Genomic DNA, 144,179 nt, shown 5'->3' with positions numbered 1-144,179 from the left:
CTTTTCGTTTGTCTGTGCCCTGCCCCCAGAGGTGGAGCCCACAGAGGCAGGCAGGCCTCCTTGAGCTGTGGTGGGCTCCACCCAGTTCGAGCTTCCCGGCTGCTTTGTTTACCTAATCAAGCCTGGGCAATGGCGGGCGCCCCTCCCCCAGCCTCGCTGCCGCCTTGCAGTTTGATCTCAGACTGCTGTGCTAGCAATCAGCGAGATTCCGTGGGCGTAGGACCCTCCGAGCCAGGTGTGGGATATAGTCTCGTGGTGCGCCGTTTTTTAAGCCGGTCTGAAAAGCGCAATATTCGGGTGGGAGTGACCCGATTTTCCAGGTGCGTCCGTCACCCCTTTCTTTGACTCGGAAAGGGAACTCCCTGACCCCTTGCCCTTCCCAGGTGAGGCAATGCCTCGCCCTGCTTCGGCTCGCGCCCAGTGCGTGCACCCACTGGCCTGCGCCCACTGTCTGGCACTCCCTAGTGAGATGAACCCGGTACCTCAGATGGAAATGCAGAAATCACCCGTCTTCTGCGTCGCTCACGCTGGGAGCTGTAGACCAGAGCTGTTCCTATTCGGCCATCTTGGCTCCTCCTCCTGGAATCAAACCTTGTTCCTACTTTTTACTGTGTTTGTGATATTGGGCATGACATTTCTCTGAGCCTTTGTTTCATGGGCTATAACATGAAGATAATAACAGCAACTACCTGTAGGGATTTGTATGGATGCAATGGGATAAGTTATTAATATGTATGGCAATTAGTACAATGGCTGGCATATAGTAAGCATTCAGTAAGTGCTATCTACAAGGACTGTAAGTAATTTATTTATTTCTCTATTGAATGCAGGAGGTTATATCAGAGGAGGGAATTCTTGCAAATCAGTCTGACAGTCAAAGTTTAGTAAAATTGGTATCTAGTGATAGTGGTGAAAGAAAAATAAAATGGGAATAGTTTTGTTTATAAATTATTTTGAAAAAATACCCCCCAAAATCCCAATATAACTTTCATGTGCTCTTTAAGAAAATAATACCAAATAGTCAGACTATATCTCATGTAATACAGTTCCTTTTAAAGAATTTGATTCTGAAGGGTAAACACCAGGAGGCTATAACTGGTAAGTGGAAATATTTGAGCAGAAGCTCAAGAGATTTACCAGTCTTGGCAAAGAGTGCAGTAAAATAGTTGAGAATTTGGCCTTTGGAATCAGATGCCAGTATTCTCTAATAGTTGTGTGACCTTTGCCTATTTCCTCATCTTTAAAATAGAGGTTAAATTGTTGCATAACTCACAGAGTTGTTGGATGATTAAATAAGGTCATTAGTGGAAGCTCTCAGAACAGTGTCTGGTCCATAAGAAAGATTCAGCCAATGTTAATTACGTTTAGAAACTGCCATACTTTGGCTTTTGTCTTCCAAACTCTTTTAAGAGGATGAAAGTTGAGAAACTCTTTCACTAGTTCTAGAATTTCTGTATATTTATAGATAATCTCACCTGAGTTCCTGTAATGCAGATCATTATTTTCAACTAATAAAATTCACCTTATATAAATACACAGTTGGTGCTCTTCTCTAGAAACTCTGCTAACTTTTCCAGAAATGCCTTAGAGAGAAGAAATTTCCTGATTTTGTGAGCTTCTTACTTGAATATATTCTCTTTCTTTCTCAGCCTATAAACAAGGCAAGTTTCCTATTGTTACCTGAGATTCTAAGGTAGCAGGAAGAAGTGTATTTGTGTAAAGAGGTGGTTAATGCCCTGCCACTAATAAAATGCTCTAGATGTAATTACAGAGGAGGATGCACTATTTTAAAGAAAAATTAAAACATACTTTTTTTTTTCTTTTTGAGACAGCATCTCACTCTGTTGACCAAGCTGGAGTGCAGTGGTGGTCATAGCTCCCTGCAGACTTGAACTCCCAGTCTCAAGTGATTCTCCCACCTCAGCTTCCTGAGTAGCTGGGATTACGAGTGCATGCCACCAAGCCTGGCTAATATTTTTAAGATTTGTAGATACAGGGTCTCACTATGTTGCCCAGGCTGGTCTCAAACTCATGGCCTCAAGTGAGCTTCCGGCCTCTGTTTCCCAAAGTGCTAGGATATTGGTGTGAGCCACCATACCCAACCAATTCTTATAGTTTTAAAATTTCTTGAATAGATGTTGGTTTTCTTTGAATACAAATTGATATACCTTTGCTGTCTATATCAGTGAAGACCCTGTGAAGTAGATGTGAAGGTGTTCTACATAATATATACTATGGGTCGGGTACTTATAAGGTGGTACAGACATTTATAAACATCTCTAAGCTAGAGACATTTATTTCTTCTGATAACCCCATAAGATTGATTTTTGAAACTTTATTTTATAGTTAAGGACATTGCAGCTCAGAAAGGTGAAGTAATTGGCCCAAGATCAGTTTCCGGTGAGAGGTAGAGTATGGATACAAACATGTCTTTCTTATTAGATACTCTGCGCTTTTTTTGCAATACCATATGGCTTTCCAGTCAAGTAGCCTACATACATGGATTAAGCTATAATGCATGGTCTTGCCTTTGATATTATTTTTTTCAGATTCCACTTAACCACTCATATATACTAGTTCTTTTCCCTCCATTGATGGAAAATATTATCTCCAGAGTAGCACACTGATACTTGCTGATGACCACAAAAAGAAAACTTGTTCTTTAGTTTCGTACCACAAAAAATGATGAGCACCATCCCCAGCCCCATTATCGAATTTACCTTGGTTATTTTACCGTGAAACATTCTGTATTAATACTTATTTAGTGAAGCAATACCTTCAATTTTAACTGAAGTACCACTTTTATTTATTCATGTTGACAAAACATCTTCTGTAACTGGGTAAAAGAGTTTAGGGCTCTGACCTTTAAATTTCTTCTACCCTTTGTGCTGTGGCTAAATGGAGCTGAATATTTCCTAGATGCCATAGCTGGTAAAACGGGATGTTTACAGTTACATTAAGACATACAGAAGTAAACTTCGTACAGTTTTCTACAACTTAAGTCTACTTTCATGATGTCCTTATGGAAATTTGATGGCATCATTTATAAGGCTATAAAACTAAGTTTACCAAAATACCAAGGGCCATGAAATTCAAGGTAGACATTTTCTATAGGAAGCCTTGTACAATCATATTTGTACTTCAAGGACTTAGTCTGAGATCCCATGCTATTCTTCCACAAAATACAAAGAATCCTGGGCATTATCCCTGTGATACAAACACAGATTGCAGACTTTTTCTCTTATTTGTTACTGTTCACCTCCACAAATACAAAGCCTTGACAAACATAATGTGATTATTTCAAATTCTCTTCACAAAGAGTTTAGACCTTTGCATTGCCTGGCAGCCTGGTAAACTGCTCCTAGATTAGCCAACAAAGAAGATAAAAAGAAAGAAAGAAAGTGAAAAAAAAAAGAGAGGAAAGGCCTGAAGTGTAGTGGCTCAGAGCTTTAATTCTCTGCCGTTTTGCTTTCAGTGTTCATAAAGATTGGCTCACTCGACTCATCTTTCACTAAGAGAATTAACTTATTGAACCAAAAGATTAGGTTCGGATTTTTCTTCCACTGAGGAGCTCATTAGAGCTTCTAAGTATGCCTCTCTTGAGAAGACTCAGTTTAAATTTTTCTATTAACAGAGACACTTCATCAGTCTTGGCCACCTTTTGAACTCATTCAGTTCAAAACTTCCGCAGTTCAAAAGTACACAGAAGCTGATAATTAGAAATGCACACTTTTTGCACTTTTCAGGCATATTTCAGGCCTTTATCTTCTATTTTTTTCATCATCTTTGCCTTCACATTTTCTTTTTTACTTTTATTTTGTTTTCTCTGCATTTTTTACATCTCTGCTGACCAAATTTTATTAAGATTAGATAATATGTTGGTGGGGCTTAGTGAAAGAAACACTGTGCAAAATCTATGGTCTTGTGTAAAATGTAAAGACAGAACTAGTCTGTTATAAGAAGGAGATGGAAAATTTTACATACCCTAGGATCCCTGGTCTTCCTACAATGATAACAAAAGCTAGAGACAATATTTACTTTTGTTCCTACAGGGGTCACAATGCAGTGCTTCATAATTCTCTCATATCTGGTCAATGCTTCCTCATTCTCCAACCTTCTGCTGTGTAGATACTCCTTATTTTTAATGTTACCTTTGAACTCCTACCATGAAATGCAGTGAGCACCATAAGATAGACTGAGAAATAAAGTATGGAAATTGTTGCCTTGATTCCTTTTTTTATTTTGTAAATCACATCAATCAGAGGAGCACATTGGTTTTACCCCTATAGTATATACTAAATCTGACCACCATTTTTGCTACTCATCTGCCTGCAATGGTAATCTAAGTCATCAGCTGTTTTTGCCTATACTACTGAATATTTCAAATACCTAAATGATTTGCCTTCTTTCATTCCTATTTCCACCCCCATCTAACCAGAGTAAGCTTTTAAAATATAAATTAAATCATATCACTTCTTTGCTTAAAACTCCCCAATTGCTTCTCTTTGAACTTGGGTTAAATCCATTCACTTCCACAATTATTCTTGAGGGATCTGTCTCTTGCCTACCACAGACCATATTTCTTGTATTCTTGAGGGACCTGTCTCTTGCCTACCACACTGGCCATATTTCCAACCACACTCTGACTTCTGTGCTTCAGCCACACTGGTCTCTTTTCTCTAAACGTGACATGCTTACCATTGTGGTTCCCTGTTCTATAATTGTTCTTCCTGCCAGGGTTCGATTGGCAGGCTTCCTCTCATTCAGTTCTTCACTTCTTAGAGAGCTTGTCTTAGTTACCTAATCTAAATAAGCTCTTCCTTGTCCCCATTTTCCTTATTCAGTTATCATTAATTTTCTTTACAACTCTCATCTCCATCTGAAATTATGTATTAATTTATGTCCTTGTTTACTGTTTGCCATCTTAAAACAGAATTGTAGGTTTATTCAAGCATTGTACTCATTTATCTTGTTGACTGCAGTATCCTGTGTCCTGAAAACAGTGCCTGGTACTTTGTGGATACACAATAAATATTTGTTGAATGAATGAATATCCAAAGAGAGTCATGCATTGAGAAAAAAAAGAAGATATGTGGCATCTCCTACTTAGATCATGAGATCTTTATGAGTTAGCCACAGCAGGAAGATTTGTTTCAACCCAGTCTATGTTATGAACATAAAGATATTTAAATAACTCATCCTCATGTCATTTCAGTAACCAAGAATTTACTGCAGCTTTTCAGCTGCTCAGTGAAATGATTCCCAGAGGCTAAATGTGTAACACATTAAAATAAACATTTTTTTAAAACACCTTGGATGTGTGTATGACAAAAACCACACAGGGCATCTATTTTTAGAGTAATATGTCACGTGATGCTTAATTATTATCTCTGCTTATGCCAGAGAACAAGAAGTGTGTCATGACAGTCTCCTGGGTGTTTCCCCTAGGATTTCTTGTCTAAGCTGTAACTCAATTTGGCTTGCACCGCTTAATATGAAATATAAAATAATTGGTGGTTCTATACTTATGAGTCATTCAGGAAAATCAAATGGTAGAAAAAGTTGGGGAGAGAAAGAGGAGAACTGAGGAAGAAGAGCTAAATGGTAATAAGTCAGTCACCTAGGGGGATGCTGAAATTTTTTTGCCTACTTGAAAATTTTTAATGTTTCATTTTCTTCTGTGCACCAAACAGGTACTCTATAGTTGTTTGAAAAAGTCTATTTTGCTAACTGAGGAAGACAAAATCAATGATTTAAACTGCTTCTGGATTATTGGTTAAGAGTATTATAAAGATTTTTCAAGTTAAAAAGAATTAGCATACTGGTAAAATTTAATTTCCACACCTTGAAAGTCAAGTGATAATTTCTCAGTTTTTCAAATGGGGAAACCGAGTCTCAGACAAAGAGATTTGCTTAAATTCAGCATGTAAGAGCTACGGTGGAATATGTAAAACACTTAGTTATGTCTGTATATGTTTATATCTTATTGTCATTTCTCTTTGATCTCACTTATTAATAAAGGGTCTGGATTAGGGGTGTCTGTTGGAAGAAGTAATAGTATTTCAATTAGGCTGTATTAGTTTGTTCTCACAATGCTATAAAGAACTGCCCAAAACTAGGTAATTTATAGAGGAAAGAAGTTTAATTGACTCACAGTTCTGCATGACTGAGAGTGGGGGGTTCAGGAAACTTACAATCATGGTAGAAGGGGAAGCAAATATGTCCTTCTTCACATGATGGTTGGAAGGAGAAGAATGAGAACCAAGCGAAGGGGGAAGCCCCCTTATAAAAACATCAGATATCATGAGAACTTGCTCACTATTATGAGAATAGCATAGAGGAACCGCCCCCATGATTCAATTACTTCCCCCTGGGCCCCTCCCATAACACATGGGGATTATGGGAACTACAATTCAAGATAAGATTTGGGTGGGGGTGCAGCCAAACCATATCATTCTACCATTGGCCCCTCCCAAATCTCATGTCCTCACATTTCAAAGCACAATCATGCCCTTCTAAATGTGCCCCAAAGTCTTAGTTCATTCCAGTATTAACCCAAAAGTCCATGTTCAAAGTCTCATCTGAGACAAGGCAAGTCCCTTTTGCCTATGAGCCTGTAAAATCAAAATCAAGTTAGTTACTTCCAAGACACAATGGGGGTACAGGCATTGGGTAAATGTTTCCATTCCAAATGGGAGAAATTAGCCAAAACAAAGGGGTTACAGGTTCCATGCAAGTTCAAAATCCAATAAGGCAGTCATTAAATCTTAAACTTCCACAATGATCTCTTTTGACTCCATGTCTTTGACTCCAGGTCATGCTGATGCAAGAAGTGGACTCCCATGACCTTGGGCAGCTCCACCCCTGTGGCTTTGCAGGGTACAGCCCCCTCCTGGCTGCTTTCATGGGTGGCGTTGAGAGTCTGTGGCTTTTCCAGGCACAGAGGGCAAGCTGTTGGTGGATCTACCATTCTAATGTCTGGAGGATGGTGGTCTTCTTCTAACAGCTCTACCAGGCAGTGACCAAGTGGGGACTCTGTGTGTGGTGGTGTCCAATCCCACATTTCCCTTCTGCACTGCCCTAGAAGAGGTTTTCCATGAGGGCTCTGCCCCTGCAGCAGACTTCTGTCTGGACATCCAGACATTTCCATACATCCTCTGAAATCTAGGTGGAGGTTCCCAAACCTCAATTCTTGACTTCTGTTCATGCACAGGCTCAACACCAGGTGGAAGCTGCCAGGGCTTGGGGCTTGAACCTTCCAAAGCCACAGCCTGATCTATACCTTTGCCCCTTTTACCCACAGCTGGGGTGGCTGGGATGCAGGGCACCAAGTCCTGAGACTGCACTAAGCAGCAAGGCCCTGGGCCTGGCCCAGGAATCCATTTTTTCCTCCTAGGCCTCTGGGCCTGTAATGGGATGGGCTGCTATGAAGGTCTCTGATATGCCCTGGAGACTTTTTCCCCATTGTCTTGCTGATTAACATTCAGCTCCTTCTCTATCACATCACCAGGCTGCACACTTTCCAAACTTTTACACTCTGTCACCTCTTGAATGCTTTGCTGCTTAGAAATTTCTTCTGCCAGATACCCTAAATTATCTCTCTCAAATTCAAAGTTCCCCAGATCTCCAGGGCAGGGGGAATATGCCACCAGTCTCTTTGCATAGCAAGAGTTACCTTTATTCCAGTTCCCAACAAGTTCCTCATCTCCATCTGAGGTTACCTCAGCCTGGACTTCATTGTTCATATCACTATCAGCATTTTGGTCAAAGCCATTTAACAAGTCTCTAGGAAGTTCCAAACTTTTCCGCATCTTCCTCTCTTCTGAACCCTCCACATCTCTAGGAAGTTTCAAACTTTCCCACATTTTTCTGTCTTCTTCTGAGCCCTCCAAACTGTCCCAGCCTCTGCCTGTTACCCAGTTCCAAAGTTGCTTCCGCACTTTCAGGTATCTTTGTATCAGTGCCCCACTCTCTGTGGTACCAATTTACTGTGTTAGTCTGTTCTCACACTGCTATAAAGAACCCCTGAGATTGTATAATTTCTAAAGGAAAGATGTTTAATTGACTCACAGTTCCACGTGACTGGGGAAGCCTCAGGAAACTTACAAGCATAGCAGAAGGAAAAGCAAACATGTCCTTCTTCACATGATGGTTGGAAGGAGAAAAATGATGGCTGAGCAAAGGAGGAGGCCTCTTATAAAACCATCAGATCTCGTGAGAACTTGCTCACTATCATGAGAATAGTATGGGGGAATCCACCCCCAGTGATCAATTACCTCCCACCAGGCCCCTCTCATGACATGTGGGGATAATGGGAACTACAATTCAAGATGAGATTTGGGTGAGGACACAGCCAAACCATATCATAGGCTTTGTATTAAATATGATGCCAGTAAACCTATGCTTTCCATAAGCCCTAATATTTTTTATCAATATTAAGAAACAATAATGGCTTAGATCTATACATTCATGTAGTAGAACATTAGTGTTGGAAGGGACTTTTGAGATTTTATTTAACCTCTAATACAAAACAGAAGCATCTTCTAGAGTATTTCTATGAGATGGTGGTCCTGGATAGTCCATTTATAGTGTCCACCATTTATTACCTCTTAAGGACTTCCTTCATATAGGTTGCAGTGTTTGCTGTCTTGTGACCGTAATGTTCTGGTCACAACTGAGAGGATTATGGCTGGGTAGCTGCTACAAAGGCAACTATTTGGAGAAAGAAATCTGTAAGACGGCCTGGTGAGAGGAACTTAATAGTGATGCACTGTATTCGATGTTGAGAGGACAATTCAATAAGATTATCTAGTCTGGGTGTGGTGGCTCATGCCTGTAGTCCCAGCACTTTGGGAGTCTAAGGTGGGTGGATTGCTTGAGCTCAGGAGTTTGAGACCAGCCTGGGTAACATGGGAAAGCCCTGTCTCTACAAAAGTACAATAATTAGCAGGGTGTGGTGACATGCACCTGTGGTCCCAGCTACTCAAGAGGCTGAGGTAGGAGGATCACTTGAACCCGGGATGTCAAGGCTGCAGTGAGCCTGCACTCCAGCCTGCGTGGCAGAGTGAGACCCTGTCTCAAGAAACAAAAAAGATTATCTAGCAGGACATTTTAAAGTAAGTCACGGAGAAAAATCATCAGATAGCAGAGATGTCAGAAGAAAAAACACCATAGGAAAAAAAAAACTAGTGTGGAAAAGTCATGGGGCAGGAGAAGCCTAGAATAGGAGTAGCCATGAGAAGCAAAGACATCTGTTGCTTGTGGGGCAGTTAAATCATTTACAGCAGAAAAGAGAAGTGAGATCTCAAGTGTAGTTGATGCCATTGAGTCAAGAGAGCAGTTCTTTGATGACCAAAGATGCTATTGAATTACGGACATCCATACATACATTTCCATTTCTTCTTTAAATATGAGATTTCTGAAATTTCCTTTTTTACTAATAAATTTCCAGGGTAAGTAAGGTAAGTTAGGTGACTGGACAATGCCTCTTTTCTGTGGCAAGTTCTAAGAGACTATTTAATTTGATTGGATTTTCTCTAATTTTTGGTCAGTCTATTTTCTTCTGAGACAGCTTGTTGAAACATTTTATTTATGTTAAACCTAAACTGAATTCCTTATCATTTGTTAGTCCTAGTCCTGGACTCTAGAGAAACACGAGTTAAGTCTACATCCTTATTTTAATGATGATCTGTTAACTATAGGAACATAAGTATCACATCTTAGTTACCCTTAACAACCCTAAACCAGTCATATATTTATGTCAATTAAAATATTATTTCTAGTTTCTCCGGTAATATTATATAACATCACTTCTATAACTTTCAACTTAATTGTCAAAGTCTGCCACTCCTTTTATTTGTCAACACTCTATTTAAAGGCTTAATTCAGAGCCAGACATATATCTTAATCTCCCTTGATACAGACAGTACACTTCTATTAAATTAGCCTAAGATTTCATTAACCATCAGCTTCATCATCATCGTCTGACTCATGGTAGTCCACCTCCAGGGCATTTAAAAGGCATTCTTGGCCTGAATTTTGTTCTTGAATAATGGGACTTTAAAAATATCAATGCTAGATTTAAATTTGTCTCTATTGAATTTAGCCTTAGTGATTTGGCTCTATTATAGCTTTTTGCTGTCTTTTCCAAATTGTGTTCTGTGGAAGATTCATGTCCACAAAAGTAGTAATTACACACACACATTTATACAACACACGTACACATACATATATTTTCCACCATGTTATAAATTTGATAAGTTTTAGGGTAAAGAAGGGTTAAAAAAGTTATCTCTGTACAACCTTAGAGCCTAATCTCTAGCAGAGAGAAATAGTGTTGGCTGTTTCTCAAAAATTTTATTATGGAACTATTTTGTTGAATGCCTACTAATATTTACAGGAACACAAATACCTTTTTGACCTTAAACATGTTATGAATCTTCCTGAATCATAGCCTCCTAATCCATAACATGGGGATAATATTTGTCTCATAAGGTTATTGTGAATGTTAAAGGAGATGATGTATTTGAAGTACCTCTTTTAGTGTTTGAGCCATATAAAGGGCTCAAACAATGTTTATTCTTATTACTATCTTTTAAGATTTTTATTTCACTATGTGATTTTTCTTGCTATATTTTTATATTTTGTCATCAAAATTCAAAAAAAATGCTCATGTACGTCTTCATTTTTAAATAAAATTACCAGACCTCTTCTAAATTATTTCTTTATTCTTCATATTATGTACTTTTATGTAGAATTATCTTAGTCTCTTATTCAAATATCAAACTAAAATTCCACTTTACCAGCTAGTTTTGATTAAGTTAAATTCAACAGCTGTTTCTTGAGAATTCTTGTCATTCACACTGACCTTGGCTTTCTTTGCTATGTCTCATAAATCTTTCCTCTTTTCCATCCTTTTTCTCACTTCTCTGAGTGTCATCACATTGGGTCTAAGGGTTTTTAGACTTTTGTTGACTGTCTCAACCCAACCTCTAAATCAGACACACAGCTTTTGCCTACTGAGCCTGTTGAGATGACAGCTGTTTATAATAAATACTCCAAATGAGAATTCAATTTCAAAATAATTTTTTCTGATATTTTCAAATGTTTTTCAGGTTAAAAAATTTTTGATCTCTTCCTATTTTGCCTGTGGCAGAAATTGAAAGAAGAATTAAATAAATATGTGAAAGTGACACCAGGATTAGGACCATATTTATAACTTCTCTGTTTTGGTGTGCCCTTTCTTCATACAAAATAGTAATGCCTCCCCTGTGTGTTTCACCACTCAGATGTTTGGGGGTAGTCCCAGAGAATACCCCAGCTGCCTGTTTTACCTGTGATGTGAAGTGATCCAGAAATGGAAAAGGCAGGGAAGAAAGAGAGCTGGTGGGGGAAAAGATGTGGCTTAGACAGAACATTTGTTTTAGGCATCTGTGTCAGGAATTGGAGCACATGGGGGACAGAGCTAATACTAAAGATGCTGAACAAATAGAGAGGATGGGGAGAAAACTATGGCTTTTGCCTTTCTTGCTCTCAGTGTTCCAGCAAACCCCTATCTGTATAATTCAACTGACATAGAAGCCTAGGAAATGCAGCCCCAAGTAATCCAGAACAGGAAAGGATGAATACATTTGAAGTCAAGTAGGTTCAGGACTTAGCACAGAAGTCATTGGCAGGGTACATAGGCCATGAGTCCTCAGGTTCCTCATCTATGAATTAGGAATAATAAAAGTACTTGCTCATGATTAAGTAATATTATATATAAAAAGGTTCTGAATAGATCATGTAGTCAGTAACGGTGATACAAACAATGTAATGGAGTACCTAGAGCAGACTAAATTTTAATTTTTGTTGTAGCAGGCTATTTGTTATTTGGAGGCTTAACTTTATTAAAATTGGTCACTTGGGAGGTGAAAACGGAATCTTTGAGGCAGAAATTGCATTTATTCTGGGAAGGATTGCCATAGTGATCCAGGCAGACGCAAGTCATGCATGCATCTACCCATTGCTTTGGCAAGACTGAACCAGTGAAGTCATCTGAGTGCTGATGTATCACAGAAATGCTGAATCCTATTTAGTAACATAGATTGCATACATTTTAGCTATATACCTAAAGATTTGGAGACACTCCTTTCCTAAGTCTTGATCTCTTCTGCCTTTTGACTAAAATATTTGTTTGTTCTATGGTGATATGTGGGTCTCTTCATTCAAGTGCTCAAGATTTGGAGGTGAGTCTGAGCACCATCTCAAAGATGTGTTGCTTACCATCTCTCTATAAAACAATCAAGTAAGCTAGATATAGCTTGACGTAATACAGCGTGACGTAATACGACTAAATGTTTGATACATCTCACATGATTGTTTAAGAGTAAGACTGGGAAATGTGCTGTCATATATGATGATTTTCTTTTTGTCTGGCTATGGAGTAAAAAACACACTGTAAATACAGATAGTGTGATGTGATTTCCTCTAAAGGAAATGGACATTCCCATTGTCAATCATCTTAGAGCAAGAAAGAAAGCAAGTCTGAAATTAGGATGTAGACTAACCTGCTTCTCTGTCTGAGGCTTATAGAATTATGATCAGGACCCTAATATGGAGGGATGTCTGGATATTCTCACTTGTGGGGACAGAGTGGACTCCCTGTGACTTGGAACATGCCAGATCCTAAGCCTGGAGAGGGAAGTTTGGTGAAGATTTGTAGTTCTCTAAGAGTACTTATTTTTTTTCTTAGGATATTAAACTTCAAGCATTTTCAAGCTTTTAATAAATATAGCCCGGGGAATTAAGAACTGAGCCTCATTCCGTGTTTTGAAGGCAGGACAGGGCAAACAGCATTTGTTTGAAGACTTCATTTACAAAATAGCAAAGTGAGACCAGTGGGAAAGCTTGAGTTGGGTCTGAACGTGCTAATCAATCATACCACTCTCTGTGTCAATCTGTCCCAACTAAGAAACAGACACAGCAGTAAGACAGGCATGAAAAGATCTATTTCATTGTTATTATATAATGGAGAATGTGGCTTGAATCAAAGGCCAAATAAGCTTCTCACTACCTTCTTTTGAATTTAACTTATATACCTAGTCAGAAGCAGAACAGTTGGACAGCAGTAAATTTCCTCTAATGACAGGAACAGAGAGAGCAGAGAGAGAGGTGTAAAGGAAGAAGGAGCTGGAAAGGAGAACATATTCAGTCTGCAGGAAGGGAAGGTCCCAAAGTAAGAGAGGAGAAAGGCAAGAAGAGATTGGGCTACACATGCTTAGTTTCATCTCCTCAATATCAACAATAAAGGCATTCCTGCAGAGTGAGTCATGGGGGAGAAGAGAAGGCCATCCTCCCAAACTGCTTTCTCTTAGGAGAGGTGTGGAAGTTTGTTCTCGATGGGAACTGAAGAGTGGTGGTAATAAGCTGTCCCACTAAATGATAATGATAGTGGGCTTTCTTTCTCCTTACTATTTTGTTGGTATTTCTGAAAACTGTGTCCTAAGGACTTTTAGAACTTCATGAAAGCATTCTTGGGGTAGAAGAGCCTGTTGTGTTTTCTCCTAACACTTTGTTTGTTGGAAGAACTCAGGAAAGTATGGCACAAATGTAGAAAGAGGGTATGTTTCAGAGAGTAAACAGAAAAAGAATTTTGACTTACAGATACTATGAAGGAAGAAAACTTTGTTCAGAGACATGAAGACAAAAATAATCTGGATATAAAATTAACATACTCTAGACTGCCTCTATCTGCAATAAAGAGATTCCAACATGCATTGCTGGTCAGAAAATTTCAGAATCACTGACCTCCGTATGGAAGCTTTTTGCAGGCAGCCAATTATTCCAAACTTTGTTTTCCTCTAGATGGAATCTTGTCGTCTTTGAGCAAGCCAAAAGGATCATAGGATATTTCTCCATGGCCTGATTATACATACATGGGGGAAGTGATATTTGCAGAGTGCTCAGGCTTATTACATTTCCAATCGCTGTTGGTCAGTGGGAAGTGTTGTTAAAGAGCTCCAGGAGGTATGATTTTCTTGAACTGGATAAAAAAGCAACAGTCAAAAGTTAGTGGTAAAAAAGAAACCATAGAAGGTGAATCGAAAAGCAGAATTTAAACAGCAGCTTAGGAGTCTGAATGACAGACCATTATAATTGGAAGCCCATTTATTTTTTGTGGTTTGTGGAGAAGGAAAAAGGCATAGTATCCACATTTCATTCTAATCATATATATATATATATATATATATATACAAGCATACCTTGGAGATATTGTGGCTTTTGTTCCAGACCACCACAATAAAGCAAATATCACAATAAAGTGAGTAGCACATTTTTTTGGTTTCCCAGAGCATATACAAGTTATATTTACACTATACTGTAGTCTATTAAGTGTACAAGAACATTATGTCTAAAAAATATACTACCTTAATTCAAAAATACTTTATTGCTAAAATGCTAATGTTCACATGCAACTTCAGCCTGAGTTATAATGTTCTTGCTTGTGGAGGGTCTTGCCTCAATGTTGATCGCCACTGACTAATCAGGGTGGTGTTGCTGAAGGTTGGTGTGGCAGTGGCAGTTTCTTAAAATAAGGCAACAATGAAGTTTGCCACATCAATTGACTCTTCCACTCATAAAAAATTTATCTTTAGCATGTGATGCTGTCTGACAGCATTTCACCCACAGTAGAGTTTCTTTCAAGATTGGAGTCAAGCCTCTCAAATCCTGCCACTGCTTTATCAACTAAATTTGTGGAATATTCTAAATCTTCTGCTGTCATTTCAACAATGTTCACAGCCTCCTCACCAGGAGTAAATTCCATCTCAAGAAACCACTTTCTTCACTTATCTAAAAGAAGCAAGTCCTCATCTGTCAAAGTGTTACCATAAGATTGTAGAAATTCACTCTCAACTTCAGCCTCCACTTCTAATTCTATTTCTTTTTCTATTTCCACCACATCTGCTGTGACTTCCTTCATTGAAATCTTGAATCCATCTGATATGGTTTGGCTGTGTCTCCACCCAAATCTCATCTTCAATTGTAGCTCCCATAATTTCCACATGTTGTGGGAGGGACTCGGCGGGAGATCACTGAATCATGGGGGCAGTTTCCACCGTACTCTTCTCATGGTAGTGAATAAGTCTCACGAGATTTGATGGTTTTATAAGGGGTTTCCCTTTTCACTTGGTTCTCATTCTTTCTTCCCTGCCACCATGTAAGAAGGGCTTTTTGCTTTCTGTCATTCTGATTATGAGGCCTCCCCAGTCACATGGAACTGTGAGCCAGTTGAACCTCTTTTTCTTTATAAATTACGCAGTCTTGGGTATGTCTTTATCAGCAGTGTGAAAATGGACTAATACACCAACTAAGTCATCCATAAGAGTTGGAATCAATTTATTCGTAACTCCTGTTCATGTAGATATTTTGACCTTCTCTCATGAATCACGAATATTCTTAATGACACCTGGAATAGTGACTCCTTTACAGAAGGTTTTCAATTTTCTTTGCCTAGATACATCAGAGGAATCACTATCTATGGTAGCTATAGCCTTATAAAATATATTTCTTAAATAATAAGACTTGACACTTTGGGAGGCCAAGGCAAGAGGATTGCTTCAGCCCAGGAGTTAAAGACCAGCCTGGGAAACATATGATGCCCTGTCTCTAGAAAAAAAATTAAAAAAATTAACTGGGTGTGGTGGCACATGCCTATAGTTCCAGTGACTCAGAAGGCTGAGGAGAGAGGACAGCTTGAGCTTGGGAGGTCAAGGCTGCAGGGGGCTGATAATAATAATACTTCCGAGTCAAAATTACTTCTTGATCCATAGGCTGCAGAATGAATGTTATATTAGCAGACGTGGAAAGAACATAAATTTCCTTGTACATTTCCGTTAGAGCTCTTGGGTGAGCAGGTACATTTTCAAGCAGCAGTAATATTTTGAAAGGAATCTTTTCTTCTGAGCAGCAGATCTTAACAATGAGCTTAAAATATTCAGTAAATCGCTGGGCATGGTGGCTCACATCTGTAATGCCAGCAGTTTGGGAGGCGGAGGCAGGCAGATCACCTGAGGTTGAGAGTTTGAGACCAGCCTGACCAACATAGTGAAACCCTGTCTCTACTAAAAATACAAAATTAGCTGGACATGGTGGCGCATGCCCGTAATCCCAGTTACTTGGGAGGCTGAGGCATGAGAATTGTTTGAACCCAGGAGGCGGAGGTTGTGGTGAGCCAAGCTTCTGCCACTGTGCTCCAGCCTGGGCAACAAGAGTGAAACTCCATCTCAAAAAAAAAAATTCAGTGAATTATGCTATAAACAAATGTGCTGTCATCCAGGCATTGTTGTTTTATTTATAAAGTACAAACGGAGTAGATTTAGCAAAATTCTTAAGGGCCCTAGAATTTTTAGAAGGTAAGTGAGCACTGACTTCAACTTAAAGTTACCAGCTGGATTAGCTCCAAAGAAGAAAGTTGGCCAGTCCTTTGAAGCTTTGAAGCCAGGCATTAACTTCTCCTCTTTAGCTATAAAGTCCTAGATGTCATCTTCTTCCAGTGAAAGGCTGTTTTGCTTCCTTATCATTCATGTTTTGACTGAAGTAGTACTTTTAATTTTCTTCAAGATATTTTCTTTTATATTTTCTACTTGGCTAAGTATTTGGCACAAGATGCCCAGCATTTGTCTATCTTGGCCTTCAACATGTCTTCTTTGCTAAGTTCAATCATTTCCTCCTTTTGATTTAAAGTGAGAGACTATTCCTTTCACTCGGACACTTAGAAGCCAGTGTAGGGTTAATTGGCTGAATTTTGGTACCATTGTGTCTTGGGGAATTGTGGATGCCCAAGGATATGTTGTGGGGAGGGGAGAAATGGCCAGCCAGTGGAGTAGTTAGAATACATACAACATTTATCAATTAACTTCACCGTCTTATACAACATTATCAATTAAGTTCACCGCCTGCTCCTCCGTCAGTGGAGCAGTTAGAATACACACAACATTTATCAATTAAGTTCACTGTCGTATACAGGTACAGTTTGTTTGTGGCACCCCAAAACAATTACAATAGTAACATCAAAGATCAGTGATTGTCCAAGTGTGGTGGTGCATACCCTGTGGTCCTAGTTACTCTGGAAGCTGAGGCAGGAGGATCATTTGAGCCCAGGCGGTTGAGGCTGCAGTGAGCTGTGATTGTGCAACTGCACTTCAGCCTGGGTGAGAGAGTGAGACCCTGTCTCAAGTTTTCAAAAAAAAAAAAAGCAAACAAACAGTCAAAAAAGATCACTGATCACCATAACGGATATAATAATAATGAAAAACTTTGAAATATTGCAAGAAGTACCAAAGTATGACACAGAGGCAAGATATGAAGTGAGAACAGTTGTTAAAGAGGTGCTGATAGACTCGCTCCATGCAGAATTTTCCCAAACCTTCAATTTCTAAGAAATATCTGCAAAGAGCAATACAATGAGGAACAATAAAACAAGGTACACCTGCATGAAGCAACAGCAGTAGCATTTGAACGTTGGAGTTGTTTTATCATCAAAAGCTGCCAGAGATGATATTTTACAGCTGTTAAGAGTCAAGTATCTGATTGGACAGATGAGGAAGAATAGTGGCTTCCTAGAGCAAGTGATAAGCTAATATTAAAGGCAAGTTAATATTTCTTTACTACTCTAAAGCTTTCTTAAGATTAGCTTTTTGAATAACACCATTGTGGAGCTGGTTGGTATAATAGAAACAAATGGATTTTCTCATCCTACAGAGTTGACTTTTAACCACACTCTGCCCTTCACTAGTTCCATGACCTTGAGCAACTTATTTAACTTTCTAATCTCAGGTTTCCTACTCCATATGATACAGTTAATAAGACCTATCTTATTGGGCTGCTTGGAGGATGATGAGAGAATTCATATATAAAGGGAAAATCAGGTTTTGGCTTTTCCCAGATTCCTTCTTGAGGGCAGATTAGATAGAAGACTGGTTGAATGTTTGAACCATCAGTTGGCAGTCAGCCAGCCTGATATTCAAAAGGTTCAAAATCTAGGCTCCAGTGGACAACCTAGCAAGCCAGACAAATGTTAGAATTTTGGATTCTAGCCAATTGTGTATGTATATGTATGTGCTTGTCAGTCATCTGTGTTACTTTTTAATTAAGGACTTTAACACCAAGAGTCAGAGATAAAGGAAAAGTATAGAACAGGTTGAGAGGATTACATAGATTTAGAGAAGATGCTAATCAAATGGAATTGGTGTGGGTTCTACAAACACAGCTTAAAGGGCAGAAAATTTTAAATCTAGTGTTAACTTGCCTACTTCTGCAGACTTTGGGTTCCTCTTTAGATACTGTAATGGTAAATAATGTTTCTCATGAATATTGGAATGCCTCACTCAAGAATTCTGGAAACATTTTGCGTACTGTATTAAGCTTAGGACTTTGAACAACTTTCTTTGTGATCAGAAGGTAAAGATATTATTTTCCCCTTCCTATTGGTTATATAGAATGTAAGCTCTTCAGACATTAAAATGTCAAGAACCAACAGGCAGAGAAAATGGATGTGGATAAGATCCCTGAAGAGAAATGTCAAAAGTCCTCATCTCATGACTATTTGTAAAGACTCTCTTTATAGGATGTGTGTTGTCATGGCATTGGAGAGCAGGGACTGAACTGGGAAAAAATTAAAGACAATTATAGTGTGGTAAAGGGACTTAGCATATATAAGCTATGGAGAAAAGTGCAATTCCTTTATCTGGTCTTGGACATCACACAGCCAGCTTACAAGATGCTGGCAGACATTATGGAAATGACAAATAGCTAAAGATTCTGTGATTCAGACTGGTCGCCACATTATCTGAGCTATAACTTCAGAGTTGAGAGGGAAATTGGGTGGAAATTGCTCTGGTAGTATTAACAGCTGGAGGTACTTTGAGAAGAGCAGGGGAGGCACACATATATCACCCACAAACATTTTTGACACACCTAAATGTCAATTCAGCACATTTGAATATTTACTTAAAAACACTTGTGCACTCAGCCTTCTAATAGATGCTGTAGAGCATATAAAGAAGGTAGATATTACCCCTAACCTAGAGGAAATAAAAGTCAGATATCAAATGCAAACTTTCTTTTTATTATTTACTAGGGAATCTTTTAAAACTTCTGTGTGAGAGGCTTCAAGAATCAGGCTTAGGAACCTGTAAAGCACAAATTTTTCAGAGACTTATTTTTTAATAATAATTAATAAAAATATAACTTCATTGATAATAGGCAAATAGATTAAAATGTGTATATTACATTATCGAATGTTTCCTCAGTCTTTCATATAATAACTTCATAATTTTTGCCAAACCTCAAACCACCTGTAATACATTTAGTTATTATCTAAAACAAATTATTTCTTTTTATTTCAATTAATTCATTTGAAAAAGAAATGGGAGGCAGGAGAATCGCTTGAACTCAGGAGGCGGAGGTCGCAGTGAGCTGAGATCATGCCACTGCGCTCCAGCCCAGCCAACAGTGCCAGACTCTGTCTCAAAAAAAAAAGAAAAGAAAAAGAAAAAGAAATTGAAACTTGAAAAGGAATATTGCTTGCCATAATAAAATATAATTGCAAAATGAGTGCAATTAAAACAAAATAATGTAATTCATTTCAAGAGAAACACTTTTGCCTGCTGAAGGAAAGCCTGTCACCTACTCTTCCTTTGCTTAAAAGGGAGAATAACAAGTGCTAGAAGATGTGAAAACACACTGGCACCAAATAGGGATTTTCCTTTTTATGTAATTACAAGGGTTAAAACAAAATTGAAGTAATTTTCATACCATGTGATTTAATATTATTGAATACATGTCCAATAGTCATCTAAAATCATCACGTTCCACACTTTGGTATTCACTGCCTTAAGGCTTCCAAGGTCAAGTGTATGTACTTAATTTTGTTTAGCCTTACAAGAATAACAACACATTCATTTATTAACCCAGTTCTACAGATGAGGAGACAAAGGCACAAAGAGGTTAAAAGGCACCCCCCTGTGTTTAATCAGTGGTAGATATGGACACAAACACAGATTTTTGAGGGAAAAAAGTTGTTTCCCTTTATACAAACATTATATTATTATGTTATATACTATTATGTATTATATATTGCACAGCTATTATTTCATGCAATTTTATTATTAATGAACTCAAATAAGTGAGTAATAATAACAATTACTGAATTTTTTTATCAAGCTATAGGAAGCTGATTTTTCCATATTTTAATACCCTGATAAGCATTTTATATTAGAGAAACACTCAGCCTCTGCCAATGGTGTGCTTTAAGAGGGATGTAGTTTGGTAAGTAAATTTTATTCATCTGTTTTTGTATATAGTAATAGATACATGGGGAGGAAAGAGATGTGACCCTGGGTGGCAGTATAGAGAATGCACTCTGGTGACCTCAGATTTAAAGCAATGGAAATGGGGTCTCCTAATGTTGAATAATACAAGGCAATGATTAAGGGAGAAGCAAAGAACTGAAGATAAGATTTACAAAGACTAAAGTATAAAATGGGTTACAACTTTTGATAAAGCCAATGATAACCAGAAGACCCTAGTTACATTACGGTAAGAATAAGATCATCAAATGAATAAACTCGGCGCTGTGGTTTAGAGCATAAAGTTGATGGTTGACATAGGAGAGAACTCTTTAATCTCTATTTTGCTTTGTCTTTTCTCTTAAAGAGACTGATTTCAACACTAAGCTGTGTAGAATAAACATTGATTGGGAAGAACAGAAGATGAAAATGAGATAAAATATTATAAGAGATAATCCTACTGCTAAAAATGAGTTCAAGTTTCCTCCTGTGAGCAAATTTAACCCCAGAATATAATATCCTAAGGTGCAAATGAGGACAGTGATATGTGAAGGAGAAAGGGAAAATGGAAAAGAGGAAAATGTAAACGTAGATTCACATTTTAGAGGAAAAAAGGATACATGCTGCTATTCAGGACTAGAGAGCTTTAAGTTAACCCTGGGCAAGGTCCTAGAATGAATTATTAAAGATGTGATTCATAAAAATCTAGAAGGAGATCCAGCAAGAGATCACCAAGATCACTTCACAATGGAGTAACATCATTTTGTTCTTTAGCAGGAAATAGTGACTGTTGGATGAGTGTATCAGATATTCCACAGGCATTTTGGGAACACTTTCATGATATTTCTGGGGAAATCATGAAGAATGGGTTTAATGCAATAATAAATACCCAATTGGAAGATGGTTCTTATGTATCTAAACAAGGGCTGCTTAACAAAATGATAGCATTCACAGAGGAGGTTCTTAATGTTGCTTCCCAGAATTTTTCCATGTTTAAAATTTGTTGCAGGCTAGATCTGCTGGTTTTGAAGCTTAGTTTTTGTTTGTCTGAGAAAATCTTTATTTCCCCTTCTTTTTTTTTTTGTTTTTTTGAGATGGAGTTTCACTCTTGTTGCCCAGGCTGGAGCCTGCCTTGGCCTCTTGAGTAGCTAGGATTACAGCTACTGCCACCATGCCTGGCTAGTTTTTGTATTTTTAGTAGAGATGGGGTTTCACCATGTTGGTCAGGCTCGTCTCGAACTCCCAACCTTAGGAGATCCACCTGCCTCGGCCTCCCAAAGTGCTGGGATGACAGGCATGAGCCACCACACCCGGCCTTTTTTTTTTTTTTTTTTTTTTTTTAAGATGGAGTCTTGCTCTTTCACCCAGGCTGGAGTTCAATGGCATGATCTTGGCTCACTGCAAGCTTCACCACCTGTGTTCAAGCAATTCTCCTGCCTCAGCCTCCCGAGTAGCTGGGACTACAGGCGTGTGCCACCATGCCTGGCTAATTTTTGTATTTTTAGTAGAAATGAGGTTTTGTCATGTTAGCCAGGCTGATCTGAACTCCTGACCTCAGGTTATCCGCCTGCCTTGGCCTCCTAAAGTGCCAAGATTACAGGTGTGAGCCACCATACCCGGCTCTCCTTCACTTTGGAAGGACAATTTGACTGGATATAGAATTCAAGCTTGTTGGGTTTTTTTGCTTTCAAGACTTTAAATATTTTATGCTACTGTCCTTTTGTTTATATAGTTTCTGATGAGAAGTCTATTATAATTGTTATTTTCATTCATCTAAGGCAAAGTTTTCTCCCCCTCTAGCTTCTTTCATAATATTTTCTTCGTGTCTGGTTTTCTGCAGTTAGTTTTGTTTTTGGTATTTATTTGGCTTGATATTCTCTGATATTCCTGAATTTGTGATGTGGTGACTGTCATTAATTTTGGAAAGTTTTTAACCATTACTACTTCAGCTATTTCTTTTTCTCTGTTCTCTTTAATTTTTTCCTTCTGATATTCCAATTACATGTATGTTATAGCTTTTAAAATTGTTTACAGTTCTTAGCGGATATGTGATTTTTAAAAAATTCTTTTTTTCTCTTTGCATTTCAGTTTGCTATTGATGATCTTCAATCTCACTGATAGTTTTTTTCTCAGCTGTCTTTGTTTTTTATTTTGATCATCTGTTTTGATTCTTAGAGTTTCCATCTCGCTGCTTACTTTACTCATCTCTTCTTTCATGTTGTCTACTTTTTCTATTAAAGCCCTTAACGTATTAATTATAGTTATGATATTGTAAATTCCATGTCTGATCATATCATCATCTGTGTCATAGCTGAGCCTGATTCTCGTGATTGCTTTGTTTCCTTAGACTGTGTGTGTTTGTTTTTTCTTGGCCTGCTTTGTAATTTTTTGTTCAAACCAGAGAGGAAAATAGACAAATAGGCAAGTAGGCCTTTATTGTGAGGATTTATGTTAATCTGGCTAAGTGCTGGGCTATGTTTACTGTTTGCTATTGGTGTGGATGTCAGAAGCTTCAGATTCTTCCTTAATTTTGTCTCTCACCTTGACTTTAGGCTTCCCTAAGTACTTCTCAGAATCTCTGTTTTGCAGATTTTTCAACTGTAATCCACTGTCATACGGGAGCCCTATTGCTGAGGTGAGAAGGTTCTGGGAGGTAGAAGCATTCCATAATCTTGTTAAAACTCCATCTTTTGTGGGGGTTGGGGGCATGTTTCTGAACTGTCAGCTTCACAAGTGTTTCTCCAGTGGCATAGCTTTTAAATTTTTCCCTTAGTGGGGACTAGAAAGCTAGAGAAGACAGGGGAGAGAGAGGAATGCCTTTCCTCCCTTCCTTCTGGAATAAGGCTCTGGGAAAGTCTTTCACCCTGCAAAGTAGGCCTTTGTTATGGAGAACTCTCCAAGGGGATTTCATCCTCTTTTCCTGCCAAATCCAGGGAAGGATCTTTCTCACATCCTTACTATGAGAATTTGGCCATGTTCTTGGAGGTAAAGCTCACAAATGTGTGAGGGTACCCTTAGAACGGTGGCCCCCCTGAGCTTTTTTTCTCACATGAGTCCACACACAGCCTCCAGCAATTTGCCAACATTACCATGTAAATGCTCCTAACAATTTATGGCTCCAGCACCTTCTTTTCCAGGTAAGTAGATCCCAGCAGCTTCTTTTCCACGTAAGCAGATCCCACCTGTGTCTCTAGATACACCTGTCTCTCCAAATTTGGGGTAGTGTTTTGCCCTGAAACTTCAGTTATTTGATGGGTCCAAGAAAAGTCATTGTTTTTGTTTATCTAGCTTGTTGTTGTTATTGTAGGAATGGAAGTGGTGACTTCTCATCTGATTACTGTTATGTGCGTCCATGTGAAGAGACCACCACACAGGCTTTGTGTGAGCAATAAAGCTTTTTAATCACCTGGGTGCAGGCAGTCTGAATCCAAAAAAGGAGTCAGCAAAGGGAGATAGGAGTGGGGCAGTTTTATGGGATGTGGGTAGGTAGTGGAAAATTAGACTTAAAGGGGGTTGTTCTCTTGTGGGCAGGGGCAGGGGTCACAAGGTGCTCAGTGGGGAGCTCCTGAGATTCACTGTCCAGGAGAAGGAATGTGACAAGGTCAATTGATCAGTTAGGGTGGGGCAGGAACAAATCACAATGGTGGAATGTCATCAGTTAAGGCAGGAACTGGCTATTTTCACTTCTTTTGTGGTTCTTCAGTTGCTTCAGGCCATCTGGATATATATGTGCAGGTCACAGGGGATATGATGGCTTAGCTAGGGCTCAGAGGCCTGAAATTCCTGTCTTCTTATGTTAATAAGAAAAACAAAACAAAGTAGTGGTGAAGTGTTGGGGTGGTGAAAATTTTGGGGGATGGTATGGAGAGATAATGGGTGATGTTTCTCAGGGCTGCTTCAGGTGGGATTAGGGGCAGCATGGGAACCTAGAGTGGGAGAGATTAAACTGGAGAAAGATTTTGGGGTAAAGGTTGGTGTTGTGGGGTTGTTAGAAGGAGCATTTGTCATATAGAATGATTGGTGATGGCCTGAATGCAGTTTTGTATGAACTGAGAAACTAAACGGAAGACACAAGGTCCAAATAAGAGAAGGAGAAAAAGAGGTATTAAAGGACTAAGAATTGGGAGGACCCAAGACATCCAATTAGAGAGTGCCCAAGGGAGTTTAGCATAATTATTTTGTTGGTTAGCGAGTTTTGGGGCTCTATCCTTGAGTTTTTTTATGTTGTCATATACCAGGCCAGATTGTTTTAGGTAAAAACAACACTCCTCATTTAAAAACATACAGAGACCTCCTTTTTCAGCAGTGAGTAAATTGAGGCCTCAGAAGTTCTGGAGGACAACTGCAGCTAAAGAGTCAACCTGGGCTTGGAGGACAGATAAAGTTTGTGATATATCTGTAATGCTAGCAGAGAAGTCATTATAGAGGCTGCAGAATGTTGTGACAGAAGTTGATATGCCTGCTATTCCAGTTCCAAGTGCAATAGTGGAGGCAGAAAAGTTCTAGACCCACAAGTAAAGGGATAACTGGGATGACTCTTTTTGTTGTGTTGGTGTCATGAGGGGGACAGGCAGTTGTTCATTCCTATCTGCAAACTGGATTTTGGGGGTAAGGAAGACTAGAGTACATGTGCCCATCCAGTTGGCAGGTAGGTGCATGTAGGTGGAAGAACCACATAAAAGAAGAGACCTTGTGTCAGGCAGAACTGGAAATGTAAAGTGAAAAGGTGAGAGGGTGTACTGAAAGAGGAGTCCTGCACCCAAAATCCTAGAGCTCCAGCAAGGGCAGCAGCCATTAGAGGTTGTAATGGGGATGGATAGTGCAACTCATAGAGGGAGAGGTTTGGTTTCCATGGTGTATAAGAAAGCACATAGTGTCTATGAGTAACCTTTCACTGCTATTCATGGGGCTGCATATAAGCAAGCAAGAGGAGGGGATAGGAGGAGATTCAGATGAGCAGGGGGAGGATAGCCAAGGATGGAGGGAGATGGAGGATAAGTGTCTTTCCAAACAATAGTGACTGCCAATGTTTTTTGGTTTGTCAGTAATGATAGAGGGCTCATCAGTAATGCAAAGTTGGAATACTCCCATCTGTTTGGTAATGTGTGTGGCTGGGTTCTGGAGATAGAGTAAAGGAACATTTGGATGGTGGAAGGTTGCCTAAAGGGATTCCAGTAGGCTATTGTTGGGAGATGCATAAAGGAGCAGCAACAGGGATAGTTGTTTGTGTGGTGAGGGGTCCAAATATTTGGGGGGCAGGGGGTAGAATTGACATAAGGAGAAAGTTGCCTTTCCTTCCTTCTGGAATAAGCCTCTGTGACCTGCACATATACATCCAGGTGGCCTGAAGCAACTGAAGAACTATAAAAGAAGTGAAAATAGTCAGTTCCTGCCTTAACTGATGACATTCCACCATTGTGATTTGTTACTGCCCCACCTGAACTGATCAATTGGCCTTGTCACATTCCTTCTCCTGGACAGTGAATCTCAGGAGCTCCCCACTGAGCACCTTGTGACCCCCGCCCCTGTCCACAAGAGAACAACCCCTTTTAAGTCTAATTTTCCACTACCTACCCAAATCCTATAAAACTGTCCCACCCCTATCTCCCTTTGCTGACTCCTTTTTTTTGGATTCAGCTTGCCTGCACCCAGGTGATTAAAAAGTTTATTGCTCACACAAAGCCTGTTTGGTGGTCTCTTCACATGGACATGCATAACATTTGGTGCCAAAGACCTGGGACAGGGGACTCCTTCAGGAGACTCATCCCGGGTCCTCACCCTCACTCCGTGAGGAGATCACCTATGACCTTGGGTCCTCAGACCAGCCAAAGGAACATCTCACCAATTTTAAATCAGGTAAGTGGCCTCTTTTTGTTCTCTTCTCCAGCCTGTCTTGTTAGCCCTCCACCCTTCAATCTCTCCCTTCCTTAATTTTGGTTCCTTTCCTTTTCTGGTAGAGACAGAGGAGACACGTTTTATCCATGAACTCAAAACTCCGGCAACAGTCATGGACTTGGGAAGACAGTCTTCCCTTGGTGTTTAATCACTGTGGGGATGCCTGCCTTGATCCTTCACCTTGGTGGCAAGTACCACCTTCCCTGGGTGGCAAGACCACCTCCCCCCACACTGTGTCTCTATCCTCTCTTTTCTCTAAACTCACCTTTTAACTATGGGCAAACTTCCACCCTCCATTCCTCCTTCTTCTCCCTTACCCTGTGTTCTCAAGAACTTACACCTCTTCAACTCACACCTGACCTAAAACCTAAATGCCTTATTTTCTTCTGCAATACTGCTTGGCCCCAATACAAACTTGACAATGGTTCTAAATGACCAGAAAATGGCACTTTTGATTTCTCCATCCTACAAGATCTAGATAATTTTTGTCGAAAAATGGGCAAATGGTCTGAGGTGCTTGACATCCGGGCATTCTTTTACACATTGGTCCCTCCCTAGTCTCTGCTCCCAATGCAACTTGTCCCAAATCTTTCTTCCTTCTCTCCTGTCTGTTCCTTCAGTTTCCACCCCAAGCTCTGAGTCCTTTGAATCCTCCTTTTCTACAAACCCATCTGACCTCTCCCAGCCTCCCCAGGCTGCTCTTCACCAGGCCGAGCAAGGTCCCAATTCTTCCTCAGCCTCTGCTCCCTCACCCTATAATCCTTCTATCACTTCCCCTCCTCACACCTGTTCCAGCTTACAGTTTCGTTCTGTGACTAGCTCTCCCCAACCTGCCCAACAATTTCCTCTTAGAGAGGTGGCTGGAGCTAAAGGCATAGTCAAGGTTAATGCTCCTTTTTCTTTATCCAGCCTCTCCCAAATCAGTTAGCATTTAGTCTCTTTTTCATCAAATATAAAAACCTAGTCCAGTTAATGGCCTGTTTGGCAAGAACCCTTAGATGCTTTACCGCTCTAGACCCAGAGGGGCCAGAAGGCCGTCTTATTCTCAATATGCATTTTATTACCCAATCTGCTCCCAACGTTAGAAAAAACTCCAAAAATTATATTCCGGGCCTCAAGCCCCACAATAGGACTTAATTAACCTCTCCTTCAAGGTGTACAATAATAGAGAAGAGGCAGCCAAGCAGCAATGTATTTCTGAGTTACAATTACTTGCCTCTGCTGTGTGAGAGAGAAACCCCAGCCACATCTCCAGCACAAAAGAACTTCAAAACATCTAAACCACAGTGGCCAGGCATTCCTCCAGGACCTCCTCCCCCAGGATCTTGCTTCAAATGCTGGAAATCTGGCCACTGGGCTAAAGAATGCCCAGCCTGGGATTCCTCCTAAGCCATGTCCCATCTGTGTGGGAACCCACTGGAACCAGCTCACCCGGCAGCCACTCCCAGAGCCCCTGGAACTCTGGCCCAAGGCTCTCTGACTGACTCCTTCCCAGATCTTCTCGGCTTAGCGGCTGAAGACTGACGCTGCCTGATCACCTCAGAAGCCTCCTGGACCATCACAGATGCTTTGGGTAACTCTTACAGTGGAGGGTAAGTCCACCTCCTTCTTAATCAATATGGAGGCTACCCACTCCACATTACCTTCTTTTCAAGGGCCTGTTTCCCTTGCCTCCATAACTGTTGTAGGTATTGATGACCAGGCTTCTAAGCCTCTTAAAACTCCCCAACTCTGGTGCCAACTTGGACAACATTCTTTTATGCACTCCTTTTCAGTTATCCCCACCTGCCCAGCTCCCTTATTAGGTCGAGACATTTTAACTAAATTTTCTGCTTCCCTGACTATTCCCGGGTTTTGGCACCAAATGTCATGTCTGTCTGTGTGAAGAGAGTCTACCAACAGACTTTGTGTGAGCAACAAGGCTGTTTATTCACTTGGGTGCAAGTGGGCTGACTCCTTTCTCGGACTCAGCCCATTTGCACCCAAGTGAATAAACAGCCTCGTTGCTCACACAAAGCCTGTTGATGGACTCTCTTCACACAGACGTGCATGACATTTACATATTAGACCTGAAACTGGTAGTCCTCAATTCTTCTGTGTTTAACATTTATGATTGTCTAGGTGAAGATGTAAAGAATTTGGTCAGCCAGTTGAAGATGAATTAAACCAATAAGAACAGTGACAATATAAGGTGGCAAATTTGTGATACTATTAAACTGGATAATGACATGAATTTAACCAAATGTATCATATGAAGGATAACTTTAAGTTCCTGCTTTGGTTTCAAAACATATCTTTCATGGATAGGAAAGAGGAGCGGATCCTAACAATGACATCCATGGAAATGATGTGGAGCTCTGAGTCATCATTTTGGTTATCATGAGTCAAGAGTGGGGATCAGCTTCCAATATAATTAAAGTATCAGTTTGCCAAAGTGCTCATATCAGAGGCGTGTGAACCAGAGCAACTGCATCTTAAATAGGAGCTGGGTAAAATGAAGCTGAAACCTACTGAGCTGCATTCTCAGACGGTTAGATGGTTAAGGCTTTCTAAGTCACAGGCTTTCTAAGTCATAGGAGGTCAGCACAAAATACAGGTTATAAAGACCTTGCTGATAAAACAGGTTGCAGGAAAGGAGCTGGCCAAAACCCACCAAAACTAAACTGTCTATGAGAATGACCTCTGGTCGCCCTCACTACTACACTCCCACCAGAGCCATGACAGTTTACAAATGCCATGGCAACATCAGGAAGTTACCCTATATGGTCTAAAAAGGGGAGGCATGAATAATCCACCCCTTGTTGAGCATATCATCAAGAAATAACCATAAAAATAGGCAACCTGCAGCCCTCAGGGCTGCTCTGTCTATGGAGCAGACATTCTTTTATTCCTTTACTTTCTTAATAAACATGCTTTCACTTTGCCTTGAGGACTTGCCCTGAATTCTTTCTTGAGAGAAATCCAATAACCCTCTCTTAGGGTCTGGATTGGGACCCCTGTCCTGTAACACTTATAGGTATTAAACAAGAAAAAGACCCAATCTCAAATACACTGGGTTAAACCTTTCTTTAATGAAGGACTTTTTAGAAACTTTCATTGCTCAATTTCATCCATGCTTTTTCAAGTGGATAAAGAACCTGTATTATTTTTCAAATTTATTTGACCATAGATCTGTTTTGGAATTCTTGTTCTGGAATTTAACAATTATGAAAACACTAGGCAAGATACATAACCTCTGAGAATCTTAGTTTGCTTATTTATAGAATGGAAATAATGATTCTTATTTCACAGTCTTGCTGTGAAAATTAAATAAGGATAAGGTTAAAAACACGCCACAGTGCTGGGCAAATAAACAGTGCTGAGTAGATGTTGTTGTTTTTTTTTAAGTTTTTTTTTCTATTGGTTTCTGGACAAAACCTTTAAAAGGATATTTAGGAATGAGTCCTACTTATTTAGCAACTGGTATGACTTGGGCATTTACCAATGAAAAAGGACATTGGTCCAGGAACAACCCTTGGTTATTGATCCTAATGATGTCAGGAGGGTCCCAAGTGATGGACACTTGGTGAGAGAATTAGAACTATAGCTTTTTATCAACTTTAGTAAAACCATTTCCATATTTTAATTCATATTATATCTATCCCAGTATGTATCTGTCCACTATCAGCCTTGTATATAGGCAAATAAGAGTATGTTCAGAGAAGAATGTTTAATGGGGTGAAGATACGCACTGTAAAGGTATATGAGGATCTGCTAAAGGAAACAGAGATGTTTATTCCAGAAAGGAGAAGACTTGGGGGAAGGGGGTGGGCATGAAAGCTGTCTTCAAATATCTGTCTTCAAATATTTGATTGTCAGGTGGAAGACAGGCTAGACTCATTCTGTGTGTCTCCAAAGGGTTCAATCAAGAACAATCAACGTGTGAAAGATTTAGGGCATGAAAGTTCAGCTCTACACAAGTAAAAGTTTTCAGAACTCAGAGTAGTTCAAAGAATAGCTGCCCCCATCAAGTGCTGAATTCCCCATTATTTTAAGATGTTCAAAAAGGCAATAGTCAAATGCCTGGAATGGATGTTGTAGAGAAGATACAATTACAGTTAGTCAGTTTTATAGACTCAACTGAAAGATCCCTTAATCCCTGAGCATCTTTGGTTCTATGACCAAAAGATGGAGGTTCTTAGTAGTAATTCTCTCACTTCTGTAAACTATATGCATTATGTTGAGTTTATTTCCATCTTTAGCCATAAAAAAGAGAGTTTTAAAATGCCGAGATTTGCCTTAATTCTACACATAAACATATTTTATTTACATATTAATACCAGTTACTTTAGTAAAGAAGGAACCAAAGGAGCATAAGAAAGATTCAGAGACATACAGAGAAAGAAGGATGAGAGAAACCTAGAAAAAGGAGGGAAGCAGGCAGAGAGAAGTTCTCTTATATTTTCCTGGCTCCCTTGACTAATCTTCATGCCTTCACTGCTGCCTCATGAAATTTTCCACCTCTAAGAAATCTGGGTTTTTCATCTATAAAAGGAAGCAGTTGGGTGTGATACTTTATTCATTCAACAAACATTTATGAAGTACAAACTTGATAAGCAGGCACTGTGCTAGCTCTCTGTGTGTGATGCAAAGGCACAGGTCTTTGCTCACCCTCAGCTTCTCTAAGCCCATGTCATGTCAATGACAACACGTCTGTGATCCTGGGCTGCCAGGTGTTGCCTTTGAACAGCTCACAGTTGCATTCAGCCTGAAACGGTTTGCTTCAATCATCTCAAATGAATGGCTGGTTGTGAAAGGGCTGTGAAACCTGGAACATGCCATCTGCATGCATATTATTATTATCCGAAAGTCTGTGCAGAAGGAGCATGGGGGCTTAGACATGGGAAAGAAAACAAATCACTTTTGAATTGCCACAAATTTTTTCTTAGGAATGACTGTGAGTTCTGATTCCTGCCATTCTCTTACTCCTTTTCCTCTCTTCCCTCAGGATTTTGGATGGAAAAAGTGGCAAGTCACTCCTTAAAATTGGTTACAAAAGTCTGCCATAGGCATGAATTTTATTCTTAGCTATAAAAATCTCATGAGAACATAGCCTGGGAGATGCTACCCATTAAGTGATATTTCTTATTGTAGATGGTAAAAATGAGCTGTAACCTTTAGGCTTTCTGGTGCATGTTATTAATTTCTCTCAAAAATGGCCTTTTATAGAGGTTGTGATATTATTAAAAAAGAAGCAGAGACCATCCTAATCAAGATAAACTAAAACAACAACAACACACACACACAAACACACACACACACACAATGGTAGAATGCATCAGAAAGATAGTCAGTGACTGCCATATTAGTTACCTTTTCTCCCAGGGCTACCATTAAATAGAAAAGCACTACAGAAAAGTTGGCCCCTTATATGGAAGAGTTCTGTGTGATTTGGTGAGACAGTGAATTTTGCTATACTTTTAATGAAGTACAGATTTGTGTTTAGGAGCATAGGCTCTGAAGCTGGACTTCTTTGATTCAAATTCTGGCTTTGTCCCTTTCTATATAGATGACTTAGGCAAGGAGCTTAAACTTTCTGTGCCTCAATTTTCTCATTTATAAAATGATGAGAATAAGAGTACCTGCCTCAAAAAGTTGTTGTAAAGATTAAAGCGCTGTTGTATGAAAAGCTCTTTGACCAATGCTTGACATATAATAAGTGCTAGATGTGTGTGTTATTATTAATTATTCTTAGAAGTTTATTGTCACAAGGCTTTAAGTTCTTAAGTAATATGAATGAAAAAATTTTGTCTTCCAAGAGAGTTGCTGTCTTTCATTTATCTTTGGATTGAAAATTATAAAGTGTAGCATTGCTTATTAGGATTTGTACTAGAATCACCTGCGCACTTGTTTATAATGCACATTCTGGTCTGCAACAAAATCAGAATATCTGGGAGGGTAGTCTAGAAATGTGTATTTTAAATCAGATGCCCAGAGGATTCTGAGGCAAATTGGAATTTGAAGACAATGGAGTAAAGCAAGCATGGCTGTGTTAGCTTAATCACAGCAACAATTCAGTTTCTGGAGGGTAAATTATGCACCAGCCACTGGGCTCTTGGGATATGATCTTATTAAATCCTCACAAGAGGCCTCTGAGGGCAGGTTCTATTATGAGCTCAGTATTTCAGATCAGAAATTGTGGCTTTCACAATATCTGGGTTAAATGATTTGCTCAAGATCTGCTGGTGAAGGGCACATCAGGAATGGAATTGGGTCTACCTGTTCAGAACTGGTATTCCTAAACATTCTGAACATTTTACATCCTGTCTGAACCCAAGCTCCTCCTGTATTGAGGCTTTCTGTTTTGGGGAATGTGACGCATAATATTCACCTCCCAGTTAGTCAAGGATGACACAGATCCACCTCCACACGAATAATATAATAGCCAATGTATATTTTCCTGAGCAGGGGCTGTCCGTAAACAGCCAGGAGGGTGGGTGAAGAGCAAAGACTGGGAGAACCATCTTCTGTTGGGTCATAGTTTATTTCATTTTCTAACATCAACTCTGCCAGTAGGGGGCGTCTGCTAAATCGACACCACAATTCTATGCCGTAGGAAGCTCGATCCTTAGACTCTGAATCCCTAATATTTTTTTTAAACAGATAGAAACAGATTTATACAGGAAGAATGGAAAATAGGGCAAGGGATATGTTCAGATAAATGTACTGTCACACTCTAATGCTGGAAACCTCTAATTATTGCCAACTCAAAGCATATTTATATAACATAAACCATGAACCAGGTGCTATGCTTGTCTATACTGAAATGCAAAAATGAATCACACAAAGTCTGCAAAGACCTGAAAATATATTAATAAGTGGCACTGTTACTATTATTCACCTCTCACTAGGTGTCAGGCACTGTACCAGATGAGCTACATATATTTTGTCATGCAATTTAATCCTTTTAAAAACTCCACAAAGTAGGCATTTTTCAGATGCCCTGAGGCTCTGAAAATTTAAAAAATTGCCTAAGTTCAGGTAGCTTTTCAGTGGCAGAACTGAGATTTAATCTGAGGTCTTTCTATTGCAATATAATATTTTCTGGTAACAAAGTAAGACAATTGCATAAATTATAATGCAAGGCCAAATAATGAGGTATCATTAAAACAACATAAACATAAATTACTAAGGTGGCTCAAAGAAAAGTACAAGTAGAGCCTTTGGGTAAAAGTGTCATGAAGTATATAGTAGAGGATGTAATGTATGAGCTGGGCCTTGAAATGTGGCCCTGGCTTTGGTAGAGACAGTGAGAAGGATCCTAGGTGATGGTGAGGAGGCAGGCATTCCAGACATGAGGAAATAATAAGCCAAGACATGGAAATGGAAACCATGTTTGGAGATACAAAAGAGTTCACTGTGGCAAGGGTAGAATAAAGGGACTGGACAATTTGGATGATAAACCTAAATGGTAGTTAGATCCTGTTATAAGGAGTTTGTACTTAATATGACAAGCAATGGTAGAAAGGAAAAAGCTGAGTTTTTAAGTGTGTCTGTGTGTCGGGGAGCGGGGAGGAATTTGGGCAAGTAGTGAATCTTTAAAAAAATTTTTTTTTATCAAACACTATGAACCAGATAATGTGCTATCAGATTTATAATAATATCTTAATTATTCTTTTCTGACCTTGTTTAGAAGCTTGCTGTCAGAATATATTAATCTGGTGGTTGTGGGAATGATGGATGTAGGTGGGGAGAAGGGGATTAGAGATTAAAAGTGGGAGACCAGTTAGATGACTATTACAATGGTGCAGATGAGCAATTCTGAGAGCTTACATTTCAGTTATTGGGTAGATCCCACTAAGTGTGCTGCTCTTCCCACGCTTCTCTGAGTGGCATGACTCCTGAAGAGCATTTCTTTTCTGGCTTCAAGTTCTTGGTGGTGAGTAAGCTAATTATGGGGTATAGGTTTAAAAATCATTGTTCTCCTCATCTAAAATGTCACTAGAATCTGCACAGCTGTCCAATGTTCCTTTCTTGAATTCAACACAAAATCTTGACAAGAGATCCTGATATATCTGCACTTATTTTACTCACGGAGAGCGTATGAATTTTTCCTACTTACCCTGAGACAAAGTTTACTCAGCTAAATTTTCAAAGATATCCTAGGAGAAATTGTATTTGTTCATAGTCCTATTACTATCACTTTCTCACAAAAGCAGGCTCACAGCAGACTTGCTTTCTCTTTTTTTTTTCCTTAAGGAAAAATGTGTTTAATTATTTTCTTGCCTTTCTCCTCTGAAAAACAACATGTTGCCTTAACTGCTAGTGACATTCAAAATAGTTTGGGAGGAATGACGCTGACAGTGATATCACTTTCCTACAGTTCTGCTTCCCCAGGCGGACTGAAAATGCTTTCAAACTACCAAAGAGCGTGTATGCATATATAATTCAAAATTCTCTTTCTGTGGTTTTATAAATACCCACACAAATTCCATTTCTATCTATTTAACACTTACGGAGTCTCCATGAATAGAGAAACCATTCTTTCTATTTAAAATGCATCAAGAAATATCCCATTGTAAGTAAAACAGAATTATAATTGCCTAACTAAAAGCTATAGAGAGCCCAGTCCACTGGGGACACTCCTTTATCCATTTACGATGATATACTCTTAAAATTATGGCCAAGAGAGTGAGATGATTTTATTTTATGGGAATTTAGCCTTTCTTACGTGTACAATTGCTCTGCAACAGTTTAAAACACAATTCATTCTCTACTGCATGGATTCTTGTGAGATACAGATCTATAGGTCAAGGTCTACAGAGTCACCCCACTATTTTATACTCTCATAGGATCAGTTTCTACCAAGTCCATGCATTGGGATGTTTGTAGTGGTCACGGGCTGGTGCTCACACATGAATCTCAATCAAAGATGAGAAGGTGAAGCTGTGTTACTTACCTGTGTGTGTATAATTAGGGGGAATAGATGCCACTCACCATTGTTTTCCATGAACCCCTACCACAAGCCATTCTAAAGGATGCCAATGACTGAAGCTTTCCCCAGGACTACAGGAAGGAACAGGACTGAAATCATATTAGATGTGAACTCCATATCAATGGGCCAGTGTTGGGAGCAGGCACATCTCTGCAGCTACACTGCTTCTTACTGAGTAAAAAGAGCTCTTCAGGAATCTAACCCTAGACCATCTCAGAATCTGAATTTTAGAATTTGGCTTGTAAAAAGATCCATGAATATGTAGATGAGGCATGTGTATCTTATTCCTTCAGGAGACTTTCCTTCTCAAATAGCAATAAAAATAATATCATGTATCCACAGGTCTGTACCATCTGCCAGTCCTGTGCTAGGTACCTTGTGCCTATTAACTTTCATTGTTTTGCTGCAAGGTGTGTGTCATCAGCCATTCAAAAAGAAGAAATGAGTCAGGTGGGTTAAGTGACTTTCCAAAGCTACATGACTAGGAGTAATAATAATAGTAATTAACAGTAGTAGTAACAGTAGCACAATAAAAACACTTATCGAAAGAACACCTACTATGCCACATTGTGCTAGATGCTGTCCCTGGACTAATTCATTTCATTTTTACAGCAGTCCTAAGAAGTATATCATATTATTATCCACCTTTAACAGATGAGGGATCTGAGTTTGTTAATGTGGTGGGCATCTGCTACCTTTTTGTTTGTTTATTTTGTTTGTTTGCCCTACAGTCTCTCATTTTCTATGCCCATTTTTCTGCTCAGTGGTGGACACTGTCCTAGACCTGGACAATTGGAATATTCTCTCCTTTGTAGTCACAGCATCTGGCTCAGGGATTAGCTCATATCCCAAACTAGCTCAGTGAGGGCCATTCCAGGGACTTGGGCTGAAATTAATGAGAAAGAAAGGTTCCTTTCTTTTGCACCACTAGTTATCTTGATAATGCAAGCTTAGGGTTGCCAGAGGAATATTTGCCATGACCTAGGGAGAATCTACTTGAGAAAACTCCAATATAAAAGAAAATAGAACAATGAAAGCGGTGAGAGAGAAAGACAGGCAGAGAAAGAGAGACAGAGAGAACTTCTCAGAAGCCAGATTAAGTCCCATTTCTGTTTAATCTGTTTTGGATTAAATCTCTTTCACTGTCAACCAATGAAACATTGCATACAAAAAATGGACACCAAGGATGGGATGCAGATTATGGATCCAAGGATGGGTTGGCTCATTAGAGGAGCAATGGGAAGCAGTATAAATTCACCCATCCCTATTTGTGAAAGCTGACCATAATTACTATAAACTGTCTTCTGGAATCTTGATTCAAACCACTTCCTACTGAAGGTTAAATTTTAGAGACTTGTTAGAAAAATATCAGGATGCTGGAGGGTTTGTGATTTTCTTATACCTTTTATAAACTGTTACAAGTAAGTTTCAGTCAAACCTGGACTGTCAGAAAGCTGAGAGAGAAAATACAACCTTGCAAAGAGAGGTTTTTTCAGTGAACATAAAGCAATCCAAGATACTTGAGATTCAAAAATACATATCCTGTAAAAAGTTGGAAAAGCTAAATTTTCTGGCCTTTGCCAGTCCACGAAAATGAAGGCAGAGGCCGGGCAAGGTGGCTCACGCCTGTAATCCCAGCACTTTAGGAGGCCGGGGCGGGCAGATCACAAGGACAGGAGTTTGAGACCAGCCTGACCAACATGGTGAAACCCTGTCTCTACTAAAAATACAAAAATTAGCTGGGCGTGGTGGTGTGCACCTGTAATTTCAGCTACTCAGCAGGCTGAGGCAGGAGAACTTCTTGAACCTGGGAGGCAAAGGTTGCAGTGAGCCGAGATCTCACCACAGCACTCTGTCTCAAAAAAAAAAAAAAAAAAAAAAGAAAAAGAAAAAGAAAATGAAGGCAGAGAAGCAGGAAACTAGTAATTACTTTCTTATTACTACTGTAACAAATTACCACAGATTTCATGACTTAAAAGCAGCACCACCCCATTCAGTTCTGGAGGTGAGAAGTCTAAAATCAAGGTGTTGGCAGGGCTGCACTCCACACAGAGGCTTCAGAGGAAAACATTTCCTTGCCTTTTTTGGTTTCTAGAGCAAAGCTTGTCCAACTCATTGCCTGCAGGCTGCATGCAGCCCAGGACAGCTTTGAATGTAACCCAACACAGATTCATAAGCTTTCTTAAAACACAAAATTTTTTCTCTCACTCATCAGCTAGCATTAGTGTATTATTTTTCTCTCACTCATCAGCTAGCATTAGTGTATTTTATGTGTGCCCCAAGACAATCCTCCTTCTTCCAGTGTGGCCCAGGGAAGCAAAAAGATTGGACACGCCTGTTCCAGAGGCTGCTCACATTTGTTAGCACATGACCACTTCTCGAATTACTACAACGTCTTGCTTCTGTGTCACATTTTCTACTACTCTCTTTGACTTTCCTGCCTCCCTCTTATTAGAACTCTTGTGATTATTACATTGGATCCCATCCTATAATCCAGGATAATCTCCCCGTCCTTAATTTAATTAATCCCATTTGCAAAGTCGCTTTTACCAGGTAAGGTAACAATTCACAGGTTCTGGGGATTAGGATGTGGACATCTTTGAGGGTGGTCATCATTTAGCCCACAACAGTCAGCTAGAGGCATTAGGGACCCTCAGATCCACCCAGGTACCTCCTAATATGCACTTTCCTTGTGATCAAAAGAGACTGGTTACCTGGTACATTGTTTAAATCTTTGTTTTTGTTTTGTTTTGAGATGGAGTCTCACTCTGTTGCCCAGGCTGGAGTGCAGTGACACAATCTCAGCTCACTGCAACCTCTACCACCCAGGTTCAAGCTATTCTCCCCTCTCAGCCTCCTGAGTAGTTGGAATTACAGGCACGTGCCACCACTCCCAGCTAAATTTTGTATTTTTAGTAGAGGTGGGGTTTTATCATGTTGGCCAGGCTGGTCTTGAACTCCTGACCTCAGGTGATCCACCCACCTTGGCCTCCCAAAGTGTTGGGATTACAGTTGTGAACCATGGAGCCTGACCTTGTTTAAATCTTTGGATCCAAACAAGTACAAAGCCAATTCTGAATTTACCAGTCAAATTAGCTATTGAATTCAGTTTATGATTCTTTGAATTAGGTTTCTGTAATCTCTAACCCAAACATGCCTGATTTGTACACTTGCCCAAGGTCACACAGGAGCAGGCTGAATCTCTCCTCTTTACCCTATGAGGGTCACTGATGAGAATGCTCATTTGTCCTCTATTTGAAGGGGACTCTTAACTGTCAGCACTCTCCCTCCCAGCCTCCACTTCAGCCCATGTTGGCCACAGGGTCCTATGTTCAGGGCCACACTCTTCTCTAATCCTCACCAAATACTCAGCCTGTTTCTTCCAGTGCTTTTCTTTAAAATGATATTCACTGGATCACTAGAAGGCCAGGCTCTAGATGCTAGAGCCACAGAGATATACCTTTCCTAAGGTGTAAGAAATATTTTATATTTAGAGGGAGAACAGATAATTATCCCCTCCCCTGCCTCCAACATTGAAAAGCATGCTTCTTGTAAGATGCAGTTAAATTTTGAAATTCTGTTACATTAAACCCTTAATACTCATGAGCTACCCATAGACTTCAGTATTGGTTTCCTGGGATAAACCATTATTTACTTCAGGAAACTGTATCATTAGAATGGCAGCCATTATTCCATTCTTGGCATAAAAGTAAAAGGAAAGCATGAACATGGCACACGATAATCAATTTAATCTGATTTATACCAGGTGGCAGGCAATTATTGTTTTGTGAAATAAAATATATGGCTGTTGATTGATTTTGTTGTGTTATGATAGTCTGTATTTCTGTAACAGTTCACTTTAGCTGGGACGGCCCTTCAATTTGGAATTTTAATCCCTGAAGTGAACCAATTGGGATGATCCTGTCTCTTCAGGCTTGTTTAGGGTTGCACATTCCCTGGGTCATTGCTCTATTCCTTATAGAAAATTCTATGGGTTATTGGTAGGATTGTGACTGTTGTATGTCAGTCTGACTAGGCTAAACTAAATTTCCCTGAATTTTCTTTCCTGAATGATTCCTGAAAAAGAAACGTGAGCCAAAGTAAACATTGTTCTGTGAGCTTGGTGGGGCGGAAGTGAAGCAGCTATTTTGTAGCTGGCACACACTGCTGCCCGTCTGCTGCCTCACCTGGTGCATGGGCAGCAGCTGGGCCTGCAACTGTTCCACCTCCCTGGATCTTCCTCCAGCTTCTATGATCCTGGGCCGGGCTTCTTTGGGAGGGCATTCCAACCGCTAAGGTCAGAGGCACTGAGAGCCGACGCGGGTTTCAGTTTGCCCCCGTGTGTCCAGCTTATACCTGGGAACCCAGTTTGTTCTTGCTCTCCCCCTTTAAGTTTCTATCCATCATCCCTTCCCAACTTCCTGCCCTGCAGACTTCAGGCTCCAGCATCAAATGCAACAGCAGACATATAGAGGCAGCTTCACTGGCACCCACCATTGTGTAAAGTCAAATCCCTTCTGATTGATCAATCAATTGATCGATTGATAGATGGATTGCTCCATCTCTTAGTGGTTCTGCCTTTCCCTTCCAACCCTAATTGAAACAATACCCCTGTCCCAACTATGTAAGTCAATGTTTGTTTAAGATTGGCTTCAAGCTGCCAGGATCAACATTTTTCTTTTAAATGTATTTCTTGTTTTTATTCAGTGCTCTGTGACCATCTCTTAGCCATAACATTAGCTTGTGGCTTGGCTTTTCACATATGATTAAGATTAAAGATCAAGATTTTATGACTTTTCCCCAAATCCTGATTCTGGACCTAAGATAGCCTTAACATTAAGCATTTGGTATTGGACAAATGGAAAGTGAATATTTACATAATTTTATTTTGATTCTTTATATTCTTATATGAAAATCTTTTCATTACCTTTTTTTTGGCTTTAGATTTAATAATGGTTACATTTGTACAATGTCCTTTAGCATTAAGAATAATAACTAGGGGCCAGGTGTAGTGCTTTATGCCTGTAATCCCAGCACTTTGGGAGGCCAAGGCGGGTGGATCACCTGAGGCCAGGAGTTCGAGACCAGCCTGACCAACATGGAGAAATCCTCCCCGCTACTAAAAATACAAAAATTAGCCAGGCATCAAGGCGCATGCCTGTAATCCCAGCTACTCAGGAGGCTGAGGCAGGAGAATCTCTTGAACCTGGGAGGCAGAGGTTGCAGTGAGCCGAGATTGTGCCACTGTACTCCAGCCTAGGTGACAAGAGCGAAATTCTTCTAAGGAAAAAGCCACAAGATCCAGTAAACTACATAAAATAAAACAGTCATGTTTCATACAGTGAACATTCTGCAATTGTATTTGAAGTAAGGATGATAGTGCAAATTCTAACATACTTTCTAAGTCATAGGTTGTTACAAATAATGGGAGACAACTTACCTCTTTATGAACAAAATAGCCTATGTTTTATCTAGTAGTTGGATAGACTCATCTTGTTGCTAAATGTGTCTCATGTTGCCGTCTACTTGTAGGAAAAAATAATACACGTTACAAACCATTTACCCGACCTCCATTATTCCCTAGGGCAGCATAAAAGCATGTTTTTAAATAAATGTAAACACATGGTTAGCCAAGGATGACAGAACTCTGGATCATTTCTCTATCTTTCCAAAACTGAAATAATTTTAAGGCCATAAAAAATGTCACAGCATGGTTTTAGAAAGAAGGCAATCCAAAAATAAAGACACGAATTCCCATAAAAGCTAGGCTATGGGTATGAGGTGCCCGTTGCCATGGGGTAATAGAAATCTAGGAGTAGGAGAGACAATGAATCTGAACTGTCTCAACTTTGCTATGTCCCTGGATTGAGGTACTTGGCAGCCCCGAGGGAACGGAGTGATTGGAGGCATGACCTTTGGAGCTAATGTATTTCTGTACTCCTGTGTTTATCGCAGGGCATTTGGTTGAATTAGTGCCACTTCCTGCCCTAAGGATCTCACAATCTAGTATGTCCCCATTTGTTCCTAAGCTTGGTCTTAGTTTCTGCATTCTCCCATATGATTCCACTCAATATCTTCTCAACAGTAAGCTTGTAGTTGAATTTCTTGGGAGGACGCTCCCAGAACATCATCCTCAGCAGCTGCAGGGTGTCTCTGGGGCAGGTCTTGAGACTGCCTTAGGCTCTCTGCTGCCCTCTCCTGGCCACAACTGTCTCTACTGCCAAGGTGCTAATGCCGAACCCCTGTGGGATCTCTGGTCCAAGGAAACATCTGCACACAGGCCAGGGATGGCGCTTAGCTTCATCTGTGCTGCAAACTCTCATCAGTAGGCTTGCTGGCTCTGTGACCTTACTAGCTGAACTCCTTAATCTCTCTGCACTTCATTTTTCTAGTCTATAAAATGGAGATAACAACAGCACCTACCTCAGAAGACTGTTATGAAGAGTAAGTGTATTACTATTTATGAGTCAATTAGGACAGTAGCTTGCACATAATAAGTGTGATATGAGCGTTTGTTAAAACAGTTAAACAATCAAACAAACATAGAATTAGAGTGCTGACTAGAGAACAGCTGGTGATGACGCGGGAGGGAGATCTAGGATCTATTAGAGATGTCTTCCAAGGACAAGGGAGAGGGGATTATACAAGAGTGAGGTGTTGTCCCTGATATAGACCTGAATGGGCTCAGCCCTAGACACACTTTTAAAGGTGATATGCTTACTACAACTCTTCAACACCTATTCTTCTTCTCTTTAAAAATGATCTGAAATTTATTCTCTTGGGGATAAAATTTATTGTATATATTATATATATAATATAATTCTTGTTATGTATGTGTATATATATAATTATTTGTGTATATATGTGTATATATATAATTATTTTTATTGCGTGCTACTATTCCAAGCCAGATGCTAAGTGCTGGGGACACATGTAAGCAAGTTAAACTGGCCCCTCGCCAGATGAAACTTAGTTTGCAGTTGGTGAAACAGACATTACAGAGATAATTGTGCAGTTGCTTATTTAGTTACAACCATGAAGAATACTCTGAAGGGCAAAGACAATGTGTAACAGAGTCCTGTCCTAATCCTGGCGGTTAGAGATAGTGTAGTTAAGGAGATGATATTTAAGCTTAAAAACAGAACTTAGGGAAGCTGGTCAGCCCAGGGCTTGGGCTTGAGGAAGAGAAGGGCATTTCACATAGAAGGAGCTGTGTGGGCAAAGGCTCTGGAACCATTTTGTACTATGAGAAATCCAAAAAAGAAAAAGATTTAAAAAGGAAGGGGTGGTCAGTAGCAGTCATTTAACATAATCACCTGTTTCTCCCAAGGGCAGATTGCATTGGTCCTCTACATTTTACCAGCATTGTGTAATATCAGTATGGAATAGAAAGGATTGTAATTCTGATTGGGGGAGGAGAAACCTTCATGGCGATAATTTTATTAGGGTTTTAAAGGATCGGCTGGGCTTCAGCAGACATAAACTAGAGGATAAGAAGCTATAGACTAAGTAAATTACTCTGAAATTATAAAACTTTTGGTATTAGCAAGTTGGTAGAATTTGTTTATTTCATAGGTCCCTTCTCCAGCCTGCTGGAAGCACACCATCAAATCTGCAGCCAGAACCATTTACAGTAAAGTTGTCCTGTTTATAGGTTTTTTCCATAAGCTGTTTTATTTTTTAATAAATAAGAAACAATGCCATTGTCCTTTACAAAATAGCTGAGGTTTTACTTGAACAAAATCTGTTTGGAAATGTTAAGCTGGTTACACAGAACTAATATGCCTCAAGGTGGTCATTCTCTCTGGATTAAAGCTGTGGGACAATTGTGGCTCCTGTTACAGGGAAAATTACAATGGGCCATTATGAAAAGGGACAAAAATCTCTGTTCCCAGAGGGGGACTGACAAGCTGAAAGTCCCTCTCTACATGCCAACACAAAAGCCTGATTGCTTCAGATTGTTTGTTTATGTAAATCAAAAGGATGCCTTTAACTCTGCCAGGGAACTGGCAAGCAACAAAGAAGGTGGTGATTGGCTGGATTCTTGCTCATGGCTCCTGGCAGATCTGACAAATCCTCTTGCTTTTGCTCTAATCTCTGTCTGGATACTTTTAGGAAAAGAACCTTGTTATTATGTACTAAAGTGAATAATTTGTGCTCTTAGAGTAGGAGTTGGAACTATAGGACTTGAAGGCAAGAGCAGGTATCTTATCAAGGATCTACTCACTCAGTTTCCCTAAAGCTCTCTCTCCAGATCGGATTCAACCGCACATCATGACAGATGTTCCGGCTACATTTACCCAGGCTGAGTGTAATGGGGATAAACCACCTGAAAACGGTCAACAAACAATCACTAAAATCAGTGAGGAATTGACTGATGTGGACAGCCCCCTGCCACACTACAGGGTAGAACCCAGTCTGGAAGGTGCACTCACCAAAGGAAGTCAGGAGGAAAGAAGAAAATTACAAGGGAACATGCTGCTCAACTCATCCATGGAGGACAAAATGCTAAAAGGTAAAGTGTTTCCCTTCTCCTTAATTTTCTTGTTTTGACTTATAAATTTACCCTGGATTTTTTTGATAAACTATTATCGAAATGAGCTGGACACCCCAAAAATGTAGCCCTTTATTCTACTACGCATAGTATAAGGACTAAACCTCTGCCTCTGGTGAAATCCAGGCTGGTCTATTTGACAGCTGTGACCCCAGACAACTTTCTGTCTCCCGAAGCCTGAGTTTTTTTCACTAGAAGAAGGCGGAATAATAATAATAACTACAAGTCTAGGGTAAGTATTGGCTAAATGTTAACTACTGTATTTATTATGATTATGGACAGCCCCATATTATTTGAACAAAGAGAATTCAAAATGTTAAAATTTCCTTCTAAATATAACTGAAGTTCTCTGAATTTATGGTTCTATATCTTATATATATATCTTATATAAATATTAAAGGAGAGATTACAATCAATAAAGTGATCATTAAGTAAATAAATTGAATTGATAAAGAATGAATCCAAAGAGTGAAATAGTAAATTTTAATGATCAGATTTAAAATTAAAGACTTCTACCTAGAGTTTAAATTGATAACTTATTAACTGTTGAACAATAAATATTTTAAATGTTAAAATACTGATTTTATATTTTTTTCCTAGAAAACCCAGAAGAGAAACTCTTTATTGTTCATAAGGCTATCACAGATCTTTCTCTCCAAGAAACTAGTGCTGATGAAATGACATTCAGAGAAGGTAACAAGAACTACAGTTTTGTACACAGAAATTGTTTGACTGAGTATGGATGACAGTCTTTCCATGAAATGTTGCATGAGCGTGGGGTTGACAAAGCAATCCAGGCAATGACTTCAAATTTTCAAAGCTGCTGTAGGCAGATAAGAGAGTCTTAACTTATCTGTGGGTTCCACCTTATAAAGCATTCCAGACTGTTCAAGGCTGAGGCTGCATGGAATGGCATAGCTGATTGGCATACCAACGTGATGTCTATCTCTTAAGTTAGTCCACTGAGTCAACCCTACTTTTTGATTTGGTGTGTCCAAATCTGTGTGTGCACCTTGTGAAAGGTAAATGTTTCAAAAACGGGTCTTTCCTAAAAGTCTACAATTAACATACAGCTTTTTTTTTTTTTTTTGAGACGGAGTGTCACTCTTGTTGCCCAGGCTGGAGTGCAATGGTGCAATCTCGGCAGACTGCAACCTCTGTCTCCAGGGTTCAAGCGATTCTCCTGCCTCAGCTTCCTGAGTAACTGGGATTACAGGCACCTGACACCACGCCCAGCTATTTTGTGTGTGTGTGTGTGTGTGTGTGTGTATTTTTAGTAGAGACGGAGTTTCACCATGTTGGCCAGGCTGGTCTTGAACTCCTGACCTCAGTTGATCCACCTGCCTTGGCCTCCCAAAGTGCTGGGGTTACAGGCGTGAGCCACTGTGCCCGGCCAACATACAGTTTAAAGTAATCTCACGAAATGATTTACTTTATAGGCCTCTAATGTAAATACAAAATTGTTAACTATTTCATGTCAAAGAAAGACAGGGTGATAAAGTTAATTTTAATTGTGTTCTTTAAGAAAATGGAAGAATAAAAAGAACATTGAAGTGATTATGTTAAATTTTAAATAAACTTAATAGACTAAGAGACACAAAATCCTTTAGATTTTTCTAAGACACCTACATTTAAACAGTTCCCAAATAAAGTGTAGGATAAAATCTATTAATTAATCATTTCTTTCCTCTCTTGCAGCCATACACATCTTATGTCAAATTGAAGTCAGCTTGCTAAACCTAACCAATTTAGCTTTGTTAGGACTTTAACAGGCAAAATATTGAAGAGACTATTGGTTGAAATATTAGAACATCACATAAAATAGTAGATGTCAAGGAGGACAGGAATGTGATTGGCTATTTCCTACATCTGCTCCCTTTGCCTGAACACCTCTCATACTATGTCTGCTTAGCAGTGTAGCAACACTTAAGGAAATATGTAGCAAGCAATAGACAGTGTCAAGCTGTCACATTACCAGAGATAATTTTTAAGACTTAAGACTTCACAATATGAACTTAATAACCTCTTTGCCCTAATTATTCTGCTTCCAATGTAACAAGTTCTCAGAGGCAGAATCTCAACCTCCTATCATCTAGAGCCCCTTTCAAATGTTTGATCAGGAGTCCATTGCAGGTAACAGTTGTCTAGATCTTTCATTTTCATCAAATGGAGAATGAAAGCAGGCTGTAGTTTTCAGCTAGATGGTCTCGCTGGTTAAGTTTTCCCTCAATGAATCCTTTCCTGTTTGATGGAGTATGTTTTTCCTCCATAATAGAGGCACAGATTTTGGTGTGTTTTATCTTCACAGTGGCAAACAGCTATAAAATCTTCAAAAAGAATGTTACTGGATTAAAACATATAAAGATGCTAAAAATATTGAGGAAAAACTATAATTTAAATTCAAGGAGTAATTTTATATGTGACAATCTCATGGCTGAGTCATGAATATAAACAAAATATCACTTACTTTGGTTCTTGTGGAAAACAAAATAAAACAAAGCATAAGATTATGGCAAACATTCTAATGTGTATTTATGGATAATGTTAGGAACATTGACGGGACACTAGCGACCTGATAGCAGCTGTGTGTAACAAATTAGGGTGATCACCCATCTTTACTTCTATCTCTGTAAGTTTACTATGTATTCCCTAGAGTGAGAAAACAACAAAAAAATAAGAGAACTGAACACCTTGGATGAAAATGGAATTGTGAACATCTTTCGGAGAGAGTAGAATATTGTGGAGGAAAAAGACAAAGAGGAACATTGCCTCTCACCTTACTTATAGACTCTCACGGTGTCAAAAGAAAATGGTGAACTCAGGCCTGACAAGGGGTGTAACCCAGACAGATTTCTGAGTTGTGTACACCACAGACTGAAACTTCCCACAGAAGCCTTGCAGGGCTGAAGGCTCAGAGAACAACCTCAGCTTCCTTATAATTAATTCTTACCATATTCAATAAATATTGTTGAGGGTATGTTGGTATGATCTAGCTGTTTGAAAAGTGACCAGACATGGACAGTCATCATTTTCAGTATTGGAAACGAGCATTTTTTTCTTTCTGAAGTATTTTTCTAATTTTCCTTGAGGTGTGTGTGTGTGTGTGTGTGTGTGTGCGTGTGTGTGTGTATGTGTGAGAAAAAGATAAGTCCAAACATTTCCTTTTACATGTGCACGTATCCAGTTGTGACTGGCTAGACAAGAATTTTTTTTTTTAAGTGTGTCTCAGGGAACACCAGTCTCACTAAATACAGTAGTCCACAACAGAGTTCCATAGACAAATGAAGTTAGGTTGTTGACTTTCTTACAGATTTACAATACTCGTTAGCATTTCAAAGGCTTGTAAAAATTCTGAAGATGCTTATTTAACTGTATTTAATGCAGTGTTTTTGAAATTAATTTGGCTGTGTAGCCTGTTTGTGCAAAACATATTGGTAACCCACAGAATCATATCCCATAAAACATGTGTTGGGAAGTGATTAGCAAGAAAAATTATTTGGAGAATAACAGACTAATGGCTGGGTATTTTGGAATCTCTACACATCTCATCTACCAATTGATTTTGCTACAGGGCATCAGTGGGAGAAGATTCCTCTGAGTGGCAGTAACCAGGAAATAAGAAGACAGAAGGAGAGGATTACTGAGCAGCCTCTCAAAGAGGAAGAAGATGAGGACAGGAAGAACAAAGGTCACCAGGCAGCTGAAATTGAATGGCTGGGATTTCGAAAACCTAGCCAAGCTGACATGTTACATTCTAAACATGATGAGGAGCAGAAGGTTTGGGATGAAGAAATTGATGATGATGATGATGATAATTGCAATAATGATGAAGATGAAGTTCGAGTGATAGAATTTAAGAAAAAACATGAAGAGGTTTCTCAATTTAAAGAGGAAGGTGATGCAAGTGAGGACTCCCCACTGAGCAGTGCCAGTTCCCAAGCTGTGACACCTGATGAGCAGCCAACCTTAGGGAAGAAGAGTGATATCTCCAGAAATGCTTATTCCAGATACAATACAATATCCTATCGGAAAATCAGAAAGGGAAATACCAAGCAAAGAATTGATGAATTCGAGTCTATGATGCATTTATAAACTAACTGGAACTGAGAAATTCTCATGCCCACTAAAGGAAAAGCTAATTCTATTGCCCCAGGGTGCATATTTCTATGCCTTATTTGAGTTATCACTTGGAGGGAGGTGGAAGTTGACTCTCTTTTTCACTGTAGAATAATGTGGAAATAACCCTAGATAAAAATTCAGTCTGATAACCTCAAATCAAAAAGCTTTAAATAAATTCTTGGGCATTTATCTTTTAAAACTTCACTAATATAGCATTGTGTGATAAGCACTAAGCAGTCAGTCCCCTGGGGGAATCTGGCATAATTCGGCTATAAATGTAGCAATGCTTGGAAAGGTAGTCATCAAATGAGACTATTTGAGGGGACTATTTGAAATGATTCTGGTATTTCTTTTGGTATCTTTCTTCCTGTACATTGGAGTGATGGAAAGTCTGGTATTAAAACCTCTCTTACTTTTAAACTTGATTTTGCAGACTCTGGCAATAAGCCTTCCAAAATTCTGTGCCTTTTCTATTATCACCAAACAATATGTTAAGTGGCTTTCCTTGGCATCTACAGAGAAAACATTCTATAGCCCTCCTTCCTAGGTGTTACCATTCACTGAATCTTCTCTCAGAGGGAGATGAGCAATTGTCAGTCAGGATAATTCTGTTTGCTAAATGTTGCCTTTATGCTTTCAAACTGAATTAAACCCATTGTGAGGTTGACACTGGGAGGGGCTAGAAGATTGGTGGGCAGCAGACTAAAGAGTTATGTTGGATAGTTTTATTTCTGTGGCTGAAAATAAAATCTTGTCTAGCACAGTTAAAGTCATTAAAAATAAAAATGACAGCTTTAGCACAATTTTAAGAAAATGCCCCTCTCTATTACCACATTTTCTCTTATTAACAGTATCTCAGAATAATTTTCTTTCCTTAGAAACCTGAGAGAATGCTAGTCATAACTGTACTAGTTACTATGAAAATGGAAATAATTATCTTAGAATATTTTCAAAGTAGAGCGTGAGCATGTATTTTTAGTGGGAGAGCTCTGATAGTTGTTGGGAATATATAATTTACTGGACCTCAGCCCAAATCAAGATGCTTAAAATTGTACTTGTGGAGCTTCACTCAAACCAATGTGTCAAATAACGTATTGAATATTTATGAAAAGAGAGACTATATTTATATTCTTAGATAGTTTGTTCCACAATTTTTCATTTCATGCTTCCATATATATTACCCTGAACTTTCTATCACCACAGATAAAGATTTTGTTTTGCCCTGCAAATAAAAAGACAATTCCTTATTGTCTGAATGTAATACAGTCTTCATTGTACTATTCAACCCTTTGTTTCTTTCTTTTTCATTTTGTGAAAAACTCCATGTTAGTCCTCTTAGATGACTGCTTATTTATGTGTAACATAAATCCCACATATTCTAATGACAACTTCTTTAATCCTTCCGGGTCATATATTATATTTCCATAGTATCACATACTATTATTTAGTTGTTTACAAGACTCCAATTTGAATTCAGGATTACAGTGCTCCTTTCATTCTTTCAAACAGATAACATAAAAGTTCTGTTACCCTCATTCTATACAACCTATGGATTTCATGTGTTACAATATCAGTTTCCAGAATAAAGTGAGGGAAATCAGGTCTTTATTGATAAAGTTAGGGAGAAGATTGATGCAATAGGACAATTTCCAATTTAATTTAGATCCTCTAATCTTTCTACATGGACAAGCTGTTTTCTTTTCTAGGTTACTGATAACCCCTACAATTTTCGACTTAACTTCAAAACACAGTATTGTGTTATCTATCACATAACAGGACCATGTTTTTAACCTACCATCAAGAGCCTGTATTTTGAGTTATTCCAACAGAGATGATGGATTCCTGTAGAACTAGAGGTGGGTGACCTATGGTTATGTGGCACGGCAAAGCAAGTACCTCTTAAGGGACTCTAATATATGCTAACGCTGGTCCTCTTAGCTCTGTGCTCTCACCAGACAATGAATGAACTATGAAAGATTTAGTCAACAGAAACTATTTTAGGGTATGTTTAGTTGGTAAATGCTTCATGTTCATGGATGACACAATGTTTTTGCAAAAAAACCCTGAAACTATTCTTTGGCATTGGTGTCCATGGCCCTATACCGCCATCTTACACGAAAGCCACAGAGTTGAAAGCCACAGAGTTGAAAGCCACAGAGTTAAGTGACCTCAGGTAACATAATGGTGATGGTTGGCCATTTGAGTCTTTGTAACCTAGGAAAGACAAAGGTCTGATTCAGATTGCATGGGGGATTTTTAACATATTTGAAACTCAGGGGGAACATGATTAAGAACACAAACTGGTAGCTACACATGAAGGTTTACTTGAGCTTTTGTGATTCAAAGTTCAGGGGTGGTAAGGACTCTGGTACCAGGGAAGAGGGAGAATTAATTTATTGTGCAAATGCTGGTATTTCTTACATGATTTTTTGTTTTCCTCTGTTGCTAGATAAATAGAAACTAATAATAGCTCTATTTCTCTGCCAATATAAAATCTACCTTTCATATAATGCTACATTGAAGGCACAGAATTTGCTACCATCTCTCTCTCCCCCTACCTACCAAACTATCCACAATTTAAATAAAGAACTGCTGTGTCTGACTTACTCTCAATAAAAGTTTGTGTCTTTATTTCTGGTCTCTAGACTTTATTTTGTTTAGCTGCCTTTTAAACTTTAGAAAGAATCCTTGTATATCAGCAGCTACTATGATAATTAATGAATACCTCTTCAGAAATCAAGAGAACACTTTATTTTAGTTCATTTGCATTATTTATTTCAAAAAGGTCTTAAAATGATTGTATATAAAATTGTAAAAAGGATTTCTGGTAGGTAGATATGTAATATACATGAAAAATTTTTATCATTTTTTAAGGAACTGAGATCATGTTTAAGATGCATCTTAACACGAACAACTTGAAGAAATCTCTGTAATCATCAGAGTAATACATTTAAACTATGCTGACATTTTCATAGCAATCGTTTCTGCATATTTACATGGGATCATACTTTTGGCATATTTTCAAATGGAGAACGGACATTTAAGTTTTTCAATGTGATAGGGAAAACATTTAAAATAAGTAATAATAGAGAATTATGGAGAAGGATAAAGCACCAGAGTATAATAAAGAAGAAATATGTTTGACAGTATGAGAAAGGCAACCACTTCTCTTAAAACTTGAACTTTCATCACTCTAAAAAACAATAGGATTGTAAAATGCAATGTCAAAAACTATATTTACCAATATTAAAGTATCAGACAGAAACATACCACAATGAATATGGGTTTCTGATAACCCCTACAATATTCTACTTAACTTCAAAACTCAGTATTGTTTAAAGACAATGAAAATGTGTATATAGTTCATGAAGAACATGAGATAACTGAGCCAGGCAATCAATACAAACACAATGACATGGGTAGTAGTAAGCAGCTGAACTCACTCAGAACATGGCAAACTACAAAATCAAATGATGATCTCTAGTAGCTAACTGCCAGCACAGGAGAATTTTGGAAATGAATTTAGAAAGTAATTTGGATGTTTACCTAGAATTTAAAGTTACATACTTGATTCCTTCTTTATAATAACTTCAGTCGATCAGATGCAAAAGAAAAAGTACTTAAAAATGTTTAATTCCAACATCCTTTATACTCCACAGTTTTAGTTTTATTCTCCCCTTAGCAAATGTTTTCAGGCAATCTTTAACACAATTCACTTACTTAATCTTTGGCTTCTCTTGTTTTTAAGCTAATATGTATAAAACTAGCAAATTTGGGGTAGTTGTTTGAAGCAGAAGACATGTGTGTAATCTTCAACTAAATAACAAGCACCCTGATAATTAAGAACTTGATTACTCCTTCAAGTTTGGAAAATGGTATCCAGAGTGTAAGTTCACTTGAGATACTTTTGTGCAGAAGGCCAGATGCAGACAAAGCTATACACCTGAAAGAGTTAAAAATATCTAAAAACATTTTATTTTCTTTATGTTGTGAATAGAAACTCTTGATATTTCTTTCTTCCAGATCAAAGCATCAAAAAAAAAAATATATATATATATATATATATATACACACACATACAGTATATTTACAAAAATTGCTATGTTTTTGAGTGGTCACTTAAAAATCTATTCATGCTATGAAAAATTTTAATTTAACATCTAATATAAAGGGTTTATTATATAGATGCTTATGACCAATATCCTTAAACTGGTAAATATCTGTCAATCAATAATAAAACAGAAAGCTCTTGTTTTTGAAAAAAATATTTATTACTTATTTGATGGTGACTCATTATTAGAAACAGCATATTAGAAGTTGCTGTATTTGCTGGAAAATGAGAATTTTCCCTTGTGTTTTGTATGTGTTTTTACAAAGCAAAGATTCACATAAACTTGCAAAGCGACTCTAATTGAAATGATAACTATTGTTCCATTAGGTTGAAAACAGAGGCATTAAATCTGTTTAGTGTGATGTTATTTTTTTCTTTCTTTGAGATACAGACACCACCAACACCTGGAATACTATCCATTAAGCTTCATTAGGGATATATAATACTTTATATGGCTTATTCAAAACTGTCAAAAAATAAATATTTTGTACAATATCTCTGGTTAATTTTTTTTTCTAATTGTAAGGCATTTTGTCTTGTAGCAACTATTGAGTAACCCATGCAAAAGTTGTTGCAAAAGCACAGTAGTGACAACCTACACAATGAGTAGGAATAAAAAGTCATGGTTTGTGTTTTAAAGGACTCCAACTTTTTAACTTTTTATTTCTGTTCAAGATGAGCAATCTGCTAGCTTTGATTAAAGGTTGGAGGGATCAAGGGTTGGTAATATTAATACAGGAGTCATTAAAAATTTATTTTAGGCCATTAGAAAGGGTAAAATAGTTCTCGGTGGATTTTTCCTTTAATAAAAAGCAGCCCCCAAGCCACTTATTTTCTAACAAAAAGCAGCCTGAAAAGTCAAGTTGCAAGTATAGATATGCAAGCTAGAGGCTCCCATATGTAAAGCTAGCAGCTGTACCTGGAAGCCAGGCACATTCAATATGGTGATTCCTGCTCCCTTTTCCTTGTCACCAGGTGTGTGGGTGACATGGCACTGGTGAAGTGAAGCCACGTGTGCAAATGTCATGGTGACAGCCAGGTAGAAGATGCATTTGCATAATAAAAGGTTAGGGTGGGAGGGCCAGTCTTTTCACCGGCTATGTAAGTAGTATACCTGGTTAAACCAATCCCCGGGCCCTATGTATATCAATCACCGCCTCCTCAAGCCTCTGTATGAAATCAATCAAATCTTGCCCCAAACCCAGAAAACCCTCTCTTGAGCAACTGTCTTTCTCAACATGAGGAAGCTTTCTCACTCTCTTCTTTATCTATTAAACTTTCCACTCCTAAACCCACTCCTCATGTGTGTCTGTGTCCTGAATTCTTTCTTGGCATCAGACAATGAACCATGGGTATTTCCCCAGAAAATGGAGCTTTTTCAATATTATTCACAGAGAAAGAATCCTCCACATGTCCACTTCTTTCTTTCACATTTGGTCCAGGAGATGAAAAAGAATAGGTTCTGCATGAAGTCAAAGAGATAGATCACAGCAAAACATGTGGGGGTAGCCATGTTTATACCTACACATCAATTGGTTACCACAGAGAGAGAGAGACCATGCTTCTTTTTTCTGTTTATACAACATCCAAAAGAGGCCAAAGGGGTTTAATTCAATCTCATCTCAATACTGTGGCATCAGTAATCTGAGACCAAGAAACTTTTAAATGCACCCACCTGAGATGACAGCCCTTTGTAAAGAAGAAAATTAATTATATAGCAGCATGGTATAGTGAGAGAAATTTTTTTTGAGCCAGATAAAATGGAAACTGGGTTTTATCTCTTACTTGTGGGATGACCTTGGGCAATTTACCAAATTCCTCATCTGTATGTGGGAGTTATCCTTCTTGTTCATATAACAGGGAGAATGAGAGTCATTTGATGAGTTGTACCCATCAGTGAGATGGGACACATATAGCACCTACACAAATAGTACCTACACACACTCAATGATAATTAGTTCCTTTCTTTTTTCCCATCACCCAATGTCATTTTTTTGTTTTAATCCAAGATTTTGGGGCTTTCTTCTGAGGTAAAAATTATTATTATTATTTTTTGAGATAGAGTCTTGCTCTGTTGTCTAGGCTGGAGTGCAGTGGCGCAATTTCAGCTCACTGCAACCTCCACCTCCCGGGTACAAGCAATTCTCCTGCTTCAGCCTCCCAGGTAGCTGGGATTACAGGCGCCCACCACCATGCCCAGCTAATTTTTGTATTTTTAGTAGAGACGGGGTTTCACCATGTTGCCCAGGCTGGTCTTGAACTCCTGACCTCATGATCCACCCACCTTGGCCTCCTAAAGTGCTAGGATTACAGGTGTGAGCCACTGCGCCTGGTTGGTAAATTTTTTTTCTTGTATTCTGAATATAGGAATTCAATCAGAGATGTTAAAACAAAGAAAGATGGTACTCTCTGGCATGTTTCAATCTTATTCTATTGCATGAGTGCCTGCTAGAAATAATTACAAGCCATTCATGAAATCAAGGTTGGTTGGGAATATTGGACTCCTATATACTGTAAATGGTATCTTTGCCCCTCTGCAGTCCCAAACTAATACTAGAAGTAAGGTGTTTTAATATCTAAAAGAATGTTTCCAAATTAGTGTGGCGAAGCTAATAATACATTGTGATCATGGCACATGGTGGTTTGCTGTGAATGACAGCTGAGGGGATGTCAACAAGCAGTATTAAGCAAATTTGATGCTGGTGATAGAACAAGATTGTACCAACAACAACTGTGTCAGCTTACAAGAGAGTAGGGCAGAAGCGCTGGGTAACTGTTGAAAAGGAGAAAGAAATTGTGCAAACTGAAAAGTCTCAGAAGCACTTAGATGGCTTGGTAAGTTGGTTAGTGCTGTCAAATATTATCAAGACCACCCTTGTATTCAAGGTAACAAGATGCATAGACTTTTTTTTTTTTTTTTTAAAGTAAAGGCAATGACCTAAGCTAATCCAGGGAAAAATCTGTAGCTCCTGTAACACAGCCTCCTATTGAAGAATTCAGTGCTGATTAGGACCTGTCTCATCCAAAGGTTTATCACTAGAATTACCAGAAGACCGAGTAGCATGTATACCTTTATTCTAATCTCCTGAAAAAATTTAGAAGGCTATGCTTAAGAAAATGTTGGTAGTAGATGTAATAATAAATCAATACACTCAAGTTTAGGCCCATATAGATTCCCAACTAGTGATCAGTTCCTTGCTTCTTAGAGTAACTGAGCAAATATATGATGAAAAGCAATGTATAAAATTCTATCCAAGAACAAATTTGTGATGTTCAAAAACAATCCTTTGTTATATTGACAATATAGATTTAAATATAGCTTTATATAATAAGTTTGTCAGGGTAAAGTCAGAAAGGATGTGAACTGAGAGGACTGCAGAAGTTTCTGTTAAGGAAAAAAATCCAACTTCCTTTAGTTGATATACCCAAAGATAAGTGTATTCAAAATGCAATTCATTTTTTTTCAGAACAGAGTTGACTTCTTTGTGGAAACTATTTTCGGATAAAAAGAGAGCCTATATACCCGGGGGAAAAAAACCTCTCAACATTTTTTAGTTACATGAAGAATTACATGAGGCACCTAGCATGTTCAGTTTGTCAGTAACTCAATTAGTCTTTTGACAACTGACTTGCGTCCCCCCATCCCCCTTGCCCCATATGGCTCTGTTTTGAAAAGAATTAGAGTCATGCATCATTTAATAACACAAATACATTCTGAGAAATGTGTCATTAGGCAATTTCATCATTGTGTGAATATCAGAGTGTACTTACACAAACCTAGATGGTGTAGGTAGCCTACTACACACCTAGGCTATATGGAATCCCTGTTGCTCCTAGGTTACAAACTTGTGCATGTTACTGTATTGAACACTGTAGGCTATTGTAACATCATGGTGAGTATTTGTGTGTCTAAACATAGAAAAGCACACTAAAGATACCATATTATTAATATAATCTTTTGGGACCAATGTCAAATATGTGGTTCATTGTTGACTAAAACATCATTATGTGTCATATAACTGTATCTCATTTCCTAGTCATTCTCTTACTCATCTGCAGTTTTCAATTATATGAAGAAAACATCTTAAATATGTTACAAATGTGCAGAAATAGTTCTTTTTCCCATTCTTAGTTATAGTTTTGCTTTTACGTAACTCATTGGGAGTCAAAATTAAATGTTAAACTAGGAGTCAGAATGAAAGATACCTAGTTTCACAATCATCTCAACTGAACAAAAGTTTAAATTTAAAAAAAGAAAAAACATATTAACAAGAATATAGTATGGTTGTCCTCCAGGGACCCAATCCCAGCAAAGAATTGTGTATCTCTTTCTAAGGAATTCTGTGAAGCAGATTTGTTCGGGCCAGTGACCTGAGGCATTAGAATGAGCCCTGTCTCTGGAAACCTGAATTCTAATCTTGATTCTTTGACTAACTTGCCTGGGTTTTAAGATTTTTAGGTAATTTATCCTCTCAGCATCAGTTTTCTTACCAAAATGAATGCAAAGGCTATCCTGATTTCTAAGGTGTCTTCTGGTATGCCAAAGTATTGGTATGCTTAAGATTAGAGGCTTTATTTGGATGAAATCAGTATTTAACTTTTCCCAAATTTGTCAGTGTTCTCACTGGGTTCACACTGAGGGCTTTACTCTTTTTTCCTTCATAGAGATACTAGATCCCCTTCTTTCTTTGGCCAAGTCCAGCGGAATTTTTTCTTAACTCTCTTCCTAAGACTTGTTTACCTCATTCCTTTCCCCTTTCATGATGTTTCCTTCACTTCATTTTCCCTTTGAAATATTTTAGAACCCATTTTTCGCATATTTCATCCCTGTGAATGCTACTATATCTAAAGTAGTATTTTATTATTTTTATATAAAAGAAACTTTCAGCAGCTCTATTTCTGCTTTACTCATTTCAACTCCTCTTACTTGGCCCTGCACTAGAGTGCATTCAATGCTTAAATGCATTTTTGATTACTACAGTGTGTTATAATCCAGCCTTTTTTCATTGCCTTAAAAAAAATCCACATGAATCTAGGAAGTTATTGGTATCATAAATCTTTAAAACTGTAGTTTTAAAAGCACAAAATGAACTGAAATAGTGTTCATACCTAGAATTAAATAAGCATTTGAAGGCCTCTTCTTCCTCACTTAAATTTTTTTCCACTGATTCAGATTGGGAAAAACCATTATGTAATTTAGATCAAAATGCTGCCATCAAGCAGGGTTACCAGCAGTAGATCAATACTATTTCAAACTGTTAGGTAAGCATGCATGTAGTCTGGAGGGATTTCACAAACGTGACAGCTGTGGGCATCTGAGGTCTTCTAGCCATAAGAACTCAAGAAATTTTTGTTTGATGAAAAAATCCCCAAATAAAGGACTAAGTTAAGTTCTCATTGATCATTCCTACTTGTGGGCCAGAAGAGCTGATTATTACCAAACATAGTCATTGGGAATATCCTCATGCTTTCTCAAGTCCTTCTGTCTTCATTTCCAGTTACCTGTTAGCTTTCACAGGGAAATTTGCATGATGAGGTCTAGCATAGGGTGGAAAGCAGGCAATTCAAAGGCCACCCAGTTCCGAAGAAGGACTTCAGTCCAATGTTGGACTGTTTTCCTGAGTCATCTTTTGGTATTCCAAATATTGTGATTTATAAAAAATCTTCCATTCAAATGTTATTAAAATTGAAAATTTAAACTACCGCTGAGAAATATAGTTTCCAAGTTCAGTGTTATTTTCACAGTATTTAATGGGTTTACTATATAAAAACATCAGTTACACTTCAGGCTTCATAATATTTTTCAAATTTCCACTTTTGATATGGCTTCACTGGGTCACAGGCAGCTACTTTCAGGATCTTTTGAGAAAAATTTCCTTCCAAGCATAATAATTGCTGATTGTTTTCAAAAACAATGTGATTCACCTGGAGAGAAAGAAGAGCTGGGAATGAGCCACAGGCTGAATTTGATAACTGCAATATGAAGAAATGAAAATCAATTAAAAAAATGGACAGGCAGTTATATTTTTGATTTTTAAGAATTCTTCTGAACTAAATTATTAACATAAACACAGACTTTGAAAAGTATTAAATTTGTCTCTGTCTCAGACTAAGTAATCATCCTCCACCAAGCTATAAGACTTTTAAGTCCTCAGGAGGCAAAAGAAAAATTTCTTGATGATATGGCTGAGAACTATACTCTTTAAAGAGAAAACATTACAGATGACATTTATTGGATTTGATAGATGATAACTACTTCATTGATGGTAAAGAAAGAATACATACCGTAACAAAAAGTTAATTAATTTTTAAAGTAGGTGTCTTTGTGAGTTTGGATTACAAAATTCTGGAAGTGATGTATTTTATTTATGAGCTCCTTACCATAATCTCTGACAATTCATAATAACTGATGTCCAAAATCCAGATTAGGAAAAAGTCAACAGCATTAAAGAAAGTTATATTATTGCTTAATATTTAGTGAATATCCTAGAAATGGTAGATAAATTAGATAGACCTTACTAATGGCTTATATATTTTTTCATCTATAAATTTTCTTAATTACGTATGACTATGACAAAGACAATCTTAATTACACATGTTGTTTTTAAACTTTAAAAAGTTATCAAACAGGGGTGACTTTCATAATAATTTATTTTAAAGATTGCTGCTACAAAAGTATTGTCACCCTTGCAGGATTTTGGAAATACGATGCTTGAGTATTGTCAAGGATTTGTAAGGAAGTCTCATTTTATACTTCTCTTGTTGTTTAAGACTTACATATAATGGGAGACCTAGTAGCAATAGCATGAAAACTACTGAAAAACTGAAAAAAGAAGAAAGCTGATCACCAAGCTATTCATCTCCAGGACATTTGGTAACATCAAAAGGGAAACCCAAGACAGAAGGCAGCTGTGTAAAATGTTCCAAAGTCATAGGTACAAACAAGGTAGGGAAAAGGCTTTCTAATTTTTGCTATCTTAACTAAATTACCTCCTTTACCAAATCAGCTTACCGCTTAAGAGAAACTGCTATGCTTGAACTCTTTCCCAAGATTCAATTCTGGAGATGAAGAATGTGTTTTAGTTCTCGTTCTTATTCATATTCTCTCTCTCTCACTCTCTCTCTCTCTCCTTACCACATCCCCCCCTTTCTCCTTCCCTCCCTCCTGACTTTGGCACAGGGAGAAGGTAAGATGTAAGTTATTCACTACACTGCATGTTTATGGATTTCCTAACACTATGCAAAATAAAATTAGTGGCATATATGCTAATAATTCCTAATCTTTCTGAATAACTCAATAATAACCATTATTACTAAAGAGAAAAAACTGTTCAGAAAGAATTGAAATACAACAGAGAAGATCTAATGGGAGAAATGTTGGAGAATACATTACTCAGGCCCCAGTTTTGGCTCTGAGCAGGAAGAAAAATGTTGAGAAAAGAATAGTCATTGTGTTGTTAAAAGGAACGGAGGCACCTAAAGGAAGCAAAGGTGCTTACTTTGGGGATAGCCCAGGACAAACTGAGAGTCTCCAAATACCCAAATATTTACTGTAGACAGTAGATTTGGTGGCTACCTGCTGGAGAGATTGTAGAAAATTTAAGAAGGCAATTCTGAGACTATTCTCGCCAATCCCAAGCTCCTACACCAAGGCTTATGACTCCGTATTCTGTTAAAATGTAATTGGGACAAATGGAGAGGACTTTGAGAATGAATACAGTAGACCAGGAATGTTCTGGTAAATGGAACAACTGGACCTTCAGAAAAGTATCCCTGATCCAGTAACATCTTCCAATTTCTGTGGTATAAATACTCCCAATATGGCCAGTTTCCAGCTACCAATGTGGTATGATTAAATGCAAAGCTGGCAAGGGTGTGCACAAGTGGCTCCAGCGAGCTGGTGAGAGTTGGCTCCAGCAGACCCTTAGAAGCCCCGGTTTCTGGGTACCACAGGGGATGGGAAGAGTCTCTTATGGAAAGGGGGCAGAATGAGGAACCAGATTCACTCTAAAGTGCAGGACTTGTAGGAGACATGCTGCTTCCTGTGTTGCCCATATCCTCTCCTTATAAGCATTACTGATGACCAGTGGGGACCAGTTCTAGCCTTTAAGCCTGACTTTCGGTGTTGTTGATTGACTGAAGCAAATGATAGCAATGCAACTAGAAGAACTTGGTGATTTCTATTTAAAATAACTCATTTGAAATAAATTTTGAAAAATAAAAAAAAAAGGACTTGTCAACTTTCGAAAGATATCCATGCATCTCTGTGAATGAACTTTTACATAATCCCATGGTCACAAACACACAAAACTTCTGACTGAGGAAGGTGACAATGAGAATTTTATGTCCTATTTGATCAAAAGTCAAATTTGTGGTAAAGAAGAGGTACCAATCTTTTGCTTACCAGTTCTGGATGAAAGACTGATGTTGATTTATGCAGCCATTTTAGCCCTTTGTTTCTGTTATCACAAGGGTGCAGCCTTACGGCTCCTTTATCAGGGATGGGGGCTATACACCATTCTCCACATTTAATAAGTCTTAACCAGGTGTAATTAAATTGTTGAAGCTGTGGGGGAAATGAATAAAGAGGTCACTTCAGGCAGCAAACACAGGCAGGGGCTTTGTCAAACATTTTTGTTAGCAACAGTTAAGAATATAGGAACTATGATCTGACATTTTATATTCAAGTCCTGGTATTATCATTTGTAATTCTGATAGTATGGGCATATTATTTACCCTGTCTAATCTTATTTTTCTAATTATTTTTAAGTTGGATAGCGATTGTATCTATCTCAGAGGGTTGGGGTAATGACTGTCAAGTGTTTAGCACACAATAAGCCTTCAATAAATGTTAGTTACAATAATAAAAATTATTCAGTGCAATTAATTCTGTCTGCATATGGATGTCATTTCAGTGTTCTGAATCCCGACAAGCCTGGTGCTTAAAGAATTGGAATGTTCAGTCTACCACATGATTAAGGTTCTAAGCCACGGGTGGCTACAGGGAGATACCAGTCATAGCCCTAAATTTCTTGGGTGGAGATTTTATGCTTCCTTGTATAAAACCATCATAAAGGCTTTGTCCGATTGTAGGAAAGGTGGAAGTCCTTCTTTGCTACTAGCATGAGGAATCATCAGGTTGCTACCAGGTTGGCATCCCCCAGTTCATAGAAACTGCTCTTGGAGAAATTGCCAGTGTCTAAAATAAGTACCAATTCAGGTAATGAAACCATGTTTTTAATTCTGAAACATTTTTCTTCAGTTGTTTACAACCTACTATTGTCTACCCGGTCAATTTACTCTAATGCTCTGGGTCTGTGGGAAATTTATCGTTTTGTACTAATATAAACATATTTGAAAAAAATAGGCTTCTGGTAAAATCTATCTAAATGCCTTTACCTAATGAATCATTTGTATTGTAAGTGAAGTTTAACTTTGATTATCAGGTTAGATCAAAGTCATTGTGTTGGACCTTGCCATTGGAAGGGTGGTCCTTGGACCAACATCCGCATCAGCTGGGAGCTACTTAGAAGTGCGGAGTCTCAGCCACATCACCGACCTACTGATTCAGAATCTGCAGTGTAACAAACTCCCCAGGTGATTCACGTGAACATTAACATGTAGGAAGCATGGAAGTATGGCATAATATAAGGAAGTTATGTGCTACTAAGAGAAGCTAGATATTACCTTGAAAAAATACGTTTCAACTGCTTTAAAGGTTAATAACTAAGGAAACTTTTTAGGTAAGGTAAGGGATAGAGCTTGATGATTCAATCTAAGGGTCTTATTCTTTCTGAGCCTTTTTGGATGAATGTTGTAGTCACTGGCTTGGTATTAAGCCTCATTAATTCTGCTGAAAATGAGTTAACTTCCTCCACATTTCTTTACTTTTTATTACCCAAGCAAACCACAAGAGGCAGAAGCTAAAAATGAGCAACAAAGACTAAAAGGGAGCTGGGGCTTTGTGGAAGTCGAAGCCTGCATAATTTATACTTTTGCCTCTCAGCATCCAATTGAGAAAGACTCAATGGTCATCAAGAATAGAATTTGGGTTTTCAGATAAAATGCTGGTTACTCTGGCACAAAAACTCCCTGCTATGATGATTCCTAAAAAAAAAAAAATGCATTATTTAATACTTTCCTTTCATATAATGTGAAATAATTGTGGTTTTGTTTTTACAATTTATGACTTTATTTCCTCTTTGTTAGTAAGTGAAATTTATTTCTTTTAATGAGTTTTAACACTTCTTCACTTCCCTTTGACTCCTTTCTTTCCTAATTAAAAAAGAGTGGCCTTGGCTTCAGGTTTACAATTCACAGCTAAATATAGCAACAGAGATACCTTTTCTTCTAGTAGTAGCTCTGAGTTAAGAGGTAGAGATGGGATGCACCAAAAAATATAAACAGTATCTTGAAGTCAAAGCAAAGATGTAAGACTTAACAAGCCTAGATTACCATTGCAAAATAATCTCTGTACCAAAGAACAATCTGCAATTTTGGGAACTGATTTCTATTCATGAATCCATTTTCCTCTGAGTCCTATTTGCCACTCAAACCAATAACTGTTTCCACAAACACAGAACTGTTAAGGAATGTATGTTAGAGAGGGAAGTGTAATCACTCAGAGCTCACCTCCAGCACTGTGGAAGGAGTCTCTATTCCCTGCTTCCTGGCCCGACTCCCTCTACTAACCATTGCGCTCTGAGTTTGGGGAGTTTTCCTATAGGAGTTTCTACCATGGATCATGGATTTGGTTATTTCCATTACTCCCTTAAAATGCGGGAAAATGAGGGGAAAGAAGAATGGAATCAGACAATAAGACTGCTTCCTTAGAATGATTATTTAGAAATATGTTGTCTCTTTAGTATCTTTATCTATGTTATGCATTTTTTACATTTTTATCTTTATTATTATTACAGCAAACATTTACAGAGCAGTAAGCATTAGGTATTGTTCTACATGCTTCATATGTATTACCTAACTCCAGCCTCACACCAGTTCTAAAAGTAGGCATGATTATCACTACCATTTACCCAAAGGTTAAGGAATCTGCAGACGTTAACACGCTTTTGCAAATGATGGTGCCAGGACTGGATTCATTCTGGACCCAGTGAGTTGACTGCAGGACCCACACCTTTATTCCCTTAGTCACTGTCTTTGTGTTTAGTGGTGGACTCTCTTTTTACAAAGAAATTTAGAAAATTATTTTTCTGTTGGGCAAAGATGAATTTCTCAGTTGAGCAATGAATGTGTCATACCCTGCACCTATCAGCTACCATGAGATAGAAAACAGTTTAGCATACCTCTTTGCTCCCATCGCAGTCTTCCAGAATGACTGTAGTGTTTTCAATGGAAATGCATTTACCCAAAGCCACATTAATAAGCTAAAAAGCAAAATACGAAACAGGAATTACAAAATATTTTAAAGTAAAACAAGACATTCAGACACATTTAGAAAATACAGAATATAAAACTATAATAAGGTTAAAAGTTAATAGCTTAGCATTACTTAGCACTATCCAGTTTTATTGGTTGCTATCTCTAACAGAGACATAATGTAATCTTGTAATAGTACAGCTTCAATCTGTTAATTTTGGCCTGTGATCAGCCATAGAGCCAACACACAGAAGCTTTTAATTAACCCTTGCCTGGAATGCTAAATAACAAATGAGCAAAGGTGGCAAGAAAAGTAATTATTTTCTTGTCTTAAGTTTATCTAATGCATATACTAAAAGTCAATGCACCTATAAGAGTTATGAGCTATGTTCCCTGACTGACCCCTTCAAGCCTTTTGACTGCTTAAGCACTGAATCATAGATAAATTGAGTCCTTCAAAGAACAGCAGATTCCAGCTGATTCCCTGTCAGAATCTTCTTAATGACCCAAGCAAGCTACAATTCATTATAGGAAAGTCACGAAAGCTAATACAGAGCCAAGCATAAAGGCACTTTCTGGCAGGCCCCCAGGTTTTTAATGGATTTACAGGGTCAAATATGGAGGTAGCTTTCTTTAAGTCACCATTTAATGCAGAAAAATGTTGATTTCCTTTCCCCCTTTGACATCCTGGGCAGGGCTAACAAGATGATGGGTTAACAGTGCAACTTAGGGTTTTCAGATTTCTCGAACAGCTGTGCAGAGCCGAATCTATAGGACATGTCCTGGGAAAGCCTCCTGAGCTGGGAGGAGCTGAAGTCTTTGTTGCCAGGGACACTATTTGTGTCCTTCCTGTTCTATGATGCCTAACAAAGAGCTCTAACTCAGGGTGCTGCACTGATGCAGACTGGATGCTCACAGAATTGCCAGACTTCATAAAAGGGGGCTCAGTACATTGGTCCTCAATTTTACATGCTTAGCTTAGTGAACAAGAAAGTAAGGGACATCTTCAGGGATCAGAATATGCGGAAAAAATTAAAGGCTACAGGGAAACTTGCAAAGGTTGGCAAGAAAGACTTGTTCCCTCATATGGATGGAAGAAAAACAGAGGTATGTGTAAACCAAAAATCTGGAATTCAGGTCTTCCACATAACAGCGGAAAAACAGATCTTCAGTTGAATGCTGCACTGGGAAAAACAATTTGCCCATTAGCAAAGGGAGAAAACAAGGAAGCTGGATTGTCCCTGAGAATCTGAAACTTTACACCAGGCTTCATTTGGATTTGAGATGAATATTTACACCACCTGCCTTGGATAGGAACCATCACAGACTTTCAAGGCATAGAAACAAACATTAAAAATAGTACCAGGTTGTTAATTACTTCTGAGGTGCCTGGCACAGGCAGAAACAAAGCAACTATGGAAGGATGGAATCTCTATCAAAAATCCTCAGAGAAAGCTCTATTAGCAATTTAAAATGACAAATATGGGAGGAGACAGCTCACTGTTAGTAAATGTGGGCATCACAAGGCACAGAAGGATTCAATGCCCCCACAGTCCCACCCCTGAACTTCAGAGAGGAAGGTGAATAGAAAGACATGAAGGTAGAATAATCTCGGGGCTTAAAGGAAGGAAAGCATGCTGCAATTGCTCTCTGTACTGAAGCAGAGATAAATATTATGTAAGCTCCTGTATTTGTGGATCATGCAGAAATATTCTATCTTCAAACAAATTTGGAAAATTCTGGTTTCCACAGAGCCGAACAGGTGGTTCTACTCCAGAACTTCTCAAAATCTTCAGGGTGTTAATGTTCAGCTTGCTGTCAGAATGTTGTACAAATGTTTCTCAAATGTGCTTGACCATGGAACCCTGAGACAGCACAAGTAACATTGGTCAGGACAGTGTTTGGGAACCCCCTGTTTAACTATTTGTGTCTATTTTGTATAATCCTTCCAAGAACCGAAAAGCATTGGAAGGAAAGATAAAACTTTTCTGTCCCTTACATGTCCCTCCCTCATTTGACCTGAAGATTTTTTTTTCCTTTTTCTTAGAAATTACTGAGGAAACTATTTAATTGAGGTTTTTGCCATGGAAGGTACTTTTACACCAACCTAATACTTTTCTTCATATAGACATCATCTCTGAAGTGTTTTGGAATTGTTATTCTTCATTTCATTATTAGTTGTTTTCAGAATTTTCCTTTTTATTTAAAAATAATTGATCCATGTTTTTACTGTAAACCATTTTAATCTTTAAAAAAAATAGGCAGTGTATGAATTTTAAATTATCCATGTTGTATTATTTCATTTTCCAATTTAGGAAGTAGACATTCCGCACAATTTATGACAGAATTGTTAAACATTAGGCTATTTGCCAGCGGTTTAATCCAGTGTAAAAATACATTATTGGTGAGATTCTTTCATTAGCTTCAAATGTTGTCGTTTCAATAAGAAAATATTTCTTCTTATTACAAAAAACCAAAACTTTCACTGGATTTAAATTTCTGCTTGTGGAGGTTGAAAAAAGGGAAACGGAGCTATAGACTGTTTGCCAGCAGTTTAATCCAGTGAAAAATACATTATTGGTGAGATTATTAGCTTCAAATATTGTTGGTTCGATAAGAAAATGTTTGTTCTTATTACAAAACACAAAACTTTCACTGGATCTAAATTCCGTAGTGGAGGTTGAAAGAAGGGAAACGAAGCAAGTAACAAAAAGAAGTTGTGGAGTTTATTTTCTTGGAACTTTCCACGATTGTCTATCTAAAATAATGATCTACTTAATTTGTTGTAAATTACCTGGAGAAAGGTCCTAATTTTTTAAAAATGTTAATAACGCTCCCTGCTGGTTTGCTTCAGAAGGGAGCAAACTACATCTTCACTGAAATTTGTTTAAGGAAGACAACAAAGGAAAATAGAAGGAATTTGTTAAAATCACTTTTTAAAATACTTGGTGCATTTTGATATAGTATAGCGGAGGCATCAGCAGAAGGCTGTTTCATTAGGAGAGCTCTCCAGAAATTTCATAGGAACTCACTCAGGTTAGCGCAACAGCGGAGCCCAAAGGTAGTTTTCTAGTGCCCTCTGGTGGTTAAAGCTTATTATTACTCTGACTGAGATTCTGCGTTGCTGGAATGGGAAATATTAGAATAGTGGAAATTCCTTTCTTTTTTTTTTTTCTGCTCAGCGGTTGAAATTAAAAATTGTAAATTTATTTTACAGTTATATTTGACATGTTGTTATTTGAACAGTGTATATAAATCCAAAATGTCTGATAAGTTACCAGGTTGAGCCACTTAAAGTAGCTGCCATTCTATTTGGACCCATAAAAATGGCAATTTTATAATACAGTGCGTTATCTAAAAACAGGTCACATAAACTTATTTATCAGTTGAATTTTGTAAAAAACAGAACCATTTTTTTAAGACTAGTTTCTTGTCTTTCATAGCTTTCCTGGATTTCCCGAATACTTTCAAGGGGGAATATTATAGTAAGTTTTTGCTATCAGGAGATTTTCCAGACAGAAAGCATGGTATAATCCACTCTCAAGAAGAACTGAAAAAATTTGGCCTAAAAGGGCGGGATAACTAATGGTCACATTTTTAAAGAATTTCTTGGATGAAGAAAAAGGAAGCTGAAATAAAACAAAAACACTGGGGTTAGTTATAAGTCAAATTAAATTAGAAATAAAAGATTAGAAATAAGCATGACTGTCTAAGAACCCCAGCTGAAGGCTTGACTAATCATATCTAAACCCACGTGTCTTACCATCCTCTTCAAATGCAGCTTCACTCCTAGAAGGGGTTTGAAATGGCTTTTCCCCAGCTTCTCCTCTTTCTTGATGTTTTCTCAGCCTTGTACTCTGGCTACCTTATCTGGCTTAGCTTCTTCCCTTTGGATACCATCCTTCATGCCCTGGAATGTTATCTGCTATTCTCTGATATTTTCTGTTATTTTAAGTTCCTCTTTGAAATCTTTACAAACCCCAATTAAATCTTATCACCCCCTTGCTTAACTCTGCTCAATAACTTCCCACTGCTTTCAGAAGAAAGAAGGAAGCAAGGCAGGAAAGAAGGAAGGAAAGAAATAAAATCCTTACTTTGCTTACAAGGACCTGTGTGATCTGGCTCCTTCCTTCCTCTTCACCTTCATCTGGTGCCATTCTTCCCTCCTTCACACCCTGACAACATTCGTCTTCTTTCCAGTGCTTGGATGGAGAACACTCACCTGTCTTAGGGCTTTACGTGACCTTTACCCTCTGCCTAGCACTCTTCTTTAGAGCTTGGCTGACTGACACTTAGTGTTTTAGGCCTGAGTTACAAAGTCTCCTTCTCAGAGAGGATTTCTCAGCCACTCTAACTGAGGAGTCATCAACTGTGGCCTGTTCCCTAAATGAGAGCTATTATATTTTGTATTTACACTTGACTTGCTTATTTGTTTATAATCTTTCTTCTCTACCCAAATTAAGCTCCACAAGGAAGGAACCAAGTCTACTTCATTCATCACCCTGTAATCCAAGTCTGAAATACTCCCAGATCTACGGATACTCAATAGATATCTGTTGAGTTAATCAATGAACATGACCACTTGGTAGCCTTCCTCAAGTTTACCTATATTTAATTCTCAGCCATGCTTTGTCCCATCTTTGCTCATACTTGGTGTTTATTTATAATGTAATTACTCATTCTTTCCACACATTTTTGAAAGAGATTTTGTGTTTTGTTTTTATGGAGTAAGATTTTAAATTGCCACTTGAACTTACCACACCACTAGCTCTCACAATGGGAGCCCTTAAGTCAGGAAAGACATTCTCCAAGTACCATTTGAAACTTTTGCACTTCAGTTTCTTTCGCAGCTCCCTTTGCTGGGTGAGGTTGCCAACATCTAGCCCTTGGTCGATGAGGTGGTCTCCGTGGCCATAGAACAGCTCCTTATACTCATCCAGCCAGACCTCGGCAACCCGCACCAAGTTCCGCTCCACTGTCTTCATCCGGTCTTTGGGGAAGGAATATGGATTGTCATTTCTGAATATATGGCCCACTCGGGAGCAGGGAATGATCTCAATTTCACCACCACACATCCACACCTGGAAGAATTTGATGATAAGCATCAATTATCAAATGATTATCCACAAATCATCGGCACTTAACAATGACAAGAAACCACCTTGTTTCCCCCTACCTGAAGTAATACTCAACTTCAAAAACACTTTTGCAATAGAAAATCAAACTCAACAGGCTTATTTAATTTTGTGTATTGCTGTGGATCATTTTAGGATTAGTAAAATGTAATTTTTTCTTTCCTAACTTTCAATGTAAGTTTTTTTTAATTTGTAAATAAATCTTCACAGAATCCCATTTTGTAAAACATGAGTTCTTGTTTTGATTGAATCAGGGAAAGAAGTATAGATGTCCATTTGTTCACGTTCCTCTACTCTCATTTTTGGGAAGAACCAAAAGGCTTGTGGAACACAACTCAAAACCATCCTTCATGATCAGCAGCTCCAAAATTACACCCTTTTACATACATACAGAACACCCACCCAATAGGAAAGCAATTACTTTTTGGACACTCTCTACTACTGCTGTTGCCAAGGCTTTCTCAGAAGTTAATCAATGATTGTATAATAGATTGTATAAAGTGCCCAAAGGAGCTGTACTATAAGGCACACCTGACCTGTTGGTGACCTGCTTTAGAGGTATTTTAATGTACTTCTGTCATTTGTGTTCTCTAAGATGATCCATTACAGATTGAGTCTATTCCTTCCAACATTCTAGACAGATGTTCCAGGAGAGTTATTTTGTAGCACGTATGACTCCCACAGCATTTACTCTGAGTGGCAGAAAGTCATTTCCCCCATATTTATAAGCAGAAATGGTGTTGTGAAATATTAGGGAATGCTAATAAATTTTATGACAGCAATTGATTCTTCCAAATTCAATCTGAGATATGAAAAAATTAATCCAGAGACCCTAAAATTTCTGTGAAATTTCCTCTCAGTGGCAGTCACATACCTGATTATGGTAGTAAAATCAAACCATTTAAAATTGATTAACTCATTATCGTAAAGAAAAGTTGGGAAACACCTGGTAATACCTTGAATGAGAGCTCCATATTTTCCCCACCCCAAACATCAAGGCCAGGGTCGTATGTTCCAAGTTCAAAAAAGTAACTTTTGTCAATAGAAAACAATCCACCAGCCATGACAGGGCACCTACAAAAAGAAAAGTTTGTTTTTTAAACTTGCATCTCATGAAAGCTCGACTTTTAGAGTTGTTCCTCTGTACATCTGTACGGGAGGTAGGAGGCTTTTCAGAATAGCTACCTGATGCAGGGAAGCCCTGGGATGGAGTCACAAATAGGGCTTAAGTGATGCGATCCCTGGATCATGGTGGCAGAGCTAGATTAGGTTCAGCAAAGATGCATCCTGGAACTAGTATTATTTGTCCTTTATACTGTGACACAAACTGTCCAGGAATGTTATTTTTAACACTTATTCAGGGCTAAGGGAGTATCAGGCACTATTGTAAGTATTATATATATATTCCAGCCCAGACTTCACAAAAAATCTTGTGTGTGCAATTATTAAGAATCTGCAACACTGGATGTGAGGGCGATCTGGCTGCAACATCTGTCAGCCCATTGATTGCCAGGGTTGATTCGGCTGATCTAGCTGGCTAGGCGGCTGTCTCCTTCCCCCCTCACCGCTCCATGTGCGTCCCTCCCGAAAGCTGCGCGCTCTGTGGAAGAGGACGACCATCCCTGATAGAGGAGGGCCGGTCTTCCGGTCTTCTGGTCTTCCGGTCTTCCGGTCTTCCGGTCTTCCGTCAAGGGTATATGAGTAGCTGCGCTCTCTACTAGAACCTCCAAGCAAGCGCTCAGGAATTGGCAACACGGAGAAGGTAAGAAACTTTCCCAAGGACAGTAGACACCTTGGGTTTGCTCTGGGCAGTCTGAGGGGACGCTGTGCCACTCACTCCACTGTACTGCCTCTCAGCCGTTACTGGAAGGAAGGCCGTGAGAGTGAGTTGTCCAGGTTCTGGGTATTTTGAACAAAGAGTTGAACAAAACACACTAACAAAGGAACGAAACACATGAACGAAGCGGCACAAGCAGGGATTCGTTAAAGCGGGAAAGCGCTCCACAGGGTGGGAGTGGGCCGGAGCAAACGGTTCAAGGGCCGGGTTACCAAGTTTTCTGGGTTTCAAGTACTCCTTTCGAGGTCCCTACCAGCTGCCCCTTATCTGGATGGAGGATTTGGTTGGCTAATGAAAGGCTGCGGTGAATTGGCGCCCTGTGCAGATGAAGGGAAGGTCCCTGCTTGGCCAGTCCAAGGCAGAGACTCTCCCTTTCCTTCTGAGATGTGGTGGAAGGGGAGGGCTGTAGGGAGAGTAGCCGTTGATCCTTTGTTACTCGGGTGTGGGGAAATGGGGTTTTCCTTCTGGTTTAGCTTTAGGAAGTGGGTGTTAATCGGCCTTAGATCCCCTGCCCCTAGACCCAGGTGTTTTCCTTTTGATCCAGGTTTGGGAAGTCAGCAGGAATTGGCCTTAGATTCCCTGCCCCCAGACCTTGGTGTTTTTCCTTGATTCAGCTTTAGGAAGTCGGCATGAATTGGCCTTAAGCTTCTTGCCTCCAGACCCTATTCTCCTGCCTCACAACCACACACAAACTTTACTGACAGCGTGTTATATGGCAAGCACCTTTCAAAGCACTTTATATGTTATCTGATTCAGTTCTTAAAACAATCGAAGTAGCAGCTACTTTTATGAGTCTTTATGTAAAAATAAAAAAACAGAGGCTCAAGATGATAAGTAACCTTTTCAAGCTCATACCACTTCTCAGTGGTACAGTTGAGATTCAAACTGTCTCCAGAACCTTCACTAATAATATTGATCATGGAGGATAGAAACTACATTTTAGTCAGCAGTTAGCCAAGACTGGAATCACTTCCTATGGTGGTCACCACTCAGCCAGCTAAAGTAGTTTCTGTGGAGAGCCTGCTTTGTGCTTAGGGTATACAGTGATCTCAAGGGGGAGATAATTCCTGTCCCACACCTCTCTCCCCTCCGCCACCATTTATGTTCATTTTCTTTCTGCTCTCCAATTTTCCTACTAGACTATCCAGAACGCATTCTCGTCCTAACATTATGTTGAATATAGTCTGAACTCAACCACTACATTGGCCCTCAACATGAGAGTATGGAAAGAGCAGAGGTTCTTTAGGTGTAGGTTCAGAATAAGAGTGTTAAATCCAGGTAATTCTGGGTTTGAGTCTCAAATTCTTCTTTGATTAGCTGCGTATTCCTGGGAAAATTACTTAATGCTTTTAAGTCTAAATTTCCCCATCTCTTTAAGGTGAATTCTTCCACCTCCCTCCTAGAGTTAGGAAGAGAGTTAGGTGCCTGGCACAGAGTGCTCAATAAATGGTAGAACCTTCACTTCTTTGCTTGGTGGAATAATTCTGAAGGCATCACACCTGGCAAGGAAGGCGGGTATGACTGATTGAGGGGTAAGTTTGGGGAAAACACGCTTCGGTGCACGGTCTGGGCTTGGCTTTCTGTTGGGGCTGGCTTACTTGTGTCTGTTTAAGTGGTCACTACAACAGGGAAAGTTTAAGCCCCCTGCAGCTCTTCCTGTGGCTGGCTTAATGCTTGTGCTGCAGGCTTATATTCTGAAGAAGTAATAGGAAGCCTCCACTTCAGCTTCAAGTCTAAGCTGTGTTCTTCAATGCAGTTTCTTGGAAATAAAAGCCCAAACTTGAATTCATATCCAGCTTCTGAATCAATTTTTAAATTTATTCATAGAATTTGGCACTTTTCTCATGGAGGGGGTAGGATTAGGCTGTAAAAGAAAATCCTAACCATTGCTATCATTAGAATGATATTTCTATTACCATTATTTACTTTTAATTTGCACTTATGTTTACTTTAATATTACATGTGTTTGTATAGTATGTATGCAGCACATTTTGCTAGTTTGTGTTTCTTAGGTTGCAAATCCTAGGGGACAGGATAGCATTAGTGAATTTTTCTGTGTTCAGGCCTGAGTAGGGTACAAATGACCAGTGAAGAATGAGTTTTGGGAACGAATTTCTCAAGAACACTGTGTTTGCTTTGGTAATCTATTGGCTAGAACTGTGATTCTTAATGTTCTATAGAATAACAAGATACAGCTGTTTTGTAGAATTTTTTAATGCTTTTACAAAAAGATACATGACTGCTTTCTAGTCTTAAATTTCCCACACTTACCTTATTGTATCAGTTTCTTTAATTCTGTTTTTTGCAATGACATCTGGAGGAATTGTTCTCCAACCAAAGTTCATGGGCCACACAAAGATGCCTCTTTGAAAGTTATCCACTGTCATGTAACTAATCCAGGAAATGAAAAACAAAGTGTTATCTGGGATTATATACATCTTTATATACTTTATCGATTTGGCTTCACGATGTAATCAAATGAATGAAACAAGTGCTTTTGATGAGTTTAGATCACCACCTTTTAATAATAGTTCAAGAATGTTTACAAGTACAATTTGCATTAGTAACTGATTGGCTTATTTGTGCTTAACTTATACTTTTATAATAACAATATGCTAGCCAGTTTTGAAGAAAAAAAATACAAGAGCAACTTAAAAGCACATATACGCTTCCCACAGAAATAAGAACTAAATTTGAGGTAAATAAATATTTGGGGTTCAGCTAAATATAAAGGGGAAAAACTAGGTCATGAGTATTAGGATTTATTGGTATTTAGAGTTAAGAATTTGTAGTGACCAGATAGATTATTGCATCAGCAGACTCTGATCCCAAGATATCGACCATGTTTTTCCATTTATTTAAGTAGATAAACTGTATATGTCTTGGATTTTGAAAAAACACACATATTAGGCATATACTCAGCACTTTCTGCTGCTTGTGATTAAAGATGTGCTTGAAAGTATCTTGTGGAATGTGTAAATATTACCTCATATCCTTATCATTGATGACTTCGATTACTGGACAGGCCACTTTCTTTCTACTTAAATAAACTCTTTCCAGAAGAGGTTCCAACCAACCAACGTTACATTCCACATGAGAATCTAAAAATGTCAACACATCACCTAGAGGGCCAAACACACACAAAAAACTTAGAAAATACGATATATTGAATGTGTGTACTTCATGTTCAAAGGTATTGATGATTGCTCCAGAAATGTGGCTATAAATGCAGTGACCTTTTTTTTTTTTTCTGAATTCGTGGTCACTATAATTTCATTTCATACTGAAATGAGAGAAACTTTGCTCCTAGGAGTCCTGTGGTGCAAACATAATTTATGTTTGGAAAAAATTGATAAGCCATTTAGAATGGGCAAAAGAATCTGAAAAGAATACTTGGTATTAAATGTAGTTGCTGAAGTCCCCTCTGAGAGAGTGTGCCCATTAACTCTGGGGGTGCAGGATTTGGGACTTTGTTTTTAAGAAGCAGACAGACTGAGATGACAAGTTTGGCCTTAGGAATGATGAAGAGGAAAAATTACTTCACACAATAGGGATGAAAGAAATTAAAGTGGACAAACCAGCAAGGCTAGGAGGTAATGAAAAGAGTTATAGGAGACAGGAGTGGGGAATGGGAGGTTACTGATTAATGGGTATGGAGTTTTATTTTTGCAAGGTAAAAAGAGTCGTGGAGACTGCACACCAATGTGAACGTATGTAACACTATGGGCCTGCACACTTAAAAATGGTTAAGATGGTACATTTTTATATTCTATGTATTTTATACAATTTTTAAAAAGACTTAGAGGAGGAAAAAAAAAAGGAAAAGAAACTTGGAGGCCAGAAGTAGTATTAAGAACTCTTTTATTTCCCTGTTAGTTGTGTGAAGTAACACTCTCTCTCTCTCTCTCCATTGAAACCTCAGTAGCATCTACATTGCTCCAGAGGATCTTATACAAGTGAAGTGTGTGTGTGTGTGTGTGTGTGTGTGTGTGTGTGTGTGGTGTGATGTGATGTGTGTGTGAGAGAGTGTAACAACCCAGGAAATAAGCTCCTGGTCCACATCCTATGTGTGATCTTTCAGGCCCAACCACAGGTAATACAAAGGCTCTACCTACTGGGGCTCATGGGGGAAACCTGCTTTCTCACTCAGACTTGGTGCCCAGCCAGTGTGTTGAAGTCTCTAAAGGGAGTTGCGGTCCAGGTCTCAGACCCTCCACTCGGCTGCAGCACTTGCTCTTCTGCCTGTCTGCATTCCTAACTCAGGTGCCTCCATTCAGGCCAAAACCTCTGCCAGGACCACTTTATTGGAGATGGAATGGGTCTTGAAGACACTTTGCTCGACTCTGACTCACTATTCAGTGCTTTCCCACTCCTAGCCTTTCGCTTTCTTACTCTGGATCCCAGGGCCACATAACAGAAGGAGCCTTTTGTGCTGGGTTCCTTGGGCAGGCAGTGAGATGCCCCTCTTGTCTGCTCTGTTCTGCTCTGATCCATCACTCAGCAACATTCCAGGGGGAAAAATGGAACATAGGAGGAGCCAGTGCCTTCTCCTGTTCAGCCTCCTGTTGATACTGTTGCAGTAAGGGATTAAGGCTTGACTACTGCTTTCATTTTGGTTTATCATTTTAATTGACTACTTTGATACCTGGGTGCTCAGCTCAGCTCTTGACATACCTGTAAGAGCAACCATCATCTAAGTGCTTGTTCTATGCCAGTCTCTGTTCTAAACATTCTTCATGCATGTTTTATGTAGTCTTTACAACAACCCTGCAGTATAGAACTAATTTTTATTCCCACTTAAGAGACAAGGAAACTAAAGAACAAAGACCCTAGGTAACTTTTCTATGGTTGCACAGCTAACAAACAGCAATGTGATATTAGAAAATAAGTAGCTCATTCCATAGATTACATTCTTTAAAAAATGCTAGAAGGAGGCAGAGCTTTGGGTATGAGAAGGCTTAGAGAACAAGATGAGGATAGTTATCTAGATGACAGATCATTATCACTGAAATCTGCAAACTACCTCTCAATTAATAGAATTTAGCATCGTATTAATTACTTGGTTAACAATGGCATTTTTGCATGAGGGCAAGGTATTGGTGTGGAGTGTTCTTGAGGATTCTGTTTAGTGAAACCATCTGTGAGAAGCAAACCCGCTCCATGTAGTCTTCTGTTCTTGGAGATAGCAGTTTCATCTCCTGACCAGGCTGGAAGGGTCCTATTTTCAGGGCATTAATGCTTGTTTGACAATGACAGGGTATTGTCCCCTGCATGGTCTGAATGTACGTGTCAATCCAAAATTCATATTTTGAAACCTAACCCTAAGATGACAGTATTAGGAGGTGGGGCCTTTGTGATAAGATCATGAGGGTGGAGTCTTCTTAAGTAGGATTAGTGCTCATATGAAAGAGGCTGGAGAGTGTTTGTGAGCTCCTTTTGCCCTTCCACCATGTAAGGTCACAGTAACAAGGTGCCGCCTTTGAAGCAGACAGTGAGCTGTCACTAGACACCGAATCTGCTAGTGCCTTGATCTTGGACTTCCCAGCCTCCAAAACTGTGATCAATAAATATATGCTATTTATAAATGATCTAGTCTAAGGCATTTTGTTATAGCAGCCCAAAAGGACTAAGCCATCTCCTAAGGGTGTCCTTTGGGGATGGCACCTTTGGGACAGCTGTCTCCCCTGTCATGGGAAGACTCACAGAGTCATGTAGGTGTATGAAGCGTGGCCTGCTAAAGTCCACTTGGCTAGTGGTATACAATGTAGTAGAAAAAGATTCCTGGCCGGGTGTGGTGGCTCACGCCTATAATCTCAGCACTTTGGGAGGCTGAGGTGGTAGGATCATGAGGCTGAGAGATCAAGGCCATCCTGGCCAACATGGTGAAACCCCATCTCTACTAAAAATACAAAAATCAATCGGGCGTGTGTGTGTGCCTGTAGCCCCAGCTATTCAGGAGGCCTAGGCAGGAGAATCACTTGAACCCAGGAGGCGGAGGTTGCAGTGAGCAGAGATCACGGCACTGCACTCCAGCCTGGTGACACAGCAAGACTGTGTCTCAAAAAAAAAAAATAATAATACGATTTCTACTTGTGGTCCATTCAGACCTAGAGTTTAAAGAGCATTCTTTACTACGCCACCTGTCCCTATCCCCATAGCAGCCTTATGAAGTCAAAGGGGCCTGGATTATCTTTCTCAGTCCCCAGTGGCAGCAGGATGGGTCCCCAAACCTGCATTCACTTCCCACCTGGCCCAGATCCCTATGAAAATTCTCATTCATTTGCTGCCAGGACCTAAGGGAAGCAGCATCTGCTCAAAACATAGTCTGGAATTTTATATTGTTTTATTTTGGGGAAGAGGAGAATCCTCCTGTGCATGCATGCTATTGCTCTACTTTCAGACACTTTGTTTTAAAATAAGATCCTAGGACTATGTTAGGTGAGAAAACAGGGAGCTCTCTGCGTAGCTGACTCTTGGTGGGATTTCTGATTGGCGTGGTTATTGTCTATGGACATTGTACGCACTGTTCCTGATTCAGAGAGGGGAGAGGCACAGTGAAATAAGCATAGCATTAAAGTTACATACAACAGCCTTCAATCCGAGCTCTGCTTTTCCTAGCCAGGTTAGATAAGTTACTTAACTTTTTTGAGCTTTGCCCTATGAAGATATTTCTAAGAGCTACCTGATATCTAAATTCTTTAAAAATTGCTAGTATAATTTACTGTCAGAATAATCAACCCAATCACTTAAAATTTTTAAATGACACATAATAATTGTATATATTTATGGGGTACATAGTGATATTTGATACATAAAGTGTGTAGTGATCAAATCAGGGTAATTAGCATATCAATCACCTCAAACATTTATCATTTATCTGTATTGGGAACATTCAAAATCCTCTCTGATAGCTACTTGAAAATATATAATAAACTATTGTTAACTATAGTGACCCTATAGTGCTACAGAGCACTAGATTTGGAAAGGGTAGGAGAGAGGGGATATAGGGAGAGGCGGGTTAAAGAATATAAAATTTTAGTCCAACCTTGATTGCTACCTGTTAGGATTTTCTGTTTTCTAAGGATAGGTCCCAATAATACTGGATTGTTTACAGATGGGTTTCATTTGTAACTTAAAAATCTGGGGGGGGGTGGGTGGTAACATAAAACTGTTCAATGTGCCAAAAATTTTGGGTCCTTGTTGAGCATGGACCCCCACTTATATCCAGTGTACCAGCCTGGAATATTGCTGCTGTACCAGTTAATGCTAGATGGTTATGTCTAGGATTCCTTGAGGGATGTTGGCTTGGCGTGCCGTTTAATTTTACATAATGCCTCCTAAGTAATGCTAAGGAAAAAATTTTTACCTGCAGCAGATACAAGTTATAAAAGTTTGCAGACAGATGTCTACTGTTGCTTTTTAGGAGACCTTGGAGTTTGCTAGGAGTTAGATGTCACTTGTCCAGTTACTTAAAGTTAGCCAAGTGATTATTTAGAATGCTCATAGAAATGTCAGGAATTTTGCCAAATGCCATGTCATGAAGGAAATGAAAACCTAATATTTACTTTGACTCTCTACTGCCTGACTGTAACTCCTCTTGGCAGGGCAGTAAATCACTTGGTCTGTTCCATACTAGGAAGGGATATGGGTGATCTACTTCTTCCCTGATATCTCATTTACTCTATCTTTTTAATTCTGTTGGCTTCATATAGTGGGCAATTCTTAGAGATCCATTGCCCCGGCCTACCTGTCAATTTTAAAATCCTACTTGGGCCTCTCAACCTCCTCATTCACAGCAAGCAACTGATTGGACCTAATCTTTTTGCCTGAATTAGATTCAGATGAAGAACTAACATGCCCTGGAAACTGAATGCATAGTAGACATTGCTAATGGTAAGGCCGATCACTGCTTGGCCCCTTATTATTTTGTAGATGATTGCAGACTTTCAGAGAGCCTCTTGCAGAACTTCAGAGAGCCTCCTAATACCCTGGGACCAAAATAGGCCATCTGACTTCTATTTCTGCATGTCTTTGGATCTCTGGATCTCACCCTTGCCTGTTACTTCCCTTTTCTTTGAGTCCTAAAGGGCAAATTTTAGGGAACAGTAGCATCAAGGCCTGTCAGATTCTGGACTCAGATTCTTATCTTTAAACTCCTTGTTTGGCGAGGCATCCTAGAGAAAATTTTTGTCTGCTGTCTTTGCTGATCTCTAATTTACAGGAACTCTTCAGGAGGCCCTTAGTCTCTTACTTATCTCTACTCTTGAGAGCTGTGGCACACCCAGGGGAGTTTGAGAGGACCCACCACGCCTGCCATCTCTGCTCAATGCCAGTCTCTGAATTACATTCTCTGCTAAAACTGATCCTGCATTGCCTTGAATTCCCCACAGGGGACAGGTGTACTTCCCAGCATTGGATGTATCCTTGGGCAAGGATACATCGAGACAAACCTTTCTTCTTTCCAAACTCTCAGGCACCCAAGCTCCACTAATGCTGCTCCAAGTGTAGGCCACAGACCCTGCTGTCTACAGGGTGATAGCAATAGAAATTGAGAACAAATATTTTGAAACTTTATAGCAATTTGTCAAATTTATAAATTTATTATTTATTTACTGTTTTTATATACATGTAGATACATATGCATATATATGTATATATGTGTTTGTGTATGTATATATATATATATATATATATATACATTTTTTTTTTTTGAGACAGAATTTTGCTCTTGTTGCCCAGGCTGGAGTGCAGTGGTGTGATCTTGGCTCACTGCAACCTCCGCCTCCCGGGTTCAAGAGATTCTCTGCCTCAGCCTCCTGAGTAGCTGGGATTACAGGCACCTGCCACCACTCCCAGCTAATTTTTTTGTATTTTTAGTAGAGACAGGGTTTTGCCATGTTGGGCAGGCTGGTCTCGAACTCCTGACTTCAGGTGATCTGCCTGCCTTGGCCTCCCAAAGTGTTGGGATTACAGGAGTGAGCCACCACCCAGCCATATATATTTTGTATGTAATAAAAATGGGTTTGTGTTTTATATATCTACTTTCCTTTTTGGGTAATTAATATTGATTATAATTTACAAAGGGGTAGGTCAATAAAAAATTGGAAATTAGGGGAAAAAAATTCCTTTTCAGATAGTTTGGGAAGCATCACTCTACTAGGCAGTGGCAAGCAATTAAGATACACCTAGCTGGGGTTTTTCAAACTGAGAGCTGTAGATTCCCTTAGTGAATCAATCACTAAATCAATTTATTGAGATTGGCTAGGATCTAAAACATAAATAACATAGAAAAGAAGGTATTAGAATCTATTCCACATGTTATTTGATAAAATGTCTACTGTAGTTATATGTGTGATTACACATGTACTGAGTTGTGATGAAACATTTATTTCTACACAAGCCATTGTCAAAATGGTTTGACAGTTACTGAGCTAATATTCTCAAGGCTGTTAATGAATCTGAATTTACATTCAGATTTGCTAAATTCAAATAAATTACATTATGGATGTTAACTGCAAGCACTTGAGCAAGCAGTTGCAACTGCTTTAATCAAGCTCATAACACCCCTTCTAAGACACTCCACCCATGTTGTCTAATAGTTTGGACTGTGTTGGAGGCCGTTACTAGCATACTCTGTGCTCCGTGCAGGCAGAGAGAAAATTTTTAAATAAGTAACCCATATTTGGTTCTGTATTCTACTTTCTGTGCATGAATATCTCATTTTCATCTCAAATTTATATGGACAAAATCAAAACTCAACTGCAATTCCAAACCTGCTCCTCCAGTTTTGAGCCTACCACCCACCAAGTTGTTCAGATACCAGTCCTAGGGTTTGTTTCTGATTGGTGTCATTCTTATTCTCTTCACATCTTATCTGACGGCAAGTCCTATACGTTCCATGTGCACAATCTATGATGAAGCTGACCATTTCTCCCATTTACCCTGGCACCTCCCTGGTACTTGGACAACTATAGTAGCCTCCTAACTGGCCTCCCTACTTCCTTTTTCATCTTCCTAATATCCATTCTCTACACAGTGGCCAGAATGAGCTTTCAAAATGTACATCAGACAGTTTCGTTCCTATTTAATATTCTTCATTGGCTTCACCTTATACTGAGAATAATGCCTACAATCTTTAAGTGATGCACAAAACTTTAGAAAAATTTGCTTTTTTCTTTCTCCCCAAATGAATCTTTTATGACTCTCCCCATGGTCAGCACCCATGAGTCAAAATGAACTTATTTCTTTACCTTGAATATGCCAAGCTCATTTCTTCATTAGGACATTTGTACTTCTTGTTCCATTTGCTTGGGAATATTCTTCACCCAGACCTCAGCTCAAAAATTACCTATTTAAACTAGTTCTTGAGTATCCTATTTTTACGTCATTTATAGATAATTACTTTCCAAAGGAAATTAAGCATGGAATGCCATTAAATTTTTCTGAATGCAGTCTCTCATCAAGAATCTTAACTGTCACTGCAATGCCAATTTTGGTGTGATGTATTTGTTGCTTACTTAAAATTTCCTCTACAAAGAGAAGACATTTGTTAGCAAACCAATGAAATGAGAAGAGCTTCAAATATGGGGTCCAGTTATGAGAAAATTAAACTCAGGTAAGCAGAAAACTTCCCATCAGAACATGCTTGAATTTAAGCTGGTGGAGACCTGTAAAAGCAGGGCTTACAGGGCCAGAGTGGTGGCTAAATGTCTAGAGGCCTCAAGGTGTAGTTGATAAGAGGACGGACTCTGGGGTCAGGGCATTCAGGTGCCAGCTTTGGATTTACCACTGGCTAGATGGGGGAGCTTGCATAAGGCACAGCCTCACTGTGCCTCTATATTCTCATATGTAGAATGAGGATGTGATTGTACTCATCTCATAGAGTTATTGTGAGGATTCAATCAGTTAATACACAAAGTATTCAGAATGGCACCTAGCATATAAATCAGCTAGTATTACAGGGCACAGATCCTTCCATAGAAATGTATGAACATGAACCCAAATGTTTGATGTTGTTTTTAGAATACTCATAAAATAGATTCACTTCTCATTCACTCACCAACACCTGCACACTAAAAAGGGGAGAGGAAAAGAAGGCATACGGCCTTTGGGGAAGGCAGAAAGAACCATAGGAAGAATAGACATGGGTCAGAGAAGAGAGGGGTGAGGATTATAGAATTAAAACATTACGAAATCTTGAAATATTGATGGGTCAGGTCAAAAGGGCACAGGCTTGAAGAAGCTCCTAGTGGTCAAATTTGGGACAATTTGAACACCAACAAGAATAATGGTGATATAATACACATTTAATTTCTGAGCCATAAATCCATATCGATGAGGGGATGAGAGGGAGGGGAGAGGGAGATTGAGGGGAAAGGGAGGAAGAGTTAGAAAGCAGGAGAGGGAGAGATAGAGATTTTCTCCTTACACATGAATGCCAGCTAAATAAAAAAGAATGAATTATAGAAAAGCAAATTTTCAGTCCTCAGTGTAATAATTGATTTAAGCAAGGATGATCAATGGATACTAAAAACCATTGGGTAAAACATTGTAAGAAAAACAGAATATTTTCATGGATCAATGTGTCATTCCACAAATTACTTCTTAATCCCAAAGTAAAGGTTTAGCTGTCAACATCTTAACTAACAAAGTTAGTATCAACAATACTGGTGATATTATGTTATATTATATGCCTCTTGATGAGATGTATACCATTTCTATCACCTATGTAGTAGCATTCTATATAATATTTTCACTCCAAAAACATTTATCCTGCAGGTAACAAGAGGAAATCAAAAATTTCAGAACATGGTCACTGGTACCAAACAAATGGCATGAACTTAAAATACACACACACACACACACACACACACACACACACACACACACACTGGTATTTAAACAAAGTGTGTGAGGAGTTGACTTTTCAGACTAAGAAGACCAAAGTATCAAATGCAGAGTATGAAACTTAATTAGTTCCCGAATTTAAAAAAACATTTTGAGGCCTGTAATCCCAGCACTTTGGGAGGCCGAGGCGGGCGGATCACGAGTTCAGGAGTCGAGACCATCCTGGCTAACACAGTGAAACCCCGTCTCTATTAAAAATACAAAAAATTAGCCGGGCATGGTGGTGGGTGCCTGTAATCCCAGCTACTTGGGAGGCTGAGGCAGGAGAACGGTGTGAACGAGGGAGGCGGAGGTTGTGGTGAGCTGAGATGGCACCAGTGCACTCCAGCCTGGGTGACAGAGCGAGACTCTGTCTCAAAAAAACAAAAACAAAAACAAAAACATTTTGGGAACAATGAGAAAACTTGAAAAGAGCATATAGTAGGTATTATATTTAGTTATGAAAGCTGTGCTTATTTAAGAGAATGCTTCTGTTCTTCAGAGCTGCCCACTGAAGTACTTAGGGGTGCAGTATGATGATGTCTGTAACTTCTTTTTCAAAGGTTCAGGAAAAAAGTATATACAATAGGTGTCTATGTGTGTTTATGATAAAGCACATATTATAAAAACTGTTTAAAATTGATGGAACTAAGTGATGCATATATAGGCATCATTGTGCTGGTCTTTCACATTTGCTGTATGTTTGAGAAACATTTTAAATTAAAATAAAAATGTAACAAACAAAAAAATGAGTAACTTCTTACCTGTTGCATTCTGTGCTCCTGCCAGCCTGGCCCTTATTAAGCCATGTCTCTCTTTGAGGCGAAGAATCCGAACTTTTGGAAACTGGGACATGTATTTATCCAAATTATCTTTTAGATAGTCTACATCAGAGTAAAGATAAACCAGGAAATACTTGAATTAAGTAAGTCCGGATAGTATCAGAAGTGCTCCCCAAAGTCAAATGCCAAAAACTATGACATTACCATCATCACTGAATTTTATTCCTTGGGTCATAATTTTATTTTCTGATGTCATTTTCTTGGAAGGATTCTATCTGGTTTCAGTATTCAAAGCTGTCTGATTTTTCAAACCCCAAATGTTTGTTTTCAGTGTTGTAAGGTGATGTAGTGGAGGGCACACCTTTCTGAGTATTTGTCAAGGTGGGGGCAGATTTGCCTTAAAATATATGTAGCTCAGGCTTCTGCACAATTCTGCCTCTACTCTCAGCCCCACCTCTTGCAAAAGCCCCTTCCATGACCCAAGGAAGAGGCTAAACAATGTGTGCAAATAAGACCCTTTCATTCTCTACTCTGACATCCCCTTCCATTACACCTTTTCTCTCTTATTAGATGGCCATGGAGGGATCCAGCTAAAGGAACAGTTTTCCGGGGGCTTTATGAGCTATGTTTATGTGACTTACAGTCATTTCTGTGTGTAATCAAGCTATTGACAGCTATCCTAGGTTGGAATGGCTTCCAGAAAACTTTCTAAGAAAGTTTTTCTTAGACAGGACCCTGAAAACTGAATAAGCTTCAGGTCCCACAGAATCTGGACCTGCCCCTCATAAAGGGACTCCTATCTACTTACTAATTGGGTACTATTCCTGTTTATGCTTCCAAGGCCACATTTTATGTTTTTCAGCCAGTTTTTCTCTATCATCCCACAGCTTCTTGAGCTCAGTGTGATTATGGCAGAAACTCTGAAGCTAAAGAAACTTCCCATGTTGCTGTGGTCACAGCTCAAGGGTAAGCTGTTCCATTAGCATTGCCAAGTCTTTGCTATTTTCTAAACTTTTCTGAAAAATGGGTTCCATTTGGGAATTTGTAATGTGGCTGTCAGACCACCTACATACACAGGTTATTTGACAACCCAAAGAGTGAGATTCTTCACTGTAATAAGCAAAAATGAACATAAAGGCTATGGTGGATTCTGGTTTTGAACTTTGTTGGAATCACCTCATCTCTCTTGTCCTATTGGCAATTTGTCTTCTTAACACTTAACTGAACACATCATATGCCTTGCTCTCAAGGAAGAAGCCATAAGATCTTAATTTCTTTGCCTTCCATAGAGTCTAACTGTAACTCTAGTTATTACCAGTAGGCAAGGCCTCCCGTTAATTGTGATTCCATTAAAAGGGATTTGTGCAATTGTAGAGGACATCTAAACTCCACTACTTCTAAGTGCCCATCTCCAAGGAGCCATAGTTAGATCATTCCAACATGGTAGCAGAGTTACAACTGAGACAACTAACTGAACAGAGCTCCAGATGACTTTTAACGTCCATAGATGCTTAGACTTATGTCTCTGAGGCTCCACGTAAAACAAAGCATTTGTACGATGTTTATGCTTCATCAAATTATCCTATAATTTTGCCATCCAAACTGCTACTAAACTTTGCTTCTGCCAAACTTTGAAATTTCAAGAGATAGCCTGAGTGGTTTTCTTACCTTTGGTGCTGAAGTCATCTACCAGCAGAATCTCCTTGATGAGGTGTGGAGGAGAGCGATTGATGACACTGTGAACAGATCTCAGGAGAGTGGACCACACTTCATCCACAAAGCACATGATGACACTGGTGGTTGGGAGGTTATTGTGAACTAGCTGCTCTGCACATCTGGGCCAGAATATAAGCAGAGCACAAGAGATGTGCTAAGGAGATCCACAAGATAGTTTTAAAAGTCACAGAGTGCGATGGTGTGCATATACACACACACTTAATCTGTCATCGATCTGTCTGGTCTATCTATCATCTATTTATATATACCAATGATGATTTTATTATTTATCATGTGCCTTTTTTTGGGGAGGGGTACATGCAAAATAAAAAAGCAGAAGAATTACCCGTAACCGTGGTTGTTATAAAAGGACTAGAAATGCAAGACATGAGAATGTCCCATGCAGACATCACACTGCAGTGGAAAGGACAGGGTTTACAGGTAGTTAGACTCTATTTCAAATCTCATGGCCAATATTTCTCAGGTCTTTAACCATTAATGCCTTCTTTAACTTCTCTGTGCCTCAGTTTCCTCATCTGCAGAATGAGGTAATAAATGGTTCTTATTCAATAGAGTTTTGTAGCCTAGTGATAATGTACATACAAAGCCTAGCAGGGTTCCTGGCACAGGAATTTATGAAATGGTAGTTATTGCTATCATTACTAGATTATATGCTAGAAGATAGCATTCTGACTTATTTAATGTTCCCAAGTGGTTTATGATTGCCTTTCCAACTGGCTGTCTGCCAACTGCCATGGGATTTATTCTTTTCTCCCATTCTGCTTGTGTATGTACTTATGGCATAATATATATGTGCCAAATAATTAAACTCTTTTTAGCTTCCGTATCCGGGGCTTCCTTGCTGATACTCTGCTACAGAATAGCCACAGTTGAAAAACCATTTTGCTGGCATAGGAATGCAATCCAGGCTACAGTGGGAGTTAGTATTCAGGTGGGTTGCAACTGGCCTGGGTTTTTTCCCATGCCCTGCAGAATACACTGCCTCACTGCTGGCATTCTTTCACCCCCTGCCTGTGCCACTCTTCATAAGCAGTGCCCAGTGGAACCTCACAAAATGTATTTGCCATCTTACTAACACAGCTACTGTCAGTAATGTGATAATTAATGATGATCATAAATATTATAAGCATTCTATATTATTTCAATGTCGACCTCAAATTACCAGCATCTCTTTCCCTTTTTATTGGTGAATAATCAAAATCATGGAAAGACTAGTCCATGATTCTGCAGTTAGTAAATGGCAGAGCTGGGACTCGAACACTGATCCAGTCTGGCTCCAAAAGTAACCATTGAGGAAGCCTTAGATCCACAAGAATAGAAGCAGCTGGCAGTAGATGCGACATTTTGTGAGAGCTGGCACTTCTGCCAAATAACATGGTTATACTTTACTTATTCCATAAATAAGAAATAGGTAAGAGCAAAAACGATAGTAAAGCAAATCACATTTGCATGACACTCTAGTGTTGCCAAAGTGCTATTCTGTACATAATTGAATTCAGTCTTCATAACAACTGCTTGAGATACATATTATTATACACTTCTTCAAATCTTGGGAAGTTAAATGACTTACCCACATCATCCACCTAGATAGGATATATAAGGAAATATGAACAAATAATGTTTTTACTTTACTGCTGGTTTTTTTTGTAGAATGGGCTTTGGAAATAGATATGTGCTCAAATATCAGTTTTTCTAATTACTGATTTGGAACAGCTTTACTACTTCTTTGAACCTCAATTTGCCAACTACAAAGCTGAAATTAAACATGTACCTATAAGATTACATATAAACATTATGTAAAACTCATCTAATATATATCTGACACATAGGGGGTACTTAAGAAATGGTAGACAAATCCAGCTGTGCTTCATAATTTCAATGGTTTCCTAGATGGTTGTTTATCATAATAATTGACAAAGCCTTAGAAAAACATAAATATCCAATCCTCAGCCCCAGAAAATCAATTTACAAGGTTTGCTGAGGGCCCAAGAATCCATGTCTTAAAATACAAACAAATAAAAGAAAACACAAAGAAACCAACCCACCAACAAACAAAAGAATGACTCACAAATCATTGATTGGTGAGTTTAAGAACTTGAGCTCAAGATAAAGTTAATTTATTCTTATTATTTGAGGCTAATATTAAAAAAAATAAATTGACAGCTGATAGGAGCATGTCCTAAATGTTCAAGTGACAGAGAATTAAAATAACACATTTTGATTCACTATCTTCATGTAGTGATCAGGTATCTAATGCTAACTTAAAATATCAGACTGTCTAAACTAATATTAGTCTACACTAAGGATCCATGCATTAGCACTTCTGAATAATATGAGAAGATATTCCTCTCTTCACTTAAGAGCTTTATCAGTTTACTTTGGCCACCATAACAAATTACTGAAAATTCTGCTTAACAGTTCCTTCCTGAATGTATCTATTTTCTCTCACATTTGTACTCTGAACAGAAAGAAGATATCAGTATGCACCTTCAACATTTTGCTTGGTACTCTCCTCAGCTAAATATCCGATTTCATCATTGGCAAGTTCTGCTAATTTTCACATGACTATAGGACACAGTTAAGCCAAGCTCACTGCCACTATGTAACACGGATCATTTTCTTCCATTTCTCAATCATGTGCTCTATATTTCCTTCTAAGCCTGCACCAGAAGTACTTACAATGCTCATATTTTTGCCAACATTCTGCTCAAGATAGCATACATATTTTCAAAGATGATTGATAGAAGCTTTCTTTCTTTCTTTCTTTTTTTCTGAAATAGAGTCTTGCTCTGTCACCCAGGCGGGAATGCCATGGCGCAATTTGATAGGAGCTTTCTCTACTGTGCCGCTCACTTCCTTCTGAGCCCTCACCAACAGCATCCTTGATATTCATATTGCTACCAACAGTGACTTCAGGGCATTCTAGGCTTTTTCTATGATGCTTCACAGAATTCTTCCGGCCTCTACCTATTAGCGAATTCCTTGGTGTATTAGGCCATTTTTGTGTTGCTACAAAGAAATCCACCTGGCTGGGCACCTGTAATCCCAGCACTCTGGGAGGCCGGGGTGGGTGGATCACTTGAGGTCAGGAGTTCAAGACCAGCCTGGCCAACATGGTGAAATCCAGTCTGTACTGAAAATACAAAAATTAGCTGGGCATCGTTGCGGGTGCCTGTAATCCCAGCTACTTGGGAGGCTGAGGCAGGGAGAATCGCTTGAACCCTGGAGGTGGAGGTTGTAGTGTGCAGTGAGCTGAGATCGCACTGCTGTACTCCAGCCTGGGTGACAGAGTGAGACTTCATCTAAAAGAAAGAAAGAAAGAAAGAAATACCTGAGACTAGCTAATTTGTAAAGAAAAGAGGTTTAATTGGCTCACGGTTCTGCAGGCTGTACAGGAAGCATGGCTCTGCCATCTGCTCAGCTCTTGGTGAGGCCTCAGGGAGCTTTTACCCATGGCAGAAGACGAAGTGGGAGCAGGCATGTTACATGACAGAGCAAGCAAGAGACAGTAAGGTGAGGTCTCTGACACTTTTAACCAACCAAATCTTATATGAACTGAGGGAGAACACACATATCACCAAGGGGATGGCACTAAGTCATCCATTATAGATCTGCCTCCGTGATCCAGTACCTCCCACCAAGTCTCACCTCCAACATTGGAGGTCACATTTCAACATGAGATTTGAAGGGGACAAACATCCAAACCATATCACTTGGCTATTCCTTGGATGATACTTCTGTATTTTTGGGTACTTGTTATAGCAGCACCTCACTCCTTGATACCAAAATTTATATTAGTTTCTTCTGACTGCCATGACAAATTACCACAAACTTGGTAACATATTCTGTCACATTTCTGGGGTCCAGAATTCTAAAACCAAGATGTCAGTAGGACCTCAGTCCCTCCATATGTTGTAGGGGACATTCTGTTCCTTGCCTCTTTCAGCTTCTGCTGGCAGTCTTTGACTTGTTGAATCACTCAAATCTCTCTCTCTGTCTTCACATCACTTTCTCCTCTGTGTCTCTCTGGGTGAAACCTCTGCCTGGCTCTCTTTTATAAGGATACATGTGATTTAGGGCATTTGGGGCTTATCTGGGTAATTCAGGGTAAATGTCTCCTCTCAAGATCCTTCATCACATCTCTTGCTTCAGAAGGTAATATTCACTGTTTTTCCAGGTGAGGTAATAATCACAGGTTCTGAGAATTAGGAAGTAAATATATTTTTGGAGAACCATGTCTTTTAGCCTGACACAAGGGCTTAATGAGTTAAGGCAAGAAATAGGCTGGGTGAGGTAGCTCATGCCTGTAATGCCAGTGCTTTGGGAGGCCAAGGTGGGTGGATCATCTGAGGTCAGGAGTTCGAGACCAGCCTGACGAACATGGAGAAACCCCATCTCTACTAAAAAATACAAAAAATTGAGGTCTGTTCCAAGATGGCCAAATAGGAACAGCTCCGATCTGCAGCTCCCAGCGTGATTGACACAGAAGACGGGTTATTTCTGCATTTCCAACTGAGGTACCTGGTTCATCTCATTGAGAGTGGTTGGACAGTGGGTGCAGCCCACAGAGGGTGAGCCAAAGCAGGTTGGGGCATCACCTCACCCAGGAAGCGCAAAAGGTCTGGGGATTTCCCTTTCTTAGCCAAGGGAAGCTGTGACAGATTGCACCTGAAAAAATGGGACACTTCTGCCCAAATACTGTGCTTTTCCCACAGTCTCAGCAACTGGCAGACCCAGAGATTCTTTCCTGTGCCTGGCTTGGCAGGTCCCACACCCATGGAACCTTGCTCACTGCTAGCACAGCAGTCTGAGATCAAACTGGGAGGCGGCAGCCTGGCTCGGGGAGGGACGTCCACCATTGCTGAGGCTTGAGTAGGTAAACAAAGCAGCTCAAACTGGGTGGAGCCCACCGCAGCTCAGCAAGGCCTACTGCCTCTGTAGACTCCACCTCTGTGAGTAGGGCATAGCTGAACAAAAGGCAGCAGACAACTTCTGCAGATTTAAATGTCCCTGTCTGACCGCTCTGAAAAGAGCAGTGGTTCTCCCAGCACGGCGTTTGAGCTCTGAGAATGGACAGACTGCCTCCTCAAGTGGGTCCCTGACCCCTGTGTAGCCTAACTGGGAGACACCTCCCAGTAGGGGCTGACAGACACCTCATATAGGCGGGTGCCCCTCTGGGACGAAGCTTCAGGCAGAGGAAGGATCAGGCAGCAATATTTGCTGTTCTGCAGCCTCCACTGGTGATACCCAGGTAAACAGGGTCTGGAGTGGACCTCCAGCAAACTCCAACAGATCTGCAGCTGAGGGTCCTGACTGTTAGAAGGAAAACTAACAAACAGAAAGGAATAGCATCAACATCAACAAAAAGGACATCTACATCAAAACCCCATCTGTAGGTCACCAGCATCAAAGACCAAAGGTAGATAAAACCACAAAGATGGGGAGAAACCAGGGCAGAAAAGCTGAAAATCCTAAAAACCAGAGCACCTCTTCTCCTCCAAAGGATTGCAGCTCCTAGCCAGCGATGGAACAAAGCTGGATGGAGAATGACTTTGACAAATTGATAGAAGTAGGCTTCAGAAGGTCGGTAATAACAAACTTCTCTGAGCTAAAGGAGCATGTTTAAACCCATCAAAAGGAAGCTAAAAACCTTGAAAAAACACTAGACGAATGGCTAACTAGAATAAACAGTGTAGAGAAGACCTGAAATGGCCTGATGGAGCTGAAAACCATGGCAAGAGAACTTCGTGATGCATGCACAAGCTTCAATAGCCGATTTAATCAAGTGGAAGAAAGGGTATCAGTGATTGAAGATCAAATTAATGAAATGGGGTGAGAAGACAAGTTTAGAGGAAAAAGAGGAAAAAGAAATGAACAAAGCCTCCAAGAAATATGGGACTATGTGAAAAGACCAAATCTATGTTTGATTAGTGTACCTGAAAGTGATGGGGAGAATGGAACCAAGTTGGAAAACACACTTCAGGATATTATCCAGGAGAATGTCCCCAACCTAGCCAACATTCAAATTCAGGAAATACAGAGAACACCACAAAGATACTCCATGAGAAGAGCAACTCCAAGACACATAATTTTCAGATTCACCAAAGTTGAAATGAAGGGAAAAATGTTAAGGACAGCCAGATAGAAAGGTTGGCTTACCCACAAAGGGAAGCCGATCAGACTAATGGTGGATCTCTCGGCAGAAACTCTACAAGCCAGACGAGAGTGAGGGCCAAAATTCAACATTCTTAAAGAAAAGAACTTTCAACCCAGAATTTCATATCCAGCCAAACTAAGCTTCATGAGTGAAGGAAAAATAAAATCCTTTATAGACAAGCAAATGCTGAGAGATTTTGTCACCACCAGGCCTGCCTTACAAGAGCTCCTGAAGGAAGCACTAAACATGGAAAGAAACAACTGGTACCAGCCACTGCAAAAACAGACCAAATTGTAAAGACCATCGATGCTATGAAGAAACTGCATCAATTAATGGGCAAACTAACCAGCTAACATCATAATGAAAGGATCAAATTCAAACATAACAATATCAATCTTAAATGTAAATGGGCTAAATGCCCTAATTAAAAGACACAGTCTGGCAAATTGGATAAACAGTCAAGACGCATCAGTGTGCTGTATTCAGGAGACCCATCTCATGTGCAGAGACACACATAGGCTCAAAATAAAGGGATGGAGGAGGATCTACCAGGCAAATGGAAAGCAAAAAAAGAACAGGGGTTGCAATCTTAGTCTCTGATAAAACAGACTTCAAACCAACAAAGATCAAAAGAGACAAAGAAGGCCATTACATAATGGTAAAGGGATCAGTTGAACAAGAAGAGCTAACTATCCTAAATATATATGCACCCAATACAGGAGCACCCAGATTCATAAAGCAAATCCTTAGAGATCTACAAAGAGACTTAGACTCCCACACAATAATAATGGGAGACTTTAATGCCCCACTGTCAATATTAGACAGATCAATGAGACAGAAGGTTAACAGGGATATCCAGGACTTGAACTCAGCTCTGCACCAAGCAGACCTAATAGACATCTACAGAACTCTCCACCCCAAATCAACAATATATATTCTTCTTAGCACCACATCGCACTTATTCTAAAATTGATCACATAATTGGAAGTAAAGCATTCCTCAGCAAATGTAAAATAACAGAAATCACAACAAACTGTCTCTCAGAACACAGTGCAATCAAATTAGAACTCAGGATTAAGAAATTTACTCAAAACTGCACAACTACATGGAGACTGAACAACCTGCTCCTGAATGACCACTGAGTAAATAACGAAATGAAGGCAGAAATAAAGATGTTCTTTGAAACCAACGAGAACAAAGACACAACATACCAGAATCTCTGGGACACATTTAAAGCAGTGTGTAGAGGGAAATTTATAGCACTAAATGCCCACAAAAGAAAGCAGGAAAGATCTAAAATTGACACCCTAACATCACAAATTAAAAGAACTAGACAAGCAAGAGCTTACACATTCAAAAGCTAGCAGAAGGCAAGAAATAACTAAGATCAGAGCAGAACTGAAGGAGATAGAGACACAAAAAACCCTTCAAAAAATCAGTGAATCCAGGAGCTAGTTTTTTGAAAAGATCAACAAAATTGATAGACCGCTAACAAGACTAATAAGAAAAGAGAGAAGAATCAAATAGATGCAATAAAAAATGATAAAGGGGATATCATCACTGATCCCACAGAAATACAAACTACCATCAGAGAATACTATAAACACCTCTATGCAAATAAACTAGAAAATCTAGAAGAAATGGATAAATTCCTGGACACATATACCCTCCCAAGACTAAACCAGGAAGAAGTTAAATCCCTGAATAGACCAATAACAGGCTCTGAAATTGAGGCAATAATTAATAACCTACCAGTCAAAAAAAGTCCAGGACCAGATGGATTCACAGCCGAATTCTACCAGAGGTACAAAGAGAAGCTGGTACCATTCCTTCTGAAACTATTCCAATCAATACAAAAAGCAGGAATCCTCCCTAACTCATTTTATGAGGCCAGCATCATCCTGATACCAAAACCTGGCAGAAACACAACAACAAAAAAAGAGAATTTTAGACCAATATCCCTGATGAACATCAATGTGAAAATCCTCAATAAAATACTGGCAAATTGAATCCAGAGGCACATCAAAAAGCTTATCCACCATGATCAAGTTGGTTTCATCCCTGGGATGAAAGGCTAGTTCAACATACACAAATCAATAAATGTAATCCGTCACATAAACAGAACCAATGACAAAAACCACATGATTATCTGAATAGATGCAGAAAAGGCCTTTGACAAAATTCAACAGCCCTTCATGCTAAAAACTCTCAATAAACTAGGCTTTGATGGAACATATCTCAAAATAATAAGAGCTATTTATGACAAACCCACAGCTTAATATCATACTGAATGGGCAAAAACTGGAATCATTCCCTTTGAAAACTGGCACAAGACAAGTTGCCCCTCTCACCACTCCTATTCAACATAGTGTTGAAATGGCCAGGGCAATCTGGCAAGAGAAAGAAATAAAGGGTATTCAATTAGGAAAAGAAGAAGTCAAATTGTCCCTGTTTGCAGATGACATGATTGTATATTTAAAAAACTCCATTGTTTCAGCCCAAAATCTCCTTAAGCTGACCAGCAAATTCAGCAAAGTCTCAGGATACAAAATCAATGTGCAGAAATCACAAGCATTCCTATACACGAATAGCAGACAAACAGAAAGCCAAATCATTAGTGAACTCCGATTCACAATTGCCACAATGAGAATAAAATACCTAGGAATCCAACTTACAAGGGATGTGGAGGACCTCTTCAAGGAGAAATACAAACCACTGCTCAATGAAATAGGACACAAACAAATCGAAGAATATTCCATGCTCATGGATAGGAAGAATCAATATAGTGAAAATGGCCATACTGCCCATAGTAATTTATAGATTCAGTGCCATCCCTATCAAGCTACCAATGACTTTCTTCACAGAATTGGAAAAAACTCCTTTAAAGTTCATATGGAACCAAAAAAAGAGCCTGCATTGCCAAGACAATCCCAAGCGAAAAGAACAAAGCTGGCGGCATCACGCTACCTGACTTCAAACTATACTACAAGGCCGCAGTAACCAAAACAGCATGGTACTGGTACCAAAACAGATATATGGACGAATGGAACAGAACAGAGGCCTCAGAAATAACACCACACATCTACAACCATCTGATCTTCGACAAACCTGACAAAAACAAGAAATGGAGAAAGGACCCTATTTAATAAATGGTGCTGGGAAAACTGGCTAGCCATATGTAGAAAGCTGAAACTGGATCCCTTCCTTACACTTTATACAAAAATTAATTCAAGATGGATTAAAGACTTAAACGTTAGACCTAAAACCGTAAAAACCCTAGAAGTAAATCTAGGCAATACCATTCAGGACATAGGCATGGGCAAGGACTTAATGACTAAAACACCAAAAGCAATGGCAACAAAAGCCAAAACAGACAAATGGGATCTAATTAAACTAAAGAGCTTCTGCATGGCAAAAGAAACTACCATCAGAGTGAACAGGCAGCCTACAGAATGGGAGAAAATTTTTGCAATCTACCCATCTGACAAAGGGCTAATATCCAGAATCTACAAAGAACTCAAACAAATGTACAAGAAAAAAAACAAACAACCCCATCAAAAAGTGGGCAAAGAATATCAACAGACGCTTCTCAAAAGAAGACATTTATGCAGCCAACAGACACATGAAGAAATACTCATCATCACTGGTCATCAGAGAAATGCAAATCAAAACCACAAGAGATACCATCTCACACCAGTTAGAATGGTGATCATTAAAAAGTCAGGAAACAACAGATGCTGGAGAGGATGTGGAGAAATAGGAAGGCTTTTACACTGTTGGTGGGACTGTAAACTAGTTCAACCATTGTGGAAGACAGTCTGGCGATTCCTCAGGGATCTAGAACTAGAAATACCATTCCCATAGAAATACCAGTGATCCCATTACTGGGTATATACCCAAAGGATTATAAATCCTGCTACTATAAAGACACATGTACACGTTTGTTTATTGCGGCACTATTAATGATTGTAAAGACTTGGAACCAACCTAAATGTCCATCAATGATAGAATGGATTAAGAAAACATGGCACATATACACCATGGAATACTATGCAGCCCTAAATGATGAGTTCATGTCCTTTGTAGGTACATGGATGAAGCTGAAAACCATCATTCTCAGCAAACTATCACAAGGACAGAAAACCAAACACCACATGTTTTCACTCATAGGTGGGAATTGAACAATGAGAACACTTGGACACAAGGTGGGGAACATCACACACTGGGGCCTTTTAGGGGGTGGGGGGCTGGAGGAGGGATAGCATTAGGAGAAATACCTAATGTAAATGACGAGTTGATGGGTGCAGCAAACCAACATGGCACATGTATACCTATGTATCAAACCTGCACATTGGGCAGGTTTAAAGTATATTATTAACATTTATTAAAGTATAATAAAAAAAATACAAAAAATTACCCTGGCATGGTGGCGGGTACTTGTAATCCCAGCTACCTGGAAGGCTGAGGTAGGAGAATTGCTTGAACCCCAGAGGCGGAGGTTGCGGTGAGCTGAGATTGTGCCATTGCACTCCAGCCTGGGCAACAAGAGCAAAAATCTGTCTCAAAAAAAAAAAAAAAAAAAAAAAAAAAAAGCAAGAAATATGCTGTTTTCAAATAAAAAATTTAAAATGGCTTCCCTATCCCTCAACAAAATGTAGGTTTATTTTGAATTTACAGAATTGTTAGTCATGCTGTTTTTTTTTCCCTAAATTTGAAGCTTCTTTTAAGTTTGAGGAATTTGCACATTGAAGTCCACGAAAGTGTTAATTGGTGATACCAAATTATGAACTATCATATTGAAACTCTATTTTAGAAAATAAAGATAATTAGAAAAAAAGAAGAAAGAATATAAATTGAGGGATTTCCAAGAAGTACTAAAAAATTGGTCTATTTGGTTGCATAATTACCAACAATTCCAACAATTAGAGGACAATTTTGGAACTGGACAAACTTTAGACTCTGAAATGTTTTTCATAAGGCAAAAAAGGGAACATCTCCAAAATAAGATTCTAATTCTCAGAATCTCTTGTGATGACCATTAAAGACCAGAGTGATGAGACTAAAGTTTCCCAACGAGAGAATTGGTGGGGCTAGAGCACAATGAACTGCAAAGTAAAAGGTAAATGAACAATGAGACACCATCTCATACCAGTTAGAATGGCAGTTATTAAAAAGTAAAAAAACAACAGATGCTGTCAAGGCTGTGGAGAAAAGAGAATGCTTATACACTTCCATACTGTCGGTAGGAATGTAGTTCCTACCAATTAGTTTAGCCACTGTAGAAGGCAGTTTGGAGGTATCTCAAAGAACTTAACACAGAACTACCATTTGAGCAAGCAATCCAATTACTAGGTATATATCCAAATGAAAATAAGTCATTCTACCAAAACAATTCAGCACTATTCACAATAGCAAAGACATGTAATCAACCTAGGTGCCCCTCAATGGTGGATTGGATAAAGAAAATGTGATACATATATATCATGGAATCCTATGAAGCCATAAAAAATAACAAAATCATTTCCTTAGCAGCAACATGAATGCAGCTGGAGGACATTATCCTTAGCAAATTAACACAGGACCAGAAAACCAAATATCACGTGTTCTCACTTATAGGTGGGAGCTAAGCATTGGGTACTCATAGACATAAAGATGGCAATGATAGACACTGGGGACTACTAGAGAGGGTAAGGAAGGAGGGGTAACAGTTGAAAAACTAACTGTTGAGTACTATGCTCAGTACCTGGGTGACAGAATCATTTGTGTCCTAAACCTCAGCAGCATGCAATATACCCTGTAACAAACCTGTACATGTACTTCCTGAATCTAAAATGTTGAAATTATTTAAAAAAGGAGTAAAAGGTAAATGAGGGAAAGGATAGTATTTTGTGGACAATTTTGGGAGAAAACCTAGAAAAGAAAGAAATAGGAGGGTAGATAGGTGGGATACCAGGAAAATTTGTCATCCCTGTTCTCCCTTCCTCTGTTGAGTAGACATGGACAGAATCATATTTATGAGCATCAGAGTAGGTACAGATAGAGCTGAGAGTTGAAAAAAAAATCAGTAATTGATAGGATTATCAATGAAGCAAGGTCTCTTTATATTAACCCACCTTACAATGGCAGTTGATGCAATTAACAAGTCTAGTTTCCTTTGGCCACTCTCTATTTTTTAATTTTTTGTCCCATGAGACACTACACCCTCCTAGTTTTCACCCATCATTCACTGGCTTTTCACCTTCAGTTTCCTTCTTAGCTTTCCTTTCCTCTTAAGAAACACAAGATTCTCAGAGCTGGGTCTGGGGCTTTGTTTTCTTCTATGTGTGATATGATTGTATGAGCCCATCATGCTCACAGTTTTAAGTGTGATAATATCTTCATAGTTTATATACAGGTCAGATTTCCCATCTGAATTGCAGACTTAACTTATATCCAAACAATTTCTGAACATCTTCTCTGCATGTCTCACAGGCATCTCACTCATAATGTGTCTGAAACAGAAACCTTGACTTCACCCCACTCAACCCAACCAGCTCCTCTGCATTTCCCTCATAATGGCATCGCCACCCACCTTGCTGCAGAAATATGGATTCTCATCTAGACTTCACCCTCTTCCTGACCATAAATACAATCAATCCATCAACTTCTATTCTGTGTGTTGCCAACAGATATCTCAGCTATAACATCTTTATACCTCCACAGTTGCCTCCCCTAGCTCTTGAGCATCCACTCTCTTTCTCCAGGATTATTGCTGGAGTCTCCTAAAGGGACACTACTTCCACAGTTTGTCAGATCAACACCACTCTTCTGTTTAAAATCCTCAGTCAATTTCTATGGGACAAAGTGAAAAGGAAAAAAATCCAAATTCTTTAGTGTATAGGACCCCTGCTCAACTTTCCAACTGCCTGTCATTCCACTCTCCCCTCACACACTCCACCTTGGCCTTCTTTCAGTTCCCTGAAGAACACTCCAGCTTTTGTTATTTGCTTAACTTCTAGCATTTTTGCTACCCTTCCCATGTCTTCGCAGCTGGCTGCTTCTATTCCTTTAGTTCCTATCTTAAATATTCCCTTCATAGAGATGCCGTCTCTGACAACGCTTTCACATTTTTTTTTTTTTTGAGACAGAGTCTGGGCTGGAGTGGAGTGGCGTGATCACTGCTCACTGCAGGCTCCGCCTCCCGGGTTCACGCCATTCTCCTACTTCAGCCTCCTGAGTAGCTGGGACTACAGGCACCTGCCACCACGCCTGGCTAATTTTTGTGTATTTTTAGTAGAGACGGGGTTTCACCATATTAGCCAGGATGGTCTCGATCTCCTGACCTTGTGATCCACCCGCCTCAGCCTCCCAAAGTGCTGGGTTTACAGGCGTGAGCCACTGCACCTGGCCTACCCTCTCAAAATTAACTATTCTTTTATTATTCTCTATTATTGTGTTTCTGTCACAGCATTCATCTATCAATCTTATTTCCTTATCTTCTGCATCCAAAATTTTCTGAGGGTAGGACAAATCTGCCTTGCTTACTACAGTACCACAAGCTTCCAGCACAGTTACACAATAAATATTTGATAAATATGTATTGAATGCATGAATGAATGGATGGAGATGAGATGGAACTTAAAGCTTAAATAGTGGAAGAAATATTTCCCTTTGAGATAGAAAGTACAAAAAGGTGGTAACGTATACAAATATATTTATGCACATGGGATGAGAAGTTGAAAATATTCATAGCTCATACTGGAGGAAGGGTTATCTGTTAATGTAATAGGCTAGGGGCTTGAGGAGAATGGAGAATATTTTGGACAGATACTATGGGCAATGGGAGAGAATGCTGGCCAGCTAGCTAGGATTTCAGAGGGGCAGTGAGCACTTTCCTGAAACTGGAGATGCCAAAATTTTATGAAATTTCAATATATGATTTGCTCCACCAGTGCCTGCCAGCCTGCGTGTAAGAAGAGATAAAGCAAATTGCTGGATTAATATGAGTCTAAGGGATATCAGAGCACATGAGGTAGAAAGAGAATGGGTAGTGAGGTTTGAGGGGACTGGTGTAAGGTGGTTGAATGTTCCGGCATGGGCTCTGGGTCAGGGAAAGAGGAAGTAAAGCTAAGGGGAGTTTAATAGCCTGAGTGAAAGGGAGGGTACAGAAGAAAACAGCTACAGCCTATGACTTCCTCATCTCTAACTTTATAATATAAATTAATGAGAAATTCACATTTCACAGTTACATTTTTTTTAATGGTATTTGGTGCTGAAAAAAAAATCAAATCAGTTCTGAAAAGAAAGGATCAATTACACAAATTCGGCATAAACCAACAAGCCCGGCTGTGAAGTCCTGAGAGTTGCTTTATGGTTAAAATTTGGTTGGTCTGAGAAACATCCAGTGACAAAAGGAATTGTATCAGGAGGAGTTAACTAAGCAGGCTCATGCAAATGACTCTTCCTATATTTTAAATTAGTAGAGTTTTTGTCCTTTTTAGAAGGAAGTTCTAAAAAGTGCTAGACAGTCTAAAATTGGAGGTAAGAAAAATTCTCAGAAATTTGAGAGATTTGGGGAAGACACCTCTAATCACCAAATATCTAATCCTCTATTCCCCCGATTATGTCATGGTGCCTTAATTTCACTATTAGTACCCTACATGGGCAGATCATGAGAGATTCCACTAGATGCTAATATCCCAGCAAATAAGTAGTACCTCTGCCAATTGTTGACAAATATATATCTTAGATGTGTTTAAAGAATTACAATGAAGAAATTCTGTGGAAGATTATATGGTACAGATCATATTAGTGCCTGGTAAAAGCAATATTACAGGATGGGAAAGAGGGACCCAAAAGAGATGCCTGAGATTTCCAATACAAAGTTTCAGGGTGTGCCTTGATTTGGGGTGACTGACATGTCAAGGCACTCTGACATTTACAGAGACCTGTTCTCCTGCATTACTAAACAGATTAAACATGTTTCCGGGTATCTAGCAAAACTAGTGTGCTTGTTTTGTTCAAAGGAACAGTGGGAAACCCCCGCAAAGCTTTCAGCATTTTAAACTCTTACTCTAGTCTTTCATACTGGAAGAAAGGTTACTTGCTAATGTAATAGGGTAGGGGCTTGAGGAGAATGGAGAATATTCTGGGCAGACACTATGTCATCTAGTTGGCATAGGTTGTAAAAACCATTTCAAGTTATCCTACACCAACCTAATTCAAGCAAGTTTCCTTTATTTCAGTTTTTCCTTAATTTCTGCCTATATCATGGGAGGAGAAATTGCTGCTAAAGTCTAATTTGAATGCCAGATATTTCTAGGTTTGTAACTTTTTTGAGGCTAAGAAATCACATTTATATTCTATATGCCTATTTATTATACAAATTAGGTATTTAGAGTCTACTGGTCCCATGCTATACTTAAAAAATTAATCCAATCTCTTTGTCTTGGGGGGGAATCTAGGCTTAGATTACTGCAGCCAATCCAAGTTCTAAAAACAAATGGGGCCTCTAATGTGGGGAGTTTCACTATCCTGCACTTAGCTGACATACTACTGTGGTGGACAGAAAGACTCTGGACTTGAGAAAGATGACAAGAGACTAAGTTTTTAGTTCATTCTAGCATTTATTGGCCCTATGGCCATGGGCAAGTCAGTTAGGCCCCTAGAACCTTAGTTTCCTCACTTTTAGGATGAAGATTACAATGCCTTCATCACAGAACAGTGGTGAAGATTTGATGAGATAATGGATGTAAAAATATTTTGTGAGCTTCATGCTGAAAAACTCATGTGAGAACCTACGATTACCCATAATGCAAATACACACATTTTGAGGGAGCACACTGCCTTTTTCTGAAGCAGTCCTTTAATCTGAATCTATCAAGTGCTCAACCATTTATCGAGAGACCCAGAAAGTGATGCGTCCCACCCTCCTGGCTTCTGTGTGCTGAATGCTGAGCCACTAACCTGATTTGAATGTAGCCTATCAAATAGAGAAGGTTTTAAATCATAAGATTGAGGGAATGATAACATTCTCTCATTTCTATGAATTTTTCATTTTATTCCGAGACAGTCAAGATGTACTATGTGGGTCAAGTCTCAGCCTTCACAGGTTTGAACAGAAGGTCAAGGAGAATATTTTCTTAACTTCTATTTGCAATTCAACTACTGCCTTCATGTGAGCCTTCAGGGGCCTTCACTCCCCAAGCACTGATGTCTCAGGAACATCAGGAGGAGAATTGAGCACACAGCTGAAGAGCTCTGCCTGGGATTTTATTCTTTTCTCCCAGACCTTAGAATTGTTGGGGCTGCTTTCCCTCTCACTGATAAGAAGGTACAGTGATATAAAAACTGTATTTTCATGTTTTGTTCTTTCTAGGGTAGACTATCCATGACATTCAGTCAAAATCACCTGGCTACTGATTCAGAAAATTTAAGTCACACTCATCACTTCTACTCCAAAGTTCTTAGCCAGCTGCGGCTGTGGTTGCCATGGTAAATGTAAAGTCATCAAAGTGACAGGACTCAGGCTTAGAAATATAAGCCACCAGCATAAACATTCACCACTTCAACAATAGTCTGTTTTGAGCAGGAAGCTGTCACAGTGAAATTGGGACGGCAGGGAGAAGAGGAGGAGGTGGTGTGATGTGGCAGAAATAGTACTAGGTGGGGATGTTCTGTCTTTCCTGCTGTGTATGACCTTGGGCAAGTCATTTTTCTCCTGGAACATTGTCTGTAACATAAAGGACTAGATTAGAAAACTTTCAAATCTTCACCTAGTATTAACATTCTGTGGTTTTCTATGCAACTTTAGCATTTACCTGTAAGTGCTTTCCTTTGGGTCATAAGTCCCCTGAGAAAAGGCAAATTAAATTGTTATTTCTATGGTCTTAAATCATTTAACGGTTTCCCACTGGCCCTTGGAAGAACCTGAAGGTCCTGAGTGATCTGGACTCTACTTACTTCTGTGGCCTCATTTACGTCCTCATTGCTCTCCTGCAACCCATGTCAGATTTCCCTCGATTTCTCAATGGATCATCCTTTTTACTGCTTTCTCCATTTCTCTGACTCTCTACTCTTTCAGGTTGCAGCTCAAACATTTTTGTTCTCTCCCAGGACAGGTTTAGCTTTTTATCTCCTTTTTCCCAACAGTCCCCTGTGTTTCGGCATCACATTTTGCTGTATACGCCTTGAAGTCAATGACCATGCTCTGATGCCATACTTTGCAGTAGCAGCCCAGAGAGATTTGTTCACTGCAGGGCTGTGGTTATGGCCAAGTTTTAAAGAATCACCTTTGCTTAGTGCTATATAGGAAATGCTTTCCTATAATTTTTTTCTCTGATGAGGTACATGTCATGCAAACTTAATTCCCATCATGCATCTCTTACCCATGTATAAGGAAGAGAGGTGTTTTAATTTCTGCCAATGTCATATGACTATAAGGAAACAAAGGAAGGAAAAGCTGTCACCTGTGGAAAGAACACTAGAATTAAAAATTGGGAAATTTTCTTTTGAATCCCAAATTTGCTATTAGTTTGCTGGGACAATGGATAAATCATTTATTCTTTTACAGTCTCACTCTTCTCAACTGTAAAACATATGAAAGTTAATATCTCATAGGGTTGCTGTGAGGATTGCTTAGATACAAACACACACACAAACACACACACATAAGTCTACATGCATACATATATGCATACACACACATCACTGACTGAAACAAAACTAAGCATTTTCTTTGTGTGTGAAGCTGAGCAATGGAGGGATTCCCCTTTAGCACAGGGCCTTGGCAAGCTAAGGAGACTTGCAGGTGATGATGGTCACTACGTGGGGAGAGTTGCTGGAGGTGGAGAGGGAACCAGACTGGTGCAGTGGAATTATTACTGAGTGAGGAAGAGTCAGAAAACTAGAGGTTGGGTCCCAACATTGGCACTTGTGAGCTGTGAGGCCTTGGGCAAATTACTTTACCATTTGCTCTTTTTTCCCCCCTCATCTGTTAATAAAGAGAGGTAACACTTTGCTAATCTGGCATGGCCACAAGGATCAGATGAAATAATATGCCTGAAGGATGAAAGGCCTCAACTGCCTGGCATGGCGCACCGCTCCTGATTGATAGGCAATGAGCAAATATCACGTGCAATGAAATGAACTGCCACTGTCTGAAATATCTGCTATTATCTGAAACCTCAGCTTCCTCTGTCTCAGTTTTTCTATAGGTAAAGCTGGGATGATGATAGTATCTACCTTGAGGAATTGTTTTAAGGATTAAATGAGAAGGCAAGTTGTGAAGCCTTTGTAAACACTGTTTCCTCATATTGCTGCTTCTCACACATGTCCATATTATCAACATTTTAGAAGCAACGCCAGTTGAGGAGGTACTTGAGTTTGGTATAATATAGCTGTTTTTCCAGGAGACTCTAAAAAGCTCCTTTCATTTCGAAAGCAAACAGCAAAATACAGCTTCTAAACATTGCTATTTTCCCTGAATTTTCTGAACCTTGAGCAAAAAAGTTGTTTCTCTCTTGAGAGGCTCTGTTCTGATTGGATCAGCCAGAAAAGCCCAATAGGAAGTTATTTTCAGGGCCAAGAGTACCAGGGCAATATTACAGCAAAAGTTTGATATATTATGCTGATGGTTAAACTGGGCCTTGTGTTCCGTATATGAAAAAGTATACTTCTTTCAAATTCCTGCATATACTAACTACTCTCTCCCAGGAGTGTTTCTAGGGCTTTCACAGTATTTAGGAGGAAAAGTCAGGAATTCACTTTAACATTTCTGTTTTCTATTAATTAGGCACTGTTTAGCTGTTTTCTTTTTAGAAAGAAACTAGTAGCAGAATTTGAACTAGTAGCAGAATTGTGCTTTCCATTCTTCTCCTCTAATCTTTGTTGTCTTTGTTATTCCCTTTGTTATAAGGAGAGTGGGATAAATAAAAGTATTCAAAGGCCCAGTTCATTGTCCTTTGGCCATATTTCACCTTCATTATGTTACAGCCTAGTCTGAACCCTTTTAACAAGTTTTCCTTTTTATGTCCTGCTCTCCTACATGACTTTTGAGTGAAAAAGAGTACTGTGCTCTAACACACAAACACAAATGCTCACAAATGCATGCACGTGCACACACAAATGAACACATACACACTATTCAAAAGGCACCACTGCATTGCTTACCCATAGAGGTGAAAGCAGGAAGTAAATCCTTTTGAATTCATCTCATGAGGTTTTTTTTTCCCTGCCTCCAATTGGTTTCTCAAGGAGATCTCATAGCTTCTCCAATCAATTTTAATTAATGTTCTCCAATCACTATTAGTCACAAAATCACGTTCATTTCATCAATTAAGATTTGTGTCCCATGTAAAAATTAAAAATTTAAATTTAATTTAACTTTAAAGTTTCTTTTTTTCTCTCAGCCTGATAAACTTTTAGAAGCTCAAAGTTTGGGAGGATACCTGATCACTTTATTTTCTCTCTTCTGTCTCCTCCCCCTCCTCCTCTTCCTCCTCCAGTAACTCATTCGTTATAGTTTTTGACCCTACTAGGATCAAAATTAAGGTTCCAGAAAGTTTTTCTTTCCCCTCAGTAATTTAGATTGGTTTGTGGCAAATGCATGGTGCTATCTTTTGCTTTTCAAATGTGCCAAAAAAAAACCTTTCTTTAGCTGTGTAGGAAGGAATCAAATTATTGGTTGACAGTCCTGGCTCTGGGCTAAGAGAATAAAGACCATTTTAATTGCTTTATTGAGGGGCTTGCCAGAGTTTTGTAGGGAAAGCAAAGCATTAAATTAAGCAGTTGAGTAACGTTATGAGGACACAGCAGTGGTAGACAAGCACGCCAGAATTCTTATTGTACTTTAAAAACTAAATGCTGGCAGCAAAAATTCCTTTGAGTCATTTTTCTCTAAATTCAGATTCAGGAAGTGCACTCTTAAAATAAGTTCATTTTTGGAGTTCCATCTTAACTATAGCTTCAGGCCAAAAGACAGACTTCTCCAAGTAGAACTGCCCTGCATAGGATCACATTTTAGCAAAACCTGTGTGTACGTGTGTGTGTGTGTGTGTGTGTGTGTGTGTATGTGTGTTGATTGTTGCTGACAGAAACAAACTTCAATCATTAGGAGCAAGAACTGAAAGGATTAGCTTTTAATTAAAAAAAGATTAAATATGGAACTTTAACTGTCAAAAAAGCATTTTATTTCAAGCAAATTTTATAGGCAAAATTTCTAGGCAACAATGAAGTTGTATTTTACATACTGACGTAAAACATTCTTGTAAATAAAATAGGCTTTCCTCTCTTGAAAGCCAAAACATTAAAATTAAGAACCAAAACAATAACAAAAATATAAAATAAGGGATAAACACAAATTAATGAATAGATTATAGTGTTAAACAGAATGTATTTGCCTTAAATCAGATTTTAATATCTTCTATATATTCATAATGAAAAATTAAGAAGTCATTATTAATTTATAAACAGACTTGCTGCAGGTTTCATTTGAATTGCTACCTTTTGATTATTTTTAAAGTAGTATCAATTTTCAAAAATCATTTCAGAGAAACAAATTGTAAATTCATACTGTGTAAACCTGTTGCTTCTGAATGTACAGCACTGTGATCAGTGCTAAAGGAGTACAAAATAAAGCTAAAGACAAAGTTTCCTTCAGAAGCTTATAATTTCACTAGGAAGGAAAAACAGACGTTCAAGGATTCAGTTAATGAAGAACACAGAATAAACAGTGTTTCAGTAACTAGGATGCCTGTGTACACTAAGAGTAATTGCAATTTAGAGGTCACAGCTACCTCATGGTCCAGGTGGAAGGAAGCCACAGTTGGATTCTGAGCAACATTGAATTAGAATGTGTGCAAGAGAATGGTGAGGATGGAGGGAGGCTGTGGGAAGGGACCAGTGAATGAAAACCTCAGTGGATGGTTACAACTGTAAAGGGTGGAGAAGAGCAAAGAGATTAGCTTTTCTTATGCTAAGGGCCCAGCTTGGAGAAAATGTCATGTGCAGGGTGCTATTGCTATACCACAAAGGGGAGAAACATGGGCAGACAGAAAAGGACAGTGTGAGTAACCCTGAGAACAGAAAGGAGTTCTTGTGCTTTAGAAAAGAGGTGTGGGCCGGATGCGGTGGCTCACGCCTGCAATCCCAGCATTTTGGGAGGCCAAGGCGGGCAGATCATGAGGTCAGGAGATCGAGACCATCCTGGCTAACACGGTGAAACCCCGTCTCTACTAAAAATACAAAAAATTAGCTGGGCATGGTGGCGGGTGCCTGTAGTCCCAGCTACTCGGGAGGCTGAGGCAGGAGAATGGTGTGAACCCCGGAGGCGGAGTTTGCAGTGAGCCGAGATCGCACCACTGCGCTCAGCCTGGGTGACAGAGCGAGACTCCATCTCAAAAAAAAAAAAAAAAAAAAAAAAAAAGAGTTGTGAAATTGAATCTTAACATTTTAGCAATGGTCCTTTGGGACTCCAGAGAAAACGGAGTGAAAAAGCAGGTTTGGAAAAGAGAATCTGATTTTAGAACTAGAGTAAGAGAAGTTGTCCTGGAAATCCCTGCCTGTCTCCTCTACCTTTTTATTGTTGTTGTTGTTGTTGTTGTTGTTGTTTTCTGAGACAAGGTCTTATTCTGTCACCCAGGCTAGTGGCACAATCTTGGTTCACTGCAACCTCGACCGCTCAGGCTCAAGTGATCCTCCCACCTCAGCTTCCTGAGTGGCTGAGACTACAGGCATGCACCACCACCCTTGGGTAATTTTTAAATTTTTTTGTAATGATGAGGTCTCACTATATTGCCCAGGCTGATCTCAAACTCCTGGGCTCAAGGGATCCTCTAACCATGTCCTCCCAAAGTGCTGAGATTACAGGCTTGAGCTACCATGCCTGTCCTCTACTTCTTAATGGTAACCTCACCCTAGCACATCAGCTCATTCATCTTTAAGATGATGTTAACTACCGACTAGTTATTATCTTCACTGGGTGAAGTTGAATTTAAATGATTATACCAAATCTGTGCGCTTTTTTTTTTTTTTTTTTACATTTTTTGGTTCATTCTGTATCAATGAGCAGTTGTGATATGACAGTTATGTGTGAATTCATCTATAACAGTGGATTTTGGGGAAATGAATAGGCCAAAAAGGAAGATATTCTCCAAAACTCTTAAAATTTAAAGGTTGCAGTAGGATGCTACTCCAGCTAATTTTAAGCTAGCCCTCCTGTATTCTTACAGTTATTTCTCTCTCTCTTTCTTTCACACACATGTACTCATTTTCTTATTCTATTTTATAACAATTTCCCCTTATGCTGACTTCGAAAACTTATTATCTTAAAAAATCTTATTGCATGCATTCCTGTAAGCAGCTACCTCAAACGCTTTTTGAGCCAGGCTGAAAATAAATAAAGCCAAATTTAAAAAAACAAAAACAAAAAACACTCCAAATCTTGCCAAACTGATGAATCAAATGTTTTTTGATTGTATTTTCTTTAACCTTTATCTATATGAATACATAATTTACACATATTTATAGTCAAGGTGTTTGGGTAAAAGAACAAAAAATGATTTATCCTCTTTCAAAGAAGAGGACTACAAAAGGACTGAAAAATACTTTGGGAGGCCCCAGGTCCAGGATCCCTGGTGGTAGACCCCTGAGTGGAGCGTAGCATCCGCCAGGCAGCTTGAGACACACCTATATTTAGCCAAGGTGGGTTATGTGATAAGAGGGAGGAGGCCTGGCCACATGCTCTCTGACTCATCCTCTCAAGCACATGTGTCAATTTTTCCTACAGTTGGGACAACCTCCTTCAGAAGACAGAGCCTGACTGTAACTTTCCTGGGCTGCAATGCTTAACTTCTACAGAACAAAGTATAGAAACTAAGAAGCACTGGGAGTCCCCGAGCTTTCAATGAGCCACACTAGTGATAACATCGTTATTACTTGCTTTGAGCACCCCCACCCCCGCCACGCATGTGCCTTTTCTCTGGTTTGGAACTGGAGCTTGTGCTTCTGTGCAGTGTCTAATTCCTCCCCAGACTCCCTAGCAGCCTGCCAGGTCAATAAGGGCATGTTAAAATGAAACTGCTTTAACGGCTACTTCATTTCCTTGCACTTTGTGTTCAAAGCTGGCATGTGTAATCCTGTGATACACAGGACTTTAGATTAGAGCTGGGCCAACACAATTTTTAGGATCCTTTTTGAGGGGAGATTGGCAAGAGATGGAAGAGAGTGCAGAATAATTTTGAGCATGAATTTTAATCATTTCTCTACAATGACTAGCTTTGTGACCACAGGCAATCTAGCATCCCAGGGCCTCAGTTTCCTCATCTTTGAGTATGTCTGCATTCTCCTCAAGACTGTGATTATCACCAGGGTGAGAAGCGTGAATGGCACAGTGCTTGGTATAAGCAGTGCATGGCTGATAGCTGTTTGCTGATGGCTAAGAGATGGAAAACGACCTGGTTGTAGCCGACATCACAATGAAGAGACTCTTCTTTCTAATGTGGATAAAGCTTCTCCTGTATCTGCCTTCCTCCTAGTAACACTGACTAAAATGTAATGCTGACTACCTAGATCACAAAGAAGAATTTTCTACAGAAGCCAAACAAGGCCATTGTTTACATGCCACATGTGCTAAGTCTCAATCTTGACATTCCCCAATCCAACTTCCTGGCAAATATTGTTTGACTTAGGGAACTGAGTTAACAGATATTGAACATACGGCTGTTGAGTACCTTCACTTATCAGTGGGCCAAGAAAAAAAATGCCAGGAACCCAATTATATTTGAATCAGATTAAATATCTATGTTTTGATCCACATCTGGTGATATAGTTATAGGAATTTAACTTTTTGAAGGACTGGTTACTGAAGGCCCATTGGGCAGCTTTAGAACTGCATTACCTTGAGAAAGTGTTGTAACTTCTGAGCGCCCTCGCCAGCTTGTTAATTTGAACCATAATGACTGCCTCCTCCTTTGCAGGGCTCATATGGAGTTCATCTATGTGTATGCAGGCTCTTTGTAAATAGTGAATGTCTACAAATATAAGTGATTATTATTATGCTTTTTATACCTCCTGTAGGTGTTTGCTGGTCATGGACTGATTGACTTTTTCCAACATTATGATTCCTATGTAACTGATCTCCTGAAATATCTACCATCTCCACCTATAAAGGAGATTAAATTTTAGGGAGTAAAGTCACTTCTCTTGCTATCCTGCTTATCATTACTTATGATTAGGCAGAATTCTGCTGGTTAAGATATGATTCCAGGGAGGCCTAGAAGAGTCCTTCTGTGTGCTTCTTTCCCAAATATATTCCTGACAAACTTGCTAATAATGAAAAGTTCCAAAATTGGGAATTCACTTCATTGTCACTATTCTAATGGAATTACACTTTAAGCTCTACCATTTATATACACGTTATTATGAACTGAGTTCATCTAATCATTTTAATAGGTTTTCAACAGAGGGAAGAAAATTGAACATGAGCTAATGGTAGGGACCAAAGTCTCAGAGAACAAGAACTCTGCAACTGCTAATAAGAGAATTTTTGTCTCTGTAGCTGGTGAAATATTTGAATGATATCCAATGATTAATGTTTCTTTAATTCTCTAGGTGACCAAAAATCACACAGAATTATCTAGCAATAAATCCTCTTTACATAACAGCCAAAGCACTTGGGGTTGAGGAAAGAGAAGAGAAATAGGTCTTACCCAGCAGGTCTGGTGTCTTCAATGGCTCTATCCACTGGGATCAAATCGCTAAGGTAGACATTGAAGTTTCCTTCTTTCCATCTTCTTTCTGCCTCCTTCTCCTTTCCATGGGGGACAACTACAGGACGCCCAAACTGCCCTGGAGCTTTGGGGTCCCTTGGAGAAAGTGTCACATCAATTCTTAACACCTGGTGCGTTCCACTGTCTTCAGGTAAAAGGGCTTTTATATGACTCTGGTTGTATTCTGTAGAGGGGGCTTTGGCAGTTATGTTGATTTTTGCTGGCTCTAGCCCTCCAGTTAAAGCATGGTTAGTTTGGGACAGTGGCACTCTATGTGGAGCAAGTGAAGAGGAAGACATCTCACTTCTATTCCTGGAAATGTGTTTACTTTGGCTTTTACCCAATACTTTAGGAAATATTGTTTTGGTTTTAGAATTAGAGACCTCTTTGGGGTCTGCCTTTTGCTCTTCCTCTTTGGTTATAATCACAAGATGGCTTTCAGAGAAATTGAGTTTCTTCCCATGAGCCCCTCTAGCTCCATCATCCTTTGACAAACTTCCCAAAGGTGTCTCATTAATAGATTGCTTCCTTAAGCGATTTGAATTGACAGTGAACTTAGGAAAAGGAAGACTCGTATTGGCTTTGTGTTTATTTGCATTGACTTCTTTGCTCTGAGTCTTAGTTTTGTTTAAGGCCATGGCTTCCCCAGACTTCGGCACTGCTGTGCTGGCAGGGTGTGCCCTCTCGTTTGCTACTGCCTGTGATCGCTGCTTTGGTCTATCAGTACTAAGACTGATGGTCACATTCAAGTCCCTTTCAGCTGCTAGTTTTGATGTGTCACTGCTGGGACTATGACTCTTCCGGGGCTCCTGTTTTAAACTGACACGTCCCATGTGTACTGATATTTTGACTACCTGAGTTCCTTTTGCTGCTATGAATGAGGTCTTTGGAGCCCCCTGAGCTGTCGTTTGCTTTGGTGTCCCCTGGTGAGAGGAGGCTTCAGGTTTGGTGCCTCTCCCGTCTGTCTTCTGCTTGTTAGGAGTCACAGGGAGGGTCTGCAGATGTGCAGGATGCCACAACGGCACAACCTTGCCCCTTCCCAGGGCATTCTGCATTTTTCTTTCCCTCTGGGTTTGGTCCAAGTCCACCTCAACCTTGAGCACACTCTCCTCAGTTTTTCTAACATTCTCTTTGCCCCATGCCCCTTTCCCATGTCCCCTTAGGGGAGGTTTCATCTCTTTTATGCTGCTGTAAAAAATTTTTCCTTGGTCTGGCTGAACTCTGAATCCTATCCGCTCCCTCCTCACAATGTCTTCCTTGATGACCCGAGTGTTGATCTCACTGAATGAGAGGCGGAGAGCTGCCATGTCAAAGAGGAGCCAGATGACAGAAGCTACAAAGATAAATGCCAAGACTCGCCCACTTCCTCGGAAAAACTTTCGGATCCTGTTCATGGTACAAAGCTTTCCCTAGCAGCCTGCCCTCCCTTAGCCTGCTTACCTTGAGTGGAGAGGAAGCTGAAGTAGCAGCAGCAGCAGCAGCAGCAGCAGAGTTGCCAGAAAGTGACCCCCTCCCCTGAACACAGCAGGAAGCAGCAGTCCAAGGGGAAAGCTCAGTTCCTACCGCTTGTCAGTCTCTGCCTGCGTGGCATTTCATAGCAGAGCATCTGTGCCTGCTTGGCTGGCCCTGGCTAAGTTCTGATAAACACTGGCCTTAGGTCACTCCAGGAGCAGTTGATTCCAGCCACCGAACAGTTCAACATATCACTTGTCTTGTCTCCGGGAGCCCATGTCCACCTTCCTACAAGCCCAAGAAAAGGTGGGGGCCAGATTGAGACTGCCGTTTCTCTCCTCCCCGTTCTCCGTCTGCACGCTGTAACTCAACACCACTTCTCATAAGGAAAACATTTCATGCCATTACCCAGAAAACTTCATTCAGCTCTCACCTTCTGTGTTATGTGAGAGCATGTGTGTTTAAACGGCAATTAAAGAGGAAAAAAAGCTATCTAACTTGGAGGGCATGTGTTCCTGGTTTGTGACCCCACCTACCCTACTCCTGCTCATTAACCCTGTTGTAGCCAGGTGCCAATGCTCTGCCTGAGGAATTTATCACTGAAGTTAACATTTCAGCTTTAAGACATAACAGCTTAAAGAAGGGGCCTGGTATATCCTCACTTCCAGAGATGTATATGTTTAATTATTTAGATCATTCATTCAAGGGGTTTCAATGTATTTCTTTGTAAGCCAACTATTTTTTTTTCACTAATCCATCTGTTTTTATTATTACATTTGATTACAAATAAACTTAATTTGTCATACTGCTATAAAAGTTTCTAAACACTTTGTTATGGTCTGAATGTTTATGTCCACCCAAAATTCATATGTTGAAACCTAATCATAAATGTGATAGTATTAGGAGGTAGGGCTTTTGAAGGTGATTTCATTATAAGGATAGAGCCCTCATGAATGGGATCAGCACCCTTAAAAAAGAGGCCCTATTGCCTTGCCATTCCACAAAGTGAAGACATAATGAGAAGGTGCCATCTATGAACCAGGAAATGGGCCTTCACCAGTCAACGAATCTGCTGGTGCCTTGATTTCTGACTTCTCAGTCTCTAGAACTGTGAGAAATAAGTTTCTGTTGTTTATGAGTCACTTAGTCTATGTTATTCTTCTATAGTAGCCTGAACAGATTAAGATACACTTACTCTCAGTTTCAGTACTTATCTCGTCTTAAACCAGCAAGCAACAGTTTCAGGACCACACCAGGACTTGGACCAGATTTTGAGTGATGCTGGTTGACTGGTAGGGTAGCAGTTCCGCCACAGGCTTTTCATTAGAACCACTTGAAACAAGATCCCCAAAACTCTGGTCAATTGATGAGAGAGGAGGTGGAGATGACATTTGGGCTGATATTGTATTAAATATATATATATATATATATATATATATATATATATATATATATTTTTTTTTTTTTTTTTTTTTTTACAAAGCTTCCCAGGTCTTTCAAATGTGCAGCTAAAGTTGAGAAACACTGGTCTAGAAAAAAAGTCTCAATTTTTTGTTTGTTTGTTTTTGGTTTTTGAACATTGCCTATGAGACATTTAATTTTAGGTGTCTACTTGACTGGGCTAAGGAACACCCAGAGAACCAGTAAAGCATTATTTTTAGGTATATCTGTGAGGGTGTTTCCAGAAGAGATTGGCATTTGACTCAGTGCACTGAGTGGGGAGGAGATGCCCTCACCCAATGTGGGCAGGCACCACTAATTGGTTGAGGGCCCAGATAGAAAAAAAGGCAGAGGAAAGGTGGATTCTGTCTCTGTTAGTGAGCTGGGACATCTTTCTTCTTCTGCCTTTGGACTAGAACTTTAGATTCTCTGGCTTTGGCCTCTGGGGCTTGTACCAGTCTGCCCCCACAACCTCCACATCCCTCACTAGGTTCTCAGGCTTTTGACCTCAGACTGAGAGTGATGTTATTGGCTTCCCTGGTTCTCAGGCCTTTGGACTCAGAATGTGCCATGTTACTGGCTTTCCTGGTTCTCCAGCTTGCAGGTGGCCTGGACTGAGGTTTCTCAGTCTCCATAACCACATGAGCCAATTCCTGTAATAAACTGCAACTCACTTATCTACCTCTATGAATCCTATTGGTTCTGTTTCTCTGAAAAATCCTGGCCAATACAGTCTACAACTTGTGTGACATTCCTTCCCTGTCTAAAGTACAGTCTAATAAAATCTATGCATTCCCATAACAACTAAATCAGAATACACATTTTGACATTGCCAGTTGTAAAGATTGTCCATAGAGTTTGAGAAGCACTTCTCGGGACCACTGTCCTTCTCTCTGAGGAACTCTGAGTGATTTGTGGACAACACTGCTGTTCATTACTCTAGTGTGGGGAGGGTCTAGCTTCCATGCTTTGAGGTAAACTTATGTTCCCAATGACTTGGGAGGGGAAGGAGAGATTCCAAATTCATATATATATCTCAAGCACTTTGCTAAGTTCTTTCCATTGACTATCTCACTCAATCCTCACAAGAATCTAATGTGAAGGAGTAAATTACAATATGTATTTTGTAGTCAGCAAATGAAACCTTAGAGAGGTAAAGCAACTTCTGGTAGAGATTGGAGGGGTTGGGTCTTGAATACACGACTGTAGTCCGTGTGCTTCAATATCACACAATACTGCTCTCTAGCTGTATGATCTTGCAGGCTAGTTAATTTTATGTGGTTACTGAGCAATAAAAAAAAATTCTGCTTTGCAGATTAATGTGAGAATATTTAAAAATGGTTAAAGTTATTGTTATATTGAAGGTACTCTTTAAATGTTAGCCATTCATATTGTTGCTAATACTTTGCTGTAATAGGAGTGTCGGATGCATGTGGGAGGCAATGTACCAGCTCTTCCCAAAAAAACAAGTAGAAAACTAGTGACTAACATGATTCTGGCAATGGGGAAGAAACAAATCTGAGTATTTTATTTTATTCTTGCCATTCTTATTTCCTCTAATTATAGATTTAACAAGACCATTGTTCACTGAGAACTCCCTACATGCCCAAAACATGAAGTAGGTGACATTGTCTCTGCCCCTAACAACCTTAAAACTCCCCTCAGTAGAACGCCACCAGTATAATAATAATAATAATAAAAAAAGAACGCCACCAGCAAAAAACATAGCACACATCTTTAGCATCCACATTCGAAAATAAAGTGAGAATTTTTTTTAGCATCATGGATAAATGGTTTGCATTACAATATTGTTTTAAACATGAAAATAGAATACTTTAAAATTATTTTACTCTGCATGATTCAATCTTGTCCAGCCACCATCCCACCCCAAATGGCAGTTGGAATTACTCAAATGTCTTTTAGGAAAGTCAACACTTGTTATATTCTATGCTTGGCAGTTTAAAACACTGCTTGAAATATATTCTTGTTTCCATATAAATTTTATCAAAGAGTACTGATTTCTTTTTATCCCTCTCTGGTTTGTCCTTGCGAATCAAAACACAAATTACTTGCAACAGGAGAGCAACATGTTAAGAAAATTAAAAGGGAATCTTGGCTTATCTATCATGGGTAAAGCAACACATTAACTCTGGCTTAGTCTTCGGTCTATTTGACATACAATTCAGAATGAAATGTGAAGAGTGGGTAGGAGAGTAAGGAAACATTGATTAAATATCCTAGAAATGGAGGAGTAGATTTGTTGTCAGACCTGGTCTAAAGTACTGACTTGGCCACTAATAGCCATATGACTATGGATGTGTCACACATGGAAAAGCTTGTGTAAGGTTCTCTTCCCAGCCTCTTCTTGGTCTTTTCCCTTGTGAGTTTATGATAATCTGTGATGATGGTAGAAGTTGGTTATAAGCCATACCACTAATTCAACACTATGTGTCTTCAGGCACTCAGTAATAATTTCTGTGGCCCTCATAGCTGTACATCTTTCTCCTTTTTTTTCTCTTTTCCGACACACATGCTGTTTCACATCTCAGATCAATGAATTGCATAGGTAAAAGGAATAGAAAAAAAAGGATATTAGGAAATTCTACCTTTTCATCAACACACATATTGCCCAACACATGACATTTGTATATTGGTAAATGACGGTGCTTCTAAAATTTTAGTTGTATTAATTTCCATGTTACCAGCAGGAAACTAAATACGTAAGTGGGTTGGTTATTTGAGGTACCCCACAGTTAGGGAGCCTGGCTTGTCATCCCAAGTCGTAGAATGCAGGTACCTTTGGCTGGTCAAATTTCTCAAGAATCTGTACATACTTAGTTGGAGATGATATCCATCTGAAAATCTGGAGTTACGAATTATCCTTGGGAGACATTTGGAGGGGTTATTCCAATTATCAGTCTGACTCCAGCTTGTACTAAACATTTAAAAACAGATTTTAGTTTCTTCTTCTGTAAAACGAGCATAATAGTAGGAGGACTTGCCCTCTACTCTATTTGGTTGTTGTCAGGATAATCATATTAATAGCAACCTTTCATTGGGAATTTACTGAGGGCCTACCACTAGTCACTTCACGGTATCTCATTTAATCCTCAACATTTAATTTTCTCAGACTAGATCAAAAACTGTTCAGCAAAACAGATCTGCATAAAGTTAGAGTGAAAAGTATATTTGTGTTATATTCTCATGGCAAATGTCTTTGAATCATCCTCATTGTTAATCAAGTAGGAGCTCAGTAAACACTGTTTTATATCTAGCCTTAAATCTCCCTGATGGAAGTACAGAATCTTAGAAACACCGGTTCCAGCTCTCTGGCTTTGCATCTACAGTTACTTTATCTGGGTATTTGAAGATTTCTTGACTATGTGAGTATATCCTAAGTAACTAATATCTGTTTTATTTTATGATATTTACTCAACTACTCACTCCTAAGTAAAAAGAAAGATGTAAAAGGAAAATTAATTTAAATGTATATTTTACAGAGAATAATGATTATCCATGGATGCATCACTGAATTTCTTTTTCCCCAGTTTTACTGAGCTATAATTGACTAATAAAATGATACATATATTAAATATTTAAGGTGTACAACATGACTTTGGATAGCCTTATACATTGTGGTATGATTGCCTCAATGCAGCTGATCTCCATTATCTCACATAATTATCTTTTTTTGTGTGTGGTGAGAACATTTAAGATCTACTCTCTTAGCAAGTTTCAAGTATACAATATATTATTATCAACTATGGTCATCAGGCTGTACATTAGCTCTCCAGAACTTACTAATCCTGCGTAACTGAAACTTTGTATTCTTTGACCAATACCTTCCAACTTTCTCCATCCCCCAACCCGCAGTAACCACCATTCTACTCTCTACTTCTATGAGTTCAATTTTTTAGCTTCCGCATATGAATGAGATCATGCAGTATTTGTCTTTCTATGCCTGGCTTATTTCACTTAGTGTAACGTCCTCCAGGTTCATCCACAGTGTTGCAAATGATAGGATTTTCTTCTTTTTTGAGGCAAAATAACATTCTTGTGTGTGTGTGTGTGTGTGTGTGTGTGTGTGTGTGTGATATATATGTATGTATGTTGCACTTTCTTTATTCATTCATCTGTTGATGGACACTTAGGTGAATTCCATATCTAGGCTATTATGCGTAATGGTGCAACGAACATGAGACTGCAGCTATCTCTTCAAGGTGCTGATTTAATTTCCTCTGGATATATAGCCAGAAGTGTGATTGCTGGGTCATATGGTAATTCTATTTTTTAGTTTTTTTGAGGAAACTCCACACTGTTTTCGATAATGGTTGTACTAATTTACATTCCCACCATCAGTGTACAAGTGTTCCCCTTTCTCCATATCCTTACCAACACTTGTTATCTTATATCTTTTTCATCATAGCCATTCCAAAATGTATGAGGTGATATCTTATTGTGGTTTTGATTTGCACTTCCTTACTGATTAGTGATGTTAAGCATTTTAAAAATATGCCTGTTGGCCATTTGTATGTCTTCTTTTGAAAAAGGTCTACTCATTTTTTTTCCCTATTTTTAAATCCAGTTGCTTTCTTGATATTGAGTTGAGCTCTTTGTCAATCAGTAGGAGCGCAATAAACATGGTTATATATTTGAGATATTAACTCCTTATTGGATGTATGGTTTGCAAATATAGTCTGTCATCCATAGGTTGTCTTTTCACTCTGTTGATTGTTTTCTTGGCTGTGCAGAAACTTTTTAGTTTCCTGCAGTGTCATTTGTCTATTTTTGTTTTTGTTATCTGTGCTTTCGGAGTTCCAAATAATCACCACTCAGACCAATGTCAAGATTTTTCCCTGTGTTTACTTTCAGTAGTTTTACACTTTTAGGTCTTCTGTTTAGGTCTTTAATCAACATTGAGTTGATTTTAAACCACAAAGAAATTAAGCAAACAAGCCTATTTACAATAGCATAAAAGTACTTAGGAATAAATATTTTTTAACCAAGGAGATGAAAGCATTTTTAACTAAGAAGGTGAAATCTCTGTGTACTGAAAACTATAAAATATTGATGAAAGAAATGGAAGACATAAACAAATGGAAATATATACTGTGTTCACAGATTGAAATAATTAGTATTCTTAAAATGTTCATACAAACCAAAGTCATCTATAAATTCAATAAAATGTCTATCAAAATTCTGGCGTTTTTCACAGACATAGAAAAAAAATCCTAAAATTTGTATGGAACCATAAAAGATATCGAATAGTCAAAAAAATCTTGAGAAAGAAGAAGCTAGAGGCATCATAGTACCTGACTTCAAAAATATGCTACCAAGTTATAGCAATCAAAATAGTATACTACTGTCTTGAGACAAGCCTGGGCAACATTATGAGACCCCCATCTCTACAAAAAATAAAAAAATTAGCAGGGCATCGTGGTGCACCTCTATGGTCCTAGCTACTTGGGAGGCAGAGGTGGGAGGATAGCTTGAGCTCAAGAGGTCGAGGTTGCAGTGAACCGAGTTTGTACTGCTGTTCTCCAGGTTGGGTGACAGAGCAAGACTCTGTGTCAATAAAAAGTATATGATACTGCCATAAAATCAGCCACATAGACCAATGGCACAGAACAGAGAGCCCGGAAATAAATCCACAAGTTTACAATCAGTTGTTCTTTGACAAAACAGCCAAGAATGCATAAAGTGGAAAAGGTAGTTTATTCAATAAATGGTGTTGGAAAAATTGGATATCCACATGGATAATTAATTTCAACTCATTGCGACTTCAGACAATACAGGATGAAGATACTAATTAGAAAATTTAAATGGGAAAACCAAGTAAATACTAATTACTGTTTTTTTCGGATTTTAATGTGATTTTTTTCTTTCCAAATTCTCTCTTTCTCTTTTTTAGAGAAGAGACAAGTTGTAATCAACTGGATAATAACATCCTGTGAAACAAATCCATAAAAGGAAAGAAAAGTTTTAAAATCATATACTAAAAGGCAGGCATTATTGCAATATCAACAGGTAGAGTAAAAATACAAATGGAAATATTATTCCATTTTAACTAATTCTTCCAATGAAGATGAATAGTTACAACTTCTGGCAGTCATTAAACATTGGTGTATGTCTCTTTTTAAATAAAATTTGGAAGCTGACTAACAAATGACCTTATTTCCTAAGACCAAGAGAATCAGTATACCCTTTACACATTTGTTCTTGAAAAGGGTTGCCTGTATTAGTGATAAATCATAATTGGTTAAGCCTAAGTTTAAAAAAACAAGAACCCTATTATTGAAAGACAATTTATTGTGTTTAGACCTCAGTTTTCATTGATTTTTGAGTAGTGAGGCTAAGCCAACATTTGTGCTATACTACTTTACAGGTCCCTAGCCAATTTTTACTTAAAAAATATTTTAGTTTAATTAGGAAAAATTTAATAAATTTAAAAGCAAAACATTAATTGAGTATCTTCCTTGGACAAAGAACTGTGCTAGTCATTAAAATGGAGAAAGTGAGCAGGTTCCTGAAGGACATATTGTCAATGAGCCCAAAACTGGCAACTCATAATCTTAATTAACTGAGTTATTAGTATTGGTTAATTATAGCTTTGGGGATAAAAAGAGAAAATAGCTCAGGGTGGCTCTGTAAGAACTTCAGTAACTTAAACAGGAATGGTAGGGGGAAAATGATAGTTTGAGAGAAAAGAAAAGTTCAAATTTAAATATGTTGTATTTGAAATAAATGAAGATTTTGTAACTAGGTGCATATTTAAAAAATATTTATGGAGTACCGACCACATACTAGACTAGGCCCTGTGCTAAGCTTTGGGAAAATAAAGAAGCCAAAGCCCATAATTTAGTGTAGTTGTTTTCATTTATATGTGTGTCCATCAAACATTTCATGAGGAAGTGTTGTTAAAATATAGACTCTGACGTTCTCCCCTCAGAGATTTCAAGGTTGGTTGTAGGGCCTAGCAATCTGGATTTTAACTGGAGTAGATAATGATTCTGATAGAGTTGGACCACCAACCATACATTGAGGCTCACAGGTTCAGCAGCAGAAGCATATTAATATTAAAATAAGAAAACTGGAATAGCTTATTTGGAGGGGTGTTTGGAAAGGTGTCCTGGGGGTGATGACTGAGTGTGAATTCCTCTTATGAATAGGGAGAGGGTAATTTAGGAAAAGCAGTCTATGCAGAGGTAAAAGCAGGCTCAAAACATTGAGGGAGGAAGGCATGAGAATAATATGAATGGATAATTAAGATTTGTTTGATAGTACTAGATTTTACAGTAGATTGGCAAGCAACGAGGTAAAGATTGTTGGCTGAGCTTCTGTTGTATTTGTTCAAGATTTTGGATTTTTACTGTTCAAGGGCTAGAAGCTTTTTAAAGTTGGAGTGTGATACTCTCAGGGTTTTGGATAGAGAGCGGGTGGGTGTATGAAGAATAAATTGGTAGTAAGCAAGCTGCAGGCTGGGAGACCAATTAACATAAGTGCTACATATTTATTGCCCTTCTTTTGAACAGTCTAATCACACATGGAATAAAATCTGAACTTTAATTGTACATGTTAGTCTATTTAAGATATTTTTCTAGATCAAGAGGGAAGACTGGAAGAGGGATCATTTCTACTAATAGAGTGGGTCTTCATTAAAGACACAGTCTCTTAAAGTGCACGTAAGGCACAAATATACAAGCTATGCCCTCTGTTTCTAAACCTAAGGTGTGTTTAACTTTTAAGAAACTGCCAAAATGTCCCCAAAGTGCTTGTATCATTTCATATTCCCACTGACACTTCCCCACATTTTCAGTAACACTTAACTTTTTAATTGTAGTCATTTTTGTGGGTATATAGTGGTATCTATTTGTGTTTTAATTTACATTTCCCTAATGACTAACAATTTTGAGCAGATTTTTCTGTGCTTATTTGCCAACTGTCTACATTCTTTGGTGAATTACGTCTTCAAATTTTTGATCCATTTGTTAATGGATTGGTTTTCTTATCATTTAGGGACATGAAGAAACCTTTAAGGATGGAGGTGTGTCTACTGTCTTCATCCTGGTGATGCTTTCATAGGTATGGACACAATATCAAAATGTATTCAATTGTACACCCTAGAAATGTGCACTTTATTGTGTATATATTATACCTAAATAAAGCTGTTTTTTAAAAAACAAAAACCTAAGGAAAGAATAAGGACAATTCCTGGACCAAAAAACGAGTGCAGTGTTTTAGTTTCTTACTATTCCAAGCAGGAAAAAAGTGGACGATGCCATTATTACAGCTTGTAGATCCTCAAGAAATGAGGTCCCTACTTCTTTGGTCCTAAGAAGGAGCTGCAGTTCTGGTCTCCACAAGGTCAGTGCAGACTCTCTGGTTTGTGCAGTGCTGCCTTAGGCTGTTAAAGAGAGCAGGCCATTGTGTGCTCCCTGGATGGGCCCAGCCAGATGCCCTTCTTACTCTGTTCCCCAGGTGCAAAGTACCCATCAATGCTTTTAAAACGTTTAAATGGAAGCCACTCTCAAAATTAGAGTTCGTCCCATTGCCTCTACATTCAAATTGTTATGTTATCATTGAGTTGTATAACATTTAAAATGAAGGCCTATAGGCTTCAATTACAGTATTGTTTGAAGAAAATCTTTATAAAATATGATATTTTTGGAGCAGAGTTGGGTAGGAGCTCCAGACTCCAGGTCTAGAGTCAAGATTGTGCCAGGGGTTCTTTCTACGAATGACGGTGAGGGCTTTGATACTATAAAGAGAGTGGATACGGCCTAATCAGATAAAAGTGTGTCACCAGAGGAGACAAGAAATGAGTTTACAAATACAGGCTTATAATTTAATTGTAAAAAAAGATTAGAGACACCTTTTGTTTTGAAATTGTTCCAGTTCCAGGACAGATAAAAATGAGTGGAAGAAAGCAAAGTTCAGAGTTCGGGCCTGGTGACTTCTGATTTTCTCAGAGAAGTACGAGATAGACTAATGGTGAACAGTGAAGAGTTGAGGGTGAGTGATGTCAAAAGACAACACTGTAACAAATTTAGTTTAAAGATTTAACAGGAATTGGGGCAGTATCTCCTCCACAAATTTAGAAAAGGTGCTCTGATGGGCATGGTAGAACAGTTCGTTTTTATAGGACAGTCTAAGCAGGACCAAACATATAGCATAATACAAAAAGCAGATGGGTTACCATCAGGTTACTTCAGGTTACTTTCCTTGCAGGGTTAAAAGGATGTTTCCTGACTCTACCAGCTAAAACTGGCCTGTTTGGATACTTGGCAATGGTCTTTCTCTCCTGATTTCCTGAAAGGTGAAATAAGCAACTTTTTTAGTTTGGTACCAAGGAACTTTAGCACGAGTGATTCCATTTTGATTTGGTCGGTTGGGGCCTAGTTCAGGAGCTCAGTCCAACTCAATGACTTCCTATAAATTTTATTTAACAGTGGGTAGGGGTTGGATGCACTTGGTAAAGTTTGGAATCAGCTGTTAAGAGGAGAAAGAAATGTGCTACCTCAGAACAAGAGTAAGGACTTCTCAGAGAGCTTCGAGAGTCCTGCTGGCATTTTAACCAATGCCTCTAAGCAAGGAGAAAACACAATGAGTGACAGTAGAACAAAGAAGGCATGTGGACACTCCCACAGCATTCCTGAGACAGAGTGATAAAAGGTGACAGGGAAGCAGATATGGAGTAATGATTTCTGACAAACGTGGAAAGAAGGGGATATCATGAAAGGATTTTAGAAAGTGGAATTGCCGTATCTAAAAGCATTAGGAGAAATTCTACAGGCGAGAATAAAAAGAAGGCACTAGAGATTTTTGTTGTTGATTTTATTTGTAGAAAGAGACATTCTTTAACAACTGCAGGCATGTTAGGACTTTGCCCTTTGAAAATCTATTAGTAATGATATAAAAATCCTTCCGTGGTCTCTTTTGGCAGAAACTGAATTAAATCTTCAGCTGCTCTCTGAATCACTCATTTAAAAGTTTCAGTGATTCATATGCAAAGCTTGAGTTAAGAGAACAAAGACCTGAGCGAGTTTCTGTAGGGCTCGGCCTAAGCAAAGTTGTCACGCAGAACAACATGAGTGCTGGGTCCCCTACCCTTGGCCCTGACAACCTCCATCCGAGCAGCAACCCCTATCCAACTTACTGCTGCCCTGCAGCCTCCCAGGTGCTGCCCTGGGAATGCCCTCAGAACGGGTCCTGTCCTCTGATCCTGACTCTCCTTCCTCTTCTCATCCATCCCCCTGAAATGATCCTGTCCTCTTTATGGCCTCCATTATAGCAAAGAAAAGAGAAGGAAGAAGAGAGGAGTAGAAAAAGAAGTCTTGTGGGAGGAGCAGACAGCAGGTGCTATGTAGGGCATTTGAGGGCTCTTTTCATGTGCTGTGAAGAAGTGGGATGAAATGAAAATCTTTTTGAAAAAGCTGGAAGCTGTTTCAGATCTCCCCCTGCCCTGCTCCCCACCAATTCAATTCCTGCTCCCAGGGGAAAGTGCAAAATAACTTTCTGTGGAATGAAATGATGACAATGACTTTGGATCCAATAATGTTATCATAACCTGGAAATAACCTTTCCATCTGAGGCTTGCAAAGGCAGTGAAGTGTGAAACTCAGACTACAGTTAGAGAAACGAAAGAGACTTGAACTCAGGACCCTTTGGACATTTCCTTCAATATCAAAGAAAAGTTTTTATTTCTCTCCTCTGAAAATAGGGTAGGAAATGGGTAAGTGATAAACAGAGAAAAAGGCAGAAGCAATACCTAATTAGAAATCAAACTAAGAGAGGAAAAGAAAAATGGGTTCAGATTAATGTCAGGTTTGGTTATTCCAGGATCTCAACTTCGTTGCTGTTATCACATACTTTCAGAGGCATTCAGGTCTTGTGATGCCGTGTGCTTGAGTGTTTTTCTTACTCTTGGAAGCTGAGGATTAATACTCAGGGCTGGGCACACAGGAGAAAAGGGTTTGTTAAGCATCCACTCCTGGTTAAGCTAAAAAATGTACATAGAACTTGAAAGCACCCAACTCAGTTCCAGAGGGATGAAATAAACCTAAAAATAGGTGAGCTCTGGTTGTATTGGGGCTGGCCTGAAAACACACAAGAAAGGAGCACTTGAAAGAGAAGGAAAGAGGAGCAATGTGCATATTTTACATGGATATACACATTTGTGTCTACATATTTATATACAAATGTACAAACTCCATGTGTGCTTCGTTTGTGTGTGCATATTCATATTTATACATATGTATATATGTAGAGTTCACAGAGCATACCCACACAAATACACACCAGAGGTGCTGACTTTGAGCTCTGTAAGAAAAAATTTACTACTCGGGAAGAAATGAAACAGGCCTTTTGAGGACATTGGCCATACACTACCAGGTATACTACCTTTTGGAGGGCAGATCATATGTTTTGCATATGTTTATTTTGGGTAGGAGGAGACTCAGGAGCAACATAATAACCACTTCAAAATTTTAGAGGAATATCCTGTGGAAGAAGGGTTTAACTCATTCCGTATGGTTCCAGAAGAGAGAACTGAGACTGGAGCATAGCAGATTTCTGTTCTAAATGAGAATGACTTTCTAACAATTAGTACTAAACAAAAGACACGTGTATTTCTTCTAAAAGTAGTTAACGATATGCCTGCTCTTGTAAATGACATGTGGCAGAGGATGAATGGCCATCTGTCACAGAAACGGTAGGGGGTATTCTTCCATTAGGTGGGGGTTTGGACTACAGCATTAGCTGGACCAGCTCCATTCTGAAATTCAGTGGTTCTCTGAAATACATAAATGAGTTTTGAGGCAAGGCAAGTCAGATAATGGTTTTGATTTACTGATTGCTTTTACTTCATTCAGTGACTTAGGAGCAGAAAACTCCTATCTCAATAGTTCCTATAGATATCTATTTTTTTGCCTTCTGTTTGATTTCTATTCTTCCTCCTTTTCTCTTTACCTTTAATTTTTGTGTTTCTATTATCTTTTCCTTTTCTTTTCTTCTTCCTCCCCATGCCCTCTAGATATAAGGATGGAGTAAAGGCAATGTTTGTCAAGAAAGCAACAAGGAAGAAAAAAGAATAGAGAAAGGAAAACTTTGAACTCAGTTAACTTTTAATTTTCACTTCAAATTTTGGCTGTGTGTGAGTATGTGAATGCATGTATGTATACTGGATTGTGTATGTGTTTGTGTGTGTGTGGAGGGGTGGGATAGAAACAGAGAGAATGTGTGAGTAGGTGAATAGACCCTCAGATGTTTGGAAATGCTGGAAGTTAGGTACCACTTCTTGTTGTCACGATGCCTAGTGGGTGCTAGTAGTAATTAATGGCAAAAGGGGAGGAATGCTCTATGTCCTGCAATATGCATGTCAGTGCCATCCAATCATGTATTATACTACCCTACATAACAGGGCCCCATTGAGGAACACTAGGGAAAGGCTGTGGAGACAGACTGTCTGGGTTTGAATCCTGGTTCTGCCATTTTTAGCTTTGGGATCTTGGATAAATACTTTAAGCTTTTTGGGTGTTTGTTTTCTCTTCTGTAATATGAAGGGTAATAAGAACACCAACCTCACATTACTGTCAGAATTAAATGAATTAGTATGAGTCAAGTGCTTAGAAAAGCACAGACACATAAAACACATTCAACAGTGTCATCTATGATTTTAATTTTTCTGAAATGGCTGGAAATGGACTACTTGGACTCATCTTATGTGCTGAGTGTATGAAAGTCTCTACATGCTTTAACTGATTTTTTAGGGAACTAGATAGTAATGAACCAGTACTTAAGAAAGTGCAGCTTATGGACCCCTTGATGTTGTGAAGCTTTTGTGATATCACATGAACACACGTAAGCTTTGGCAGATAAAATTAATTTGCCTTGTTCTTTTTGTCTTCCTCACACATAAGCAAACATATAGTCATATACCACATAACTATACTTTGGTGAGGAACAGACCTCATATATGACGATGGTCCCATAAAATTATAATGAAGCTGAAAGATTTCTATTGCCTGGTGATATTACAGCCATCTTAACTTCACAGCTCAATGCATTACTCATGTGTTTGTGGGGATGCTGGTGTAAACAAACCTACTGTGCTGCCAGTCATATAAAATTGTAGCACATGTAATTATGTACAGTACATAATACTTGATAATGATAATAAGTGATTATGTTTCTGGTTTATGTATTCACTGTAGTAAAGTTATATTTACTATAATTTATTATCATATTTACTATACTATAGTTTTTATCATCATTTTAGAGTGTACTTCTACTCATTAACAAAAGTTAACTATAAAACAGTCTCAGGTGGGTCCTTCAGGAGGAATTCCAGAAGAAGTCATTGTTATCATAGGAGATAAAAGCTTCATGTGTGTTCTTGTCCCTGAAGACCTTCCTCTGGGTTAAGACGTGGTTGTGGAGGATGGTGATATGGATGATCCTGGCTCTGTGTAAGCCTAGGCTCATGTGTGTGTTGTGTCTTAGTTTTTAACAAAATGTTTGTAAAGTAAAACAAAAAATTTTGAAAATAGAAACAAGACTTTAGAATAAGTATATAAAGAAAGAAAATATTTTTGTACAGCTGTACAATGTGTTTATGTTTTAAGCTAAGTGTTATTACAAAAAGTTCAAAAAGTTAAAAAATTTAAAAACTAATAAAGTTAAAAAGTTATAGTAAGCTAAGGTTAATTATTGAAGAAATTTTAAAATGAATTTGGCATAGCCTAAGTGTACAGTGTCTACAAAGTCTATAGTAGTGTACAGCAACAGCTTAGGTCTCCATATTCACTCATAATTCACTCACTTACTGGCACAGAACAACTTCCAGTCCTGCAAGCTCCATTCCTGGCAAGTGCCCCATGCAGGTATACCATTTTTTATCTTTTATACAATTTTTTTTGTGGTATCATTTCGATTTTAGATATATTTAGATACACAAATACTTATCATTGTATTACAATTGCCTACAATTTTCAGTATAGTTACATATTGTATAGGATTGTAGCCTAGGAGCAATAGGCTATGCCATATAGCCTAGGTGTGTAGTAGGCTATACCATCTAAGTTCATGTAAATACACTGTATGATATTCACCCAATGACAAAATTACCTAAAGATGCATTCCTCAGGACATATCTCTGTTGTTAAATGACACATGATTATATACCCAACCGTTCCCCTAATCTACATACACACACACACAGACACACAGACAGATGCATTTGTAATAATAAAATGTAAGTCCTAGGATTTTTGTCACATGTATTTGCTTAATAAGTAGGCACAATACATGCATTTACAATATGTGGGAGGCTGTGGAATTTTGAAAAAGTTTTTTCTTTAATTCCTTGGGCTTGATAAGGTTCAAGCTTCATACAACGGACCATTCTTAATCCTACATTGATACTGAATATTATTTTATCTTTTAAAAGATTGATTTAATAAGCATTTCAAGATTTTGCCACAATCCAAGTACATAATCACAGACTGTAATGATCATTCTGTCATAAGTCAGTTCTAAAAGGCACATCTGATTAAATGGAATCTGTTAAAACATTGTAATGCCATAGAAATTGCTTTTATAAAAAATCACCAACATTAGCTTGTTTGCTTTTCATTTTTAATTTATTTTATGAAAACAGAGTTAAGATTCTTCATAATAGTGTGTGCTTTGTATGGTGAAGAGTATTTCCAATTGATTTTGTCCCATCTGTTTAAATGCTTTCTCTTTCCCATTTGACCAACTCATTTGGAGGGAAATGCAAGTACATATGCAACATGTGGACAGAACCATATGATTCCCCCATGATATGATTATTAAATTTTTCTACTAATACATATTGAGAAGTGTTAAACCTTTTCCTGCCATTCGTGGATACATTCGTTGATGAACATCTGGCTCATGTAACCTGCATATGCTGGATGCCATAAATTACATGGAAAGGCAGGAGACATCTCACAGTTTTTTAAAATATGTATACTCATGCATTTTTCACTATTTGTTCTAAGGATTAAAGTACTTCATATGGGTCAAGTGCTTAGAAAAGCTCAGATGCATAAGGCATATTCAGCAAATGTCAGCTATGATTTTGATTTTCCTGAAATGACTGGGAATGGGATATTGGGATTCATATTACATGTTGAGTATCTCAGAGTTTCTATGTGTCTTAATAAGTTTTTAGGGAACTAGAATTAGCACTGAAAAGTCCCATGGAGAAGAAGGAGATACAACTTATTTACCCTTTTTCCGTTTGCCCCAAGAATACTTGCTGGCGAGCTTGTGGCTGCAGCGTTTACCCTAAGACAACTTTGCATTGAAATATCTCACTTTACTTATTGTTTTTGCATCATTCTAATGTATCAATTTTGGACACAAAAGACATCATTCTATTTACAGCATTCTGTTTTTAGTAGTGGTATTTCCATTTACAAAATATAGTAATTTTTGATTGCTGAAAATGTCAAATCCTAGAAAACGTAGCATTCCTATGTGTGATGTTAACATTGTTCACGAACGGTTGTTGGCCGAAGATTCATTTGATGAATCTGAGTTTTCTGAAATAGATGATTCTGATGATTCAGACGATTCTGATGTTAGTTCTGTTTAGAAATAACTCCAAGAACAGTTTTTATATTTTAGTTTCACATTGAAAATCAGTCAGATTTGCTTCAGCCTCAAAGAGCATGTTTATGTAAAATTAAATGAGCGCTGGCAGAGAGCAGCACTTTTTTGTTTCTAAACAGGAAGAGGGTTAAAATATGAGTGCTCAACTTACCACCTCACTGCAGGATTTGGGGACAGGGAATACATTGGTACTCTGTATTTTCTACTCAATTTTGCCGTGAACCTAAAAATTCTCTAAAAAGTACAGTTTATTAAGGACTCAGAAATATACTATTGGGATTATAAAATAATAATCATAATAATATCTGAGAAAGTCAGGGTCCATAAAAACAAACTTTAAATTACAGCCTTTCTCTCATTTATACCCCCACCCACAACACCAATAGGTGGGTTACCAGAATTCGACTTTACGAAGAATTTCATTTATCGATTTGTGTTTGTTTGCCTTTGAGGTAGCTCAACCTAGAAAACAAAGCTGACAGTCCTTTGTGGCAGTGTGATTGGCCTACTCAGGCTACTACTAACTTGCCTAAAGTGCTCCTGTTACATTAGTTTATACAGTAATGATCTGGGTTATTTTCTTTTGATCTGCGTTATTTTCTCTTGCCTTAATTCTTTTGTGTTTTGTGTATTAAAGATTTAATCACATAAAAAATATGAGTACCCACCACTCATTTATTCCTTGTTAGCAAAGACACAAAAGCATTGAATAGAGAACCACATTTGTAAAAAGTTCTGTACAGGAAGGTAGTCTGGTGTAATAAAAAGTAGAGTTTGAGACCACCAAATCTCAAACTCAAATCTCAACCCCATTATTTTCTTGTGATGTGACTAAGGCACCCCAGCGTCTTCACTCAGCTTTAGTTTCCTCACATGCAAGTTAGGGACTTTAAGCCTATTTTGTTAGAGTTGTGAAAACAAGAGATGAAGAGGGTAAAATCACTTAACTTGGTGTCTGCTATATAGTAGATGCTTATAAAATGTTAGCAACTAACAGCCATGGCTATTATTATCTTTATGCTGAAATTACTTTTTAATTTTTCAATTTTTAATTTTTATAGGTACACATCAGGTGTATATATTTGTGAAGTACATGAGATGTTTTGATACAGGCATGCACTGTGAAATCATCACATTATGGAGAATGGAGTATCCATGCCCTCAGGCATTTATCCTTTTTCTTACAAACATTACAATTACACTGTTTTAGTTATTTTTAAATATACTATTGAGTTATTGACTACAGTCACACTGTTGTGCTATTGAATACTAGGTCTTATTCATTCTTTCTAATTAATTTTTATACCCATTATATGTTGAAATTTTTGATAAATGAATACTGTTAAAGCATTGTCATTTGTTTTCAATTACAATATTATGAAGTAGTGCCTGCAGCAATAATAGCAATGAAAAGATTGAGGACTAGGCCCAACGATTTGCTGTACAGTTAGCAGATAGAAACCTACAGTCTTCAACAATATAGGCTACAGACTTTAGGGACAAGATATAAGAATGCCCTATGTGACTGAAATGTACACAAAACTGCTCAGCATGCTTGGAATTAGTGTGTGTTTGAAAGTTTCCTCAAAGTAACCAATATGGGTTTGTGATTTGGATATAGGTAACAAATGAGTGTTAGGTGTGTGTATATGTATGTGTGAATGCTCCTTAATTTATAATTAGAAGGAGCAAGGCTAAAGTGTAATACAGATAAATTACAAACTAGGACATTATGAATTTATTTAACAACTATCCATGCCACAAATGTTATGTGACAGATACTGCGGTATATGCTACAAGTAGAGGTGTGGAAATTTGTAAGACATAGTCCTTAAAATCAAGTTTTTTAGGCCAATAAACCAGCACTTACAACACAGATAAATGATAAATGCTATAGAGAATTTTGCCACAACTAATAATGTACACAGAAGGACATCTGCTTTGCTTGAAAAGGTCAGGGGAAATGGAAATGATTCTAGGAATGAATAATAAAGATTAAATAACAGCTATCCAGGAAGACAAAAAAGATTGGGTATTCTAGTCAGAAGGAACTGTGTGTGCAAAGGCACAGACTTAAGAAAATGTGGGTAAGTGATAGGGCAGGGAAATGCAAGAAATAAGCCTAAAGGGGTAAACAGGGACCAGATCATCACATTGTTTGTATAGGATATTACAAAGCAAAAGAAGAGGCCCAACAATCATCAGTAGCAGGAAGAAATTTATCAGTTGCCCTTACAAGTTAGTGAACTAAACATTTCAAGGGCTCTGTATCATTTGGGTTTTTATTACAGGTTCTCTTTTACAAATTCTTCTTTCTCTATCCTAACCCTTCTCCCCAAGGGAGCCCACACGTTGTGACCACACTGATTGTATATTTGTGCGCTCCACGTAGGGCACAAATTCCTTAGAAGTGGAATTTTTGGTGGGAGAACAAAGGAGCTTGTATTTGTGTAATGCAGTGGAAGATCTATTGGTGAGCTGACAATAGTTACAGCTTGTTCTGCAAAATGATCCTGGAGCCCCCTCACCCACCAAATAACAACTTTACTTTGATATCTAACTTGATTATTTCATTTCTTACATTTATTTCAGGATTTAAGAACCCTTATGATGTCTTTCTGTGTCTCAAGTCTTGCCCCCCTGTGATTTCTGACCTGAGATGACTGTTCTTGCATGATTGGGTTCCCCATGCTGGGTTTCCCCAATCTTTCTCAACCTTTCATGACAACCCCTAGCTGAAATTATCCTGTATACCTTAATGATGACCAGTTAATTTGCCCTCAGATACTAATGGCTTACCATGGCTCAATTGATCGACCTTTTCCAAGAGGAAGATTATTGTACTTAATGTTTTCATCATTATATTTCCATTGCCTCACTTTCTTGCCATACCCAATTTATGTTCTTTTGCAGTATTATATGTGTATTTGTAAATCCTTCTCAATGTTTTCCCTTTTTTTTTTTTTTTTGAAACAAAGCTACTGAAATAAAGAATGGGCAAAAAGCAATCCCTTTACTATTAAAGGGTCCTTTAATGTTGAAACTGAAGATGGGCCTTCATGGTGAAATGGTATGAAAGTAGGCTGACTTAGGTGACATTTTGAGCAGAAGAGTCTTTGGTCTTTCCTTAAATTACATAGCCCAAGGATGTTACTGATTTTGATACACCAAGGAAGTTCTTTGCTAAAATTCAATTGTTCTCACCCTTTTTAATTTTAGAGTTTGCTAGAAATTTTAAGGGTTTGCTTTAAAGAGTTATCAGAGCCACTATAACACTGGACAAACCAGCAATCGCTACTGCAGTGTAACAATGTTCCAATATGTCTACAATATCAACTGCATTTATTGAACTTTTGATTTTGTCACTCTTCTTACTCTTTTTCCTTTTAGATGTAACATTTACTGTCTTGACCATGATTTTGAAAGAGATAGTTCCCTTGACCTTTCATGGGACTTGTGAAGGGGTTAGCTCATTTATTCAGCCCACTGTTCTTAGACCCTCATGGGAGGGGGAGCATGCAGGTGAGTGAGTGCAGGGGCCAGGATGAGTGCTTCTGGGCACTGGCAGGAGTAGAATTTTGTGCCACCCCACAGCAGCATCTAGGGGGGTATCCTTGATCCCCGGAGCAACAGAGGGCTTGTGTTACAGTGTGCTCTTTTAGATTTGCCACCCATGGATGGCTTAAGTGTTTAATAGCTCAGAGTGACAGCCCTCCATATCCCGAGCTTTTGTTTGGCGTCCAAAAATAATCAGGTCACACGAACGAATTGAAGATGATAAAAGTGGAGGATTTATTGCTGATGAAAATGGCTCTCAGTGTGTTGGGGAGCTGCAAAGGGGAAGAAGTGGGAAAGTGGTCTTCCCCTGGAGTTTAGCCATCCCCAGCCAAACTGTTCTCCGAAGTCCCCCCAGCAAGCTGTCCCTCTGAAGTCAAGCTGCTCCTCTCTGATGTCCTGCTGCTGCTTCTCTTCTCTCCTCCTCTGCTACCCTACTGCCAGTGGAGCATGGGGTTTTTATGGATGCAGGATGGGCGGCAGGCCAGGCCAGGGTGGTTTTAGAAAAGACAACATTCAGGTGGGAAAACAAGAATGCATGTACTTACTTTGGGCTGCAGGTCCAGGCTTGAGGTTGGGGCTTCATTAGGGACCCTGCCCTTCTCTGCCTAATATTTCCCTGCCTCCCATCCACATTAATTTCATATATCCTCACTAGGCATAGCTCTTAGGTGAAATGCATTGCATAATTCCAGCAGGCACAATTATTCTTTGAGAAGTATTATCATACTTAATGTTTTCATCATTATATTTCCAGAGGTATTCTTACGGCTTTGGAGTTGTGCAATACTGCAGGTTTGCACATGTGTAAGCACACAATATTTTTCTGACTTGGCTTGGTTATTACTCTGTGCTTCCTTAACCTGTGATTTTCACCATCTCCTTATAGTGATGTTCATCTCAATGTTCATTTTGACAAACCACAGTAACGTTGTCCAAATTACCTAGAATAAAATGAGAGTTTCTTCTTGATTTAAAATCTATCTTAGCATTGAGTCTTAGAGAATGGGACTGGGTGGGTGGAGAATGCTATGACTATTTGATAACTTTGTCCTGATTACACGCTCTCATTTATAGCAAAAGTAAATTTTACCTGTAGATTAAAAGCTATTTATATTAGTTTTAAAATCTTTTGGGGAGCATGATCCTCTTTGCAGTCAGAGAATTTATACTCTAGGATATCAGCATTACCACTGATGATCATAAACACTTTAAGATACATGGTCTCTTGTTCCCTTTGTGTTACATAAACTACTGGGTCACCATTTTGATTTCCCCTCAATCATTAGCTATAGGAGTTTTCTGGCAGCACAGAATAATTTGTCTTGTTCTGTATTGTCACTACTTTGAAGAGTATCTCAACACTTAAATCAGAAATGTAAATTTCTCATTTTCAAATGTTGAAAATATAGCACTTTATGCTATTTTAAAGAAGTTAGAGTGGTACAGACTTAACCAGTCAACTTGTCCATACAAAAGTCACTGTCTTCTCAAGAGAGGAAGTGCTGTTCAAATAGTCAGGAACATGTGTATTTGTAGAGAAACTTAGTCTAGTTTATAGTGCTTGGAGTAGGAGTATTTAGCCAGGCTAATAGAAATAATTTTCAGGTTCAGGTCAAGAGCACAAGGTTTAAAAGTATAGAATGTTGTCTTGGGAAATCCTTGTGAGAAGCTGTGGATGATCAGCTATCCAGATGAGCTGTGACAAAGAGTGGACTTCATTATTTCTTTTCTTTTTTTAAAAATTGTACTTTAAGTTCTAGGGTACATGTGCACAACGTGCAGGTTTGTTACATAGATATCCATTTGCCATGTTGGTGTGCTGCACCCGTCGACTCATCATTTACATTAGGTATTTCTCCTAACACTATCCCTCCCCCAGGTCCCCACCCCGTAACAGGCCTGGTGTGTGATGTTTCCCTCCCTGTAAGGACTTCATTATTTCTAAAAGCTTCCTCTATCTCTTCCAAAAATAGCTTTTTTTTAAATGAAAAGACAGTGACATAAAAACTAATTGCTACTGGAAATTTAATTTAGAGATCTTTATATTGGCAAAAATGGGTATATATATTTTTTCCTTTTAAAAGATCCTCTTGTTTCATTTTAATATAAAAATAGCTACCTTGATGTCAGGATGTTCCAGGTTGTAATGAAGCCAGTTTTAAGCCTCTAGTCCCTGTGTATTCTACCACTAAAGAAGAGAATAATTTTACAGTAGAAGATTATTTCATGATCCCTAAGTATCTGAAGTATTTTTCTTCCTTTTTCTCTTTTTCCATTCATCCATTCACGGTATCTATGTACCTGGTACCATGGCAAATGCTGGGAATATCAAAATGGAATAAGTTAATGTCCTGGCTATCCAGAAGTTCTTGAATAGCAGGGAAAGCAGACATATAAATACAGTTAAATAAATATCAAGAAAAATGAGCATGAAAGGGCTCAGGGGAATTGCTGAGGAAGGAGAGGTCAACTCTGTCTCAATGGTTGACTTTGCCTTTCTGCTTACTCTGTGACCAAGAACTCCTTTATCATCCTTGATTGTGAATTGGCCACAGGGCTTAACTTTACTTTTTCCAGGAGTTCTTCTCTGGCTCTATAAATTCTGGCTTCCAATATGTCATCCTCTATCATCTGTCTACTGTCTGAAGTTTAGAAATTAGCACACAGAATGCAGTGGTCTAGCTATTACTTGATTAACTGAGACACTTAAAACAAATATTGAGTAGATTGAGTAGCCTGAACTTATTAATACAATTACCAAAAAATATAGACTACTGAAGAGTTAAAGCTTTCAAAAAAATGTATAATTTTAAGAAGTCATGCTCCCACTCTTCATGTCTGTACATAAAGCATGAACTCAAATGTCAATGGTTTGGGTTTGAATCTTGGCTATGACATTTTGGAATTGAGTGACTTTGCCAAGCTGTCATTGGGTTTTTGTGAAAAAGAAATAAGACAGTGCATAAAGGATACAGCACATTACTGGTCATATAGTAAATGTTCAATAATCATTGGCTACTATTACTTCCTAATTGGCATCATCCTAATCTTACTCCTGCTGTTAAAAGATAGTACTTTTTCTTAGGAATGGACTGACGCATTTACTTAAGTGATGTGATTTGAAGGAACAATGGAAAGAAACATCAAAAATATTATTTCACAAGTCTACAATACCTTGAAGTTCTAATGACTATTATTCAATAAATTATTAATTCTGAAGCTTTCCCCACATTTGGTATTCTAATCCATTAATGTCCTTATATGCAGAGAAAAAAGAAAATTGGCTTGACCCAAGGTACCTCCTCCAACCTTCTTTGACATAATTGACAACTGTGGACATTGGAGGAGATAATCCAAAAGGGCACTAAAAACAACTTCACCTATTTTACAATTTTATGAAAAGTTGGATACATTTGCCTCTACTATTTCAGATTGTAGTCATTAGGTCTAATGCAAAAAACCAAGGGCATCAACCAAAAAATACAATTTAGATGGTTTTCCAGTTTCCTGATGTGTATGTCTTCTCAAAGTTGAGGAAGATGATTCAGCCTGTGGGAATGTATTGCTTAAGAATGTATTAATTTTTCTTTTACATACTGTAGGCACAAAGTGATGATGGTTGAGATATATCCAATCCATCATTTTGCTGAGAAAAAAAATTTGGATAATATATAAAAAAGAAACATTTACTTGAATTCTTTTGAATTGAAACAAGACAGAGAGAAAGCCGAGCAAAATGGATGAAAACAGGGGTGAGGCTGAGTTCAGCGAGGCAGTGGTTAGAGATTATTTTCCCCTAGAATTGCTAAATTTAGAAAGAGGCCACAGTGAGGCTGAGCGGCTGAGAACTTTAGACATCCACGCTCAGAGAGGTGGAAGATTAGAATATACAGAAGGGAGGGTAAGAGACACAAGGAATACCATGAGAAGGGCTAACATATGTTTAATCAAAGTCTAAGAGGAGAGAAGAAAAAAATGGGGCAGAGGCAACTGATAAAAGACAGTAAGCCAAAGATTTAAGAAGCCCTACAAACCCCAAGCAATAAAAAGAAAAGAAAAGAATACTTAAGAAATTTTTTAAAAAGAAAAGAAATCCAGAAAACTAAAGATGAAAAAAAAAATTTTTTAATGTAGCTGAAGAAGAAATGCTGGTTGTCTTCAAAGAAGCAGTAATTAGACTGACAGCTGAATTCTTCACAACAACAACAACAAAACAAAATAAAAAACAAACCAGAAAGCAATGGAATTAATTCTTTAAAGTATTAAAATGAAAACAATTGCTGATAAAAAATTCCACAGTTGATGAAAATATCTTTCAGAAAACAAAAATAGGCCAAGAAAGTGATGACCACCAGACTCACATTCACAGTTAAAAAAAAAAAAAGTCAAGGGTATTCTTCAGGGAAAATAGAAGAAAAATCTAAATTGGAGCTTTGAGATTCAGAAAAGAACAAGGAACAATAAAAATAGTAAAATTCTAAAATATATGTAAATCTAAATGGAAATTGACTGCATAATACTATAGTAATAATAATGATGTCTTACAAAGTTTAAAATACAAAGAATTAACATATAAAATAAAAATGGCATATAATGTGGGGCTTAGGCACTTGGATTAAAGCGTTGCAAGTTATTTACTTTGTTTGGAAGATGGTGAATGTATCAAGTTAGATTTAAATTTGTCAAGAATGTACATTGCAATTTCTAGAGTAAGTGTAAAAAAGTAAACATATATAAAAATTTCATATTGATAGATGGGAAAGCAAGAATAAAGAAATCGTCAATCCTTTAGGAGAAATTAGAACACTTGCACACTGTTGATGGGAATGTATAGTGGTGAAGCTGTTACGGAAAACAGTATGCCTGTTCCTCAAAAAACTAGAATTGCCATAAGACTCAGCAATTCTATCTCTGGAAATATACTCCAAGAGGACTGAAGACAGGATCTATAAGTGATATTTGTACATCAATATTCATGGCACCTATTCACATTAACTAAAACACAGAAGCAATCTAAGAGTCCACTGACAGATGAAAGGATAAGAAAAATGTGGTATATATGTACAATGGAATATTATTCAGTCTTAAAAAGAAAGGAAATTCTGACACATGCTATAATATGAATGAACCTCAAGGACATTATACTAAGTAAAATAAACCAATCACAAAAAAGACAAATTATGTATGATTCCACTTATATTAGGTACCTAGAATAGTGAAAATCATAGATACTGAAAGTAGAATGGTGGTTGTAAGGGCATAAGGGGAGGAGAGCAGAAAAGTTATTATTTAATGGGCATAGAGTTTTAGTTCTGCAAGATAAGAGTTCTGGAGATGGATAGTGATGAAGGTTGCACAACTATATGAATGTACTTAATATCATTAACTGTACACTTAAAATGGTTATGATGGTAAATGTTATGATACATGTATTTACCATGATAAAAAAATTTAAAGAAGTGAATCCATCAATGCACTTGAAAGTAAAGTGTGAGAAAAATAATAATAGAATGGGCAAAACAAACAGAAAAACAATTAGTAAAATAATATACTTGAACCATGACTATCAGTACTTGCATTAAATAAAAAGAGATTAATGTATCAATTAAAAATATTTTCAGATCATATGCTATTTACAAGAGACACTATTTTAGACTATGATTCAAATATTTCAAAGGAATGTAAACATACAGCATGTTACTGACTTCAATACAGTTGAGCAAGAAATCAGCCACAGAAAAATAACCAGAAAATTCCCATATATTTGGAAATTAAGTAGCATACTTCCAAGTAATTCATGAGTTAAGGAAAAAAATCACAATGAAAAATAGAAAATGTAGATGTAAATGATGATAAAAGTACTGCACATCAAAACTTGTGAGATGTAGCTAAAGCTGTGTTTGGAGAGAAATTTACAGTTTGAAATAGATATATTGAAAAAGTAAAAAAGCTAATAATCAGTGAAGTAAACATCTAACTTAAACAATCAAAGATAACATATTAGTCCTAATAAAAATACAAAGCAGTAAAAACTAAAACGAATCTGAAAATAATATAATAGAAAACACTCATAAAAATAAAGATTGGCCGGGTGCAGTGGCTCACACCTGTAATCCTAGCACTTTGGGAGGCCGAGGCAGGTGGATCACCTGAGGTCAGCAGTTCAAGACCAGCCTGGCCAACATGGCGAAACTCCGTGTCTACTAAAAATGCAAACACAGCCGGGCATGGTGGCACGTGCCTATAGTCCCAGCTACTAGGGAGGCTGAGGCAGGAGAATTGCTTTTACCCGGGAGGTGGAGGTTGCAGTGAGCTGGGATCATGCCACTGCACTCCAGCCTGGGTGACAGCAAGACCGTCTCACAAAAAAAAAAAAAGAGATTGACAAGGGGCTTCAAGATAACTAGAGGCATCTAGCACTTGCCTCCTCCACAAGAATAACCAAAATATTATGTAAAATAGAACATCTAATAGAGAAAACAGGAATTTAACACAGAAGTGACAGGAAACACCTGAGGTGTGCAAGGAGAAGGAAGCAGGCAGCCAGCCTGGCCAGGATTGTCTGGGAACCAGGAGCGGTTCCCCAGTGTAAGGAAAGTGTAAGTAAGAGACCCCTAGCAGTCCACATTCCCTCTGTGGACTTCTGTAATCCTAGCCCCTCTGGAGAGCACCTCAATCTTAATGGGCTCTGAAACTAGCATAGGGAGCTACCTGGAGATTTTGTGATGGCATTGCTCCAGAGAGGGAGCTCACACAAGCTTCCACCCTCACTACACCCTGAGTCCTAAGCAGCTGTAGCACAATGCCATTTTCAGAGCCCAGTCCTCACCAGACTGCATCCTGCCCTGGGGTCCAATAGTCCCTACACACCCACATCGACATATTTCCATATCTACCTGAAAGGCTGCAGTGATTCAATATTGGTTAGATGAGTAGAGTCCTCACATACCAATAATAACCTTAAATGTAAACAAGTTAAATTTTCCATTTAAAATATACAGATTGGCTGAGTGGATTAAAAAATGACCCAACTATATCTAATGATACACCACAAGGAACTAGAAAAGCAAGAACAAACCAATATCAAAATTAGTAGAAGAGCTAAATGAATAGAGACCAAAAAATAATGTATAGTGTATCAATGAAACTCAATAAACTGCTAGCTCAACTAACCAAGAGAAAAGAGAAGACCTAAATAAAATCAGAAACAAAAAAGGTGGCATTATCACTGATATCACTGATAACATACAAAAGATCATCAGAGACTATTAGGAACAACTGTATGCTAATACATTGGAAAACCTGGAGGAAATAGACAAATTCCTCGACACATACAACTTCTAAATCAAGTTTAGTTGAAAGCTACCTCCTTGCAGTCTGGCCTAAAGGTTTCTCTGTATATCATGAACTAACCTAAATGGAGTTGTAAACAGACAGTAGCATACTCTTGTGACAATCAGAGTTTTGGCTAATTAAAGGCGGCCAATTTTTTAAACTGTGTTAAAATAAGGCCAAGGCTGAGCTGTAATCAATCCAGCTATTTCTGTACTTCACTTCCATTTTCTGTACGTCACCTTCCTTTCTCTGTTCATAAATCTTCCACCACATGGCTATGTTGAAGTCCTGAGCCTACTCTGGCTTGGGAGGCAGCCCAATTCATGAATCACTCTTTGCTCAGTTAAACTATTTAATTTAATTCAGCTAAGCATTTTCTTTTAACACAACTTACCAGGGAAGAAAAAGAAAACCTTAATAGACCAAAAACAAGTAACAAGATTGATTTTAAAAAGTTTCCCAACAAAGAAAAGCCTAGGATTGGACGGATCCATGGCCGAATTCTACCAAACTTATAGCTAAGAATTAAAACACATTTTCCTCAAACTACTTCAAAAACTTGAAGAAGAAGGAGGTTTTCCAAACTCATTCTCTGAGGCCAGCATCACCCTGACACCAAAACCAGACAAGGACACAACAACATCCTTCATGATTAAAACTTGCAACAAACTAGGCATCAAAGAAGCATAACTCAATGTAATAAAGGTGATATATGACAAACCCACAGCTAATATCACACTGAATGGGGAAGATATGAAAGCCTTTCCTCAAACAACTGGAGCAAGGCAGTGATGCCAACTTTCACCACTCCTATTCAACCTGCTACTAGAAGTCCTAGCCAGAGCAATCAGGCAAGAGAAAAAAAGAAAAGGCATCCAAATTGGAAAAGAGGAAGTCAAGTTATCTCTCTTTACAGACTACATGAACTTATATTTTGAAAAACCTTAAGACTCCACCAGAAAACCACTTAGATTTAATAAACAAATTAAGAAAAATTGAAAGACACAAAATCAACATATAAAAAGCAGTAGCATTTCTATACATCAGTAATGAAATGCTGAAAAAGAAATCAAGAAGACAATCCCATTTATAACAGGTGCAAAAAGAAATATCTAGGAATACCTTTAACAAAGGAGATGAAAGACCTCTACAAGGAAAACTGGAAAACACTGATGAAAGAAATTAAAGAGGACACAAATAAATGGAAAAACTTCTCATGCTCATGAATCAAAGGAATTAATATTATTAAAATGACCATACTAAGCAATCTAAAGATTCGATGTAATCACTATCAAAATACCAATGTCATTTTTCACAGAAATAGTAAAAATAAACCCAAAGTTTATATGGAACCAACAGAGAGCCTGAATAACCAAAGCCATCCTGAGCAAAAAGAACAAAGCTGGAGGCATCACTCTACCTGACTTCAAAATATATTACAAGGTTATGATAACCCAAACAGCATTGTTTGGGTATAAAATGGACATATACACCAATGGAACAGAATAGAGAATCCAGAAAGCAATCGACAAATTTACAGCTAACTTATTTTTGACATAGTTGCTAAAAATATACAATGGAGAAAGGACACCCTCTTCAATAAATGGTTCTGGGAAAATGACATTCATGTGAAGAAGAATGAAACTAGACCCATATCTCTTGCCATATATATAAATCAAGTCAAAATGATCAAATATCTAAAAGTAAGATGCCAAACTGTAAAACTACTAGAATAAAACATAGACAAAACACTATAGGCCATTTGTCTAGGCAAAGATTTTATGGCTAAGACCTCAAAAGCACAGGCAATGAAAACAAAAATAGACAAATGGGACTATATTAAACTAAAATGCTTTTGCACAGCAAAGGAAACAATCAAGAGAGTAAAAACAACTTGGTGATTGGGAGAAAATATCTCAAAATGATTCATCTGACCAGGGACTAATATCCAGAATATATAAGAAAGTCAACCAATGCAACAGCCAAAACAACAACAGCAGCAACAAATAATCCCACTAAAAATTGGGCAAAAGATATGAATAGACATTTCTCAAAAGAAGACAGAAATGGCCAACAGGTATGAAAAATTGCTCAACATCACTAAAGATTAGGGAGACACAAATGAAAATCATGATGAGATATTATCTTATCCCAGTTAGAATGGCTACTATTAAAAAGGCAAAAAAAAAAAAAAAAAAAAAAACGGATGCTGGTGATGATGTGGAGAAAAGGGAACCCTTATACAGTGTTGGTGGGAATGTAAATTAGTACAGCCATTATGGAAAACTGTATGGAGGTTTCTCAAAACACTTAAAAGTAGAGCCAGCACAAGATTGAGCAATAACACTGTTGAGTATTTATCCAAAGGAAAGGAAATCAGTATATTGAAGAGATACCTGTACCCCATGTTTATGGCAGCACTATTTACAATAGCCAAGATATGGAATCAAACTAAGTGTCCATCAGCAGATGAACAGATAAAGAAAATGTGGTAAATAAACACAGTGGAATACTACCTGACCATAAAAAGAATAAAATTATGTTATTTGCAGCAACATGGATGAAACTGGAGGTTATTATGTGAACTGAAATAAGCAAGGCACAGAAAAACAAATATCATGTGTTCTCACTCAAATGTGAGAGGTTAAAAAAATAGAACTCATGGAGATAGAGAGTAGAAAGAGGCTGGGAAGGGTGTGTGTTGGCGGTGGGGGGTGGGGGGCATTGGGGGAATGAATAAAAATTGTTTAATGGGCACAAACATACATACAAACATACAATTAATAGAAGAAATAATGTTTGATAGTACAGTAGATTTACTATAGTTAACAACAACATATTGTAGATTTCAAAATAGCTGGAAGAGAGAACTTGACATATTCCCAACACATGGCAATGATAAATATTTGAGGTGATGGATAGCCCAAATACCCTGACTTGATCATTCCATATTCTATGCATGTAACAAAATGTACAAATATTATGTATCAATAAAAAGCTAAATCTAAACATGCTTCTCTTAAAAATATAGAAATTGACAAAGCCAGAAGTCTAACAGGCAAATAAAATAGATTAACTTGAAAAGGCTAATAAAATGGGTAAATGTTTGGTAAAATGATCAAGAAAAAAAGAGGACAGATAACAAATATAATAAATGGAAAAAATGACATTATTATAGACCCTTCAGAAACAAAAAATATCGAAGGAGAATATCATGAATGACTTACAGTAATACATTTGAAAATTTTGGTGACATTGAGAAATTTCTAAAAAATCAAAACTTACCAAAACTGATGCAAGAATGGAAATAAGAAATAAGAGTGTTAATATAAAATTTTAATATGAAATAATAAGAGTATAAACCATCAATATCTTTTGCTATTAAAATATTGAATTCTGAATTCAAAAAGTAAACAAATTAACCCAAATAAAACCAAACTAAGCTGACCAATCAAACAATATCTCTTCTTTCCACAAGAACAAAGACATCAATTTAGAGCAATTCTACTAGAAAATAAAAAGAAAACATTCCTCAACTTGTTTCATGAGGCAAGCGTAACTTTGAAATGAAAACTTCTTAAGAATATTTTGAGTAAGAAAATTGACAAGCCAATCTTACTCAGGAACATAGATATAAAATCCCTAAACAAAGTATTAGTAAACCCGGAATGGCAATACACAAAAAGGATGATACATCATGATTAAGTTAGGCTTATTATAGGAATGCAAAATTGGTTTATCATCATAAAAATCCGTGGACTTCACAAATTAAAAAAGAAAAATCATATAGTCTTCTCAATATATACAGAAAAAGCTTAGACTAGAATTCAATTCCCATTCATGATCAAACATCTTAGCAAACTGTGAATAGAAGGGAGTTCTTAATTTAATAATGGGTATCTACAAAAACATCCAGAAATATAATACTTAATGGGGAATGCCAGAAACTTTCATCTGGATTTGAAGAATGGAACAATATGGCTGCAAATTTACTACATATTCTTCAATGCTGTCTTGAAGAGCCTAACTGATACAGTCAACCAAGACAAAGGAACTACAAGAATTGGGAAGGAAAAAATACAATTGTCATTGCATTTCAGAAGATATAACTGCATAACTAAGAAATCCTCAGGCATCTATAAATAAATTATTACAATTTAAGTGAATTTAGCAAGATTACTGAATAAAAGGCCAATTAAAAAGATAAAAATATATAAATTGCATATCTACTACACTGTAGAGTCTGAAATAAGCTTCAAATATGAGTGTTAGCTAACTCATCTAGCTAAATCCAAAATTTCAAACTCAGAGGTGACTCTTAATCTTATTTTTTTCTTTCAACTCCCTAGGTATCTGTATTCCTAGATATTTTATTCTTTTTGTGGCAGTTGTGAATGGGATTGCATTCCTGATTTGCCTCTCTGCTTAGATGTTGTTGGTGTATAGGAATGTTGCTAATTTTTGTACATTGATTTTGTATACTGGAACTTTGCTGAAGTTGTTTATCAGCTGAAGGAGCTTTTGGGCAGAGACTATGGGGTTTTCTAGGTATAGAATTATGTCATCTGCAAATAGTGATAGTTTGACTTCCTCTCTTCCTATTTGGATGCCTCTTTTTTCTCTTGTCTGATTGCTCTGGCTGGGACTTCCAGTATTACGTTGAATAGGAGTGGTGAGAGAGGGCATCTTTGTCTTGTTCTGGTTTTCAAGAGGAATGCTTTCAGCTTTTGCCCATTCAGTATGATATTGACTGTGGGTTTGTCGTAGATGGGCTTTATTATTTTGATGTATGTTCCTCCAATGCCCAGTTTATTGAGGGTTTTTAACATGAAGGGATATTGAATTTAATTGAAAGCCTTTTCTGCATCTATTGAAATAATCATGTGGTGTTTGTTTTAGTTCTATTTAGGTGATCACATTTATTGATTTGCATATGTTGAACCAATCTTGCATTCCTGTGATGAAGCCTACTTGATAATGGTGGATCAGCTTTTATATTTATATATATATATATATATATATATATATATATATATATATATATATATATATATTATACTTTAAGTTCTAGGGTACATGTGCACAACGTGCAGGTTTGTTACATATGTATACATGT

The 144,179-nt window shown here is 38.4% G+C and overlaps 2 protein-coding genes and 1 pseudogene across 11 annotated transcripts, besides 5 other annotated features; 2 read left to right on the top strand and 1 right to left on the bottom strand.

Moving 5' to 3' along the window:
• Window positions 22,755–23,607: an enhancer, noted in NCBI's record as "OCT4-NANOG-H3K27ac hESC enhancer chr2:158202021-158202873 (GRCh37/hg19 assembly coordinates)". NCBI's record gives its function as "activates a minimal SCP1, AML or CMV promoter by ChIP-STARR-seq in primed H9 embryonic stem cells {active_cell/tissue: H9 hESC(primed)}" and the evidence as "EXISTENCE:reporter gene assay evidence [ECO:0000049][PMID:30033119]".
• On the top strand, window positions 41,404–50,485 carry ERMN (ermin). Of its 5 annotated transcripts, none has more exons than NM_001009959.3 (4): window positions 41,404–41,643; window positions 43,442–43,714; window positions 44,354–44,446; window positions 47,325–50,485. In NM_001009959.3, exons 1-4 carry the CDS (start codon window positions 41,637–41,639, stop codon window positions 47,843–47,845), a joined length of 894 nt encoding a protein of 297 aa, NP_001009959.1. In that variant the 5' UTR covers window positions 41,404–41,636; the 3' UTR covers window positions 47,846–50,485. The 5 variants fall into 5 exon arrangements, with proteins under 5 accessions (NP_001009959.1, NP_001291273.1, NP_001291274.1 ...); NM_001304344.2 differs by lacking the exon at window positions 41,404–41,643 and adding an exon at window positions 41,807–41,907 and having other exon boundaries at window positions 43,454–43,714; NM_001304345.2 differs by lacking the exon at window positions 41,404–41,643 and adding an exon at window positions 41,807–41,907.
• Window positions 42,859–43,408: an enhancer, noted in NCBI's record as "OCT4-NANOG hESC enhancer chr2:158182220-158182769 (GRCh37/hg19 assembly coordinates)". NCBI's record gives its function as "activates a minimal SCP1, AML or CMV promoter by ChIP-STARR-seq in primed H9 embryonic stem cells {active_cell/tissue: H9 hESC(primed)}" and the evidence as "EXISTENCE:reporter gene assay evidence [ECO:0000049][PMID:30033119]".
• Window positions 50,486–50,624: 139 nt separating the features above from the next.
• On the bottom strand, window positions 50,625–111,411 carry GALNT5 (polypeptide N-acetylgalactosaminyltransferase 5). 6 transcript variants are annotated; one of them, NM_001329868.2, is made up of 11 exons: window positions 109,580–111,411; window positions 102,260–102,340; window positions 84,668–84,834; window positions 82,982–83,101; window positions 73,318–73,453; window positions 72,603–72,722; window positions 69,451–69,568; window positions 68,117–68,440; window positions 63,287–63,367; window positions 60,388–60,549; window positions 50,625–57,908 (listed from the first exon to the last, which is right to left on the bottom strand). In NM_001329868.2, the coding sequence occupies exons 2-11, from the start codon at window positions 102,301–102,303 to the stop codon at window positions 57,768–57,770; spliced, it is 1,413 nt and encodes a 470-aa protein (NP_001316797.1). In that variant the 5' UTR covers window positions 102,304–102,340; window positions 109,580–111,411; the 3' UTR covers window positions 50,625–57,767. The 6 variants fall into 6 exon arrangements, 5 of the variants coding, with proteins under 5 accessions (NP_001316797.1, NP_055383.1, XP_016858726.1 ...); NM_014568.3 differs by lacking the exon at window positions 102,260–102,340; XM_017003237.3 differs by lacking the exon at window positions 102,260–102,340 and having other exon boundaries at window positions 55,042–57,956.
• Window positions 66,427–66,506: a silencer, noted in NCBI's record as "silent region_12024". NCBI's record gives its function as "represses an Ori minimal core promoter by ATAC-STARR-seq in GM12878 lymphoblastoid cells {active_cell/tissue: GM12878}" and the evidence as "EXISTENCE:reporter gene assay evidence [ECO:0000049][PMID:35858748]".
• RN7SKP281 (RN7SK pseudogene 281) lies at window positions 69,958–70,309 on the top strand (annotated as a pseudogene).
• Window positions 121,956–123,155: an enhancer, noted in NCBI's record as "P300/CBP strongly-dependent group 1 enhancer chr2:158102473-158103672 (GRCh37/hg19 assembly coordinates)". NCBI's record gives its function as "activates an origin of replication core promoter dependent on BRD2, BRD4, P300/CBP, MED14 and CDK7 cofactors, with strong dependence on P300/CBP, by STARR-seq in HCT116 cells {active_cell/tissue: HCT116}" and the evidence as "EXISTENCE:reporter gene assay evidence [ECO:0000049][PMID:35650434]".
• Window positions 122,492–122,581: a silencer, noted in NCBI's record as "silent region_12023". NCBI's record gives its function as "represses an Ori minimal core promoter by ATAC-STARR-seq in GM12878 lymphoblastoid cells {active_cell/tissue: GM12878}" and the evidence as "EXISTENCE:reporter gene assay evidence [ECO:0000049][PMID:35858748]".

The sequence above is a fragment of the Homo sapiens genome, chromosome 2, assembly GCF_000001405.40.
Source record: "Homo sapiens chromosome 2, GRCh38.p14 Primary Assembly".
Classification (NCBI taxonomy): domain Eukaryota; kingdom Metazoa; phylum Chordata; class Mammalia; order Primates; family Hominidae; genus Homo; species Homo sapiens.
The sequence above is the reverse complement of the archived record's forward strand: the minus strand, read 5'-3'. Positions and strand labels throughout refer to the sequence as shown.

Bases quoted from the DNA above. Each gene is read 5' to 3' on its own strand.
- ERMN (NM_001009959.3), top strand. The intron at 43,715-44,353 runs GTAAAGTGTTTC...TTTTTTTCCTAG, and splicing joins GGAGGACAAAATGCTAAAAG to AAAACCCAGAAGAGAAACTC. The intron at 44,447-47,324 runs GTAACAAGAACT...ATTTTGCTACAG, and splicing joins TGAAATGACATTCAGAGAAG to GGCATCAGTGGGAGAAGATT.
- GALNT5 (XM_017003237.3), bottom strand. From the start codon at position 111,033: ATGAACAGGATCCGAAAGTTTTTCCGAGGAAGTGGGCGAGTCTTGGCA. The intron at 68,441-69,450 runs GTATTACCAGGT...AAATTCTTCCAG, and splicing joins ATATGGAGCTCTCATTCAAG to GTGTGGATGTGTGGTGGTGA. The intron at 60,550-63,286 runs GTATGCTAAACT...TTTCCCCCACAG, and splicing joins ACTGCGATGGGAGCAAAGAG to CTTCAACAATTTAATTACAC.